Raw genomic sequence first — 144179 nt, forward strand, 5'->3', positions numbered from 1 at the left:
GTACCTGTTAAGTTTGTTTTCTTTGCAGGCACGATATTGTATGTACGGTTCATTTGAAGCTGGTGCAACCAGACGAGCCGCACAGGTATTGTATCTCCCGAGTGAGACGTATTGAGAATTCCATAATTCTCTTACATCCTTTCTGCATTGTAATGTAGTTTGGTATGCTAGCTTAAAACTGTCGCATGTTTGCTTCATTACAGCTTTTCTTTGCATGATCATAAGTTATGCTCGGCTCTGTGCATTGTCTTGCATTTTGCCCCTGCCTCCGGGCGCATATCTTATTTGTCTTGTATGTTTGTCTGAGTCTTCGGCCTTGTCAAAAATGGGTCGTCTCTGGGCTTTGACATTCACTCCCGTCATTGTTATGACTTTCGAGTTCTGTCAAAGAGGGGCAACTGTAGACACCCCATTTTTGACCGTCCTCAAGACTTGGACGTCACTGTTTGAACACTCGGTGATTATCCTTGTTTGTGTTCGTTTGGAGTTCCCGGAGGCCTCGGCTCGCGCGCCTTGTCTCAGGATCTCCGAACTTGACCTTTTAGTGTCTGGTTTTGCACCAAACACTTGCATCTTGCCTTTGAGAGGCAGAGTGGGGCTTGTAGACCATCCCCACCCATCACCGGCAGTGGCTAGATGCCACCGGCTGGTTTTTGCTGCCACCGGCAATATAGTTTGCCGGCCGGCACTCTTTGTTGCCGGTCAGCACTATTTTGTGCCGGTCGGCACTTTGTTTGGCCAAGATGGAATTTTTTGCCGGCCGATTGCTGTTCATCTGCTTTTGCAGATATTTTTGGACAGCTGTATTGATTTTGCTCCCCTCCATACACGTGTATGGAGGGATCTCCCTCTTGAAAAGCTTGTCTTGTAAGCTTTACAAGAGGCATATAGAGAGAAGCTCTCTCTAAGGCAAAGAGGAGAGCTTTTAGACATTTTTTAGAGAGAAAATACAGAGGAGAGCTCTGGTTTTCTAGGGTTAGGGTTAGACATACACAACCTATCTCTCTTTTCCTCTCATTTTGCATACTAGGTGTTTTGTGTCTCATTATTGCACACAAACACCTAGTGTTTCACCTTTCTCTTGGAGCTGAGGTTCTAAAGAGTGTGTTTTGAAGTTTTGGTCTTGGATTCAAGCTCAAGGAGGCCATTGGAGCATCTTTGTTGAAGAAGGCATCAAGGGTGAGATCCTAGTCCTTTTTTTCCCCATTTTTGCATCAATTTTCTACTAGTCTTAGAGCTGTTTTTGTGATTATTGTATAACATAAAAAAGTTCTATTTTTAAGCCCTCTTTATTGTTTATTAAGAGTGTTTTGTTGTTTGAGGGTTGTTGACCACCCTTAGGCCTCAAAAGGCCTCATTTTGAGCCATTTTGTGCTAGCTCCGGGATTTTGGTGTTGAGGTCTCTTCACCACTGAAATCTTGAGGGATTTCAGTGGTGAAGATGATGCTTTGAAGTCCCAAGAAGGAGAGGGCCACCCCCTCTCCTTGTTGTCCTTGAATAGGACATATTTTGGCCTCTTAAGGAAGCCTATGCTTGAGTGTGTGTTGAGCATGTTTGGTTTGTTTTTCATGCTTATATATCCATGATATAACATGATTTCAAGTTGGTTTTGGAACTTCATGCATGTTTAGCATAGTTGCCATGTAATACCCTATTTGTGCCTTAATATGTTCTAGGTTGTTAGCCTTTGTTGGAGCATGTTTTAGGCTTGCATTTGTGAAGTTTATGTGCTTATTTTGCCATGTTTTAGCTCTGTCCATAGTCGTTTGGGTTGATCTTTGCATGCATTATATAGCTCATTTGTATTTGGGCTTGTTGGCCTTGAGTATGTGCATGTGTAGCATGCCATCTTTGCATTGTTTTGGTGATTTGGAATCATCCTACATGCTATTTCAGTCCCATTTCCATGCTTGTTTGATTACCTTGCATGCCTCTTTAATGCTTTGAAAGCATGTGTTGCAATGCTCCATGTTTTGGCCATGGTGTATGCCTTTGAATTTGGGCCACTTAGATGCCATCTAAGGAGTCCTTTGGCCTTGTTTTAACATGCTAAAAATCTGTTTTTAGTTGTTTAATGCACGCCATGTTTGGTCATGATAAGTGTAGTTCAATGCCTTATTGATTCGCCTTGAACACTTGGACTATTTGTTGCATGCTTGACTTGATTTATAACTTGATTTGGCATCATTTTATAACATGATTTTAAGGCTCATGTTGCATGCTAATTTGTCCATGTTTCCTTCTTTCAAGTGTGCTTGAATGTTGTTTGATTTGTGCTTAAGTGTTAGTCCTTATGTGCATGTGTGTGTGCATGCCATTTAGCTCTCACTCTTTAGCACTTTTGGCTACTGTTTTAGGCTTTTTTAGAGTTGCCTAATTCATGTATAAGTCTATCTTGCCATCCATTTGCATTGCCATGTGTATGCTTGCATGATTGCATAAGTGCCTTGCCATGTCATGTTGCATTCCTAGCTTGTATGCCTAGGTTGCATTGCATTTTGCATGCATGCCTTGTTCCTTGAAATGGTGATAGGAATTAGGCCTAATTTGTTTGATTGGTTTGCATGCATTTGAAATCAAAGTTGCATACTTGGTTCCTTGGGCCATCATGCATGGAAATGCGTGATTGGTGGTCCGAGAACCAAGGCACATGTCCCTTTGAGTCATTACAATGATAAGAGACATGGTTGGTGCATACATGCTTTGAATTGTGCTGCCATGCCTTGTTTTGCCCTCTGTTGCTGTGAGTTGCAGGTTCTGCAGGAATACTCTGCCGACCGGCAGTGTAATGTGCCGACCGGCACAATTTTCTCTGCCGACAGCTTCAACTTTGTGCCGATGGCCATACAACACTGCCGGTGGAAATTTCATCTAGCCGGTGATGATCCCCTCTATCCAAGGATGTAGTCCTGAGGTTTTGACAACCTCCAGAGGAGGAAAGGGAGGAAAACAGAGGCAGCTTGCGCATGGCGGCGCGCTTCTCGAGACGTTTTACTGTTTTCCTAAATTAGTTAATTTGTTAATTAATTAATTTGTAATATTAATTAGCCGGTGTAGTTAATTAATTTGTAATATTTATTCGGTCCCTCCGAGTGAGGGAAAATCTGTAATAAGTGTGTGTGGGTGGTGTGTATGTCTTCCAACCTCACTTCTTTCTTCCCTTTTACTTACCCGCTTTAATGGTTAGTATTAGGGCACGTTTAATTTAGCATACCTTATGCTATGCATGTGTGCATCCATGCATTTGTATTACATGCATTAGGCTCGGTACATCACGCTAACTGCATCAGTACTTCAATTCCGAACTGAATATGTGTTAAATTGTGCATTTTCACATGACATGTCTAGGATTAGCCGAGCCTATCTTAGCGACATTTTGTATGCGATGCATTAGGCACTTCACATGGACTTGGATCATGCATGTTTGCTAACAAGTTCTTTGTTTTGGCACGGAGTACTATGTAAGTATTTCCGCTTTAGCATATCGCATGAGTGTGAATGTTACCATGACAGCATGCTTAACATGTGGCTAGATGCTTATGTGTTAAACTGTTTTGAATGCCTGTGGGTGAAGGCCTGATTTTTTGAGTTGGAAAAACTCGTTGAAATCCGTATTTTAGCCTACTTGCGAGTAGCAAATTCCAAGGCATTTTCAAACCAAACGGATATGCAATGTTTATTTCCAAATTAGGCAATCTAGTCTATACTTGTTTGCTGTGCGCATAACATAGTAATTCTAGGCTAATAAATGGAATAAGAACACGTAAAGTTTTCAAAAACGGATATCACGGTTAGTAGAGGCCGGTCTTCGGACCGGGCGAAAGGGGGTGCTCATAGCTGACCTTCCCCGATCGTACCCAAGCTCCCGAGCCGAGACAACTCCGGTGATGACGGACGTGTGGCCTTCGGCACCGAGTCAGGGTTTCCTAAATTTCCCCATTTTAAAATATTTAGGTGGCGACTCTGTATCTGGCAAAGCAGTCCATGTTTGGCACTACTTTTTCAAAAAATCTGTTTCTCAAAACAATTTGCCAGATTTGGACTCTTTGGTTCAGATTAAGAACCGTGACACAAATCGAGTCCGAACTGTAGCACGAGGCCCACGCGGGCGCTGTTACAGTCCCTCGTGCATGAATATAACAGGAAAAGATCAGAAATGACATGATCCACATGCATTCAACAAGAATTCTGCTGAAACTACCCTACTCCTGGACAAATTGGCTGGCTGACACTATTCATAGGTACTATTTGGCCGACCGGCACTATTCACCAGCCACTATTTGGCCGGCCAACATTATTCACTAGGCACTACTCACTAAATTTTTTTTCTTTCTTTTTCTTAGGAAAAACATGATTTTTCAGTAGAATTATTAGAATTATACATAAAAGGAATATTATAAAAGATAGATTTGAACGTGTCTAAAACACTTGGCCAAAACAGGCTTGGGGTTGGGAATAAAGCACAAATTCCATCTTTCTTACTGAGAATTATGTGAGAAACATATTCTGATTTTCATCATCAAGTAATCAAAAGAAAGTACCCAAGTCTTAGGGCCGGTCAAAATAGGGTGTCTAAAATTGCCTATCTTTGACAAACTCGAAGTCATTTCTTGACGTGAGTGAATGTCAAAACCTGAAGACGACCCTTTTGACAAGGTTGTAAGACTTGGGCAAACAAACAAGATGCGAATGCAGCTGGTTGAACTTACTGGTTGCCTATGTATCCCTTTGCAAGGAATCAAACCAGCGTAGTTTAGGGGCGAAATGCAAATGATATGCAATTAAAATACAATTTGAAATATGGACTTGCACGCTTTATGAAGCCATTTTTGTTTTAAAAATCCATGATCTACAATGCAATGCAACAAGTAATATGAAGAATAACTAGGGATACAATCCAAACACATTCCCATAAGAGATTGAAATGTAACTGATGAATAGTTTTAACCTATAATCCAAAATAGGAGAGGTATTAACCGATGGATAGTCTCAACTAACAACACAAGAAAATTGAGGTATTAACGAATGGTAGTTTGAACTGTCAACAACCTGAGAAAGGAATAGTATTGACATCCCAAAAAAGGGCCAGCGTAAACCGAGTGGTTTAAACCTACAACCCAACAAAGGGGCCAACAGTAACTGATGAAAAATGTTATAATCAAATGTTGACGTGAATAGATTGTAGCCAAGTAATGCAACAGTGGTAGTTGTAACCATGCAAATGATATGCTAATAGAACTAAAAGTTGAATTTTTTCTTTTCTTTTTCTTTTTGAAAATACATAATGTGTGCAATGCAATATGTAATATATGATAGATTGTGAGGCAAGCCTCATGCAAATGAAGCAAAACAAAGGAGTACAATCCAAACACACCCACATAAGAGGACAAAATGTAATCAATGAATAGTTTGAACCTAAAACCCAAAACTTGAGAGGTGTTAACTGATGGATAGTCTCAACTAACAATCCAAGAAAATGGAGGTATAAACCAATGGTGGTTTGAACTGTCAATAACTCGAGAAAGGGATAGTATCATCATCCCGAAAAGGGGTAGCATAACCGAGTGGTTTGATTGTACAACCTAGAAAAAGGGGGGCCAACAATAACTGATGAAAAATATTATACTCAAATGTTGATGTGAATGGATTGTAACCATGCATGATAAATGAAACAAACAGTGCAACTGTGATGGTGAATGCAAAAATACAAAGGGGCAATGTAAGACATACAATATGCAACATAATATGATGGATGCACAACAATAAAATAATGGATGCAAAACTAATATGGATACACAAAATGACTTTTTTTTTAATTGTTTTCAAAATTTTCTTCTTTTTTTCAAAATTTTTTTCTTCTCCTTTTTGTTTTTTTGTTTTTTTGGTTTTTGGTTATTTTTATTTTTATTTTTTTTATTTGATTTGTTTTTGTAAATTCTTTTTGATTTTTTGATTTTTTGATAAAAAATTTCTTTTTGCATTTTTTTTGTTTGTTTTGAGCATTTTCTATACATGCCATATATAAATATATAGATACAAAAATACAAAATACGTATTACATACATATACATATATACAAAATATATACATATACATACGGATACATGGATACATATATATATATATAGATATAGAATATATACAGACATATATAGATACACTCCTCTCCTGTTTTTGTTTTTCTTTCTACTCCGTTCGTCTTGTTCGAGCGCTGTGTCTGGTGCGCGGTTTCAACAATCATGGTGCGCCTAACCGACAATAGCTGGACCGACCTCGTTTGTCAAAGATTGCCTCAACAATCTCTTTTCTCTTTGTCTCTTCTTCTTCTCCAGCTTCTTCTTAAATCGAGGCTTGCAAGAAAGCAGAGTAGAAAGCCGCAAACTCCTCTTGCCATTACTCTACCAATTCTCTCATTTGAGGCATCACTCTCCTCTGATATGGCCTTTTCTTACCATCCTTTCACACTATTGTTGAACCTTAACGATTTTCCAATCGAGAATGTTGAGGCCAGCTTCTCTAAGCCACGACAGAGTGCCCTTGCCCCTGTCCCTGTTCTCAACTTTCTCGCACTATCAGTCGAGCAAACAATGGCAACACAGTCTGATATCGATGCCAGTCACTTCACATAAAAGTCTTGTGTAGATATAGTGACCGTGGTCTCCAATTTGTCCTGCCGGCTACTGAACATGACAAGTGAAGTACACCGATTAAATGGCCAACTCTCTTGGCTTCAATGTATGTACAAGGATGCTCGAGCAGAGATTAACTCATTGACAAAGCAGAACAAAGAGCTAAAACGACAAGCCACCTCCGTGGCCCAATTTGGAGTTCCTTCGTACTCCTCATTTGACGGTCAGCAGGGAGTAATTTCTTTTGAAAACTCTGCCAATGCTGATGCAAGGTCTTCATGGGCTTCCTCCGAGTAATGGTGAAGCGAGGCAACTTACGGTAGAGTCAAGCGATGAAGTTTTCTGCAAATGATATCAATTTGTAATCTTCGTTGTCGGGCTGCTGCCGGAAAATGGAGAAAATGTCCCTATCTTTTTTGTTCTTTTTAGTTTTCTTTTTGTATTTTTTAATTGATTGGCTAGCCGGATGAATAGTTGTCCAGCCAGTTGAAAAAATTGACGAGCCGACTAATTCATTAACGGCTAGCTGAATGAACTGATGAGCTGGCTGGAAAATTGACCGGTTAACTAAACAAGTGGCCATCCAGTTGAAACAATCAAGAAGCACACCTGGAGTAATTCAAAACTAGGACGACCGATTGAATGGTTAGCCGACCGGCTGAAATATGAACAAGAGACTTGAGAGAGCGGAGAGAAAACATAATTCCTGACTCGACTATGCCCCTAGTTCATTACTTTGACTTTTTTTTCTTTTTTTTTTTTTTTTTTTTTTTTTTCTTCCGGGTAAAAATATTTTGACTAACATAAGAGTTAAATTAGCATGCTTGTTCCACTCTCTGTTTTGACATCAAGTAAGTCAAGCTGTGAGCATTGAAAATTTTCATTTTTTGGGTTCAAGGAATGGTTTCATTTTGCAAAACATGGAATATTTTTTCGAGAAAAGTAGTCGACTCCATTAAAAGTTATCAAAATCTATTTTTGCAAATGGGCCCTACCCAACCAACATGAAATCAACCTCTAAGATGCACAAATAACCCGAGCTTGATTTGTCTTGCAACTAAGAAGAGATAAGACAACCAAATTAAACAGAGATGAGCCAATCAAACATGGATAGGACAACCGAGTCGAAAAAGAAATACCAATCAAATATGGATGAGACAAGTAAGTTGAAAATGGGTGGGGTCGAACTTCAGGATGAAGTTGCCTACGTATCTCAAAGATAGAAGTTAGGCCTTACGTAGTTCATGGGTTGGGCTTACTCGAGTATTTTCACTCTCCTTTTGCGCTCTAACTTTTGCTAAAGTCGTCCTTTTGGGTTTTATACCATGCAAGCTTTTTCATTTTTCCTTTTCTATTTTTCTATTTTTCATTTTTTTTTCCATTTTATATTATTTTTTCAATTACTATTATTTTTTATTTTTTTATTTTTTGTTTTTATTTTTATTTTTATTTTTATTTTTATTTTTCTTCATTTTGTTTTGTTTTTCTGCTCTAACTTTTGCTTAGGTTGCCTTTCTGGGTTTTTAGCCTAGCGAACCTGTCAAGGATAATACTTTTGTAGCTTGTCTATGTTGATTGGTTGTAAGATCTCTAGGCCATCTAAATCCATGAGAATGGCTATTCTTCCTGACCAGATAAATTTGATGATGTAGGGACTCCTCCAATTGGGTCTAAATTTGTCTCGTGTCGTGGAAAAGAACTCGATTGTCTTTCAGCAATAAATCTCCTTCTCTCAAATTCTAAGATTTGACTCTCTTTCCGGTATCCATTGGCTTGAGAAACAACCCGGTTTGAATCTTCGATCACATCTGACCTTTTTGCCTCTAGTTTGAGGGTTGCTTCCAATCAAACTATGCAAGCCTTCTATTGATCATATTCGACCTTCTTGCCCCTAGTTCAAGAGCTGTTTTCGATCCGGCTATGCAAGCCTCACACTTTAGTTGATTATTGAATATTCTAAATCAAAGTTTGAAAGCTAAGGGGTTGGGTCTTAGGTTGCAAGGGATCCTATGTTGTACAATATCAAAATCAATTCCAGGCATGCCTTCGCAGGATCACACAAAATATTTTTTAAAATTTTTTAATAAAGTGGCTAGTCGTTCGTGCTCCTCTAAGGACGATGTAGAACCAATCTGGACTGCCCCAAGATCCTTCTCAGTACCCACATTAATATAAATGATCTCATCTATTAAGGGCTTAGTACATCTCTTTTCTTCTCAATCGATCAAATTTTACAAATCCCGAGAAATTCTTTTATCTTTGTTTTTATCAAAGTTTTGGAAATTTTTTTGAAAATTTTGGTCAATGCAATGATTTACAGGCACAGAGAAGTAGGTGAAAATTACTGCATTATCATTAAGAACTTCTGGCTCAATGGTCGAAATAGACTCGAAAGAAAGAATGAAAAGATAGAGACAGATAGGACAATGATGTCTGGGTTATCACCCCCAAAATCACTGGATTCTAACTCACAAGACTGACTCTATCCTAATTCCAGCCCCACAGACTTGACAGAATCAGGTTTAAACTCAACACCCAATTCAGAAAGTAAAATGAAAGCATTCCTAAATTGCTAATATCAGTGTGCGTCATCCACCACTTCTAGAATGAAATATGTGCAATCAGTAGGTGGTTCATCCTCGATCACAGAAATGGTCACAATATCTCTGGAATTTATTGGTCCCGCATTGGTTTCAAGATCTATCATAGAGTTAGCCAGTGTTAGACCTAGAACTTCCCTAGTGCTTCTTTGCTGCATGATCAATCCATGGCTCAAGAAAACCATAAAGAGGGAAGTGCATGCCCGTGAGAATATCGACCAATATCTAGCTTTAGCTCTAGATCATCTTCCACTACAGGATTTGGGGATTTTGGTTGGCATCGAGGTGTATATGTCATGAATAAATCAATGTCCTCTGGAATAAGCACCTTAGATTTGGATAGATGGGAAGATGTGGTGTATATGTTGGGATTAAAAGTGGGTGGTTTTGTATGGATGAGGTTAAGGTGAAAAGACGGTGGAAATTGGTCATGGGATGATAATGGGTTGGAGGTAATCTTAGCTCTTTGGGGCAAAGCTATGATCTTATTATCAATAAGATCTTGAATTCCATGATGAAGTTGGAAGCAATGGTCAGTATCATGACCTTGTTGTTAGTGGAAAGCACAATACTTGGTGGGATTATGGCAACGTGGAAGTGGATTAGGAAGGGATTGGGGATCAAGGAGCTTGAGGTGCCCATTTTTTTACTAGAATTTCCATAGCACGGGTTAGAGACATATGGAGAGGGTAAAACCTTCAGTTTCGAGGTTGAGTTGAAGTGATTGGTTGCAGGTCGATATTAGTAAAAGGGTTGGCCATTTTGGTAAAAGTGGTGACAGTGTTGATCTCTAAGAGTATGGAATTGGCAGCTGTGCTACAGCTAACAATAGCATTGGAACTGCGAGTCAATGTCTTTCTCACGGGCTTATCCCCTTCTGTAATGATTCCCTATGTGATAGCATCCTTAATTTGAACCCCAATCTCATGGAGGTCCTTGAAGTTGAAGAGTGGGAGAACTATCATTTTCTGTAGTAATCCTCCATGCGGATTTTTGACAACCATCTGGACTTGATCTTTTTCCAAGGGTCGGTTTGTCATCATGGCTGCTTTTGCCCTCCATTTGGTGATGAAGGCCACAAAACTCTCGTTGGGCTCTTGTCGAGTTGCCTCCAGGTCTCGGGTGGTTACTTTAATCTGGGTGTTGTAGGAATATTAGGTGATAATAGCCTCGGCTAACTTCTCCCAACTCTGTTTTACTGAGTCTTCCAATTTAGTATACCAGATGGCAGCTACACCAGATAAAGTTCTCCTAAAAAAGAAAAGTTTTTGAGGCCGAGTCAAGTCCATGGATGTTAGGACATTCGAGAAAAGGCGAATGTGGACCATAGGGTCACCAGCTTTATCAAACCTGTCAATGTGCGGCATTTTGAACCGTTCCGGCAGTTTAATAGTTGTGTCTGTATACCTATTTTCTATATCCGGAACGGAGTTGATCCCTTACGACCTTCGGAACATTTTCTCCAATTTGGATATTCTTTGCATAACTAGGTCAACTTCATCAACATCCGTGGGGAAAATTCCTCTCATTGGCTGTGTAGGAACCCTCAAGTCTTCTTGTAGATTAGGTTCACACAATTCTTCAATTAGCAGAGGTGGGTCCAAAATCGAACTGGAGGTGAATGAGATGTGGAGACCTCAATTGGGTGTTGTAATCCAGCAAGAACCTCTCTATTGGTAGCCACCTTGTTAGTAATAACATCCATGCTTTGTTGAAGGGCTAGAAGCATGTTTGCCATATCTAGCGAGCGTTGGTCCATTACTATTGGAGGTTGGTCTGTTACTACTTGAGGTCGGTCCTTCACTACTGGAAGCGGGTCTATCACTATTGGAAGGTGGTCATTCAATACTGGAGGTGGGTCCGTTACTACTAGAAGTGGGTCTGTTACCACTGAAAGTGGATCTATCACAAATCCTATAAATTCTAGCTGGCAAGATTTTGACAATGAGGTTTTAACCTTCCTCCTTGTAACTAGTGGCAGAGAAACTAACAATGGTTGTCCTTGAACCAAATCTGCAATTCTACTAAGTCTACTAGAACGAGTTCATAAAACTTGGGGGATATTAGTCCGTTCTGAAGCTATATTGTTATGACTTCCTAGCAAAACAAAACAGGACTCCCGAACAAAAATTAGACAGCATTTCGGCTCAGCTGATCATTATGCACACTAAACTCACCTGCTCAAAATGATATGCCTGACCCACTGATCAGATTTGAGAATCCCAGATCCTCTACATTGCACTTAGCAGGAAAGAGAATAAATACTCCTATAAAGGATAGGTTACCCTTTCCTAGCTTTGAAATGGCTAAGGGTTTCACTATTCACAAAAATGGCATCATACATCCTAGCATGGGATAGAATCTTGCCCTAATGTTGGAAGTTGCTAAAGCTTACTACATGTACCTTCGTAAGTCTTGGTCAAAAAATGGTACCTCAGCAAAACACCAATATACCAACCTAATCCGGCGAATCAAGTGGTACGTGGTGATCCCGATTCCAAGGCTTGTTTTCCCACTATATTAGAGCCCATGTTCGTCTATCCGCCCGAAGCCGAATACCAGTCCAGGATAATAGGTGATGAGCACGGGAGTTAAGCGCATCAATCCATGTAATGCAATGAACATATGATGGAAAATAAAAACATATCATAGAGTTCAAGTCAAGGTTTATTAATATCCCTAGCAGAGTTGCCAGAAACCTTAACATTACTCAGGGGTTACTCATGCATGTTAAGCAGTTTGGATTCTCGATCTCTTTGATCTAGTCTCATGAGTGTAATGTGAAACATAGATAAGAGTCTAGATTTGGCAACTTTTATGAAAAATCTATTTTGTTATTAATTCTTTGCCAGAAATGGACTACATCACCAGATCTTAGAGTCACCACCAAATATTTTGTAAGAATTAGGAAACCTATGACTCGTGCCAAGGCCACTATTCGTCGTAACTAAGGATGTTTGGCTCGGAACCTTAAGTATGAGGGGGAAAGGTCATTAATTATGTTCCCCCGCTCTCCCGATCAGAAGATTAACTTTTGCTAACCATGATATAATTTTTATTAACTTTATATGTTTATATTCTAATTATTAATAAATCCTAAAATTTACTATATAAAGGAAAAAAATATAGACTGTGTTATTCATTTTGGAACAATTTGATTTCATTATTTTGAAAATGTTTTGAATACTGCAATCATGAAAATCAATTTTATTCCAAATTAAATAACACAACTTTCACCGACTGGCATGCATAAAGTTATATCAAATAAGCACATAGCCACATGGTCGAATGCTAAACATAGTAAGAAAAACACACACAAGTGGGATGCTAAGGCACAAAAACTTACATATTTACTGATGTCCTGCAAATAATTACAAAACAAAGTTAGTGAAAACATGCATGATTCTATGTACAAAATCTGGATTAAGCCAATCTGGACGGAGCCAATATCTTTCTCAGTACCCACATTAACAGAAATGATCTCATTCATTAAGGGCTTAGCATATCTCTCTTCTTCTCAATTGATCAAATTTTACAAATCCTGAGGAATTCCTTCCTCTTTGTTTTTATCAATGTTTTGGAAATTTTTTTTGAAAATTTTGATCAATGCAATGATTTACAGGCACAGAGAAGCAGGTGAAAATTATTATATTATCATTTAGAACTCTTGGCTCAATGGTCAAAATATACTTGAAAGAAAGAATGAAAAGACAAAGACAAATATAATAATGATGTCCAGGTTATTGTAGACGTCCCCGAACGCCTCGGGAGGACGAGTCCTCGTTCCGTTCGTATTGGGTTCACTACAGTTCGGACTCTCGAATTGTCATGGTTCTTAATCTGAACCAAAGAGTCCAAATCCAGCAAATCGTTTTGAGAAAAATAGATTTTTTTGAAAGAAGTGCCAAACATGGACTGCTTTGCCAGATACAGAGTCGCCGCCTAAATATTTTATTTTGGAAAATTTAGGAAACCCTGACTCATTGCCTAAGGCCATGTGTCCGTCATCACCAAAGTTACCTCGGCTCGGGAACTTGGGTACGATTGGGGAAGGTCACTTCTTGAGCACCCCCGCTCGCCCGATCAAAGATCGGCCTCTACTAACCATGATATCGAGTTTTGAAAACATTATGCGTTCTTATTCCGGTTATTAGTCTAGAATTACTGTGTTATGCGTACAGCAAACAAGTATAGAGAAAATCGCCTAAATTGGAACAAAACATTTCATATTTGTTTTGAAAATGGTTTGCTACTCGCAAGTAGGCTAAAATGCAGGTTTTGCCACCATCGAGTGGGCTTTTAGAAAAGATGGTTTTGCCACTATCTAGTGGGCTTAAAACTCACAGTTTTAATGCGTTATCCCAATTTAGGTAATTCAACCTCCATCCACAGGCATTCAAGCAGTTATATCACATAAGCAGCTAGCCTCATGGTAATCATGCTGTTATGGCAACACTCACACGCGTGCGGTATGCTAAAGCATAAATGCTTACCGAGTACTCCAAGCCAAAACAAAAACTACTTAGTAATCATATGCATGATCCTAGTTCATGTTAAGATGGCTAATGCAACACATGCAAAATGCAACTAAGATAGGCTCGGCTAATCTACAATGACATGTGAAATGCTACAATAAACACGCATTCAATTTGGAATTGAAATACAAATGTAGTTAGAATGATGCGCCGAGCCTGGTGCATGCAAGACAAATGTATGAATTCACGCATGCATAGCATAAGGTATGCTAATTTAAATATGCCCTAGTCTACCATCATAAGCGGGTAAATAAAAGGGAAGAAAGACGTGGGGTTGGAAGACATACACACACTCGCGCACACTTATTACAAATTCGCCCTCGCTTGGAGGGACCAAAAGAATATACAAATTAATTATCTACGAGCTAACTAATTATTACAGTCCGTTAACTAGTTAAGAAAATTAACTAATCTAGGAAAACAGTAAACAGCCTTGGGAAGAGGGCCTCATGCAATGTATGCGCGGTTCCGCTCGGAAAGTCACAGCCATGCACAAGTTGCCTCCACTTTGACTGTTATCCTCCTCTGAAGACTGCACAAGTCCCAGGGTTGCTTCTCTGAATGCTTCAGAACATCACCGGCTAAGGGGATTTGCCACCGGCCATGGAGAATGACCACCGGCCTCTGATTGAGATGTCGGCCACGGATGGATGGCCGGTCGGCACTGCATATAGCCGGTCGGCAAAAAGTTCCTGCAGAATCTGTTTGACAGCAGCAGAGGACAGAGCTTTGCATGGCAATGCAATTCAAGCAATGTATGCACCAACCATATCCCTTATCATGTTTATTACTCAAAGGGACATGGTCCTTGGTTCTCGGACCACCAATCGCGCATTTCAATGCGTGATGGCCCAAGAAGCCAAGTTGGACATTTTAATGTCAAATGTAATGCACACAAACACATAAAGAACCCAACCTCAATCATGGTGATTCAAGAGGCAAGGCATGCATGCCAAATGCAACCTAAACATGTGAGCTAAATATGCAATATGAGCATGCTAGCAAGTAATGTACATTAGGCGCACAACCTAAGCAAACAAGCATGCAAGGCATGAAACAATGTAACAACATTTGAGCAACATGCAAAAGGTGGACTTAGACTAATTTGGGCAGCCCTCAAATAAACCCGAAACAGTGGTCAAATGCTATGGAAGTGAGGGCGAATGTTCATACAAACATGCATGCACACATGGTCCAACACTTAAGCACAAAGTAGCAACTTTTAAACACATTTAAAAGAGACTATTATGGACAAATGGCAAGCACATTAAACTCTGAAAAATACATGAGGGATGATGCCAAGTCAACCTATCAATGCAAGCAAGGCATGCAATTATGTCCAAAACTCAAGGCAAGCCAAAGGGCTTAAACCATGGCTATATGAAGCAAGTCCCAAAGGGCCGAGGGGACTCAAAGCAGTCCCAATGTAGGTCGAGACAAGGCTCAAAACACACTTAGATGACATCTAAATGGTCTACACAAGGAAGCATACACAAAGGTCGAAACATGAGGCATGAAACACCAACCTTTTAAAGCATTAAAGAGGCATCAAATGCAAGCATACAAGCATAGAGAAAGGACTGAAATATCATAACTAATGGTGCCAAACCACTGAAATGATGCAAATAGAGCATGGTAGAGGAGCCAACACTCAAAGCATACAAGCTAGATTGCATGGTAGCTATACAAAGCAAGTCATGGATGACCCAAACAACCAAAATTAGACCTAAATCATGGCAAAATAAACATGAAAGCTTCACAAAGCTAGGCCTAAAGCATGCTTGAACAAGGGTTAAAACCTAGATGCATGTTAAGGCAACAAAATGGCATTACAAGGCATATATGCTAAACAAGCATGGTGTACCAAAACCAACTTAAAACAATGCTATTTCATGGAAAAATAAGCATAAAAAACAGCCAAGGCATGGCCAACAAGAGCCTAAGCTAGGTGCTCCCTCAAGAGGCAAAAATGGTCATTTTCAAGGACAACAAGGAGAGGGGGTTCCCTCTCCTTCTTGGGACCTCAAGGCACCATCTTCACCTTTGAAATCCCTCAAGATTTCAGTGGTGAGGAGGCCCAAACACCAAGGTCTCGGAGCTCTCCCAAAATGGCACAAAATGGAGCCTTACAAGGCTTAAGAGGGGTCAAACAACCCCAAAGCTTGAAGCAACCTTAAACAACTATTTAGAGGGCCTAAAAATAGAACTTTTTTATGTTATACACAAAGCTCAAAAATAGTTGCAAGGTAAGCTAAAAGGCTATGCAAGAAAGGGGTAAAAAGGGGCAAAGTTGTTACCCTTGAAGACTTTCTTCACAAATGAAGCTCCAGCAGCTTCTTCAGCTCCAAACCAGCTCCAAGAACTCCAAGAACACTCCTTTGGCCCTCAATAACCAAGAAAAGGTGTAATGGTGGGTGTTTGTGTGCAAAAGTATGACCAAACACACACTAAACTAACAAGAGAGGGAAATATAGGATGGAATAGATACAAATTCCTAACCCTAATGTCAAAACTCTCTAAAAATGTTGTCTAACCCTAATGTCAAGAGAGGAGCCCTCTTCTTATAGGCAACTCCCTCTTGTAAGGCTTCCAAAACAAGCCATCCAAGAGGGAAATCCCTCCATACACATGTATGGAGGGGAATAGAGTGGGTGCTAGCTATCACAGCTGGCACAAAATATTTACTAAAAGTAGATGAACAGTGATCGGCCATTCAAAATTGCCATTTTGACAAAATAAATGGCCGACCGGCAACAAAGAGTGTCGACCGGCAATATACATTGCCGATGGCATAAAATCACTGGCCGGTGGCCTCAAGCTATGGCCGATGATATGTGGGGATGCCTCACAAGGCATTCCCTGCCCCTCCAAGGCAAAACACAAGTGTTTGGTGCAAAACCAGACACAAAATGGTCGAGTCGAGAGATCCTAAGGCAAGGTGCGCAACCGAGACCTCCGGGAACTCAAGACGAACACAAACAAGGGTAATCACCAAGTGTTCCAATGGTGACGTCCAAGTCTTGAGGACGGTCAAAAATGGGGTGTCTACAGTTATCACCCCAAAAATCACTAGACTCTAACTCACAAGATTGACTCGATCCTAATTCCAGCCCCATAGACTTGGCAGAATTAGGTTTAGACTCGACACCCAATTCAAAAAGTAAAATGAAAGCATTCCTAAATTGCTAATATTAGTGCATGCAATCCACCATGTCTAGAATGAAATATGTGCAATCAGCAAGTGGTTCATCCCCAATCACATAAATGGTCACAATATCTCTCAAATTTTTTAGTCCCACGCTAGTTTCAAGATCTATCACAGTGTCAGCCAATGTTAGACCTAGAACTTCACCAGTGCTTCCTTACTGCATGATCAATCAATGGCTCAAGAAAACCATATAGAGGGAAGTGCATGCCTGTGAGAATATCAGCCAATATCTAGCTTTGGCTCTAGATCATCGACCACAATAAGATTTTGGGATTTTTTGTGGGATCAAGGTGCATATATCATGAATAAATCAATGTCCTATGGAATAAGCACCTCAGGTTTGTATTGATGGAAAGGTGTGATGTATATGTTGGAGTTGAAGGTTGGTGGTAGTGTACAGATAAGGTTGAGGTGAGAAGGTGGTAAGAATTGGTCATGGGGTGGTAATAGGTTGGAGGTAACCTTGGCTCTTTAGGGCAAAGATATGATCTTATTATCAATAAGATCTTGAATCCCATGATGAAGTTAGAAGCAATGGTCAGTATCATGGCCATGTAGTGGAAAGCACAATATTTGGTGGGATCATGACTATGTAAAAGTGGATTAGTATGGGGTTGGGGATCAAGGAGCTTGAGGTGTCCTTTTGTACCAAAATTTCCATTGGACAGGTTGGAGACATGTGGAGAGGGTAAAACCTTCGGTTTTGAGGTCTAGTTGAAGTGGTTGGTTGTGGGTCGATATCAGCAAAAGGATTGGCCATTTGTGTAAAAATGGTGACAGTGTTGATCTCCAAGGGTATGGAATTGGCAATTGTGCTACTGCCAACAATAGCATTGGAACTGCGAGTCAATGGCTTTCTCACAGGCTTATTCCATTCTGTAATGATTCCTTGTGTGATAGCATCCTTAATTCGAACCCCAATCTCATAAAGATCTTTGAAGTTGAAGAGTAAGAGAATTATCATTTTCTATAGTAATCCTCCATGCAAATTTTTGACAACTATACAGACTTGATCTTTTTCCAAGGGGTCAGCTTGTCGTCATGGCTGTTTTTGCCGTCCATCTGGTGATGAAGGGCACAAAACTCTCACTAGGCTCTTGTGGGGTCGCCTCTAGGTCTCGGGTGGTTACTTTAATCTAGGTGTTATAAGAATATTGGGTGATAAAAGCCTTAGCTAACTTCTTCCAACTCTATTTTATTCAGTCTTCGAATTTAGTATACCAGATGGTAACTACACTAGATAAAGTTCTCCCAAACAAAAAAAGTTTTTGAGGCCGAGTGAGTTCCATAGGTTTTAGGACATCTGAGAAGAGGTGAATATGGACCATAGGGTCACTAGCTCTATCAAACCTGTCAATGTGCGACATTTTGAACCATTTTAGCAGTTTGACAACTATGTCTGTGTACCCATCTTCTACATCTGGAACGATGTTGATCCTTTGTGACCTTCCACATTTTCTCCAATTTGGATATTGTGAGCATAGCTAGGTCAACTTCATCAACATCCATGGGAAAAAGTCCTCACATTGGCTGTGTAGGAACCTTCAAGTCTTCTTGTAGATTAAGTTCATACAATTCTTCAATTGGGGGAGGTGGGTCCAAAACTGGATGAATAACTGGAGGTGGATGAGATGTGGACACCTCAAATTGGCGTTGCAATTCGACAAGAGCCTCTTTGTTGATGGCGACCTTGTTAGTAATAACATCCATGATTTGTTTAAGGGCCAAAAGCATGTTTGCTTTATCTAGCGGAGGTTGGTCTGTTATTATTAAAGGTTGGTCCGTCACTACTAGAGGTGGGTCTGTCACTATTGGAGGTGGGTTCGCCACTACTGAAAGTGGGTCTGTCACTACTGGAAGTGGGTCTATCACCATTGAAGGTGGATCTATCATAGATCTTAGAAATTATAGCTAGCGAGGTTTTGACAATGAGGTTTTAACCTTCTTCCTTGTAACTGGTGGTAGAGAAACTAACACTGGCCATCCTTGATCCAAATCTGCAGTTCTACTAAGTCTACTAGCACGAGTTCATATAACTTGGGGGATATTAGTCCGTTCTGAAGCTAAGGTGCTATGACTACCTAGCAAAACAAAGCAGAACTCCTAATCAAAAGTTCGATAGCATTTCTAATCAACCGATTATTATGCACTCTAAACACTACCCCTTAAAATGACATGCCTGACCCACTGATCAGATTTGAGAATCCTAGATTCCCATACATTGCACATAGTAGGAAATAGAACAAACACCTCTATGAAGGGTAAGGTTACCATGTCCTTGCTTTGAAATGGTCGAGGGTTTCATTATTCACACAAGTGGCATCATACATCCTAGCATGGGGTAGTATCTTTCCCTAATGTTGAAAGTTGCTAGAGATTGATATACTAACCCAATCCGACGAATCAAGTGGTACGCGGTGATCCTGATTCCAAGGCTTGTGCTCCCATTATATTAGAGCCCATGTCCGTCTACTCGCCCAAAACTAAATAGCAGTTCAGGATAACATGTGACGAGCACGGGAGTTAAGTGCACCAATGCATGCAATACAATGAACATATCATGGAAAATAAAAAACATATCATAGAGTTCGAGTCAAGGTTTCTTAATATCCCAAGTAGAGTTGCGAGAAACCGTAACATCGCCCGAGGGTTACCCGTGTGCGTTAAGTAGTTTGGACCCATATATCTTTGATCTAGTCTAACGAGTGCAATATAAAACATAGATGAGAGTCCAGATTTGCCAACTTTTATAGAAAATCCATTTTATTACAAATTCTTTGCTAGAAATGGACTACATCACCAGATCTTAGAGTCCCCACCTAATATTTTGCGAGAATTAGGAAACCCGTGACTCTTGCCAAGGCCACTGTTCGTCGTAACCAATGATGCTTGACTCGAAACCTTAGGTATGAGGGGAGAATGTCATTAATTGAGCACCCCCGCTCACCCGATTAAAATATCGGCCTTTACTAAATCATGATATGAATTTTATTAGTTTTATATGTTCATAGTCTGATTGGTTAATAAATCATTAAAAAATTACTATGTGAAGCAAACACATATAGACCATGTCGTTAATTTTGAAACAATTTGATTTCATTATTTCAAAAATGTTTTGAATAGTGCAATCATGAAAATCAATTTTATTCCAAATTAAATAACACAACCTTCACCCAATAGCATGCATAGAGTTATATCAAATAAGTACATAGCCACATGGTAGGATACTAAACATAGTAAGAAAAACACACACAAGCAGGATGCTAAAGCACAAAACTTACATATTTACCGATGTCCCGCAAATAATTACAAAACAAAGTTAATAAAAACATGCATGATTCTATATACAAGATCCTAAGGCAATTCACTCATGAAATGCAACTACATATTCAACTTTTAATATATGACATGTGAATCATCTCAAAACATTAGGTAGTGCACAAAATCATATAACAATCAATTAAACCCACAGATGCAAATTTAGCCAGATCTTAAGGCATAAAACATGGATGCAAAGCATGGATACGATGACAAGAATGAGATACTACATTTTTATAGAATATGGAAAGCAAATGAAAGAATGGGATAGAAAGAAGCGGGGATGGGGAATTATTACATTGCTTTGAAATATAACAAATCTGAATAAGGGGGGAGATGAAAAATATTACAACAAAATTAAATCCTTACAAACAATTTCTAATTAAAAGAAAATAAAAAATAAAAACAAAAGCTGGAAGGGGCCTCGGAGATCGTTAGAGATTGTTTTGCTTGACACCGAGAAGTTGCTGGGTTCTGTCTAGGAAAAAGTGGCTGGCCGGCCAAAAAGATAGCTGGTCGGCAAATCAAGCTAGACTAAAAACTCTGTATTGTTTATACACCAAAAAAACAACCAAAAAATATGCAAGTGGCTCAACTAACCACTTTCAGTTAGCTTACAACAGATTTATAACATGAAATTGAAGCAAGCAAAACAATACAAGAAAGAAAATGCAAGAAAAGTAAAAGAAAATGAAAAGTGTGCAAAATTTACCTTCCTAGGAAGGATGTGATTTCCAAGCTTCCTTTTGATCACCCTGAAGTTTAGGAAGTGTGTTCTCAATTCTCAGTTCGAATTTTCAAAATTCTAATTAGAATGGTGTTTTGGAGTTGTTTAACAGTGTGTGTGGGAGGAGAGTTACAACTCTTTGTTTTTCTCTCAATTTCAACAATATTCACTCTCTTTTGATCAAGGCTTAAGAATATGGCTGTAACAGAATTTATGGGCTTGGTTTAATATATTGAAAGATGGTATATCAGAGTATGGAAAAATGGAGGGGTTTTAGCTCAAAACATAAACATCTCTCGCTTCTTTTGGTCTTTTTTTTTTCCCCCCTCTGACTCTCCATTCACTCTGTCAATTCAATTCTCTTCATTCAACTCTTTTCTCTCTCATCCATTTTGATCCTCTCAATCTCTATATGCAATCCGGGAAGGTTGCTAAGTCAAGGAGAGGTGGGAGACAATGATGATAAGGTAACAAGGGTGGTTGAAATTAATGCAACCTTTTGAGAAAAAGACAATCCTCCTTTTGATAATGGAGGCCAAATGAGGATAATGGAGGGGGTGGGTGTGTACCTCATGCATGAATATAACAAGAAAAGATCTGAAATGGCCTGACCCATACACAATCAACAAGAATTCTACCGAAACGGTTCTACTTCTGGGCAAATTAGCCGGCTCGCTAATTTCTTGGTTGGCTGGCCAAAAAATTTGCCAACTGGCCTACTAATTTCTTGGCTGGCCAGCCAATTAATTGGTCGACCGATACTATTCATGGGCATTATTTAGCCAGCCAACAATATTCACCAGGGACTATTCATTAAATTTGTTCCTTTCTTTTTCTTAGGAAAAACAGGGTTTTTCAACAGAATTATTGGAACTATGCATAAAAGGAATATTTTAAAAGAGTGTTTTGAACGGGTCCAAAATACTTAGCCAAAACAGGCTTAGGGTTGAGAATGAGGCACAAATTCCATCTTTCTTACTAAAAATTATGTAAGAAACACATTTTGATTTTCATCATTGGGTTATCAAAAGAAAGCACTCAAGTCTTAGGGCCGGTCAAAATAAGGTGTCTGCATACGCCTAGTAGTCAGTTCGGTTTGCTGAGCAAAACAACGGTGCCGGATTTAGTTTGTAACTAACTCTATCATTGCTCCAATGCGTAGCCAAGCTCTATTTCTATACGGACTCAGCATATTTGTAGTTCAGTTCCAACTCGATATATATCTCTCACAAAATCTTATATGAAAACAATAAATATAGGGTAAATTATAATTTAACCCCCTGTGGTTTACTCCAAAAACACGGAACCCCCTTATAGTTTCATTTGTAACACTTAAACCCCTAAACTTTATACCATGTTGTAATTTTTGACAGATGTAACAGAAGTGCACAAAACGACGTCGTTTTGTGCACCGCCTAATAAAAAATAGGAATGAGAGAGAGAGAGTAAAATTTAGAGAGAGAAATTGTAACCAGAGAGACAGAGACAAACACTCTCCCTTTGCCTCCAATGGCCAAAAACCAGCCCGACAAAGCCTAAAATCACAAAAAACGCTATCTTGGTAAGTTGTCAAATGCCTTCTCCTCTGAGAAAGTCAAGAGGAAGGGAAGAAAGTAGGAACTTCTCTCTCTAGAATCTAGAGAGATAAAGCTCCCCCCTTAGTGTAACAATGGTGTATTTTCCGTAATTGAGTGAGTCTGAGAGTGAGGGTTGTTCGACTGATTATGTGAGATATCTGTTGATGTCTAGCACCTTAGTGAGTTTCCTAAGATCGAGTGTGGGAGAGAGATTTTGTTTAGTTTTTTGTGTTTATACTAGAAATTACAGATTATGTTTTGGGTAACAGGCTGCTCTTGGTCTTGATTGCTGGATGTTTAGCTAGTGAATACCATTCTTGTGTTATGGTTTTCGCTGGTTTCTTGTTGTTCAAGTGGGTTTTAAAGCTCTGTCAAGTTGCTAATTCAGCACAATTGGCGGCGAGAATTAGATTGGCTGGGTTCATCATCTTGCTATGGTAGAGCTCCAGTTATGAAGGTTGTTGGTGTGCTAATCCGGTAATGTAAGTATGTCTTCTCCGGCATCGGCCAAGTCAGGTGTCGAAGATGGGCTGGTTTCAACCGCTAGAGATACGATGTGGAGGATGTTGCAAGTGTGTGTTGCCTAGGAGAGTGTTTCTCTCTCTCTCTCTCTCTCTCTCTCTCTCTCTCTTGTTTTTTTTTAATTTTATTTTTTAATCAAGCAGTGCACAAAATGACGTCGTTTTGTGCACTTCTGTTGCGTCCATCAAAAATTATAACATGGTATAAAGTTTAGGGGTTTAAGTGTTACAAATGAAATATAAGGGGGTTCCGTGTTTTTGAGGTAAACCACAGGGGGTTAAATTATAATTTACCCATAAATATGTTACGGTTCAAAATTGTAGATAAAGTCTTGGAATAGAAAATTAAATCTATTTGAACGGTTTCATCATTTTTTGAACCATAACCGGAATTAATAAAAACTAGACCAAACAGGCAATTTGAATCAAATTGATCATTTTATTGGTTCTAACAAAATTTTTTTTAAATTTTTTTTTGATATTCCTAATTCCATACAAATTATATATATACAAACTTATTGTTCTTGTGATTTTATATTTTAATATTTGGATGGTTTAATGTTTGAGGCACTGTCCAACAAATTTTAAAAAAAATGTTTAGCAATTTTAGGCAGTTTCATAAATGACGAAATGGTTTTTGGACTGAATTTTTATTAAAGGATATTATTGAAAAAATAATATACTTAATATTGGTAACACGAAATGAGGTGTACTGTTTATATAATAGAATAGAGAATAGATATAATGATGAATTGGATTATGGAGTTTAATTTTAAAACTAAATACTTAACTAAAATAATTTTTAATTATAAAAGTGGCTACATCGCATCATTTTTTGATGTAGAATTATATACAAATTATGTAAAATTAAAATTTTTGATTTTTACTTTGGGAAGTATGTGTCATTTGCTATCCTATATGGAGATTTGCAACAATCTTTTATTACTTTCTAAGATTTACCGAACTTCACTATTTTATTATTGTTAAGAAGATGATACTTTTACACAATATTTTATAGGGCACTCGATTCATAAATCTAATTTTAGATTCGGTCTAAAAGTTCATGCACTAAATTACTATATCTATAAGGACATGCTTCTGCTAAAGGACTACACTATCCATATTTCTTTTTCCCAAATACACGTCTTTTTATTTGTTAGGAACCATACCTTTATCTGTTCTATGACAATTCTTTCCAAGTGACCGCTCGAGTGGTGAAAAGACCACTTGAGCGGAGATGAGGTGCTCCCAATAGTTCACTTCGCTGGTCAAGGTACCGCTCAAGCAATCAAATGATTGCTTGAGCGAAGAAAAAGGGGTCCCCAGTATCTCATTTTGTAGACAGAGATACTGGAAGGTTTCATTCACTGTTCAAGCGGTCTGCGCAACATGAGTCACTTAAAAGTAACATTTTAGATCATTTTCTTCACTTTTTCTGTTCTCTCTTCTTTCCTCTCTCTCTAGCACTGAAAACCCTAGATTTATCGCTCTAGAAATCTCCCATTTTGCTTAGATTTGCAACCATTTTCCTTAAAAAAGTTGGAGTTTGGGTGAAGATCAAGTCTTTCCATCGATTGGATTTTTGTTTCTCAAGGTATTCATCTTTGGGTTAGCTTCTTTGCTTTGATATTTGAGGTAGGATTACTTTTAACCTTGTATCTCTTTGATTTGAAGTCGTTTATGTGGTATTGCCATGACATTGATGACACTACAAAAAATTAAAGTTTTAGAAGTTAAAATTTAGGGACAAAATTAATTTTTACGGACTAAATATTTTTGTTGCGAAAAGTGTCGTTATTATATTTTTAGCAACAAAAATTAAAAATTAGTGATGAATTATTATCTTTTTGGGACCAATTTTTTGTCTCAAAAAATAAACTTTTTTGAGACCAAATTATATTGTCCTTAATAGTGTATTTATTAGTGACATTTTCAAAATTTTGTCGCTAAAAGTCTTGTTTTTGACTTTTTGAGACAACCTTTTAGCAACTACCCCCACGACAATAAAAATTGGTCTCTAAAAGTCTTTTGCAACAAAATCTTCACTTTTAGAGACCAAAAAATTTGGTCTCTAAAACTCTTATATGTTGTAGTGTGAGTTAATGAATGTTAGAGTTTGTAAATAGAAGTTTTCTTTCAAAAATAAAGATTTTACTACAACAAAATTGAATTTTTACGGCTCGCAATGCATGTCGTAAAAACTCTTTCATAGCATGCACACTAACGTCGTTATATGCTATGCTGTGGAAAGTTGAGCATCATTTACAGCATGCAGGTAAAGTTGTAAAAAGTAATAGACGAAACATCAATGACATACAAAGTATGTCATATATAATTTTTTACGACATTTTTGTCATGTCATAAATCATCATATTTTTCATGACATAATTTTGTATGTTGTAGAAGGTTATTTTTAATATATTTATGGCATATGCCATATATAATATTTTATGACATTTTCTTGTATGTCATAAATCATTATACTTTTCATGACATAATTTTGCATACCGTAGAAAGTCATTTTTAATATATTTATGACATACTTTATATGCTGTATGTAATCTTTTACAGCATTTTCTTGCATATCATAAATCATTGCACTTTTCACATCATAATTTTATATATCGTAGAAGGTTATTTTTAATATATATATATATATATATAATCTTGCCTAACAGTATGTAGACAGTAACTTATAAAATGCAACCTGTGAACAAACCAAGCAAAAGCAACATCTATGAAGTAAGTAAAAAAATCTAATATCCATACACCAAACAACTTGCATACTAATTTCCATCCTCAACTTCTATTATATCAAGCTGATAACAACATCAAACATACAAGCTAAGAAAAGTATCCAAATCATAAGATTCACTAATCTCTAAAATATGACTTTAAACATTTAAAAAGCATAACTACAAATCGTAAATTAATTAGTCTAATATTTAGTCCAAAAGAATGAATTGAGTAGGCCATGCAACTATAGTTCTTATTGCATCTCGAAGATCATACATTTCAGGAGTAAAACGAAACAACGGTACGTTGACTATTACATGGTTCACCCATACTTTCCAACACATAAGTCCAAGGGTCACATGATGCACCTTTGACTTGGGATCCCTTGATGCAATTTTTCCTTCTGCAACCACCAAGTTTGTCCCCTCCCAATGCAATAACTTGCATTTGACATTCTCTAAGCTCAACACACCATTACTTTGATCCTACAAAAATTAAGAGTACATAAGCATACTGAATAACATTCATCCCATTTACCAAGTATTAGTTCAACAAAGAAAATGAAAGTGTCAAAAAGCTTTAAAGAGAACTCACTTACATATGTCATCAATGTCAGAAAAGAAAATTTCATCTGCATGAATCTAGTATTATTTTAATTCTTGTAATCTTGTAATTGCATAAGCCAAGCAACAACAATTTCCCAACTCAAGTCAGTCAATGATTTTATTCTGTTTAGCATATTGAATCCTATAACTCCTATTTTCTTTATGTACATATATTAAAACATCATCTTCTTTAAAAAGTGAGATGAATTCAAGGTAAGACATTAACATCATTGGTTAAAATTTTTGTTTCTCACCATTAATACAAAGTTTGTCCAAATCAATCAATGTATAGCTAATGGTGGCCCAAAACAATCTCTAAAATCTCATTAATTGGTCCTTAAAGATGCCAATAATGAATAACTAATTACCATATCATAACAATTGAGACTTTTGAAAAGAGCATAACTTACCGTATCTAAACCAGTTGGAAGGTTTGCAATTGAAGAACCAACACGTTTAGATATTTCATAGCTTTAATACTTTTAGTAACAAAACCAACTTCAATAACCTAAAAAACCATAAAAAACACTTCATTAAGCATATAGCTACTATAGAATTCCAACAATTAAAAACATGAGGAGTAGATTAAAATGTTCTGAAAATACTATTTTCACTCACCAAAGTTGAAAGGTTGTCATGAGGAGTAGATTGGAGTAGATCGAAGCTTCTTTGGGAGGGATTGGTACACTACACTCAAAGACAAACATGCAAGTCTTTTAAATATAAAATAACAAATGATTTGAATCAAAATTTTACTTGAATTAAATCATTAAACATTGTATTATCATATTTAGCTTTTCCTCTTGCATCATTTTGCCTTCTTTCTTTGATAAGCATGGCTCTTATCTCATCGAGATGTTGTTCTAAGTTCAGCACCTTGCCTTCAAGTTTCCTCACGTGCTCATTTTGGTGTACTTGTGCATCAACCTTAAATGGTAATGCCCCAAATCATAGCCCTTGTACACTCCCATGACGCTTGGGACCAAAAGTATGAAAAATTGCATCATCTTTTATAGATTTTGGACCCTCATCAGTAGAAGAGTTATGAAGTTCTTGAACCTTTTTCTGAAAATATAAAGCATATCTTAATAAATTGATGTGAATGCAACTTAAAAAAAAATAATAAATAAAAAAAATAAAAAAAATTGAATATTGGTATCATAGTTACATCAAGCATTTCATTCGTGGATTTTCCTTTCTTCCTCGTATGCCCTTTAATCCAAACATCAACTCTTGACATGGATGATGGTGCTCGACTTTCTCTTCTCTGGAAAATGAAAATCAACATGATTAAAAATGATTTCATAGTAACCATACTTCATACCCAATTTACAAAACTACTTGAATCATTCTTAAATTTACCATTTCATCCTCTAATCGTGCATAACCTTTACGACTCATGGTGTGTAAGAGGGTTTTCTTTTTCCTCATCGTCCTAAATCTTTTACTCTTTTCCTACATATACAAAAGAAGAATGTCATAATTTATATGATTAATAATTCATAATTGAATCACTATGAGAAAATTTGATGGTCTAATTAGTTCATAAAAACTAGAGAGTTTCTATGAGGAAACTTATCTTAAATTCTTTGGAAGTTTGTTGTTTCACAAATACTTTCCATTCAAGCATTTCTACATTATCATGTTTGATGAGGACAATATTGTGTGCTAGCTTAGCACTTTTACCAAGAGGTCTTATTTTCTTGATAGTTCAGATTTGTGTGAGCGCCATAATCTGCCAAACTTTTGCATGATGTATTTCCTATGGCAATCATGTATTTTGAATCTAAGCTGCATTTGCATTTAAACAAAAATTTAGTGATTACGAAAAAAAAAACTTTACTTGATAGTATAATAATGAATTAAATAAATACATGTTATCTTCACACAAGCCTATAGCTTATCTTTAACCTCTTCTGGAATAGTAGGCCATTTCTCTATGGTTATTGGCACCATCTCTCGTGCCAAGATCCCTTCTAAAACTGACTTTAGTCCCACAAGTTGATTGCTTTTAATGAAGTAAATTTCATCACACTTTTGTTTTCCTTTGTCATGCATCTTTAACTTTGATGCCCCCTAGTTCACTTGTTTGGTGCTTGAGTGAAGTCTACAACTCCTTCCATATCATGTGATTCAACATGTGGAGAAGCAGAACATTCATCTGAAATTCTGAATGATGCATTTCATCTGTCATCCATTGTCGTAACAATTATAGCTTCACACTTCTTCCTAATTCTTTTCTCGGTTTTTTTGAACTCTATGCAATGCACAAGGAAAAATAAGAAATAATGTGGACAACAATTGGTTATAAATTCAATTTTATGTTAAATGAAAAATAAAGTACCTCTCTACTCATCTTGCTAGTTGACAATTTCAAGATTCAATTGTTAATAAGAAAATGGGATTCACAAATGTACTAGGACGATTCACTTGGTGAGCCTGAAAGCATAGAACTCCAACGAGATGCAAGAATTTGCATTGCATAACTAGGAGACATACTGTCATAAGGCCCATAACAAAACATCACAATAACAATTAGATCAGCAACTAACATGTGTTCTAATTTTCAAGCAAGACAGGCATCAGTGATATGGATAACCAAATAAAGAACTCCCAAAAGGTAAACACACAAAACAAGAAACAAAAATTAGGCATAAAATTATAAGAGATAGGTAATGAAAAGCTTGATTGTGAGCATCTAGCATAAAGTTGCTAGATGCTCACAATCAAGCTTTTCATTACCTTTCTCTTATAATTTTATGCCTAATTTTTGTTTCTTCTTGAGATTATAAAGTTAAAATGAAATTGCAAGGGAGAAAAATTTAGCTTTGCCAACGTAAACTAATATTAGCACCAACATGCAATTACTCAAGAAACAGAGAACAAAACTTTAGCAAAATTAAAGCATGTAAACACCTAAATTCACTTGCTCTAATAGCAATAGAGCATAACATAAATGTTCTTGTGAAATCCAAATTCCAGAACCCAAAAAACAAATCTTTATAAGCCAAACAATAAATTCTTGATAATATTGAAAATCAAAGGAGAACCAATCAAGCCCAATAAGCATTTAGTTATATGAAAATCAAATGTTTCAACTTCTCATTAATCACGCAACACTTCCACACCCTCACAATCCATTCTCACGTAGTGCTCATCTTCATCATTAGTATTTTACACCAAGTCTAGATGCATCTAAAGGTGCAGATGGCATATAGGCATCTTCATCATACATATCTAAATCACGAAAACCTCTTGAAGATGCTTTAAGTACAATTTCCCAACTAGATGTATCACTATCCCTCAAATAGAACACTTGTTTTTCATGTGATGCTAGAATGAATGGATCTCTCTCAAATGGATTTCGTCCTTGTTGGAGGTTGACCAATGTAAATCCATCTTCAACTTTGATGTCGTTTCTAGTAGTTACCCAGTCACATTTAAATAGAGGAACTTAAATTTGTAGTAATCCAACAAAATTAGGTCTCTGATAACCCCATAGAATAAGATTTTTTTTTTCAATAACTTGCGTAATGTCTTTCTTACTAGATTGACAAATAGTTTCTGCTTGAATGGAAACACTGTTATTTTGTGTGGACCTTTGGACATTACTTGTATGAAAGCGATGCCCATTAATGACATAGCCCAAATAAGACATTGCATGCTTTCTTGGGCCAACTGCAAGCCATTTCAATGTATCTGAAACCTTATTAAGACATGATTCAATCTTTGCGTTCAACCACTGAGAAAAAGAGTCCATTTGTCTAGAATGTAGTAGAGCGGCATCCATCAAGAAACATCTGTCCAAAATCTTGAGCTCCTCCACGTACATTCTAATAAGTAAGGCAAATTGTGAGATAAATATATCATGTAAACCCTCAATTACTAATAGATATTTATGTTATCATACTTACTCTAAATATGGTTAGACTTCAGAATTGTTTATCAACACACAACAATGAGCAATTTGTAACATATCATGAGCTATCATGATTGAATTCTCCAAAGTAATCGGGCGTCCTTCTAGTATTGTTTTATTTTCAAATTCTTCATTACGACTATGTCGGGCACCTATTTCAGCTTATTGCTTCATGTACCCATTACAAAACTGCATGCACTTTTCAACTATAGCATTTCGCTATGCATCCCTCAAGTCTTGCACAATTCCTAACACATCCCTTAAGTATCTTCATATATCTAGACCATAATATAATTAATATTCAGGTTAATAGCTTTTTTGACAAATTCATCAATAGATATACATAATAAAAAGTGATATGCACCTCACCTTTCAAATGAGTACATCCAACGAAATTGCGCAAATCCACATATGCAAGTTTCTCGTCCTAGATGGATTGTTAAGTGAACCATAATGTCAAAAAATGATGGAGGGAAGAACCTTTCCAACATACATAAAGTCTCAACAACATCCCCTTCCAGTAGTTCTGATTTATTCATATCAATCACTCTTTGACATATTTGATTGAAAAAAGTGCACAATCGGAATATTGCATTCCTTGGTCCCTCTGGTAAAAGTCCTCTCAATGTGACTGACAAAAATTATTACATCAAGACATGACAATCATGTGACTTGAGGCCTATCAGCTTGCAATCTTCTAATGAAATACAATTAGCAATATTGGAGCTATAACCATCAGGAAACTTTAAATCATGTAACCTAGAACACAAGATCAGTTTCTTGACTTTTGAAAGTGTATGTGATGCCGGTGACAAATAAAAATGAGTCCCTCTGTCCTCCGCATGCAATTTGTGTCTAATGCCCATTTCTTCTAAATCTTTACGAGCTTTAAGGCCATCCTTTGATATTTCCTTCACATTCAATAGTGTGCCAATGATACTTTCGCAAACATTCTTCTTAATGTGCATTTCATCCAAGTTATCATGCAAAAGTAATGCCTGTAACATCAATCAAATATTCATTCTTCAAAAAAAAAATAACAAATTCAACTAATTTTGAAAATAGGAATTCTATTTTCTTTAGACTTATATCCCAATATGATAAATTGAAAAATATGGGCTTCTTCTTCCATGGTTGAACACAAACTGGCTCTTTTTTTTTTTTTTTTTTTTTTTTTTTATGATCTAGGACTTTTTCCTTTTTCTCTCCTTTGTTGCTTTTCCCTAATTATTTTCAATGTCTTTAACTACATCGAAAACATCAGATCCATTTAATGGTTTAGGCTTCCCTTAAAATTCTTGCTTTCCATCAAACCAACTTCTTTTCATCTGAAATGGATGGTCGAGCGCAAGAAATCGCCTGCGGCCCATGTACACAGTCTTCTTACTATTACTCAACCATTGTGAACATGTGTTAGTGCTACATATTGGACAAGCAACTTTTCTCTTTATGGTGCATCCAATTAAGTTTCCATAAGCTGGGAAATAATTTATTGTCTACATCAAAATAGCCTTCAAATTAAACATGGAGTTGTTGGCTGCATCATAAGCCCTGACACCATTAGTCCATAATTTTATTAGGTCTTCTACAAGCAGCTCTAGATAAACATCTATGTTGTTATCTGGTTGTTTTGGCCCTGGAATTAGTAATGTTAACATGATATTTTCCTTTGCCATGCATAACCATGGGGGAAGGTTGTATGTAACTAACATCACTGGCTAGCAACTATACTTTGAGCTAAGATTGACAAAAGGATTAAACCCATCTGCTGAAAGACCAAGTCTAAGATTTCGTGGATCTGATGCAAAAGAAGGCCGTTTTTTATCAATTGATTCTCATGCCAATGAGTCAACTGGATGTCTCATCTTGCCATCTTGGCTTTTGTGAGAGGAATGCCACGTTGATTGCTTTTTTTTCTACAATTTTCTCAAGATTTCTACTAATAGCTTTGGATTATGGAAGTTTTAGATGAGAACTAATGTTGTATATGTTGGAGGGGCAAAAGCTTCAAATTTTATGAAAACTCTAATTTTTAAATTTAGAAATAATATGATGAAATGAAATTGATTCTTAATTCTTTACATTGATGGTTGGATTATGATATTAAAAGGGGTGGTAAATAACGTGTGAGTTTGGGTAGGGAGTCGATTTTGGAAAAGTGTTGTGTATTGTTGGTACCCACGCGGGGAAAGCCTAGGTGCCCAATTGCCCTGTCTAGAGCTTATCGCCGGACGAATGTGGGGAAAGCGTTTTTGGGTGTCCACTGGTCCTGCCGTATTGTAATCAAATAAAAGATAAAAAAACAGATGATTTTGGACGCACGTTCCCTGTCGTATTAGTAGCCGGAAAATGTGGGGGTATTTTGGATATAAATATATTTATATGTATGTGTTGAAATTCTCCGTAGGGGTGAGCTTCATATTGGGCTTGCCCATAAGGGTCCAATTTTTTATTAGGAAAGAATATCAAAAAAATAGAAAGTAAGAAAATAATTATAAATTTATGAAAGTACAAGTGATTTATGCACTAAATTTGTACAAATAAGTGTTATACTTTCATGAGTTTGTAACGATTTTTATTTTATTATATATATATATATATATATATTTATTGAATTCACACTTTATTCAAAAAAAAGAAAGAAATTATAATGCATACTTTTGAAATACATCACAATAATTAGAAAATTATTAAATGTAAAATATAAATTTTATTTATTGATATACAAATTACATCAATGCATCCATTATTATTAATTGTGTGTATTTTAAATCTCAAAACAATGTAGCTATTAGTTTCATAATTGGTGTGCTACTCACTTATTTGTTGGTTTGATCATGTTGTCTTGCATTTTCCTAGCTCATCCGCCAATCTTGATTGACTCTCCACTACTCCTTCTCCCCTCCTTTGATGTTGTCTTGCGTTTTCCTAACCATTCTCCTGTCTCTTACTACTTCACAGTCCCTTAATAGAGAGATGGATCATGGGAGAGAATGAGATAGAGAGGTCGCAAAGGAGGGGTTGCAAGGGAACAACAAGAAGAAAGAACTTGGACGCTGATGGGGCTACAGTCAAGGCAAAACTGTGTAGAGGTCGGGAGGGCTCCGGCCCCTTTCGAAGTTTTACAATTTATTATTAATTATATATTTACGAGTATATCTAAAAATTATTTTGTTAACTTTTTATTTCATTAGTTTGTCATGGCAAGAATTAGGTCTTAGTTGATTCGTTTCTAAACAAATCAACTAACATGTAACATGTACATTGAGTGTAAATTTAATGGTCATGTTTTAAGGGTCTTAAGCATTTTTTATTTTTTATTTAGTAGATTACATCAATCGTTAAAATATCTTATAATAGTTGTTCCGATTGTATATTAAAATCTAATCAAGATTTCAAAACTTTTAAAAACTAAAAATATTATTTCTTAGATTTATTTAATTTTCTCGTGAAATACTACTTTCATAATATTTATATAAGAAATTATGTTCAATTAGTAATGTATAAAAACTAACTCAGTATTGTTTAGGCATACATTGGCCCCTCTTGAACAAAAATCTTGGTTCCCCCCCTGGTTACAATTAGGATCGTGCAAAATATTGTCCAATCCTGTAAAGCTGCACCAATCTGTATCAATCCACATTGTTCTATCCGCTAACCACGGTTTAAACTTTAAAATTTATAATCCGCCTTCGAAACCGTTTCGGTTCGCTATAGTTACTACATGTGTATTTTTAAACCTATAATGAAATATCAAAGTAAAAATGAGTACGATAGAGAGATTTAAGATGTGAAATTTATTACAAATTAGTAGTTATATATACAAAAAAATATTATGTAAAATTAGTTTGTATTATATATGTGAAAAATATTATGTAAATTAGTGTTATATATTATGCACATGCTTGATAATTGGTTAAGATATTCTTCAATCTGCCAACCCGTCCAAAACCGTTCAAGCCACAATTTGTCGATTCACTAATTTGCTAATTTGCCATTCGGTTTATAATTTTACTCTCAAACGTCCGAACTGCACCACGTACACTCCTAGCTACAATGGTCGTAGAGTGCTTGTCACAAGGATTGGGCGACTATGAAGGGTATGGGTTGCAAGATTAAGGAAGTTGTGAGGGTGTACCATTCCCTAGATGTATCCATGCGCCTTAAACAATTCGGACCCTCGATTTCTTTGATCTAGTCTCATGAGTGCAATGTGAAACATAAATGAGAGTACAAATTTGGTTACGTGAATAAAAAATCCATTTTATTACAAAATCTTTGCTGAAAATGAACTACATCGCCAGATCTTAGAGTCGCCATCTAATATTTTTAAAAAAATTAGGAAGCCCGTGACTCATGCCAAGGCCACTGTTCGTCGTAACCAATGATGCTTGGCTCGGAACCTTAAGTATGAGAGGGGAAGATCATTAATTAAGCACCCCCACTCACCCGATCAAAGATCGACCTTTACTAAACCATGATGTTAGACTTATTTATTTTGATGATTTATTTAATTATGTTTTAATTTATTTGAAAGAGAAAAATAGAATCAAAATTTTATTTTGATGATTTATTTAATTTTAATTTATTTGAAAAAGAAAAATAGAATCTAAAATTTCTTTTGATGGTTTATTTAATTATGTTTTAATAGAATCCAAAATTTATTTTGATGATTTATTTAAATTATGTTTGAAAGAGACAAATAGAATCAAAATTTATTTTGTCCCATTATTTCTCACCTAAACTTTTATCCTAAATATTGTTTGAATGTATTTAATATTTTCTTAAATCAGGAGTTCATTTCAACTCAAAAATAATGCCCAAACTAGAGGTTCAAACAGGCAAGCACAGCAGCAGGCCAAAAGGTTCAAGTGCAAGATATTCAAATTAGTAATGATGGAGTACAACGGCTATAAACAGCTATAAACGGCTATAAGTTTCATTATATATACTAAAGCCTCTAATGTAAACAAATTAAAAAAAAAACCAGAAAATATTATTTGATCTATAATCACTCACATCTATTCTCTGAAAAATTCTCTGAGAAGTGTTCTTCAATTTTTGTTTACATCATCTTTTAGAAATTATATACTGAGACGTATAGCTTTAAGCTCATCTTTCCTATGTGAGGTTTATAGAAAAACTAGAGCTTCATTTTCATATCTATGTTTAAAAGATAATTCTTGTAGCTTTCTGTGAAAGCAAAAACACTTTCTTTTCAACATTGTAAGAGTGTAGTACACTCAGTATTCTTGACTTAGAAAGTCTGTGTAAAATCCATAAAGGATTTCTCCATTTGTAAAGAGGTTGCTAGCACCTCCGTGAAGCTAGAGCATAGTGGAAAATCTCAAGTGAAGCTTGAGGAGTGGACGTAGGCCGAGTTGAAGCCTAACCACTATAAATTTGTTTGCCTCTCTCTCTCTTATCTCTTTATTTTATTTAAATTGCTATAGCCATATTTCACATTTTCACTATGCTAAAATCATTAACTAACATAATTGTTAGAACACTTATTTTAATTATTTTTATTTCATTAACTATATTTATCTATTGTGCTAGTTATAATTTTTATTAGGGTATTATTATTTTAATTGTAAAAACTTAATTCACCCCCCTCTTGGATTGTCTTTTGGATAACAATAGGTATCAGAGCCTAGACTCTTGTTTGAGATTTAACCATCTAAGAGTTTCGATCTATGGCAACCTTAGCTAGCACTGCTGAAGGACAAGCCACCAATAGGCTACCACAATTTGATGGAAATAACTATAGTCATTGGAAAGATAAGATGACCCTATACTTTCAAGCCACTGATTATGCCATATGGATTATTGTCACCAAAGGTCCAAAAATTCCTACTAAATTAGTAGACAATATTAGTGTACCTAAAACAGAAGATGAATGTGATGAGAGGGATCACAAATTATTGCAAGGCAATGCTAAAGCCAAACTCACTCTTGTTTGTGGATTAGACTCTAAGGAGTATAATAGAATTTCAAGTTGTGATTCGGTAAAAGAAATTTGGGACAAACTAGAGGTAACATATGAAGGTACAAACCAAGTGAAGGAATCTCGTATTGATATGCTTGTTCATAGTTATGAATTGTTTAAAATGAATTTTGATGAATCTATTTCAAGTATGTTTACTAGATTTACTGAAATTGTAAACTCTTTGAAATCTCTTGGCAAAATTTATACTAATGGTGAGTTGGTGAGAAATTTTTTTAAGTGTTTACCAAAGAATTGGGAAACAAAGGTCACCGCCATTATAGAAGTCAAAGATCTCTTCACACTTGGATTGGATGAGCTTATGGGTTCCCTTATGACTCATGAGATCACCATGAAAGGACATGAGGATGTTGAAAACAAAAAGAAAATTGGAATTGCATTCAAAGCCTTATCAAATGAAGAAGAACAAGAAAACTCCAGTGAGGATGAAAACTATGCCATGTTTAGTACAAATCTCAAAAACACTTCAAGAAAAACAATTATTGAGATAGAAGACCTTTCAAAAATAAGTACAACAAAGATAACAAGAAAGAACCTATTATTTACTATGAGTGCAAAAATACTGGACATATGAAGATGGATTGTCCAAAATTGAAAAACCATGGAAAAGACTACAAAAAAAAAAAAAAACAAGAAGGCCATGGTAGCAGCTTGGGGAGAAAGTGAAGATGAAAGCTTAAGTGATGAAATTGAAAATGAAGTAGCCAACTTGTGTCTCATGGCTCTTGAAGATGAAGACTCTACTCAATATGAGGTAACTACTCTCTATGAAGAACTTGAAAGTGTATTCCATGAACTACAAGATGAATTTAGAAAGTTTGAACCAAAAATAATGTGATAAAAAAAATCTATTGCATCTTTATCTAGTAATGTAGAAGAATTAAAGAAAGAAAAAATTGTTTTGAAAAATGATTTTGACACCATCTTTAATGAGAAAACTGTTTTAAAAAATAATGTTGATGATTTAACAAAAACACTTGAAAATTTTGTAAAAGGTAGAAATAATCTCAACATGATTCTTGGAAATCAAATATGTGCTTTCGATAAAGCGGGTATTGGATATGACCCTATTAAGAAACAAAAGAATCTCAATACAATTCTTGAAAAGGCACCTCTCATAACACACCGTCATATTACTTGTTATTATTGTAGAAAGAAAGGCTATTATATATCTTATTGTCCATTCAGAAAGAAAATGAACATGGGAATTAAAAAGATTTGGATTATTAAGGGATCTAATAAAACTAACCAAGAAGGACCCAATAAATTATGTGTACCAAAAACCAACATTTGATTATCATCTTATAGGTTTGCCTTAAGTCCAAAGCTAAAGAAGGGAAGTGGTACCTTAATAGTGGATGTTTCAGACACATGACCGGAGATAAATCCTTCTTTACTAAACTATCATCAAAAGATGGAGGATTTGTTACTTTTTGAGACAACAAGAAAGGAAAAATCATCGATATTGGTAGCATCGGTATTTCTCCTAACCCTTCTATTGAAAATGTTTTACTTGTTGATGGACTTAAGCATAACCTACTTAGTATTAGTCAATTATGTTATAAAGGTAATCGAGTTATGTTTGATAAATCACATTGCACAATTGAAAGCACAAATGATCATAAAGTTTTATTCGTTGGTAATCGCCTTGGTAATGTTTATGTTTTTCATCTTAATGATCTCTATGCTAGTAATGTTAAATGTTTATATGTTAACAATGAAAATAGTTGGTTATGGCATAGAAGACTTGGTCATGCTCATATGGATTTAATTGCTAAACTTTTGAGAAAGGATTTGGTCATTAAACTTCCAAAAATTAAATTTGAAAAAGATTATCTTTGTAGTGCTTGTCAACAAGGAAACAAACTAAAACATCATTTAAATCAAAATCTCATATTTTCACAACTAGACCTTTACAACTATTGCATATGGATTTATTTGGTCCTTCAAGGACATCTAATCTAGGTGGTAAACATTATTGTTTTGTTATAGTTGATGATTATTCAAGATTTACATGTGTTATGTTTTTAGCACACAAAGATGAAACATTTTCTTCTTTCACAAAACTCTGTCGTAAAATTCAAAATGAAAAAGGCTTTTTTATTACTAATATTCGAACTGACCATAGTAGAGAACTTGAAAATGAAAAATTTGAATTGTTTTGTGATGAGCATGGTATTGGACATAATTTTTCAACACCTAGAACCCCTCAACAAAATGGTGTAGTAGAAAGAAAGAATAGAACTTTAGAAGAGATGAGTAGAACAATGCTTTGTGAAAAATAATCTTCCTAAATATTTTTGGGCCAAAACCGTTCACACTGCATGCTATATTTTAAATCGTGCATTGATTAGACCTATTCTCAAAAAGACTCCTTATGAACTTTGGTATGATAAAAAGTCCAACATTAGTCATATATTTTTGGTTATAAATGTTTTGTGCGTAATAATGGTAAGGATAACTTAGGTAAATTTGATTCAAAATCTGATGAAACAATTTTTCTTGGCTATTCCTTAACTAGCAAAGCTTATCGTGTTTTTAATAAAAGAACTCTTGTTGTGGAAGAATCTATACATGTGACATTTGATGAAAATAACATCTCTGCTCAAAAGCAAATTATTAGTGATAATACAGATTTGGAACCAAATGTGGAAAATTCAAGTATCTACAAAGAAGAGAACCAACCATGTAAGTTAAGCAAAGAGATTGAATAACCTATTCTCCCACCTCAAGAAGAAGGAGGAAACAATAATGATTTGCCAAGAGAATGGAAATTTGTTCATAATCACCCTAAGGATTTAATCCCAGGTAATCCTATAAAAGGTATCAAAACTCGCTTTTCACTTAAAAACATTTGTAGTAACCTGGCTTTTCTCTCACAGATTGAGTGTAAAAACTTTCAAGAAGCCGAATTCGCTGAACATTAGATGATAGTTATGCACGAAGAGCTTAACCAATTTAAGAGAAACAAAGTGTGGGAACTTGTGCCAAAACCTAAAGATCATACCATTATCGATACCAAATGGATCTTTCGAAACAAGCTTGATAAATCCGGCATAATTGTAAGAAACAAGGCTAGACTTGTTGCACAAGGATACAATCAAGAAGAAGGTATTGATTTCAATGAAACCTTTGCTCCGGTTGCTAGATTAAAAGCGATTCGCATGTTACTTGCATTTGCATGTTTTAGAGATTTCAAACTTTATCAAATAGATGTAAAAAGTGCATTTCTAAATAGTTTTATAAATGATGAAGTTTATGTTAAACAACCCCCAGGTTTTGAAGATCATGCTTTTCTAAATCATGTTTTTAAACTATCAAAAGCTTTATATGGTTTGAAACAAGCACCTCGTGCATGGTATGAACAATTAAGTAAATTTTTGATTGAAAATAATTTTTCTAGAGGAACGATTGATACAACTCTTTTTGTTAAAACTAAAAATGATGATTTACTTATTGTGTAAATATATGTGGATGACATTATATTTGGTGCTACTAATGAAACCTTGTGTAAAGAATTTACTGAGTGTATGCAAAGTGAGTTTGAGATGAGTATGATGGGGGAGCTAAATTATTTCCTTGGACTTCAAATCAAACAATGTAAGGAAGGAATTTTTATCAACCAAGCTAAGCACACAAAAGAACTACTCAAAAAATTTGGTATGTATGACTCAAAAATAACTGAAACACCTATTAGCACATCCATTAAGCTAGACAAAGATGAAAAATGTAAGTCCATTGATCAAGCAAAATATCGAGATATGATCGGCTGACTTCTTTATTTAACTGCAAGTAGACCCCATATTATGTTTAGTGTTTGTATGTGTGCTAGATATCAATCAAATCCTAAGGAATCACATCTCAGTGCTGTTAAAAGAAGTTTTAGATATCTTGTTGGTACTCAAAATTTGGGACTGTTTTATCCTAGAGGTGTTGCATTTGATTTAATTAGTTACTCGAATACCGACTTTGCCGGATGCAAACTTGATAGAAAAGGCACCAGTGACACTTGTCACTTTCTTGGTAACTCATTAGTATCTTGGTTTAGCAAAAAGTAAAATTTTGTTGCTTTATCAATGGCCGAAGCTAAATATATAGCTTCCGGAAGTTGTTGTGCCTGAATACTTTGGATGAAAGAACAATTTGAGGACTTTGATTTGCATTATGATCATATCCCTATTAAATGTGATAATACTAGTGCCATCAATTTAAGTAAAAATTCAGTTCAACACTCACGAGCAAAACATATTGAAATTCGACATCATTTTTTAAGAGATCATGTTCAAAAAGGGGATATTGTACTTGAATTTGTAAACACCGACATGCAATTGGCGAATATTTTCACAAACCCCTAAGCGAGGATCGCTTCAGTTTTATTCATGGCGAGCTTGGAATGTCAATTTCTACTTAAAAAAGTTTTGTTATGACTGTGAAACTTGAAATTTTGTCAAAATGATATATGTATATTGCTACATTGATATGGAAACATTTATATCAGTTGCATGCTCTCAAGTCCTTCTTATATTTATTATCCTTAACAGTTTGCTATTCTTAACTGTGTAATTTTTTTGGGGTTCTGCATCTTAAGGTAAAATTAACTTTGCATACATTGATTTTCTTTAAAATCCTCATCGTATTTTTTTTTTTTTTTTGCATTACCCTTCCAGTAACACCGACGTCCCATTAAGTATAATTTCTGCTGGTTTATTTTATTTTAATTTATTTTTTATTACTATTAGACTTAATATCTTTTACTTTTTTATTTATTTTTGCTGTTTTATTAATAGGCTTCATTTCCTTTATTATTATTTTTTCTTCTTTTCTTTTCATTATTTTTTATTTTTTGTTGTTTTGCCCTGAGGCTTAATTTTGATTTATTTTTTTCTGCACTTTATTTTCCTCTTCAAATGATACATAAAAACAAACACAAATCAAAATATACATATTTACATTAAAAAAAACAAAAAAACAAAAATTCCCTTCATTTTTCCAGCCATTGGCCGACCTTACTTACTCGCCTCTTCCACCGTTCTCTTCTTCTTTTTATCACCTTGGGCGACGCTTGACGTCCCCGCCCCCGTGCTTTTGTCGAGAGCGAGCACTCCCCGCCGACTATCAAAAGTCAAGAATGATGATGCTCCAAATCGGGCCGTAGAGGTGGTCTTCTGTTTAAACTCTTTATTTTTGGCCTTCAGTGAGCAAATCTCTACTTGCGCATCCTTGTACATGCGTTGAAGCAAAGAGAGTTGGGCGTTGACCTGGTGGAGCTCACTCGTTCTGTTTCGCAGGCGATGCGCCAATTATGTGACTGCAGTCACCGTCTTCATACAGGACGTCAGTGTGAAATGATTGGCTTCAATATCTGATTGCGCTGCCATTATTTGCTTAATCGACATCATAGGAAGGTTGGGAAGAGTAGGCACCGGGGCACTCAACCCAGCAACGCTTGAGGGGCCATTCAGGTTTGGAAAGAGAGTGAGGGGACAGGGTGAGGCCATGTGCTCGACAAGACAGATGTAATCGAAAGGAGGGCCGTTTTTGGCAACCTCTCTGCTCTGATCAGTCTCTCTGTTCTTTCTCTCTCACGAAGATGAAGAAATGGGTGGAAGCAAATAAGGAAGAAGAAGGAGAAGAGAGTGATTAAGACGAAGACGAAAGAGAAGACAACAAGAGAGAGAGAGAGCTGAGGCAGTTGATTGACCCGTCTTGCTTTTGTTGGTCGGCTGACGCAAAAGCAAGGTCGCGTGTCCGACGCAATTTTCGATGGAAAAGAGAGAGGTGGGAAAATCATATATATATATATATATATATATATGTATATATATGTTTTGAATTGTATAGATGCCATTTATCACTATCATTTTCCTCCTCCTCCACCAATTTCTGACCCATGATTTCCTTTTGATAATGTCACAGGGGGAGAAAATTATATGTGTTATGTATTATGGTATTATTTTGTTATGATGTTATGTATTTATAGTTTGATATCTTAGTCTCATATCATGTCTCTAATTAAAACTTATTTATTACACATGTGCTAACCTATGTATTTAGAAATGAATTCAGGGAGCATGACTTGAGGGGGAGCTTTTCTTACTCCCAAATCAAATCAAAACATCATTGTGTGCCATCATCAAAAAGGATGAGATTGTTAAACTTAATTATTTTGATAATTTATTTAATTATGTTTTAATTTATTTGAAAGAAAAAAATAGAATCCAAAATTTCTTTTGATGATTTATTTAATTATGTTTTAATAGAATCCAAAATTTATTTTGATGATTTATTTAAATTATGTTTGAAAGAGAAAAATAGAATCAAAATTTATTTTGTCCCATTATTTCTCACATAAACTTTTATCCTAAATATTGTTTGAATGTATTTAATATTTTCTTAAATCAGGAGTTCATTTCAACCTAAAAATAATGCCCAAACCAGAGGTTCAAACAGCCCAAAACAAAGGTTCAAATAGCCCAGCACAGCAGCAGGCCAAAAGGTTCAAATGAAAGATATTCAAATTACTAATGATGGAGTGGAAGATATTCAAATTAGTAATGATGGAATGGAAGATATTTAAATTAGTAATGATGGAGTACAATGGCCATAAACCGCTATAAACGACTATAAGTTTCATTATATATACTAAAGCCTCTAATGTAAACAAGTTAAAAAAAAAAAAAAAAAAAAAACCAGAAAATATTCTTTGATCTATAATCACTCACATCTATTCTCTGAGAAATTCTCTGAGAAGTGTTCTTCAATTTTTGTTTACATCCTCTTTTAGAAATTATACACTGAGATGTATGGCTTTAAGCCCATCTTTCCTATGTGAGGTTTACAGAAAAATCAGAGCTTCATTTTTATATCTATCTTTGAGAGATAATTCTTGTAGCTTTTTGTGAAAGCAAAAATACCTTTTTTTAACCTTGTAAGAGTGTCGTATACTCAGTATTCTTGACTTAGAAAGTCTGTGTAAAATCCGTAAAGGATTGCTCCATTTCTAAAGATGTTGCTAGCACCCCCGTGAAGCTAGAGTATAGTGAAAAATCTCAAGTGAAGCTTGAGGAGTGGACGTAGGCCGAGTTGAAGCCGAACCACTGTAAATTTGTTTGTTTCTCCCTCCCTTATTTCTTTATTTTATTTAAATTGCTATAGCTATATTTCACATTTTCACTATGCTAAAATTATTAACTGACATAGTTGTTAAAACATTTGTTTTAATTATTTTTATTTCATTAACTATATTTATCTATTGTGCTAGTCATAATTTTTATTAGGGTACTATTAATTTTTAATTGTAAAAACCTAATTCCCCTCTTGGGTTGTCTTTTGGGTAACACATGATATGAATTTTATTAACTTTATATGTCCATATTCCAATTATTGAATAAATCCTAAAAATTACTATGTGAAGCATACAGGTATAGACTATGTCATTCAATTTTGAATAATCTGATTTTATGTATTTTCAAAAAGTTTTGAAGATGAACAACTCAAACTAATTAAGTTTACATACATGAAAATCAATATCATTCCAAATTAAACGACATAACCTCTATCCACCGGCATTCATGCAATTATATCAATCAAGCAAGTAGCCTCATGGTATGATACTAAACACAATAAGAAAAAAACCACACAAAAGCGGGATGCTAAAGCATAAAAAAAACTTACATATTTATCGACATCCCACAAACAGCTACAAAACAAAGTTAGAAAAATATGCATGATCTTATATACAACATCCTAATGCAATTCACTTATGAGATGCAACTAAAGATTTGACTTCTAATATATAACATGTGAATCATCTCAAGAATATGAGGTAGCGCACATAATCACATAAAAATTGATTAAATCCATAGATGCAAACTTAGCCAAATTAAGATGCATGAAACATGGATGCAAAGCATGGATATAATTAAAAACAAAATATGATGCATATTCACAAAGGAAAGTAAGTAAAAGAATGAGATAGAGAGAGGTGGGGTGGGAAATTATTACAATACATTGAACAAATAATTACAAATCAAATAAGAGAGACAAAGAAAATATTAGAACAAAATAAAAAAAAAACGTTACAAAACTCTCAAATGAAAAGAAAATAAAAGTTTCATGTGCCTTGAAGACCACTGAAAATTGGTATGCTCAACACCGAATGACTACTCCGTTTCTTCCAAAAGAGGTTAACAGGCTAGCCAAGGCTGACCAACTAGGCCCAGCAAAACTTGTCTTGTTGAAACACCGAGAAATGTGCGTGGCTCAACTAACCACTTCTGGTTAGATTATAACAAATCTAATATGAAACTAAAGCAAAAAAACGACTATAAGATAGAAAGTGTGCTTCCGGTTAGATTACAACAAAACAATATGAAACAAAAACAAGAAAATGAGCTTGAGATAGAAAATGCAGGAAAATGAAAAAATTGAAAATTCACCTTCCAAAGAAAGATTGAATTTATTGATTTCCAAACTTTCTCTTAATCAATCTCAAGGTTGTGAATTATATTCTTAAGCCTCAATTCAAAAGTTTGAAAATTGGGCTAGAATGATAGTTTTGAACAAGTGTATGATCATTCTTTTTTCAACTTGGCAAGAATTCTCTCCCTCTTTGATCAAAGTTTTAGGACTTGGTTCTTGAGTGGCTTTTGCAAGGGAAGATGAGATGTATAGAGGCTAGGTAACTTCACTATTTTGGCAAGACAACTCTCTTGTTTTCAAAGTTTTCTTTTTCTTTCTCAAACTCAACATTCTCTCTACAATTCTTCTCTCAAATTCATCTCCCCAAATTCAAGGCTTGGGCTCTCCTTATAAAGGCAATGCAAGTGGAGCAATGGTGGAAGACAAAATGGAGAACTAATGGAGTATTTAGGGAAGATAATGGAGTACAAATGGAGTTAATGGAAGATAAAAATGGAGCATTACCTTCAATGAATCAAGCACTAGGCAATGGAGGCTGCGTATACATGCATTCAATGCATAAATGGGTCAAAAAAATGGGGTTATGAAGTCCCCCACCCGAACCAACAAAAATCTGGGCAAATCTGTCACTGGTTGGTCGACTGGCTGGATGACTAGCCGGTCGACTGACTAGAGAGAAAGTTGGCCATTTTGCTCCGGTTCAGTCCAGCTTTGCTCCGGTGCCCGATGGGACCTAAACACTTGGCCCAAATAGGTTTAGGATGGAAAGTAAAGCTCAAATTCCATATTTTTTTATTGAGAATTTTGTAAAAAAACACATTCTTATTTTCATCACCTGGTAATCAAAAGAAAACGCCCAAATCTTAGGGCCGGTCAAAATAAGGTGTCTATAGAGGGTGGAGTGACAGGGCTGAGAGAGGTAGGGTGGGGTGGCAGGAGGGCTGCAGTAGACAGGGGAAAAGAAATGCATAGAGAATGGCTGAGGCTTGTGGTGGGGGTTAGGGTACGACTAGGGTTTTGTAGGTTAGAAATGATAGATAAAATTGAAATTTTATGCTAAGTAATTTTTAAAAAAAAATTAAAAAAAAAAAGAAGAAGAAGAAGAAGAAAATGCCTAACGAAAATCAATGACTTCTCGATCTAGACAATAATGGAACCAAGACCTCAAAATTAACTTTTAGATGGTGCTACACAACATAGCTATTTAACCATGTACAGGTGGGGATTTGAACCTATATTCTTGACACTGGTTATAGTTCATCCAAACTTCAAAGGTTCGTTTTAGTGACCATATATGTTGTTACCCAAATAGCTAACTCTGAAGAGAGTCCAACCTAAGATTTAGGTATAACATTCAAAATCTTACTACTCGAACATTGAAGATGGGCCCCCGGCTTTCAAACATATTTTAAAATATATGTTGATAAAATAATAACAATCTTCAATTTATTTTTATTTTTGCTTGAACCTTCTATAAATTTGTTGCATATGGTATACATAATTATTGACTTAAATCATAATTATTGAGATAAATTTTGAACATTTTCTATTGTTAACACTATTAATCTATTCACACTTTTCCTTGACGTAGTAAGTTAAATTGTAAATTTTAACTAACTTCAACTTAAAAAAATTATTTTTCCATAATCAATTGTAACTCATATCGACAAACAATATTCTATAAATAATTCATATATATTTGGCAAGCAACCCTCTATTATTTTTAAATAATTCACCAAATGTGAAAATAGACATTATGATAGAATGATTACTCTATTCACAATATTTTAATAAACCAAACATAATTTTAAATCAAAATAATTAATCAAATACAACTTAAGATCAAAATTATTGTAAAACTTTATTTTTTAAAATAAAAGGCTTGAGACGGCAGCCTTACCCACCTTACCTGAGGGCGGACACTGACCAGCATTCTGCTGACTTTATCTTGGCCCTAGAAGGCAAAGTGCTATCACAGAATCTAGTCTTTTTTTCACTTTTTGAGAGACAAAAATTGAGAGGTTTGTGCACTTTTGATTAGCCATGACGAGGTTAATGAAAAGTAAAGAACTAGAAGTCTCTGTTGTTTGCTTTGACGTTCCGTTATGGAAATTCGAGTGATAATAAAAAAGGCTCAATGATGATACGCTTTGCCATCCACATTTTGATTGGTTCCCTGGAAAATAATAAGAAGAGCTTTCCTTTACGTTAATATGGTTCTCGACATTTTTTTTTGTGACTTTTAGAATCGATTGGTAGAGATGAGATTGGTGAAACATCAATTTCATATTATTCTTCTTCTAGAACAATTTCACCAAATGAAATTGATGGGTTAACAACACCATGTCCCTCAAATTGCACACGTGAGGCTTTACCTCGTCATACATTGATGAATTTCACTTGTCTTTTTTCCCTCACCAAAAATTTTGGAATCCGAAAAAAAAAAAAAAAAAAACACTCAATTTATTACCCAAAATGGAAGATCAATCTATGGTGTTAATTTAAAATTGATACATAACATAAATCTCGACCATTGATTGAGAATTTTAATTAATTTTTTTTTTTAATTATGTAGCACTTTTTATTTATTTATCGACCTTGTTCATTTAGATTTGTACCAAGTGTATAAATCTTCTTGTTTTCAAATTATTGGTCAAATAAAAAAAAATTCAATCAACAATAATTAATCAACACATCTGGTCAATCAGAATCAAATTATGACATAATTACTTAGCAAATATATTAAAATTTAATTTTTTTAAAAAAAATTATAAGTGTTAAGATATATTTTTAAATTTTTTTTATATTTTAAGAGATATATATATATATATATATATTTATGTTGAAAAAAATTATATTTGATGCTTGGAAAAAGGTGTACTATAATAAATAATTTTTTTATCAATAAAAATTAATTATTAATTGTTAGATCAGTACACTTTTATAGAGGTTGGAGACTTGCAAAGTGCCGAGTGCTGATCTCTAAGGATGGAGTGACGCTACTGTGACCTTTCCAGCCGTGCTACCTACAGTGCCTTAAACGGCACCGTTTCAACTTACTTCCTTTTTTATTTTTTATTTTTATTATTATTTTTTAAAATTTTGTTCTCAACTTCATACTGTGCCTCTTTCTTGAATAATGTAATTTTTTTTTTCAATTTTGTTATGTCACAATGCCGTCTGCTTCTTCTTCTTTTTTCGTTTTAATTAATTTTTTTAAGTTATCTTTTCAATCTATATTACTTGCATTTTAAAAAATAAAATTGTTTAATTTTTTTTTTGTTCCCTATTAAAATAATGTAATCTTTTTATTTAGGTTAAATTATAAATACACCTTATGAAATTTACTTAAAATACGAATTATTTCATGTGATTTTAAAATAATATACTAACATTTCTTAACGTTTAATAGGAATACATGGACATCCATAACAGTTTCAATATATCATAGATACCTCTTAGACACTTAAAATTTATATCACAAACACTTATTGACATTGTTAAATTACAAACATCCTTATCATTTAGTAAAAATACACGAACACCCCTTAATATTTTGCGAAAAGATCACAGACATTTCTTTTAACTTAAATAAATATATGTGATATTATTAATTAAATGATTTGATTTGATAAAATTAAAAAATCTTGAGATTTTTTTTTATTATAATTATCCAAATAATTTTATATGTATTCATATATAGAAATGCACATAAATAATTTAATTAATGTTATCATATATATTTAATTAAGTTAAAAGAAGTGTTTGTGATCTTTTCACAAAATATTAAGGGTGTTTGTGTATTTTTGCTAAATGATAAAAGAATTTGTGATTTAACTAAATGTCAGAAAATGTCTTTGATATAAATTTCAAATGTCTAAGGGTATCTATGATATATTGAAAATGTTAGAGATGTTCATGTATTCCCATTAAATGTTAAAAATGTTAGCATACCATTTGTATTTTGGTTTAGTAGATTGACTCTAAAGAAACAAATACAAAAATTACATTATTTTAATTGGGGAAAAAAAATTTAAACAATTTTATTTTTTTAAATGCAAGCAATATAGATTGAAAAGATAATTAAAAAAATAAAAAATAAAAAGTAAACAGCATTGTGACATAACATAATAATTGAAAAATACATTATTCAAATAGCATCGCAAGAAAAATACATAGTTGAGAACAGAATTTAAAAAAAGAAAAAGAAAAAAAGTTAAAACAGTGCCGTTTTAAGGCACCACAGGAGACACAACTGGGAAAGTCACAATAGTGACCCCCCCAACCGATCTCTAATTTGAACTCCTCTATGGAGAGTTGAACTCATTACTAAGTCTTCAAGAGAGTAATAATGGTCCCAATTAGACTAGGCCTAGTTAGTTGATAAATAATATATGTTTGCCAAATACGTGGTGGTGTAAAGAGTTCATCCGGTCAAATTATAAAAACATTACAATTAAAATTTTCACAAATCTTGGAGGCATAATACAAGATTTCTATATTTAAATATTAATTATTAATTTTTTACCCATTTATAAAAATATATATTAATTATTAATTTTTATATTCTAGATTGTTTTATGTACAATTAATTTTCCTTCGCAATTCTTGTAACTAAAATTCTAGACAGGTCCTATTATTGGGGCAGTTAAATAATGAATTGGCCTTGTATTAATACACAGAAAAGTAGCCACTGCTTGGCTTGGACCTTGAATTGGCCTTGCATGTAGTTTTCTCTTGTTTACTGAGAGATTGTTTTCAATTGTTGAATCCATAACGTTTAAGCAATAATGGAGCAACCTTTCAACCTCATCAAGATACATGCTTGATGATGATGTTGATTTATATTTTAATGATTAATCGAACTGTCTTGTTCTTGCCATTTATTTTTTGTTCATCATTTTTACTTGAAGTTCCTTGAAAAACTTTCTTACTTCAATTAGCAAATAGAAATTTCTTAATTCATTTTCTTCTTGTTGATTTATTTATCTCCTTATAGTTGGAGTATTTTACCCCATTTATGATTTGAATATTGGCATAGAATCACCTTTAATTTTGAACTAAACAGCGCATAATTTGGATGTTGGAATAAAATAAAAATATTAGATTTTACAATGTGATTATTTTGCAAAGGGGAGGAAGATATAAGGGATATAAACATCTTCATACAATAGCCCTGTTTGGTAGAACTGTGAGAAAGTGATTATAGATTATACCTTAACAGATTATAACTTATAACTGTAAATATAAATTGTTAACCTGTTTGGTACAGCTGTGGGATTATGAATTTAAGAAGCAGAGTAGTGTTTGGTTGATAAACTGTAAAATAACTTTTTCTGTATAATTGACCTTTTTGCCCTTATATGATATAAAAATGATAATTTTGTCATTTTATTTCAATTTTAATTTAAAAAAATTATTTCATTAATAAAAGTTAATATAATTAGTATTATTGTTATTTTACGGTTTATCATATGTAACAATTTTGTATAGAAAAATTTATTTTAACAATGTAATGGAAGTATTATTGTATCAATTTTTTTCCATTATAAATTAATTAGTATCAATTAATTGCTTAATCAATATCAATTAATACTAAAATTATTCATTAGTATCAATTAATGGCTTAATTAGTCTGAATTAATACTAAAATTATTAATTACTATCAATTAATATTAATAATTAATTTTTATTAGTATAAAATAATATTAATAATCAACAATTGTTATTAATTAGTATCAATTAATAATTAATTCATTACAAAAATATACAATATTAAATTTTTTTAATTGTGATTCTGTTTTTATTAAATTTTTTTCACTACAATTAATAATATAACAATTGTTATTTTTTTAATTTATTATTCTTTTTCATTACAATTAAATTGTAAAATAAATTGTGTATTTTATTTAATGGATATAAATTGCACAATTTATTTCAATATTAATTGAAATATTTTTTTATTGATATTTCATTTTTTTCATTTTTATTAATTCATTTTTTCATTTGATAAATCCTTTCATTTTTTTCAATTTATATCATTTTTTTTTAGTGATATTTCATTTTTTCAAAAAAAATTCATTACAAAACCCTAGAACAATTGTTTTCATTTATATCAATTAGAACAATTGTTTTTTCTTTTTCTTTTATATATATTATTATTACAATACCAAAGAAAATACCAAAGAAGTTATTTAATTGAAATAAATTTATATTGTTTTAGAGCAATTGTTTTTAATTATTATTTTTATTATTTTGTTTTTAATTATTATTTTTGTTTAATTTTTTTAATTTTTTTTCTTCTCTTCCTTCCTGAACCATCTGTACGCCGCCGATGGTCTGCAACCCTAGCCACCGCCGCGATCTGGAACAACAGTGAGAGTGTCGTCGCTCGTTATTGTTCACCCGCCTGAACAACGCCGGAGATGGGAATTGGTTTGTGAGAAACAGAGAGAGAGAGGGAGAGAGAGACGATGACAGATCTTCATCTTCATCAACGAGCAACCCAGATCCCGTCGTGTCGTCGTCCCTGTCACTATCGCGCTTCCAAACCCTATCGACCCAACCATGTGCAAAGAGAGCGAGAGAGTAAGATTGCAGATCTTCATCTTCATCGACGACCAACCCAGATCTTTATCTTCATCATGAGAGAGAGCACAATGCCTGAAATCACCTCCACACGCCGAAAATCGCCAATCACTCTCTAAAATGAGTGAACAGTGTTTTCATTGTTGTTTATATAGTGGGCATTTGGTAATATTTGAGATTGATAAGGGGCATTTAAGTCATTTTGCCCCTCAATTCTAGCTTTCCGCTTAAGCTGCTTCAAAAAAGCATCTCCTTACCCACTCAAAAAATAATCACTTTTTTTTACTTATTTTAAGCTAAAAGTTGATCACTTAGGTTAGACCAAACACTCAAAAACTACTTAATTTAAACTAAAAGCTGAAAAAAACTGACTTTAAGCTCTACCAAATGAGGCTAATGAACTTTTACAGAATTAGAGTAGTACTTCAATCTAAAATTGCGAAGAAATTAATGTTTAAACTAAGCGGAGGGAGTGCTTTGGAGCTAAACATAGAAGGATTAAAGAAAATTTTATCTTATTTTATAAATATTAAATATATGTTCAATTTCAAGCATTTAATTGAATTACAAAATCCCTAAGATTAGAAAATTTTAAAATCAATTTTCATATGTGAAGGATTGTGAGTGAGTGCATCGATTGATTCTCCACACTTTTTTTTTTTTGCTTTTTTTTTTTGGGTGTGCGGCACACGAGGGTGTTTGGGCCTTGTCCCCTTACTGTGGATAAGCCTCAAATGATAGTGGATCAGCATAACATTTAATCAAGGCCCAATTATGGGTCAGTCATATGAATCGAATTTAGTTATAAATAAGTAATTTTAAAATTTTTAATAATAAATTTATAATTATAAAAATATCTTTAAGACATACAATTCAACTATTTACACTTTCAGCATTATATTTTAATACAAACTAACACAAATAAATTAAAACTCACAAATAAGAGCTAAAATCTAAAAAATATTTATAATTTTGATAAATTTTTCAGTATTACTATCAAATATCAAATGATCATTCCTCATAAACAAAACAAAACATTACATCTAAATGATCTCAAAAAAACTTCATTATTAAAACAAGGGTCAAATAAATTAAAAAATTTACACGACTTGCAAGTAAATAAGTTAGATTCGTAGGACTTAATGGTAATTATCGTTTAATTCAATTGTCTCTTATTTTAGATCCTAACCAACAATGACAATGCAATTTTATTCTTCACTAGTGTTTTGAGTGATGGGCTAGACGCTTTGTTTTTGGGCCTAAAAGTAGAACTTCAGTCATTGGGCCTTTCCTCCATGTATAAAGTCTTAGTGCAGGCCTCCTCTGTGTCTCTCGGCTATGGGAGTGTTTGGGAAGAGTTTTTTTTAGTTTTTTTTGGACAAAAATAGCACTAAAAGATAACAAATCCCAACTAAGGCAGTAAATAGGTAAATATAATTTAAATAAACTTAAAAAGATAACATCTCGATATTAGATGGAGGATGCTTTTGGTTTTATTTTTGGATTATCTATTTTTAACTTATGATAAGTTGCACTAAACACCACCAAAGTCGATTGACGGCATTGTTTAGTATAGGGATGAGCTCCCCTCCATATATTCATCTCTCCATACTCATTTACACTTCTCTTATAGGCTTCAATTCGAACCGACATTAATGATCCGAACCGCCTACCTCATTAGCCTTGTAATAAAAATCATTCATGTAAAAAATTAATTTTACCGGACATTTATAAATATAAGAACAAATCACATTTTGATTTATAAAATGAACAATAAACTTAAATAATCCATTTCATAAAATAAAATGTGATTTGTTCTTATATTTATAATTATTTGATAAATTAATCTTTTTTAATAAATAATCTTTATTGTGAAATTTACCAAGTAGACGGTTTAAATTATCTATATATGCCCAAATTAGAGCGCACAAGAGAGAGGCATGGACAATAATAAAGGAGAGCTCATCCCCGTTAGTATGATGAACCAATTTAAACAAAATTTAATAATTAGCACGTGTTTATATGACGTTCACCGTATTATATAATATTTTATTGTTAAATAATAATATCACATCTTAATAAAAATAAGGATAAATTATAAATTTATTTTTTGAGATTTGATTAAAATATAAATTACCTATGTAGTTCTAAAAATTACATTCCACCTCTTTAAAGTTTCTAATTTCATAACAAATCGCTAATTTTATTAATAAATTATTAATTTAATCAATAGTTTTTAGTGATGTTAGAAATATGTTTCAATTAATAATTTATGTAATTTTATTATTGTATAGGAGATCAATTATGAATTTCATTTTTTTAATTAATTCTGCTAAATGAAAAATTCTAACAATGGGGTATTTGTAATTTTCTAAACCACAGAGAGTAATCTGTACTTTAGGTCATGTTTGATTCATAAGACTAATAATGAAAGTATTAATAATCCCATCAAATTAGTGTGGTATTCACTATCCAATTGGATTAGTAGAATAAATTATCTCCTTATCCATTATTTGATTTGCATTGGATAAGAAAACATATGAATGTAGGGTTATAACTATATTTATCTTTTTTTCCAATTTTCTTCTCCATCAATGTTTCTTCACAATCTTTATTTTATTAAAATTTCTTTACAAACGTGGTTTTGAAAAAAATTATCAATAAATAAATAAAAGTAAAATAAAAATACAAAATACAAAGGTCACGGTTGGTTTGTTTTTTAATTTTTTTTTAAAAATATAAACTAATTTGATAAAATAAATATCAACAAATATTTTTAAATTTTTAAAAATTATTTTTAGCCTTCTAAAATATAAAATTATATAAAAATAATAAGTGTTTTAATTTTTAGTCAAGGGTAAAAGAGTCCTTTTATTTTATTTCCCAACTCAAGATTTATAATCTCACCCCTATCTCATAACTAATAATCCTATAAATTTGTTAGATTAATTATCTATTAGATTAATAATCTTGAAACAAAATTTTAAAACAAATATAGAATTATTAGGCCTACGGATTGATAATTCCAATCACATATTCTAATCTTATCAATCAAACATGTTCATGACAAATTTTAAGAAATATATTTATAATTTACTCATAAAATAATATTATCGACATTATATTTACATTTTTTTCATGAGGAAAATAGAATAAATGGTTCCCACGTCAATTTAGAGTGGTTCAACATCAACGGACTTTTTTTTATTATTAATTTTTTATTTTTATGTGGTTTTGGTTTTTGTTAGGAGTTGTTTGGAATGTTCTAAATAAGTGTACTTTTTGACTTTTTATAAAAAGATATGTAAAAAATTAAAAAAGAAATGTTGATTAATATGATCCAAAAAAAATAAAAGATAAAAAATATTATTTAGGCTTCGTTTGGGAAGCCATGGTTTGGGTTTTTTTAGCTATTTTAGCCACAAAAAACAAAATAGACTATTTTAGCCATAACAAACAAAACATCACATTCAACCCATAATCATTACATTCTTCTCTCACAAAAAAACTCAAAAAAGTCAAAAAGTCAAAAAGTCATTCCCAAACCAAGTTTTTAAGCCCAGACTAAAATAACCAAAAAAACTAAAAAACCAACCCACTTCCCAAACAGAGGCTTAATCTTTCCAAACTTGTCCTTAATCTGACCTATCTATCAAATAGAATTAGGTAAGGTTTGGATGTTGCTTTAGTTCTTATTTTATTTGAATAATTGGCTGACTTTACAAAAAAAAATTCGCTCAGATGAGCTGTCCTTTCACTTCAAGTTCGAAAGTTTTATTACTGCATAAAACACATGACTAAAAAAATTTATTTCCTCCGTCCCTAACTAATAATTTTTTTTTAAGAAATTTAACCTTTTTTTTATAGTACAATTATTACATTTAAAAAATATTAATTTTTCAAAATTATCATTTGATAGTATATTTTTTAAAAAATATCAATTGTCATAATTGTACTTTTTGTATTGTTAATAAATTTAAAAGAAGTGTAAAATAGAAAATTCATATTGTTTTAGTTCTTAATTTTTGAAAAGTGACTAATATTTTAAGACAATAAAAAATAGAATATAAGACTAATATTTTGAGATAAAAAGAGTATAACTTTTCACTTATTTGTATAATCTTAATCTAAACTATTTAATTAAACGTGTCAATTATTTTAAGAATGACCTAATCTATACTAATAATAGTATCAATCCTAACAAGGTTATAATAAAAAAATTGTGTTATATTATAAGCACTAATGTATGTCCGTACCTAAAGACACGGTATAAATAATGTTAGAATTAAAATCTAGTTATAATAAAGGCACGGTCTTTTTTTGATAAGATACTAAAAAAAATAAAGAAATATTATTCTTCTTAAAAACTTGTAACAATTTTGCTTGTACCACATGTTGTATAGAACTCAAATAAAATAACAACACTCCCTAACTTTAATGCAAATTAAGAAACAAACATATAAGTTTTGTAGCGTTCAAAAAAACTTAAGTTTTATAAAGTTTACCAATATTGCAAATCAAAATATGAGCAAGTAAAAAAAAAAAAAATTATAAACACTAAACAAAATACAAAAATCAAAGCTATTGTATACTCGTTAACATTCTATAGTAAAAAGAAAAAAATTACTAAACACCACATAAAGCACACCAGCAAATGCTCTGCAATCTCAACAAATTAAATTGAAAATTAAATATCAAACAATGTACACCAACATGTACTCTATAATTCCAAACAAATCAAATATATATATATATAAAAAATTAAATGCCAAACAATGCGCATCAGCCAATGCTCTGCAATTTAAAAAAATAAAAAATAAAAATGCACACCAGCTAGTACTACTGCTGCCAATCAAATTATAACTATATAAGTAAAACAAATATTATATTGCCATACACCTGAGCCAATAATATATGTATACTTTATAAAAGAATGAGAAAAATCTTTACAAAAGATGTGTTTGCTTCATAAAAAGTGGATGTATGCTTTATAAAAGAAAAAATTGTGTTATATTATAAGCATGTTGTGCTTTCGTTTGGGATGTGAGTTGACTTTTTAGATTTTTTATTATTTTAACCTGGGGCTAAAAAGTCTCATTTGTAATAAGTCTTTTGACTTTTGTGAGAAAAAAAAATAAAGGATTGTTTTGGGAAGATGGTAAAAAGTGACTTTTTGACTTTTAACCAAGCTTTTGGCTTTTTTACACAAATGATTTGGGAAGTTGGTAAAAAGTGACTTTTGACTTTTTTGATTAATGTTTGTTTATGATGTCAAATCATAATAAAATGACCAAACTACCCCCATTTATTTAAAATATTTACAACTTCACTTATGTAACACATTTTGACCCATGAGGGTAAAATTGTAATTTCACCGTTGGTTAAAAACCAACTTCCCAAATGAAAAAAAAAAAACAAAAAAATTAACTTTTAACTTTTGCTACAAACCAAAAAAAATGACTAAAAACTAACTTCCCAAAATAACCCAAAATAATTAAAAAATAAGGTCTCAAAGCATTTTCCTCCGAGCAAACATGTTTCACGTCATATACATAAAGGTAACCTTTTTAACACATTTACACTTACAAAGAAATGATCCTTGTCGTGCCTTTGCAAGAGTTGTAAAGGACAATGCAATTGTGAGACAACCATAATTTTGTTTGGGTCATTTTTTGATATGTTTTATTTCATTTAATTAATATAATTAAATTATCTTTTTTAATTTTTTTACGCATATTTCTATTTTAAAGCTAATAGATAACAATAATTCATCATTTTATGAAGAAAATTTCTCCCTCATTTTAAAGTGAACTTTCCCTTATTTTATAAAGAAAATTTCTCCCTTATTCTATGAAGAAAATCTATTTCGCATTTTATAGAGAAAATCTCAAATTTTGAATTTTGAAATTTTCAATAATTTGAAAAATATAAAAATAATGTAACAAAAAATCTAAATGAAAATCAAAAAACAATGTGAAAGGTCACAGTAAATAATAAACATACAACTAACTTTTGAAAAAAAACAAAGCACATACTAAAGTACAATGTGAATATTCACAATAACCAACAAATATACAACTAACCTTCGAAAAAATAAAATTTAAACCATACAATGTGAATGTGAATGTTCACAATTTATAATTAACATACAACTAGCCTTAAAAAAAATAACGCATACCAATGTAAACATTTACACTGCAATGTAAAAACATAAAATAAAATACAATGTGAATGTTCACAATTTACAATTAATATATAACTAACCTTAGAAAAACTAGATTCATATCAATGCGAACATTCACACTGCAACATGAAATAAAATTGAAAGGAAAAAAATGGCTATTTCAATTGTTTATTGATAGCCAAAAAAAAAAAAAAATTGTTCAAACAACAAGTACAATAACAAATAACCAATGATATGTGAACATTCGCATCTTACAAAATATAATTATGTTTATATCTATATTTCAACACTTATTTCTCAGACTTTCAAACAATGTGAAATGTGAACATTCAGACTGATTGACAAAAAAATAGAAACAATGACAGTAATGGAATTAGAAATCCAAAAAAAAACCCAACCACTCTAATATATATATATATATATATATATCACTCACATCCTCATCTTCATCATCATCTTTATCATTATCACTATCATTAACAATCTATGCAATTTCACCATTCCAGCAATCTAAATCAAACCAAATTCATCTTTGAAGAATATGTTTGTAACAAAATTAAGTGGACATAATAGAGTTTCGACATACAACAATGGAGAAACATAAAGTTTCAAACGCAGAGCAACAATGGACGAATATAGAATTTCGAATACAAAGCGACAATGGAAGAACACAAAACTTTATCGTAACAACGGAGGAATATAATATTATTTCACCACCATGTGTAAACTAGAGATTCTAAACTCTACCAAATAGAGTTTCGAAACCCTAATACAATGAAACAATACCACAAATGTGAATGAAACTAATAAAAAAGAAAAACGTAAATAATGGTAATTATCAAAATAGAGGTAGTAACAAAAACAAAATGTGTATATCATTTTTCTATGTAATACGTATCAACAATAGGCATAAGGGTATAATAGTCCAACAAATAATATAAATCAAGAAAAAAAGGATCTCATAGAATAAAAGTATAAATACATAGGATTGACTAAGTTATAATTTTTCTTGGTGGACTTATTATTAGGTTAAAACACTTTTAAATGGGATTTATCAATAAAAAAATCTTTTTTTTTTCAGTATTTGATTTGATTGAACTTTGTGAGAAGAGAGAATTCAGGTTGTTTGAGATTATTTAAATAATTGTATTTTTTAACTTTTTACAAAAAGATGTGCAGAAAAATAGAGAGATAATATGACCAAAAAAAAAAAAAGTGTGCTTAAATAGGTTATCTGTATCGTGTCCATGTATCAATACAAATTTTTACATGGGTTGTGTTTGAGTTAAGTGTGTTTAATTTCAAGACGAGATAATTAACAATCGTGCTATTAAATCATATTATATTTTAAATTTCATGTATACTTCAAATTGTATTAACAGATCACATATCAAATTTTCAGAATGGCCAGAAAAGCAAATGAGAAATCAAAGGGGGAATTACATCCTAGTACAATAGAATTTTTTTTTACGCAAATATGAAAAGATGCAAGTCACAATTATACCTGTATAATTTTTCATTTATACCACACCACATAATTACTTACACCTTATATATTTTTGTAATTTTATTTTTCTGTCCAATCCTGTAATTCTCCCAAAATCAAAAGCAAACAACAATCTCTAGTCCTACCGGGTCAAACAAAACACTCCAGGCGATTTTGTTGACCTCTTTCTTGACTAACCAACCACCCCATATGAATGAATCCTAATTCTATCACATCTAACGCATATTTCAACCCTTGCTTTATTTTTTGTTTCTTTGTATTTTTTTATTATTATTTTTCTCTGATTTCATCACTTTGGCTCCATATAGGGAAAGCTACAAAAAGAACATTATTTAACAAATCCAAAAGGTTATAGTAAAATAGAATTGATTTCCCAATAAAATAACTCCCGTATCAAATTCAAGTTCCGTAGAAAAACAATTTAATCATATGCACTTCTTTTTCTTTTACCATTTCTTTTGAGTGTTGATTGATTTCACAATTTAGATGATATTATTCGAACAAAGAAAGAATACAAAAAATAGTACTAACTACGTTCAGAATCTGATTCACATATTTCAAATTCTAAATATTTCTTTTACTTGAATATTTTTATGTATATGATCTCACTTTTTATCCCCAGAAAGTTAGAATAAAAACACAAAAACAAAAATAAATGTAAAAACTTGTGAGCAAAAAACCAAGTCCATCCTTTACTTCTCCGGAAAACTTGAATTGTTGTCATTGCTATTGTTGTTGCTGGTGGTGGTAGTTGCCACGCTGGCATTATTATTACTACTACCACCACCCCCAATCAGAGAAGAAATGGCCGCTGCCAGCGCCGCTGTAAAGTTTGGATCAGCTGTCAGAGCATTGACAGTGTCAGCCACCGAGCTCTGCGGCAGTGCTTGGCGGCCAAATTGGGCAGCTTCCATATCATGAGAAGACATTTGAAGTCCAGAGAACTTAGACTGATTGTAGAGAGCTTGGCCAATCAAGTTGTTGTTGTGAGGTGGTGGGTTTGGGAAGGGGATGTGGAATTGGGTTTGTGGTTGTTGTCTTTGGAATTGGAGTGGGTTGTTGGGGGATTGGGTTAGGTCTAGTGTGACTGTTGGGAATGGAGCTGAGGCTGAAATGGTGGCCATGTTTGAGGAACATGGGAGGAGAGTTCTGGCTATGAAGTTGGAGTTGATTAGGCCGTCGGCGCTCGACATCGAACCGGAGAGAAGCATTTGGGCGGCGGAGGAGGTGGTGGAGGCCATGGCCATGGCGGCCGGAGGTAGTGGGTGGTTGTGGTTGCCTTCGTATGTGGTGATTAGGATTGTTCTGTCTTCTGCACATCTTTGCACCTGTTAGAGAAATTGTATTCACATTAGAACAAATGCCATAAATTTTCATGAAAGAAAATGCTTAAATATTTTTAATAATATGGAATATTGAATGTTAGTTGTTGATTAATTTAATGAGTTTGCATTATTTAAAATCAGCTATCTAACTTGAGAAAATAATTTGGGCTTTGTGAGCCTATTTTGAGGTTGACTTTATAATTTTTATCGTTTATTTTTTAAATTTGTCGAGTAAAATATTCTTTTGAGGATTTGTCATTTTTTTTTTTTTAAGCACAGATGTAATTCATACATATAATTATTTATATTCAATTATTTTAATTTTTTATATAAATATTCTATTTAATTAATTTTAAAAATTGCACTATGTCAATCAACATTCGGCTTCCAATAGTCTACGAAGTGATTTGTTCACTCAAATTCCAACTTGAGAGAATTCTAATTTAATAATCAACTAATAAAGATCCAACCTTCCGCACGTCACTTTGAATAAATTTATGATTGGTATTTAAAGAAATTTTTACATTTAATTTTCCCTTAAATCAAACAATGTCATGTAGCTGAGTCTTTAAAGGCAATGACTTTGAACATGGTATAACACAAAACTTATATTGCGTGATTGGTGTGGTGTAGAGTCTGTAGACCATGGACAAAATAATTAGTTTAGTGATTTATGTAATTGTCTTTTAAGATAGTAAAAATATCACAAGTTTAAAGTTTTGGTCGATAGAGTGGCTGCGATTCTTTGTTATAATCTAACTTAAATCATTTTTGGAAATTTACTTTGTTTGGCTTAATGATTTTTTTTTGAAAATATATATAAAAAATTAGAGAGATGATCTGATTCAAATAAATCAATAATCATTTCTTTTCCTCTTTCCAAAAGAGACTTATTAACCCTTAACCTCCTATTATATGAAAATAAAATAAAACAAAATAAAAAAATCTGTACACTAAACAAGTATATATAGATATTTTGTTATTTTTTAGACATTTTTTCTAGGTGTCTTCAAAATTTTGTAACCCTAATTCTTGAGCAACAATCGTCAATTCAAACAAGATCTTCAAATAACGCGTGACCCTATAATTAATGAACTGCTGCAGTAAAACACGTTACTACTATTTTCATCTTAAAAAATGTTACAGATCTTAAAAGTTTTATTAAAAGTTTTACCAACTATCTTACATAGGTATGAGATTTACATGCAACTTATATTTTGGGAGTTTTATATTCATGTGAAATATTTGATAAAACTTTTAATAAAATTTTTAGTATCTCTAACATTACATTTTAATTTATCCTATGAAAGCATTATCTATTCTCTTACCATAATTCATTTGGTGTAAATTTTTATTATATAATTTTACAAAAATGTTTTGAAACTCTAATTATTGGGTTCTAAGAGAGCTCTAAGCAGACGGATCCCACCTATGATGTGATGTTTTGATTTTTTTTTTTTCTTTCCTAATACATTATTAGAGCTCAATTAGCCCTCGTTTAAACGGGAATTTTTTGGTTAAAATAATCACAAAAAGACAAAATAGACTTTTTAGCTTAATAAGACAAAAATATCACATCCAAACCATAATTATTATATTTTTTATCTCAGAAAAGTTAAAAAAGCCTAAAACCTATTCCAAATAAAGATTTTTAACCCTAAGTTAAAATAGTCAGAAAATCAAAAAGGCAACTCACATCCTAAACAAACCCTTAGAATTTCAAAAGTAAGAGATGTATCAATGCTCATAATTTTAATTGTCTATATTATATTTTCAAATTTATATATTTTTTAATACTATAAGAAAATATATATATATATATATATATATATAAATTCAACTACTCGTTATTAAATACAAACTCTTTTTCTCTCTCCATTGTCACCACTCAAGATCTCTGTATTGACAATTTCAATTCAACACATAAATAAATAATATAACACTTTTCAATTAATTTTAAAATAATTGTTGTTGATTTCAAAAAAAATTAAAAAAAAAACTTTTTGCAAAACTTCCAATATTAACATTGTCCTAATCGTACATAAATATATTTTGTTGCCTTATTTTATTTTTTTATATTTATTTTTTTTTACTAAAATAGATAGTAAAGATAAAATATATTAAAATAGTCAATAAGATAAAATATCATATCCAAATCATAATCATTTCATTTTTTTTTATCTCACAAACATCAAATCAACTACAAAATAAAAAGCCAACTAACTTTCCAAACACATCTTTTCTAGTTAGGCTAGGGTTGTTTGAGGAAGTGCTAAATAAACCGTCTTTTTGCTTATTACAAAACAGATATGTAAAAAATAAAAAAAATGATGTAACTTAAAATAGTTAAAAAACTAATAAGCTAGCTTATAAGTCAATTCTTAAAAGAGAATTTGAAATAGTTAAAAGTTAAAAAATCAGCTAGAATAACCAAAATAACCAACTTTTCAATCAAACTTATAATGTGACGTGAAATGCACAAAGAGTAATACTATAAATTCACGCTTATCAATATAAAAATTAATAAAAAATTAATTTTCATCACGTCTTACATATACAATCACCTATCCAAAATTTTCTAGGTTTATCATGTGAGTCCTTAGACTTTTTCATGCACAAAAGTAGAAATCAAGAAGAAGAAGAAAAAAAAAAAAGAGTATAAAAAGTACACGCGGCCGAAATTCATCAAGCGTGCCGTGTGCACCAACATTTTTGGAGTAAGAAATGAAGAAGTGATAAAATGAAGAAACAATAAAAAATATGAGACAATGTTAAATTTGGAATTCACTGATACTTAAAAAATAAAATAAAAATGAAAGACATACTTGCTTCCGAACCGGGCATCCGGCAGCCATGGTGCAACGATAATAAGCTCGAGGACACGGGTTCCCTTTCGCCATTTTCTGTCCATACTTCCTCCATTGGCATCCATCTGTAATCTATCAACCCAAAACTATTCAAATCAATTCAACCAAAAATTTAAAAAATAAAAAAAATAAAAAATTTAATCTATTTGATGAAATCTAATGCAAATTTCAATCCAATTAATGATGTACCATTGGTGCCTCGGATCGAGCTCTAACCGAAACTCGAGCTTTTCTCATAGTAGCCTCCGTTGGAGCGGCTTGATCAACATTCTTCAAACCATTCAATCTAGCAACTTTATTGTTCGATCCATTTTCTGGGCTATCCTCTCTTACCCCATCATCTCCCTCCTTCGACGCTGCCTCCCCATTGTTAACCGGCGATCTTCTTCCCTCTGACGATGACAGCGAATGCTCGTCTGTATCGGCCGTGGCAGCTAACCCGAGGTCCATGAACTGTCTCGGCACCATTACTCCTCCTCCATTATTACCACTGTGTTTCTTGTTATTTTCCTCTGATTTGTCATCTACTACCATGTTGTTTTGATCATGTTTTTCATTGTTGTTGTGTTTTTGTTGCATCAGTGTCATCATATGGATCTGAAGAGTGGTGTAATTTCCGGTGACTTGATCTAGCATGTCCCTCAGTCGTTGATTCTCCGTATTCATTCGTTTCAGCTCGGCTTGCACCACGGTCAGCTAAAACAAGCAACATGAATCCGATTCATCAAAATTCAAAACAACCCATGATGCCAATACATTTATATACGATAGCCTATTTTGGGAGGAGATTAAAAGTGACTTTTTTAGTGTTTTTTTTAGCTCTCTCTTTTAAAAAAAAAAAACGTTAGAGATTAGCCTCTTTTGGCAAAGAGAGTGCTACTGTTTGGCCTTGCTTATTGTAAATTAAAAGTCGATAATTAAAAAGTTGAAATCAAAAACAATCTTTCTTAACTTCTAAATAATCAGTTTTTCTTAACTTGCTTAAGTTATTTTTATCTAAAAAGATGTAAGTAGAAGTTACACCAAACAGTCTGACACAAATTCTTAAATTAAAATAAGTTATAATTACGCCCTATAATCCACACCAAACACCCCATCAAACTCATCTTTTTAGTTTTTTAATCTCTTTTGAATCATATCACCCATATATATTTTTACACTTTTTCTGAATTTTAAAAAAAAATTCAAAAAAAATTCAAAAAACTAATTTTTAAACTATTTTTCCAAATAATTAAAAACAGAACAAAACAAAAACAAAACAAAACAAAAAATTGACATGTAACTAACTTGCCAAAATAGGCTGGTGATTGATCGGAGATATAATCAGTTGTTATTACCTCAGTCTTAGCTCTTTTATCTTCAGAGTTGGGCGATGTTTCATCGTCCACCATTGATTCATCACTTCCGGTGTTATTAGCAGCAGTCAGAAGGTGCAGTCCAGTCTATACATACCGAAAAATTCAATACATTTCAGCTAAAAATTAATAAATAAATTATATTTTTGAACTTTTAACTTTAATTTAAATTTCACTTTGATTTCTATTAATTTAAATAATTAGATTCTCAAGTTTAATTTTGTTCTTCATCTAAATTTTCGTTAAATTTTTTTTTTAACAAATACTCTAAAATCATTAATTTTAACTTCTAACTTGAACAGAAACACCAAATTAAAAATAAACTTTGAAGCGTAAAGATCAACAAAATTAATATTTGACTCAAATAACATAGACTAAAAATGTAATTAATCTCAAAAAAATTAGTATATAAAAAGAAAATTAATATATATGATGAACAAAAAAAAAAAAAAAGAAGAATTGAAATGGGTAACTTACATTGACATTGAAATCCAATTGGGCAGGTCGGGGCAAGTCATTTTCATCGCCGGTGGTGGCTGCCGCCTTGGAGTGGTGGTGTTTATCGTGGGCGAAGAAGTCCATCTCATCGATGACCCTTCGTTTGTCATCATTGGACGGCGTGGGAACATCTTGTTCATCATGTGTGGTGGAGTTGAGATTGACTGGGAATTTGATAGTGGGAGTAGTAGCCTCCATGGGTTCAAGCTTCAACTTGGGGTGGTGGTGGTTGTGGTGGTGGTAGCGGTGGTTGGTGGTGGTGTCTTCAGGAAATGAATTGATAACAGTTGGCTGATAGAAGAAGTATCCGATCCGATCTGAATCAAAGGAGAGTCCACTTCCTTTGGCCATAAATCAAGATTTAGGAGAGAGAGAGAGAGAGTGTGTAGAGAGAGAGAGGGAGGGTCTGAAACGGTGCAATGGACTCGGCAATAAAGAAGGGGGGGATGAGACTAAGAGGAGAAGACCAAATATAAAGCAAGTAAGGGGTGTGTGTATAGGGGGTTGTGGTTCTAGATTTGGTTGAGGAGAAAATGAAGGGATTTTATTTAGGAGAGCTGTTGGCTTGTGGCTAGCTTTTTCCTCTCTCAAGTCTAGTCAAGTTCACAACTAGCTACAAAATATCAGATTAGTGGGACAGGAAAAAAATTTATTTCACTAGATTAAAAATATATATTTTGTGGTGTAACTATGTACATAATGAGCCTGCGTGATTGGAGGGATAAGGAGGGAGATTATTTATTATTGGGATTGTAATTTAGGAGAGATTTTTTATTCGGTGTTCGTTTTTTTTTTAGTCTGTCAGATATGGAGTCTGGCTGGACTCCTTACACTCTATATGGGGGACTATTGTATCCTAGGGGGGTATGGGACAATTTTCGGGGGACTATCTACTGTTGGGATTCGATAATGAAGTGACTATTTTGACCCTTTACTATTTAATTATGTATTATATTTAGTAAAATTCAATAAAATTTAATGTCTCAATTTAAAAATAAAATAATTTTGTTTAATTTTTTATTGATTTTTATTTATTTAATTTTTTATAGATATTTTATTGATGTTTTATTTTAAAATTTTGTTTATAATTTATTTAATTTCATTATTTAAATTTTAATAGGTGTTTTATTTAATTTCATTATTTAATTATTATTATTTTTTAAAATAAATTAATTGAAAATTTTAATTAAAAAAATAACATATATTTTTATTGATATTTTTTTATTTTATTTAAAAAAAAATAAATTTATTTAATTGTGTAAAAAATAAAATAAAATAAAATTTTATTTAATCTAGCTAAAAAATTAAAATATTAAAGATATGTTTAATATTGCTATTACTTAGGTGCCGTTTGGTAACACTTACGTTTTCAGTTTTCTGTTTATATTTACAAAAATTTAAAAAACTCAAATAAAAACTTGTTTGCTAAAATTTTTGATTTATAAATCAGTGGTCTCAGTTTATAAATTTGGCAAAACAATAAAAACACGAAAAATGTGTTTCTGTTTTGAGTTTTGAGTTTTTTTTTTTTTTTATCACCCAACACTAACCACCATCCGCCACCATTTTCCACCACCGTTTTCCGGCACCACCACCCAACACCCACCCCTACCACCACCTGCCACCACCACTCACCACCCACCGGCCACCAGCCACTACCTACCTGCCACCCACTCGCCACCACCACCACCCACCCCTCGCCGCCGCCGCCGCCTCTACCACCACCACCCTCACCCACCACCCACCCGCCACCCACCTGCCACCACCGCTCACCACCCACTCGCTACCACCTACCACACGCCATCGTCACCCACCCACTCACCACTACCACCACCACCACCCGCCATCTGCCACCCACTTGCCACCACATCTACCACCTGCTACCACTACTGCCGCAACCACTCACTCGCTACCACCTACCACCTGCCACCGTCGCCCACCCACCCACTACCCACCCGTCACCACCCGCCATCTGCCATCCACTACCCATCTGTCACCATCACCTACCACCACGACCCACCACCCACTCGCTACCACCCGCCACCAGCCATCGTCACCCACCCACCCACCACCACCACCGCCACCACCACCCACCCGCCACCACCCACTACCCGCCACTGTCACCTACCCACCCACCACCGTCACCACCACCCGCCACCACCACCCACCCGCCATCCGCAACCCACTTGCCAACACCACCAACCACCCGTCACCACCACCACCACCACCCGCCACCGTCACCCACCCACCCACCACCACCACCCGCCACCACCACCACCACCACCCACCCGCCATCCGCCACCCACCCGCCACCACCACCACCACTACCCACTCGCTACCACCCACCACCCGTCACCGTCACCTACCCACCCACCACCACCGCCCGCCACCACCAGCTACCCACCACCCACCGTCACCACTTTCCACCACCGTCTTCCACCGCCACTTGTCACCACTTGCCATTTCTCACTCTTTTTTATATTTTAAATTTTTTTTAAACATTTTGTCAATTACCAAACGCGTTTGTAGTTTATGTTTTTCTAAAAATAAACAAAAATCAGTTTGTAAAATTTTTGTAAATATAAATTGAAAACGTAAACGTTACCAAACACACCCTTAGTAAACAATTAAAAAGGGTAAAATAGTCTTTTATTCATTTATCATATCCAGTCCGTCTAACCAAACGTTGGATTCACTAAAAATAGTCATTTCCAGACATCTAATCCCATGAAAAAATAAACACAAGATACATATCCAATCCAACCAAATAGTCAGGGGGATTCACAGTCCCAGGACTCAAGTCCGATGGATTCTAATCCCCACTTATCCTCGTCCAATCAAACACACCCAATAAGAATTTACATCATATATATAGAGGATTTGTACCATGCACACAGTAAATTTATACAATCATAAATATAAATAATTTTTGAGAGAGTTGTTGAGCCTCCATGGGCTCACCACGTAGCCCACATCAATAATCCAAACTGTCAATTTATAGAAATTGTTAAGTATTTTATCTTTGTAAAAAATCACATTGATCGGATATCGATAGTTACTTGATCAGTTCACATTTCTATTTACTGTTAATGTAATTTTAAAAATAAATTATTGACAGAAATATTATCTAATCAATTGGCTATCGATATCCAATCAACGCAATTTTTTAAAAATTGAAGTACTCGATAAGTTCTACACATTCAACGATTCGGATTATCGATACGGCTTCCGTGAACCTCTATGATAGGCCCACGAAAACTCAACAACACCCTCTAATTGAAAAGCCCAACTAGGGGAAATCCAAATTCATAATTTTTTACTATCCCACTTATTTAATATTTTCCCATTTATTTATGACCAAAAAAGTGTCAATAAAAACCATGGCTAAAAATGCCAATTTTGAAACAAACTTGGTAATTGACTTGGGTATTGTGTACGATTATATCCAAGAATGCCAATTTGAAACAAACTTGCCCTAATTTACTTGGGTATTTTGTATATTTTTTTATCCAAGAAATTAAGAGTAAATTTTTAATAAACTCAAAGATTGTTAATTTCTTGTCATTATAGAATTAATTTCTTATGTGGTTCTTTTTTTATTTATTTTTTAATATTATTAAACTCTTTTTTAAGTTGCTTGGTTATCGGGTTGGTTGTTTTTTTTCCCCTCATTATCATAACTCTTTATCGGCCTAGTTGTTGGGTTTTTATAATTATTGAATAATGATTGTCCAAATATGATTTTCTTTGTTTTGTTAATAATCTCTTATTGATTGTCTTAGTGCATTTATTAAACTCATTTTTTATTAGAAGGGTCTAAATTAATCAAATTTGCTTTAACAAGTCATTAAAAAAAAAGTCAAAAGTTAAAAATGTATCAAACAAATTAATTTTCATTACATAAGTATTTTTATAAACTTATTTTTAATAAATAAGTTAGTTTTTTCACTCTTTCCCAAAGGATGCCTAAGTAACTTTTTTTTTTTTGTTTGATTGAATACTTGAATTAAATACTTGATAAAAATGAAATTAAATATTTGATTTAATTATATATAATTCTTTTTAAATCATTATGAGAATTGCTTGCAAGGAACAATATGAGCCTTGTTCATACTTGCTATTTCAAATGAAAGATTTTAGTTTTTAAAATTTTTATTTTTTAAATAATGAAAATAGTATTTGGTGCGCAGTCAATGTATTGACATAAATTTAATTATAAATTGTAAAATTACATGTTGACTTTTATCATTTCCAAAACAAATTAGTATTAAAAAAAAAAAAAATCCAATTTATCAATTTATTTAGGCAATCTTTACAAGTTACCACATATGACATATCTAAAAGGGTTGAAAATTAGGATGGTTCTACATGCGATTATTGAGCACCCCAATTTTCAGGAAAAATAAAAATAAATGGCGAATTATACTAATGATCTCTATAGTTAAGATTTGTGACACTTTAGTTCTTGACCTTTTAATTGTGATGTATTTGATTCTAAATTTTAAATCTTGTTTCAAATAAGGATAATTAAAAATATTGTTGCATCATTTCAATGACAAAGCTATCAATTTGATAAAATATAAATTAGTTTGATAAAAATAAATGTCAAAAAAATATTTTTAAATTTTTAAAAATTATTTCTACTCATCAAAGATAAAATTATATAAAAATAAATCTTTTATATTTTTATTTTTTTACCAAATTAATTTGTAGTACGTATTTGGAGATCATGTAATGAGTGGTTGTTTTTATTAATATTTTTGGATAGTTATCATATAATAGATAGTTGTATTTGTTGTTAACCGATATTTTTCGATGGTTATAATGTAATTGATGATTATTAATCGATAGGTTTAATATATGAAATATTTTTAATTTTGGATTTTTTAATGGATAGACTTAATAATGATATCAAAGTTGCTGCCATATTTGATTTCTAAAAAAATAAAAACTAATTTAACGAAAATAATATTAAAAAAATTATTTCTACCTTCCCAAAAGATAAAATTATATAAAAATGATATTTTTTTAAAAAAAAATACCAATTTAATTTTTATTTTCTGAGAAAAAAATTCTGAAAATAGATTATGAAAACCAAATCAAACAGAACTTCATAACAAAAAAAGTTCTAATATTACTTATTAAAAAAAAGGTCATTATATTTCAAACAACATATAAGTTAATCAATACAAAATAAGTTATATGACGATTTTGATCTTCAAATGGAGCAACAATGTCTTCAATTGTTCTTATTTGGAATAAGATTCAAAATTCAAGATCAAATGTATCACAATTGCAAAGTTAAAGATCAAAATTATAGGAGCTGTTAGTGTAATTCGCTCAAAAATAAATAAAAAATTAGTACCATTTTATCCTTAAATAAAGTTATCACAAAAATTCAAATTCAAATCCTAACCCTAGCTTTGGCAACCCTTCCCTACTCCTACCGGACCTCCTAGGCCCTATTTACTCTTGCCAACTCTTTGCAATCATTGCTTTCTCCTGATGACCGCCACTACCACCCCCTCATCTTTCTCATCAAACGCGGTGAGCCCCATCCTCACCCTTTGTTGTCTTGCAAAACTATCCCCCATTGCCAAAACCTTAAACCAACACCCTCTTTCACTTGTTAAACCCTCCTTTCTTCCTATGTCGTGAGTTATATCTAGTATTTTAAAATTTAAGATTTTCAGATGTAGATCTAATGTTGTTAAAAACGCACCAAAGATTATCACATAAATCTAAAATATTATGTGATTGTGTATCTTTTCAATAATATTTAATAACTAATTCATCATGTAACTTATTTTTTACACTATGTATATATACATATATATTCAATGATCTATTATTAAGCTACATACAACCAGTATCATATCATTAGATAATTTTTTGATGGTTGTCTTGAGTGGATAGCAGGTATATTTTCTACACAATTGCTTAATATTCGATTTTTAGAATCAAGCTACGAATAAGTAATTTTTCATAAATTTTTAATTTTAACGTACATAACCTACCTTTGACAGAGTCGATAAAAAAAATAATTAATGGATGTGTGCGTGGGATTGATTTGAACACCTCGGACCGCTGAAAAAAAAATATTAGAAGATAATTTTTCTAGAGAAACAAGGTTTAAGAAAGAAGACAAAAGGGGCATTTGAATTGCATTGATAGCGTCTAGCTTTTGTCAAATATGAGAAACTTCCTCCTCCTCCTATTCCTCTTCACGGGTCTGTGTCACTGTCCCATTTCGATAATTACTTTAATTGTCGTGTTACTTTATTTCTTTTTTTTACGAGTCTCATTTTATAATTTTAATTATTTATTTTATAAAGTCTTTAATTTATATTATTTATAAAAAATTAAGTTTTGATAATTCTAACTGTTTTATTTTGTAAGGTGTTCAATATATATTATTTATATAAAAAAAATTAAATCGATCAAATAGCGATAATCGATCAAATAGCGATAATATTTTCATTTTATCATATTTATTGTAAAATAAATTGATGTATATTATTGATTTGTATTGATTGATATTTATATTGTGTATATTACAAGGAGTTATATAGGAGAGGATTTGAGAGTAGGTGAAGGTGGTAGTGGAGGTGGTAGGTGGGGTGGGTGGTAGTGGAGGTGGTAGGTGGAGTGGGTGGTAGTGGAGATGGTAGGTGGAGTTGGTGGTGTGGTAATTTACACAATTTACATTAACAGCCCCCCTCAAACTCAAGGAGGATAGGCACTAGCCAACTTAAGTTTGGAGAGAGTAACAAAACAGAAAAATAAAATAAAACAGGATAGGAGACACGGTATGGTCGTGTCAGACCGTTGTAGGAGACACAGTGTGGTCGTGTCAGACCGGTGTAGAAGACAGTTTACGGGGTCATGTCGGACCGTTGTAGCAGACACTGTGTGGTCGTGTCAGACCGTTGTTGTAGAAGCTAACCGGAATAAATGTCGGGACAGTTTACGAGGTCATGTCGGACCGTTGTAGAAGCTGACCGAAATCAATGTCGGGACAGTTTATGGGGTCATGTCGGACCGTAGTAGAAGCTGACCGGAATCAATGTCGGGACAGTTTATGGGGTCATGTCGGACCGTTGTAGAAGACAGTTTATGGGGTCATGTCGGACCGGTGTAGAAGACAGTTTATGGGGTCATGTCGGACCGATGTAGCAGACAGTTTATGGGGTCATGTCGGACCGCTTGTAGAAGACACTGTGTGGTCGTGTCAGACCGTTGTAGAAGATTGTGGTGGTGCACCAAGGGGGTGACTTAGGGAGTGCGCCTTGAGCGACTTATACATGATACTGTGTATAACCCCCCCTCAAACTCAAATAGGTGTGAAGATAGAAACCTATTTGAGGTTGAAACAAAGGGATTGATAAAGCTGACCGGTGTAGAAGACACTGTATGAGTGTGTAGATAAGCTGCCCAAAAAATAGACATGGAGATATATATCGAGCCCTCAAAAGTCGTGCCCTCAAAAGGTGTGCCCAAACTGTCAAAAGGCGTGCCATCAAAAGGCGTGCCCAATCCATAAAAAGGCGTGCCAGATATGATGGCGAGGCACGTGAGTGCCTTGGCTGGCGCGCCCGTTTGTCGTCTGGCGTCAAGTGGCGCGCGATACGCGTGGCTGCCTCGGCTATTTAACTAAGACGGAGGCCGAGGCCGAGGCAGAGGCAAAAAACCTGAGAAATCCTCTGAAAAACTCTTCGTTGTGCTGAGAGAGAGAGTCTGTAACACTCTGTTGCGAGAGATATTCTGTAACACTCTGTTGCCCAGAAAATGGCTTCGTCTTCCCGCGGGCTGCTCACCCTCTTTCCCGACCTCAACGAGTCAACAAGAGAGAGAACTGGTGCGGTGGCACTGGAACCTCAACCAAGCGCCCCGGAGTTTGCTCCGTTGAACTTTCCGATGCGGTCTGTGGAGCAAAAAATGGCAGTGCAGTCGGATGTGGAGGCCAATCAGTATACTTTGAAGTCATGTGTGGAAACCATGATTGCGGTTACAAATTTGTCGAACCGGCTGCAGAGTAGGACAAATGAGGTGCAGCAGTTAAACGCCCAACTGGCTCTGCTCCAACGCATGTATAAGGATGCGCGAGCAGAGATAAGTGTGCTAAAGGCGGAAAACAAGGAGCTGAAGCGGAAGGCCACCGTGATGTTCCGATTTGGAGGGCCGCCATATGCTGCAGTGGAGGGGCAGGGAGTAGTGATCATGCCCAGTGGAGTGGGTGACACGGAGGCAACACCGTCAAAGGCCGCCCAGGACGGAGGCAAGAAGAAAAGACCGTCGGCAGAGTAGAGAAGGGATAAGTAAAAAAGGCCGGCCGGTGGTGGGTGTTGGGGGGTGATGTTTGTTTGTTTGTTTTTTTTTTTTTTTCTGGTGTAAAAATGTGATCGGGGTTAATCCCGGAGATGAATAAAATATGTGTGGTGTGCAAATTTGTTAAATGTGTGTTTGGTTGTTTTTTTTTTTTTTTTTTTTTTTTGGTTGGGAATTTGAAAGAGATTAAAAGTGTTGTGGAAAAAAAATAAATAAAGAAAAAAAAAATGATTTTGAAATCAAACGGAGGAGAGAGAGGGGACAAGCGCATGTGATAAAGTGGAGAGACAGGGTGTTGGGTTTGTAAAGGAGCATGTTTTGGGTGAAAAAAAAATAAAAAAATAAAAAATAAAAAGGGGATGGATGTGCAAAAGGTGTTGGAGGGATGGGTTGGAAAGTAAGCATATCGGGGATGGACTTGAGTAGAGAGAGATGATTTTGAAAGAGATGAAAAGAGATGTATATATATATATATATATAAAATAAAGAAAGTGGGGAACAAGGAGTGTAGAAAAAAAAAAAAAAAAAAAGTTGGGCGGTGGATGCAAAGTGAGGAGAGAGAGTGGGTGTAAAGTGTTGTTATTCTTTAAAACCATTTGTTATCTCTATTGTGATCTGCATCCATTAAATATTCATTGTGGAGAAAACAAAGTGAGTGTGTTTGCTGTGAGTGCCGTATGACAAGAACATGTTAGCAGAGGGCCAAACTTCTGGAGGAGCCAATGGAGACGAGGAAGATACCGACTGCGCAAGTTAGCAGAGGGCCGAGCCAAAATGCCGCCTTGAGGGTTCTTGAAGAATTGCAGAGGGTGAAGGATTGCCAATCGAAGCTGAAGATTCCGACACATGCCGTTGAAGCCAGGAGCGATGGGAACCATTCGAGAGGGCGAAGACCGCGGCGTAGGCGATCAGAGAAATCAGAGTGAGGAGGATAGAGAAGGCGGCGCAGATCGAGATGAGAATCGCGTAGGTGATGCTGAAGTACTTGGAGTGCTTATGGAGGCGGAGGCTGGCGGCGGAGAGGGATGCTGGGCTGTCGAAGACCCCGGCGGCGAGGAAGTCGGACCATGGGCGGTGACGAGAGACGGTGTCCGAGACATTCTGGATTGAACGGGAAATGACGTCATCGCCGGAGATGGGGTCTTCGACAGGGCTTGGTGAATCTCCATTGAAGTAAGCTTGCCCAAACTAATCTCCATGGAAGAACACTCTGTTGTGTGTGTTGTGTATGCATCTGGAGAGAGCCGAGAGGAAGGAGTTGTTTTTCTTGAGTTGTTTTTTTTTTTTTTTTTTTTTTTTTTTTTTTTTTTTTTTTGAGTGGGTATATTGTTGAGACTGTGTGTGATGGAAGTAAGCTTGGGATTGAGCCATACTCTTTGGAGGTGTTGAAAAACTCCAGCGGGCAGCGAAGGCATGGTTGCTGGCCGGCTGCCCGCCGGAAAGAAAGGAATATAGGCCTAAATCTTATAGCTCTGATACCATGTAAAATAAATTGATGTATGTGTGGGTGATTTTCCGACCACACTGCCCGCTTAGTAACCAGCTGGAGAGCACTGGCAGAATAGATGGCCCCTGACTGACCTGCAACAGAAGTATAAGAATCCCGCGGTGGTTTCGACCACCCGGGGGCACTCCGACGATCAAGTCAGTATATCTCTCAAAGATAAATCAAGTACTAAACTCACAAGCTTGAGTATCAAAAGCCTACCTTAGACCCATGGGGGTGCCTCTCTTTTATAGCCAATCCAATCCTAGTCCCAATAGGAGCCTGGCCCTAATGGACTTAGGATTACTGCTAATCTAGAACTCCCAGTGGATTTAGGATAAACTCTCTAAGAGTCTTATCTTTACCCAAACTGAAGTCTTCTCCCAATCTAGGACTCTTGTCCTTATCCAAGTTGAGTTCCCTCTTCATTCTAGGACTCTTGTCCTTATCCAAGTTGAGTTCCCTCTTCATTCTAGGACTCTTGTCCCTTATCCGCTTATCTCGGATTCCGATATCTTCGGAGGCAACCTCGGCCTAGCCGAGATCACCTCGGCGTCACGACCAGGACACGTGGCACCTCGGCTGACACATCGGCGTCACCTTGCCACGTGTTGGTACTCAGAAAATATATCCTCACAACTGCCCCCTAGGTTCTATTACCTCGGCATTCTGAGGTAATGGAACCTACACTGTTCGTTCACCTGTGCCTCTCTGTCCGAGATCAAACTCGCCGACCTCAAAGTTCCCTGGACTTTACTGTCCACTGGTGTCAAGAGTCAAGTTTCATGCTTTCTAAGCTGCTTGAAATCGTACCTCCTAGCCGAGATTCTGGTTCCATTAATTCGTAAACTCCAAGAGTTTTGCAACTGCTCCACTCACACTCTCTGGTGAGTTCCCGATTTCCAGTCACCTATTTGACTCCGGCGATTTTCATATCGGCGTTCATTTCACTTTTGTAGGTTCATAAACTCTTACTTTTTTATTAAGCTCAATATTTCATAACTCTTCTGTTTTACTTTGAATCTGTTTATTTGCCATCTGTGGCCTTCTGTTCTCGTCTGTCTTCAAGTTTTTGATTTCTTATTTGCTAAAATGCCTGGAACTGTTCTTTGTCATATTTGCTTTCTGTTGCGAGCATCATTACTTTCTTGTTCTTCACATACTTACTTAGTGTCTGTGCACTTGGCTTTATTCTTTGAACTTTGTCATCTTCTTGACTTCTGTTTTTCTCTTTTTTCATTTAATCCTCTGGCTTCTTTGCTTTCTAGCTCTTTTGCTTGAATCCGCCATTTGTTCCAAGCTTTCAAGCTTCTGCAACTGTCTTCGTTTCTCTCCTCCAGTGAAGCTTTACGTCATTCTGTCATTGTCGTCAGACTTTGGCAATTCTCATTCCGGCTTCCCTCTTTCTGGTAAGCCACTGTTCCTCCTGGTTTTATTTCTTGTTGCTTTCCAAGAAGCTCTACTTCATTGTTAATCACCATTGCTTGTTTTACCCGTTATTTCCAAATCATCTTCTTAAATACACACTGTTCACACATCTGTTGATTTCTACCACTGTTCTTGGCTTGACACACTTGTGCAATCTTTTTGCCTTGATTTCTTGATAGCTTCATCATCATTCTTGATTACGAATTACATTCATGTTTCTGTTTTCTGTGTCTTTTTCTAGATTCTTGCTTTCAATCTTTGCCTTCAAACTCCGAGGTGCCAATCGCCAAGAAGAGCTTTGATCAAACTCTTCAGGAGGTCGATGCTGAGCTCGTGGTTGAGAAGGCTGCTGAGAAGTTCTTTCCAACTGTCTTCTGGGGGTGAGACACAACCTACCGCTGATGCCAAGTAGTTTGCTTCCTTCTTGAAATTGATGCCGAGGTAGCGGTACAGAAGCTCCTCCAACTGACTGCCGAGGCTGAACCATTATCGTCCGTCGAAGCAGATTAGTCCGACGTTCTTTAAGGTCTTCATTTTTGTACTTGCCAACCTTCTCAACTCTTAACAAGCTAGTTGGTCATCCCGGTTGATCATATCTCGGAAACGTCTTTCAGTGTTTATCTTGGCTATACCAAACTTGTAAATTGCTACAAATTTCAACAAGTGGTAGACTTCATAATCTTTGGTTAACTCATTTTGTAATTTGCTCAAAAGTTTCAACAAGTGTTAACATTCCTTGCTCCTTAATTATCATTCCTTCCCCCTACACCTTCTCCCTGCCCCCTAATGTGAACGTTAGGATCACATTAGGGAAGTGGGCTTCGTGCTATAGTCACAGACCTGATGTGTTCTTCTTTTGCCAATGTATTAAAACTTCTGGTATTTAATTCATCCCCTTTAGACCCTCTTTCTCTTGGCCTTTGCAAACTATCATCGCTGTTTCCTGAAGCATTTATTCCTTTCACAATTCTGGTCACCACTTCTGGCGTGTACTTTAGTGGTTCTAATCAAAACGACGTTTGACTCCGGCGAATCTTTTGCCGACACTTAACTTTGTGCACTCTTGTCCCTTAAACATCATTTCGGTTTAACTTCGGTTAAGTATCATCTCAGTTTAACTTCAGTTAAACATCACCTCAGTTTAACTTCGGTTAAACATCATCTCGGCTTAACTTCGGTTAAGCATCATCTCAGTTTTTGAAGTTTTTCCTTTTTTTTGTCGCTTGTACTCTTGTACCTTTTTGTTCTTTAGATAATGTAAGCTCTGCATATGGCCGATGTGCCTCCTTGTTCTTCAATGTCTAATTCAACTTTCCTTCTCTGAATGAAGCGCTCTTCGTCGCCCTCCTAGACGAGGATTTTCTTCAGTGTCTCTTCACTCTTTTTGGCTGGCTCCTTGCCGACATCATCTAGGACCTCCATGTCCTCGTCTTCAATCTCTGCCTTCCCTGGTTCCCGAATGTTGCAGGTAGTTTTCATTGCTGTCATGGAGCAATTCTTTGCCTGCAGTTGGTCTCCTCTGACTTTCTTCAATCTCATATTCTGTGGGGAACCACAGTAGTTGATGCAACGTTGAGGGAACTGCCCCCATTGTATGCAGCCATGGCCTTCCCAAGATGATATTGTATGGTGAGGGCGTGTCAATCACCATGAATTCTGTCTTGATCTTCTTCTAACTGCTCTTGCATGATTCTATACTTAGAATATTTTGCATGCCTTTCATACTATGCCTCCTTTGTGCAATCTTCTTGGGGTTACATACCTCGGGTATAATAGCTACAAAACTTTTACTTCGGCAAGATACTGACCTGCAAACTTTTTATAAATTCTAACAAGTGTGGAACATATACTACTCAATGTTAACTTTTGCAAACTTTTTCTCAAGTTTCAACAAGTGTTTAAACGGTGATCTCGGTCTAGCTTACTTGTAAATTGCTACAAATTTCAACAAGGATTAACATAACAAGTGTTAAACAATAATCTATTTGTAAATTGCTACGAATTCCAACAAGTGTTTAAACAATATACTTAGCTTTTACCTCAACCTGTAAATTGCTGCAAATTTCAACAGATGATCACATGTCGGCTTAACATTATCTTGTAAATTGCTACAAATTTCAACAAGTGTTAAGCATCTTCTCTAGTTTAACCAACCTGTAGATTGCTACAAGTGTGCAGACTATAACCTCGGCTTCACTTCGACTTGTAAATTGCTACAAATTTCAACAAGTGAAGAGAAACAGTAATCTCGGCTTAACTTCAACTTGTAAATTGCTACAAATTTCAACAAGTGAAGATAAGGAATCAGCTTAATTCCAACTTGTAAATTGCTACAAATTTCAACAAGTGAATTAAGGAATCAACTTGACTTCAACTTGTAAATTGCTACAAATTTCAACAAGTGAAGACAAGGAATCAGATTGACTCCAACTTGTAAATTGCTACAAATTTCAACAAGTGGAGACAAGGAATCATCTTGGCTTAATTTCAATTAAGCATCATCTCGGCTTAACTTCGGTTAAGCATCGTCTCGGTTTAACTTCGGTTAAACATCATCTGGGCTTAACTTCGGTTAAGCATTATCTCGGCTTAACTTCGGTTAAGCATCATCTCGGCTTAACTTCGGTTAAGCATTGTCTCGGTTTAACTTTGGTTTAAGCATCATCTGGGCTTAACTTTGATTAAGCATCGTCTCGGTTTAACTTCGGTTAAACATTATTTCGGCTTAATTTCGGTTAAGTATCATATCGGCTTAACTTCGGTTAAGCATCATATTGGTTTAACCAACTTGTAAATTGCTACAAATTTCAACAAGTGGTAAACGCATTCTTCTTCTCTCTGCCCCCCCAGTGTGAACTTAAAATCCACTTGGGTTCTCATCATACATGTAGCTTCGACCTTGTCGCCGAGGTTTAATTCAAGCCGAGGTTGTTGGCCTTGGTTTCTCTATTGATCTTGCTTGTGAGTTTGATTTTCGGGCTCACATCGGCGAGCTGTTTTTCTTTTCTTGTTCTGACGCCTTTGTTCCCGGCATGTCCTCCTCGGCCCTAGCATACTTCTCAATTCTGGCCAACTTTAGTCTGATCTTGTATGTTTCCTTTTTATCTTCTGGGATCTGAGATCTGCTCATTGTGCTCTTCTATTCTCGGACTCAGGTGTCGAGATCTTATCTTCTGGAATCTTGGATCTGCTCACTCAGGTTGAGCTCTTCTTTTCTCGGACCTACTCATCTAGGCCGAGATCATGTCTTCTGGGATCTGGAATCCGGGATTTGCTCACTTAGGTTGAGCTCTTCTATACTTGAATGTTATCTTCTTGGGAGCGCTCATGCCCCCCTGTCTTTGCATCCCTTCTGGAAAGGTCTTCGTTCCTTCGCAGGTATCTATCCTTCCATACCTGGAGGTCATCTTCGTTGTAATATCCGCTTCGATTTATTGTCTTTGGTACGTTACCTTCCTGGCCGGCGTCTTTCACTCCGTGACTCTGGTCACGAGTTTCTGTGTTGCTATTGTCCCCTTCAACGTCGAGATCGATACGTCTCCGACTCCCAGCAGGAGCGTTGTCTCTAATCTGATCCTTTTGTTCGTCATTGGCCATCTATTCTTCTTTCTTTCCCACAGACGGCGCCAAATTGTGTGGGTGATTTTCCGACCACACTGCCCGCTTAGTAACCAGCTGGAGAGCACTGGCAGAATAGATGGCCCCTGACTGACCTGCAACAGAAGTATAAGAATCCCGCGGTGGTTTCGACCACCCGGGGGCACTCCGACGATCAAGTCAGTATATCTCTCAAAGATAAATCAAGTACTAAACTCACAAGCTTGAGTATCAAAAGCCTACCTTAGACCCATGGGGGTGCCTCTCTTTTATAGCCAATCCAATCCTAGTCCCAATAGGAGCCTGGCCCTAATGGACTTAGGATTACTGCTAATCTAGAACTCCCAGTGGATTTAGGATAAACTCTCTAAGAGTCTTATCTTTACCCAAACTGAAGTCTTCTCCCAATCTAGGACTCTTGTCCTTATCCAAGTTGAGTTCCCTCTTCATTCTAGGACTCTTGTCCCTTATCCGCTTATCTCGGATTCCGATATCTTCGGAGGCAACCTCGGCCTAGCCGAGATCACCTCGGCGTCACGACCAGGACACGTGGCACCTCGGCTGACACATCGGCGTCACCTTGCCACGTGTTGGTACTCAGAAAATATATCCTCACAATGTATATTATTGATTTGTATTGATTGATATTTATATTGTGTATATTACAAGGAGTTATATAGGAGAGGATTTGAGAGTAGGTGAAGGTGGTAGTGGAGGTGGTAGGTGGAGTGGGTGGTAGTGGAGGTGGTAGGTGGAGTGGGTGGTAGTGGAGATGGTAGGTGGAGTTAATGGTGTGGTAATTTACACAATTTACATTAACATTTATCATTAAAAAAATAAATGATCTATGATAAAACATATTTATTGTGTATTTTTAAAAAGTAAATACAATAAAATAAAAATGTTATAGTTAACAAATCGGCTTAATTTTTTTTAATCTAATTAAATTGAGAACTTCTTAATTTAATTTTGTATTAAATATATTATGGTTCAAATTCATAATGTATTTATTAATGCTACATAAACAAAATATTTTTTTAAAACAATAACAGATTTTTTTAGTAATTTTTTTAATCAATCATTTTCACTGTATTCATAATTCTGTCTAAGCTAATTTAGGTAGTTTGAAAACACCATAAATAAGTAGCTTATTTAATATAATTTAAAAACACCATAAATAAGTAAGTTTTTGGGAGATTTATTAGAAATTTTTTTTTTAAGTGTTTGTATTTGTATTAGTCTATAAGATATTCTTTTATTTTAATAAGTCCTATTATTTGGACATTTGATACACCAATTCTCCTATTTAAGGTATTTTATGGATATTTCTATTATTACAAATATTTTTTGAATGGTTAGAAATTTAGTGATGTGAACATTATATTCTACAATGTAAATATTCACATTGACTTGTAAATGTTTACATTGACACATTGATATGTTAACATTCACATTGATTGTATGAACATTTACATTACAAAATATTCACACTATAAATGGGAATATTATTAATGATATTTTGATAACTATATTACCCAAAAAAACTTATTAAAATATTAAAAAATAATATAAATTAAATACAACATAAGTAACTAAAAAATGATTTGTAATAAAGTACCCCTCACTTTTTTTAATATAAATGGTCATATTACATCTCCACTTTTTAATATATTTTTTAATAAAAAATTAAAAAGTAAGCGAAGTGAGCCAGGCTGGACTATTGAGGCGTTCCCAAAATTTGCCTCACCACTCGTCCGCTACTTCGGGGGTGTTTGGTGCAGCTTTTTTAAGCCAACTTATGGCTTCTGGCTTTTAAAAAGTTATTTTGGACTGTTTGGTTAAGCTTATTTCAAACAGCTTCTGATTCTAACAACTTATTTTAAGTCAAAAAAGCTGATTCTGAGAAGCTGCTCACCCCTTACTTCTGATTATCAGCTTCTGCTGTGGACATGTTAATTCACGGTTATACTCTTAGATTTTTTTATTTTTTATTTTTTTAAAAATAGAAAAAGACTCAAATGGACTATTAAATATTATTATTATTTTTTATGAAAAATGTAGACAAATAGTGAATAATAAAAAATAAAAATTAATTGAAAAAGCTACTTCACAGCTTATTTAACAAACACTACTCAGCAACTTAAATCTATAATCCAACAGCTATACCAAACAGATTAACAGCTTCTGATTAAAGTCATAATCTATAATCTGTTAAGTTATAATCTATAATCTGTTTTAACAGCTACACCAAACACCACCTTCTTTGGTCCTCACACAGGCCCGCTTATCTATATTTTAAAACAAATGTTGACAAATATTTTATAGGCATTGTTTAATGAACATTTTATTGAAGAAAAAAAATTATATTCAACTTTTAAATTTAGTGATATGATAATCAATTAGAATGGTTAAAAATTAGTCTTTTGGCTTATTTTAAGATTTTTTTAAAAAAATATATAAAAAATGTGAGAGATGATATAACCCAAAATGGGCTAAAAGTTAGGAAATGACTTTTAATCCACTTCTCAAAAGAGGCAAAACTCACTTTTATATTTCTTTTAATTATCAATCAATCATATCACTTACATATATCATTAGATTTAGAAATTAAGTTTAAAAAGTGAACTTTTATATTATTTTCCTTATTTAATATTAAAAAAAAATCTTAAAAATATATGAAAATATTAAAAAATATATATTAATTTTAATAAAAATTATATCATATATTTTTTTATTTTTTACTTGTATCATAAAGACACTTGTTAACGAGATTCATATTTTAAACTATTATTACATGGCATTTTCTAATTACTCGAAGCTGTAGAGAAAAAAAAAATAATTAGTTGTGAAAATATTTTCAAAAAGGTCGTTTATGATATTTAGTTAAGAAATTTAGGAATGAATTTAAAACCAATATATATATATATATTATATGTAAAATATATTTTATTTATATTTTATTTATCTTTTTTTTATTATTAAATCCCTTAATCAAACAGAACGGTAGCATTAACGTTATTTCAGAAGATCCTACCCTGTCATGTGACCCACATACCGGATCAACCAACTATAATACAGACCCCAATTATCTCCTACCCCACTACCCCACACACATGTGGAGGTTAGTGATTGAAGAGAATATATATATATATATATATATATATATACATTTTTGGCTAATGACGTCTCTCCCAATGGGAATCCCAAACATTTTATCAGTAATGATTCAGACTACCAAAAAATATCATTCTCATAATTTTTACTTGTAATTAATCTATGTAAGAAAAAGAAAAAAAAAAAAATGTAAACACATCATTAATTCACAACACTATAAAAGTGGCGGTGAACCATAAGGATTCCAAATATTTTCCTTTGCCGTATAGGATGCAACGTTGCTCTTCGTCGGTGAAGTGTTGACTCCTACGGACCGACGCGCCTCTCTCTCTCTCTCTCTCTCGGTGAAAATTATTTGGTGCTACTAGCAGACAACATGACGAAACTCCTCACTAATCTATTACAATAATGATAGAGTTCACTAATTTTAAAACTTTAAAAAGATCACTAATGATATGGCATACAATAAAAAAAAAAAAAATATAACACCAAGACCAAAACATCAAATTATTCATGGTGGAGCTCACTGCCACATCATTAGTAATAGCACTAATTAGTGCTCTCACTCATTTTTCAATCTATTATGTCCTTTTTGATCCCCAAAAAAAAAAAAAAAAAAATCTATATGTCCTTTGGTGTTGCTTAATTATTAAATACAAAATTATTAATTTTACTTTGTTTTACTGATTACGAGATCTTGAGACGCTTGACAATGTGCCTGTTTGGCAGAAATTATAATTAGCTTATTTCAGTTTTCAGCTTAATTTAAGCTATTTTGATGTGTTTGGTTTAGCTTATAGCTTATAGTTTTTTAGAAGTCAGAAATCAGCTTATTCTTTGAGTGGAGCAGGAGATGCTTTAAGAATAAGTCAGAAATCAGCTTATGTTCATAGTTATAAGATATAAGCTGCTTAGGTATAAGCTATAAGCACTTTCCCACAGTTCTACCAAACAGTACTAATGTTTCAAGACGAATCAACAACTTCTTATCTCTCTATTCAAAAAAATTAGAGAAATGTTATGTATTTTAAATATTTTATTATCCCTCATAGGATGAGATTCATACAAATTTATATGTGTATGGTCACATATCCATATGAGAGGTTTAATAAAATATTTGATAGAATATTTAGGATCCTTAGCATAACTCAAAAAATTATTGATTAGTTTAGGGACCATTTGTTTTCAAAGATAGAATTGAGGGAATTGTTAGTAAAAGGATTAAGTAAAATTGTATTTATTTTGATAATAATTGTGAGTATAGTAATTGTTAAATTATTTTTATATAAAATAATAAAAAATACAAAAACATTAAATATTAATATTCAAAAAAAAATGCTTCACATGTAAAAAATAAAAAATAAAATAAAACAAATAAAACTATAATTTTTACTTAACAAAATATATAAAAAATTAAACATTAATATTAAAGAAATGCCAACATATAAAAAATAAAAAAATAGTTCGGCGGACTATTTTCTAATACCAAGTTCCAAGTCTCCATTCTAATCTCCTCCCCAAGACCCATCTTAATCCGGAGGAGATTATAAATCCCCTCTCCATCTCTCAAAACAAACACAACATTAGTGTGTCTTACCTCAATTTCAATCTTTCATTTATCTCCCAAAATAAACGAGACTTAAAAATACAATGTAATCATATTCTTGATCAATCACAAATTCATACACTTCTTCTGAGTTTTCAATCACTCAATAAAAAATGAAAAATTATATTTTTTTTATTAATTAAAATACATCTGAAACACCATATGACACTCACTACAAGAAAAGAGGGCAAAAAAGACGGAATTATTAGCGACGGCGTGATCCCCGTCGCAAAAAATGGTATTTTGCGACGGCAAAACAAACCGTCGCAAAAAAGTAGTTTTAGCGACGGCGTTTAACCGTCGGTAATAAACTGCACGGGCGAGTATGAAAATCAGGAACTATTAGCGACGACAATGTTGAACCGTCGGGAAAAAAAACTATTTGAGACGGCAAAAAGTTTGCTGTCGCAAATACTCGACCATTTGCGACGGCAAATATCCGTCGCAAAAAAGGATTATTAAAACGGCGTCGTTTGTTAATTGTTTTGTATAATTTGCGACGGTGTAAACCTTACCGTCGCAAAAAGGAAAAAAACATTTTCCCCCCTCTTCCCTCTCATCTTGCCGCTCGGTTCCATCGCAAAATCCCTAAAATTGATTTGAAGCACAAAATCCCTAAAATCCCTAGCGGTGTCCGATAGAAATCCCTCTCTTCTTGCCGCTCAATTTTCCCCCAAAATCCCCAAACCAGCGACGGGCGACTGGCGACGAACGGCGAAGGGCCAGCGGTGGTGCGGTGGTGCGCCGACGACGAACGGCGAAGGGCTAGCGGCGGCGACGACGAACGGCGAACGGCAACTCAGGTATGCTCTCTCTCTCTCTCTCTGTATATATATATATATGTATGTATGTATTACCTGTTGCATATATATATGTATGTATGTATTACCTATTTCATATCTAAAAATATTATGAACCTCAAATTAATAGGAGGAACCTCAAAGAGAAAGGTCACATTCCAGAGGTGATTCAAGATTGTCGCTTTTTAAAATCAGGAAAAAAAAAATGTTATGTGTGAAAGACAACATTAATCTGACTTTCTATTTGGTTTTATGGAGCTCCAATAATCTGATAGTCTGATGAATAAAATGAAATCTTGACTTTAATAACTAAGATTTTATTTGGATAGATAAATTTCAAATGAATAAAATGAGAGAATTGACTATTATATATATATATATAGATGTAGCTACTACGAAGAAAAGATAGCATAGTAGAATAAGCTAAAGAAGAGTTAATTATGACCATTGTGAAAATCCTTTGTAGAAACTATTTGAAATAACTATTTTTGCATTAGCAATGTTTCCTTTCACATTATTGGGCTAAATGACCCAATATTGGCCCATTCATCCGACATTCAATTCAAGCCTTAACTGATTTCAGCCCATTTATTGACTGGTTTTCTGGGTCAGCCCTACCCATTTGATTTATTAATCCTTGAAATCTCTCAAACTCATATAAGGGTAGGTGTGTAATTGGCTTGGTTTGATCGGTTTATAGTAAAAATCATGAAGAAAAAAAATAGGCACCTAATTGTATTACTGAAGTTGTCGGTTTAGCATTGGGCCAATTTGGTTTGATGAGTTGGGCGTCGTGAAAATTCATTGTGCCAAACAAAATTGGGTTCAATTATGAATTTAGCCTAATTTTTGGATTTACTAGAGCAATCAATTTTATTATGTGATTGGTTTCAACATTTATAAAGACTAAATAAAAACAGTGCCTGTACCTAGAATTGGGTATGAGAAAATTGATCCGGAAAATAAATGGAGTGTTGAGATTGTATATAGGTCCATGTATAGATTGAATTTGGGCTACACATTCATAATCCTTGATATAAATTATAGATTGATTTTATTTTGCTTGCTAATATTAATACACTTGGGATGAAATGAAATGTTCAGCTTACCCACAAATTAAGTCAGTCATTGTTTCTTTCATTATTTATATAACTTTTCTTTTTAAAGCAACGATTTCTTGTATGAAAATGTATCAAGTTATTTTAAACTGCTAAATCTCACAGATTGTCCCAGTCTAAAAAAAATTAGGGCAAATTACATATACCTCCCTCGAAGTTTAACTAAATTACAGATACCCCCTTGAGGTTTTGGAAATTACATCACGCATCCTGAGGTTTGTATTTTCATAATAATGAACAATTTATTTTCAAAATAATATTCTTTTTTAAAACATAAATACGATGAAATTATATTGTTATAATTATCAAATTAATCTAATTTTTATTATAAATGATCTACACACCTATACCTTCAAAAAGATCGAGTCATTAAAACACATTGGGCCATATTAATGTAGAAATCAAAATAAATTCATGAGACCAGATTGGACTGATTCATTCTGTACCATGAACCAGACCCCCAACGAATTTACTATGGAGATATTAGGCATCAATTATAATGTTATATCATTCTTTTAAATTTTTATATGATTATAATATACACATTCATGTTAAACATGTAATATGACATACATGATATATGTCCATAATTAAGTTTTGAACAAATAGATAAATAAAATAATGCACCATCAGTAAAGTCCCCTTTCCTCGTTATCCTTTTACTCAATTTACTTTTCTTTTGGAGCTTTGGAATGGATAGCTATATTCATTTCTATGGAATGGAAGTGTACTACTTGTTTTGATAGATGAGGGTGTAATACGTAGGTATTATATTTAGAGTTACTTTGATGAGATATTTTTGTGGATGTCTACAGATGATGGATAAGAGTTGGATTGATTTGCCAAATAGGATGTCGAGCGAATACATTAATGGGATTGATGAATTCCTTGTGTTTGCCTACACCAATAGGGTTGAAGGTTCGATGATCAGTTGTCCGTGTAGGAAGTGTGAGAATCGATACTATTTTGTACGAGAGGGTGTACGGGAGCATTTGATTTTGAATGGTTTTTTTAAAAAATACAAACATTGGATTAATCATGGGGAATCTTACGTATCTATACATGGAAATCGAGAGAATGAAACATTAGCTAATTTAGACATTGGGGATGATATGATTGGAATGATACAAGGGGCTATGGGAAATCCACATGCCGGTACAAGTGTTGAGGGTGATGACCCACAGGGGCCTGATCCCCATGCATCTGAATCCCAGCTCGGTCCAAATGCAGAGACTGCAAAATATTTCAAACTTCTTCAAGATGCACAAAGTGAATTGTATCCGGGTTGTCAGAAGTTCACATCTTTGTCATTCATTGTTCGACTTCTACATTTGAAGGTGCTTAATCAGTGGACAGACAAGTCTGTTGACATGTTGCTTGAGTTATTGAATGAGGCGTTCCCATTGGGTGTAAAACTACCGGACTCATATTATAAAGCTCAAAAGGTCACAACAGATTTGGGCTTTACGTATGAGACGTGGGATGCATGTCCCAACAGTTGCATGTTGTTTCGAAACGAGGACGCCAATCTTGATAAATGTGTTATATGCAACAGTTCTAGATGGAAATCAAATGGTGATGGTGGTTCAAATGGTCCTAACAAAGGTGGCAAACAAATAGCTGCAAAACAGATGAGGTATTTTCCTTTAAAGCCAAGGTTGCAGAGGTTGTTTATGTCATCCAAGACGGCCAAGTTCATGAGATGGCATGCAGAGGAAAGAACTGATGATGGCGTCTTCAGGCATCCTGCTGACTCCCTTGCATGGAAAGATTTTGACCGTCGGAATATTGACTTTAGTAATGATTGCCGAAGTGTAAGGCTTGGCTTAGCATCTGATGGTTTTAACCCATTCAGGACGATGAATATAGTTCATAGCACTTGGCCTGTTGTGCTCATTCCATACAACTTGCCGCCATGGATGTGCATGAAGCAACCATTTCTAATTTTGTCCGTGCTTATTGACGGCCCGAAAGGACCTGGTGACAAGATTGATGTGTATATGCAACCGTTGATTGAGGAGTTGAACGAACTATGGAATGAGGGTGTGTCAACATTTGATGCATCAACAAATCAAATGTTTCAAATGCATGCAGCTTTACTGTGGACAATTAGTGATTTTCCTGCATACGCAAACTTGTCAGGATGGAGCACTAAAGGCGAATATGCATGTCCTTGTTGTAATACGGAAACTACATCGTGTTGGTTGAAGCATAGTAGGAAACAATCATACTTGGGTCATCGCAGATTTTTACCTACTGGCCATAAATTCCGGAAGGATAAAGTATCATTTGATGGTAGTCGGGAAGTCAGACTCAAACCAAAATTGTTGTCTGGAACTGAGATGTTGCTACAATTAGAATCTGAGGGTATTTTAACCCAATACAAGAGGGATGACCTTAAGGAGAGGCATAGGAGACAGGTAGAGAAGGAGAAAGTTGGACATCGCACCCATAGTTGGAAGAAAAAGAGTATCTTTTATGAATTGCCATATTGGGAGCACAATCTAATAAGACACAACCTCGATGTGATGCATATAGAGAAGAATGTTTGTGATAATGTGTTGTGGACAATATTAGGGGTTGCAGGAAAATCGAAGGATGGTGTTAATGCTCGGCGTGATTTACAAGATATGAATATTAGAAAACCCCTACATTTGCAGTTAAGAGGGTCGAATAAAGCCTATTTACCACCAGCACAATTCACGATGACCAAGGATGAAAAAGATTTGTTCTTGAAAGTGTTGAAGGAAGTAAGAGTTCCCGACGGGTATTCATCCAATATATCACGTCGTGTGCGCTCACATGATAGAAGTATTGGGGGTCTTAAGAGCCACGATAGTCATATTCTGATGCAACAACTTATTCCATTGGCTATTCGAAAATCGTTACCAAAGAATGTAATTGAACCCTTGATTGAATTGAGCAATTTCTTTAGACAATTGTGTTCGAAAGTGAATCGTGCGACGGATTTGCAATATATTCAAGATTGTATCGCTCTGACACTTTGTCATCTAGAGAAAATATTTCCTCCGAGTTTTTTTGATATAATGGAGCACTTGCCTATACATCTAGCTGATGAAGCCTTATTGGGTGGAGCGATTCAGTTTCGATGGATGTATCCAATTGAGAGGTATCTTCTTACTTTGAAGCAATACGTGCGTAATAGAGCTCATCCTGAAGGATCAATTGCTAAAGGATATCTTATGGAAGAATGCATGAATTTTTGTGCACAATATCTTAATGATGTGGAAACCAAATCTAGTCGACCCGTGAGAAACTATAGTGGTGCTGATAATTTGGGTCATGCTATTGGTGAAAACACAAGCTTTTATCTTGATAATACTTCTTGGGTACAAGCTCATCGGTACATCTTATTCAATACAAGCGCGGTTCAACCATTCATAAAGTAGGTTAAGTCACTCACTCAATATGTTATTATGTTTTATTGAATTTTCAACAAAATTTTTTGTATTGCTAAAATCTCAATCTACACAGCAAACACCTTGAAGTACTTCAGCTCAAAATGCCTCGTGTCGACGATCATCAGCTTCGGCGTGAACATTTTGAAACTTTTCACATTTGGTTCAAGGAACATGTATGTATTTAACTCTATAGATTCTAGTTACTTAAGTCGAACTACATTTCAATTTTACATTTTCGTGTTAAATAGGTCCAAACTTTGCGAAGGACTACTGATGTCATATTTTCTGAAGAGATTATTCTATTGGCAAATGGTCCTCATAACCTGGCAAGGAGGTTCAACGGGTATATACTGAATGGGTTTCGGTATCGAGTAAAGGCCATGGATGATCGTCGAGCCACACAAAATTGTGGTGTAGCTTTGAAGGCAGATACCATAAGTTATGCTAGTCGAAAAGACAAGAATCCTCGTGTGGGGTCTGTGTACTATTATGGACAATTGACAGATATTGTTGAGCTTCGATATTCCAATGAGAAGAAACATGTGTTGTTTAAGTGTGATTGGATTGACAATATTCACGGAAAAAAAGAAGATGTCTTCAATTTCACGTTGGTAAACTTCAATCATTTGTTGTACCGAGATGATCGAATTACCAATGAACCTTTCATCTTGGCGTCCCAAGCAGAGCAAGTTTGGTACGTTGCAGACCCGTTACAACCAGACTGGCAAGTCGTGGTGAAGATGTCTCAAAGAGGTTTATTTGATATGAGTTCGACTGATCCACAAATCGAGCCATACATAAGCCAACAATTGGAAGAAAATATAATGCTTCGTGATGAAGAAGTTGGTTGGGTGAGGGAAGCCGCAGAAGGGGAAACAGTTGATGTTCAAATAGGCTGATATTTAATCAACATTAGTAATTCAATTAAGGCAAAGGTTGTAGTTAATCATCAATTTCTTAATTTACTTTGTCTTTGTAATTGTATTAGTTCAATTAATGTCATATTATAGTTGATGACAACCCATTGTCTATGTTTCTAATGTCAATTAATGTTATATTGCTTGCAGATTATTATGGGAAGGAAGAGGAAGCCTGATCATCCCCGGCGCATGATGTCTGATGTGCTACATAACAGGACATCAGTAGCACCACCATCAGAGGACGCATCACATCGGCCACCATCGGAGGGGCCATTAGTGCCACCACCATCTGAGGGGCCATTAGTACCACCGCATCGACCACCATCAGTGGCACCACAGCAGCTACCATGTACTCAGCCCCCACGCCTACCATCGGTGCGTCCACCATCAGTGGCACCACAGCAGCTAGCATCCCGACTAGAGTCATCAGCTTATGAGCTATCCGCAGGTATATAAATTTGCCATTTTTTTTGTATGAAAATTATTTAAACATACATTTATTTATGCTCATTATATATAACTTGTTTATTCTCATTGAATTTTGCAGACCCTTCGTCTTCTTCACAGCCTACATCAGGTATAAGAATTCGATTTGTATTCACATAATTTAAATTTGCATTTGTTTATTACCGTTGCATATTGTTTATTGTTTTTGTATCTCGCAGGTCATGTTAGTTCTTCATCAATCTCGACTAGGCGTGGTAGAGGATGTGCCAATGGCATTAAAGAGTGGGGTACTGGTAAAAAGCTGGACATACAATTTGATGAAAATTACTGCCCAATAGGGGATAACGTCGCTAAGTTAACTACTCAACTTGGCATCATTGTGCGGAATGGTAACATTGTTCCTCTTACTTTTCTTGACTGGAACAATGTGCCTGATGATATTGTTGATGCTATCTGGAAGGATGTGAAGGTAAAAGTATATTTTTGACCACAAATTCGAATTCCAAAATTGTGTTATTATTATTTACACTTTGAAATTGTGTTTTATAGGACAATTTGAATATATGTCCAGAGGAGTACAAGCCAATCTGCATGAAAAACTGCAACAGCATATGGAAGGATCACAAGAACAAGATTAAGGTTAAGTATTTCAAGCCTAGAAGTTCTGATCCTAATCTGAAGGATGATGTTCCTTTGCACATTGTGCCAAGCCAGTGGGAAGAACTTGTGGAGTATTGGCGTACTTCTGATGCTGAGGTATACAAATAAGTTATATTTATGATATGTAAACATACAAATCATATTTACATACTTACATTTGTTGAACCTGTTATAGAAAATTGCAAGTAGGAATGCTAAAAATCGGCGAGCTCACGGCATAGCTCATACCACAGGGCGTACTAGTTTCTCTCAGATACGACATGAGGTTTACATTTTATTGTTTTATTTTTGTATATAAATAAACATTGAATATTTGCAAATTATTTGGATTCTAATTTTCATATTTCTAAAAAAATGTAGATGACCAATAACGGGAAGTCTACTGATAAAATGAATGTTTGGCTTATGACACGTAGAGCAGATGACCCAGAGGTTATCCAGACCTTGGTAGTTTCCAAACACCTTTGATTGTATTCGAAGTTTATTTTATGTGTGTCAACCATCTTAATTTGGCATATACTTGTATGTCTTATTCAATACAGGATGAGTTTAATCGTCAACTCTCTATGCTACCTGAGGATGGTCAGACTTTGGAGGCTAGGAATGCCATTTTCCATGAGTTGATAGGTCATGACGGACATGGATATTGTCGCACATACGGGAGAATTGTGCCTCGGAGAGCAGTGTATAAAGATGGTGCTGGGCCATCACAGTCAACACCCCAACCATCGACTATTGAGCAGATCACGCAGCAGGTTCGTGCAGAGCTAAGGGATGAGTTGAAGGAGGAGCTGCGAGCAGAGTTCTCTACACATTTACAGCAGATGAGAGCTGAGATGATGGCGTTTGTGTCACAGGGGGCGAGTGTGGATCCCAACAGACAGGTTCGATATAAATTAAATTGCTTGATAGTTCAATTTTCACAGAAGATTATGTATAAAATTCGAATATGATTAACACATTATGCATTGACTATCATAGGTTCCTGATGCATCGAGTGGCCACCGGGCATTTAGGGAATCTGCAGAAGATGAGAATCCATATACACCACCACCAGAAGATCAGGTATAAAATGTATCTTTGCATTCTAAGCTAAAATGTATCTTTGCATTCTTAAGAAACTTGAACTCGAGGTGTTAACGCCCCAAAATCACCAAACGGCGTCGGATTGGCACGAAACTTGGCACACACGACCGCCTAGGCACGAGAGACTTGTGGGAGAAGACGGGGCTCGAATCGGGTTCCCGGTTTGGGAGTTAGAGCAGGATTTCACTTTAGGCAAACTAGTTTCTTAAGAAACTTGAACTCGAGGTGTTAACGCCCCAAAATCACCAAACGGCGTCGGTTTGGCACGAAACTTGGCACACACGACCGCCTAGGCACGAGAGACTTGTGGGAGAAGACGGGGCTCGAATCGGGTTCCCGGTTTTGGAGTTAGAGCCGGATTTCACTTTAGGCAAACTAGTTTCTTAAGAAACTTGAACTCGAGCTGTTAACGCCCCAAAATCACCAAACGGTGTCGGTTTGGCACGAAACTTGGCACACACGACCGCCTAGGCACGAGAGACTTGTGGGAGAAGACGGGGCTCGAATCGGGTTCCCGGTTTTGGAGTTAGAGCCGGATTTCACTTTAGGCAAACTAGTTTCTTAAGAAACTTGAACTCGAGGTGTTAACGCCCCAAAATCACCAAACGACGTCGGTTTGGCACGAAACTTGGCACACACGACCGCCTAGGCACGAGAGACTTGTGGGAGAAGACGGGGCTCGAATCGGGTTCCCGGTTTTGGAGTTAGAGCCGGATTTCACTTTAGGCAAACTAGTTTCTTAAGAAACTTGAACTCGAGGTGTTAACGCCCCAAAATCACCAAACGGCGTCGGTTTGGCACGAAACTTGGCACACACGACCGCCTAGGCACGAGAGACTTGTGGGAGAAGACGGCGCTCGAATCGGGTTCCCGGTTTGGGAGTTAGAGTCGGATTTCGGTCTAGTCAAACTAGTTTCTTAAGAAACTTGAAATCGAGGTGTTAACGCCCCAAAATCACCAAACGGCGTCGGTTTGGCACGAAACGTGGCACACACGACCGCCTAGGCACGAGAGACTTGTGGGAGAAGACGGGGCTCGAATCGGGTTCCCGGTTTTGGAGTTAGAGCCGGATTTCCCTTTAGGCAAACTAGTTTCTTAAGAAACTTGAACTCGAGGTGTTAACGCCCCAAAATCACCAAACGGCGTCGGTTTGGCACGAAACTTGGCACACACGACCGCCTAGGCACGAGAGACTTGTGGGAGAAGACGGGGCTCGAATCGGGTTCCCGGTTTTCGAGTTAGAGCCGGATTTCACTTTAGGCAAACTAGTTTCTTAAGAAACTTGAACTCGAGGTGTTAACGCCCCAAAATCACCAAACGGCGTCGGTTTGGCACGAAACTTGGCACACACGACCGCCTAGGCACGAGAGACTTGTGGGAGAAGACGGGGCTCGAATCGGGTTCCCGGTTTGGGAGTTAGAGCCGGATTTCCCTTTAGGCAAACTAGTTTCTTAAGAAACTTGAACTCGAGGTGTTAACGCCCCAAAATCACCAAACGGCGTCGGTTTGGCACGAAACTTGGCACACACGACCGCCTAGGCACGAGAGACTTGTGGGAGAAGACGGGGCTCGAATCGGGTTCCCGGTTTTCGAGTTAGAGCCGGATTTCACTTTAGGCAAACTAGTTTCTTAAGAAACTTGAACTCGAGGTGTTAACGCCCCAAAATCACCAAACGGCGTCGGTTTGGCACGAAACTTGGCACACACGACCGCCTAGGCACGAGAGACTTGTGGGAGAAGACGGGGCTCGAATCGGGTTCCCAGTTTTGGAGTTGAGCCGGATTTCACTTTAGGCAAACTAGTTTCTTAAAAAACTTGAACTCGAGGTGTTAACGCCCCAAAATCACCAAACGGCGTCGGTTTGGCACGAAACTTGGCACACACGACCGCCTAGGCACGAGAGACTTGTGGGAGAAGACGGGGCTCGAATCGGGTTCCCGGTTTTGGAGTTAGAGCCGGATTTCACTTTAGGCAAACTAGTTTCTTAAGAAACTTGAACTCGAGGTGTTAATGCCCCAAAATCACCAAACGGCGTCGGTTTGGCACGAAACTTGGCACACACGACCGCCTAGGCACGAGAGACTTGTGGGAGAAGACGGCGCTCGAATCGGGTTCCCGGTTTGGGAGTTAGAGTCGGATTTCGGTCTAGTCAAAATTATTTACTAAACTATCTTTGTAATTATATAGTAGTTAATTTTTTTATATTTTTCTGTAATTAAAATATTAACACCATTATATTGTTATTAATTACTTTTATTTTGTTTTTTTCAGATATTTCCTTAGTTGCAGTTTGCTTCTTGTGGAATGCGGGCGTATAAAGATTATAACCAGCTTTTATTTTTTGAACCCACGAAGGAAGCAAGACGAAAACTTTTGGTTTTGATTTTGATTTTGATTTTGATTTATGTTATTTAAATTTGTGAACAATATTATGTATGTATTATGCGACATTATGTAGTGGTATAATTTTTATTTCTGTATTGTTATTAATGGAACAACATTATGAATGTTCATCATGTGCCGTCTTTTGTTTATATATGTATTTATATTATTATGTAATTTTTAGATTTTTTTTAGTTATTTTTCATTTAATACAGGTTTTTTTATATTTTTAATTATTTTTGTACAGGGATTTTTTTTTTTAAATTTTTTTTTGAGACGGCGGAGCTCCCCCGTCGCAAAAAATGGTATTAATCTTTTTGCGACGGCTCAAATACTGTCGCAAAAGGTAGGTATTAAATTGAGAATAAGACCTTTAGCGACGGCTTAGGTTCCCGTCGCCAATGGTCATTAGCGACGATACTTTTACCGACGGGATTAGGCAGTCGACAAAACTACTTTAGCGACGGCAAGTCTCTACCGTCGCAACAAAAACAGATTTTCGTAGTTTTTTGGCGACAGAATTATGCCGTCGCAAAAAAATGTTTTTACCGTCGCAAAAACAATTGCGACGGCTCTTGCCGTCGCTAAATCCCTTTTGCAACCCCCTCTCTTGCGACCCCCCACCTGCCGTCGCAAAAAACTGATCCCCGTCGCAAAAAACTATTAGCGACGGCGTTTGGAGTATTTGCGACGGCAAAACGCCGTCGCAAAAAACAATTTTTTTTGTAGTGACTGCGCAGCACCAACTGTTATTTGCTAACAAGTCATGTCATTCACCCCGACCTCGACCTCGACCCCGACCCTGACCTCTTTCTTATTGGGGAAAAGACTACTCTCTGAGTTTGGTTTGGATTTTCTGAATTAAGTTTTTTTTAAACTAATTTTATTTTTATTTTTATTTTTATTTCTTTTGTTTTTAGTAAATATTTTTAAAATTTTAAATATTTTTTTATTTTTTTAGATACATTTTATTTAGATGTGTCTAAAAAATAAAATACTTGTGAAAAAATATTTTTAAAAGTTAATAAATTTATAAAAATTCGAAATATATTAAATTTTTATATTTTTTTATATTTTGATATTTAGTGAATCTTTTTAAGATTTTTTTCACAAAAATTATACTTTTTAAATGTATTTATGTTAGGTGTGTCTAAAAATTAAAAAATTACTTAAAATATCAAAAAAATTCAATAAAAACAAAAAATATGTAAAACAAGAAAGTAAATTTTCTAAAAAGTATTTTTAGAAAACTCAAACCAAGCAAAGTAACTATTATTTATGTCTAAATATAATAAGAAAATTACCTATTAATCGAACAATTAGAAAATTATTACAGATTTATAAAAAAAATTATAATTTTAATCATTAATGTTTATAAAGTTTACTATTTATTTGTAGTTTTTTTAAATATACATTGAATTGAAATTTTCTCAAATGTAATTGGCGACATTATCAAATGTTGAAAACACTATTATGTGCCTTCCAATTAAGAATAAAAAAAAAAATTCCCTTCAAGAAAGTCATATTTTAAAATAAAAATGAAAAAATATAGGTAGCTACAGGGAAAAATTATAATTAAAAAATTAAAATTCAAAGGTCAAACTAAAAACTATAGATTAAATGGCTTAAATAACAACCACCACCTCATAATTCTTCGTTTTTTAAAATTACGTTTGGATGTTAAATTTATGAAAAAAATTGTAAAATCCAAAAAAAAGGAAAAACCGGAATGAAGTAGAATAATCTCTTTCTTTTTCTTTTTTTTTTCATTTCTCTGTTCTCAGTATAAATTTAAGATACAAACACAAAAGCTATGTGCATTCGTAAAAGAGAAAAATGGAAAATATCACCGGAACAACTCTTTGGTCTTAAATTACTTTTCATTAGTCCCTTTGGCCTCAAATTACTTCTTATTAATCTTAAACAAAGACAGTTGAAACAAAAGTGCAATTTCCAGAGCGTGTTGACAAAAGTGTAGACGGATGTAGATGGCTACAGAGAAAAAGTGTAGAAAAAAATGCAAATTCCCAAAAACCAAAGGAGAAAAAAAAAAAAAAAAAAAATGGCTAAGAGTATCTCAACACTAACCTAAATTTTTCATTAAATTTAAATAAAAATTTGATTTAATATTTTACACTCCAATCATTTCATTAAATTTGGCATAGTCGTCTAGCTGGTCATTTGGTTTAGAGCAAATTTTTAACAAAACTTCCCTAAGCCGGTCATTCACTTAGTTGTTCTGCCAATCATTTATCCAGTTGACCGGTCGGTAGTCCACCAATGATCGTCTACGAAATTTGATAAAAGGTTAAATGTTCACTTAATTTGATTAAAAATTTGATCTTACCTTCATTTGATATGGGTTTAATGTCATGACTGGAGTAGAAAAAAAAAGATGTGTTTTGTCAAATTTAAATTTAAAATAACATCTGAATAAGTGTGGGAGACGCTATAAGAACAACTGACTAGAAAGGTCTAAAATCAAAGATGTTGTCTTTAAAAAAAATAAAAAAATAAAAAAAAACAAACAAACAAATAAATTTTGTTTTGCACACGGAAGCTTGGCTAACAACACTATTAATCGTGATTCAATTAATGTGCAGCAAGTTCTTTCTGGTCACTTCCCTCGTTAATTGTTGTATTCTTTCACTTTGCTTTGCCTACGCGTTTTTTTATTTTTATTTTTATTTTTTTTAAATTACTAGTTGATCCGTGCGGTGTACAAGTCAATGTTTTTAAATAATATTTTATAAAGTTAAGTTAAATTATTTATATATCTATATAGAAAAATGCTTGGGAGCACTAATTAGTGCTCCCACTAATTAGGTGGCAGTGGGTCCCGCCATTAATGATGTGATGTTTTGGTCTTGGAGTTGTATTTTTTTTATTTTTTTTTACTTTTTTAATGCATTAGTGCTATTAGTGGTGATGTTTTTAGTGGGATGAATCATTGTTGATCTATATATAAAGAGTGCTTAGGAGTTATTTGGGGTGTCTTAAATAAGTGTATTTTTTATCTTTTTGGATTAAAAAGTTACGCAAAAAAATATGCATGTTTAAGTTAACTTTTTAATTTTTTATGAAAAAATGTGTATTAAAAAATTATATAAATAAGTGTGTAAGGAAATATTAGGATTGTGGATTGTGTAGCCGTACTTTCGGGAAGTGAAATTGATGCTAAGTAATGATTGGCTACTAAATGGGCATTGCACTTGACGGTTTCGTTCGGCCCGTGGGGGCCATCACGGGTCCTATTTTGATAATATGAACCGTTCAAAATGTAGAACTCATCGAGTACAATATGCTTATAAAAAATCACGTTGATCGGATATTGATAACTATTTGATCAGATTTGTTTTTTTTTCAATCATTAGTTATAACACCATATATTTTTTTTATACAAAACTGATTTGATCATGTAGTTATCGATATCCTATCAATGTGATTTTTTACAGACATATAGTGAGTTCTATACATTGAACGGTTCAGATTATCAAAACGGGATCCGTGATGGGCCCCCACGGGGTCGAACAGTAGTGTGTGAAAATTGCACCCAAACTGTGCAATTTTCACACACAAACGCATCAATAGAGCTGATCATGTCAGATTCTGAGTTGTAATTTTGTGTAAAAAATTAATTTTTTAATATTTTTTTTGGTAAATAGTGATAATTTTTTAACTTTTTGGGGACATGCCAAACTTGGCCTTAGTTGAAATTTTCAATTTTAAAATTTTCTTATCCAAAGGTCTAGGCATTAATCTATTTAGTCCTGCTACAGACCTCGAATGGGGCCTGTCGCGAATGACTCGAGTCTCTCAAAACGACGTCGTTTTGGAACAAAATTTTAACAAAAAAAAAAGAAGTAACAAAACAAAATCGAAATTTTTCTAAAACATAGCCGGCCGACCATAAAACCATTCGGCCGGCAAAAAAAAATCCGGCTAGCCAAAAACTATATTCAACAGCAATTTAACAACAATTTACAATTACATATAACCATTCAACAAAAAAAATAAAATAAGATTTTACAGATTTTACAAACCCACTTCCTCTTCTTCTTCTTCTTCTTCTTCTTCTTCTTCCTCTAATTTTTCAGATTTTACAAACCCTCTTCTTCTTTTTCCCCTAATTTTTTAGATTTTAGTAAAGGTGGTTGATTTCTTCTAATTTTTTAGAGTTTAGTAAATGTGGTTGATTTTAGTGAAGAAGAAGAAAAAGAAAAGGAAGAAGAGGAAGAGGAGGAGGAGGAGGAGGAGAGCCGAGATCGAGAGAGAAACAAAGAAAAATGGGCTCGTGGCAGTGGCGGCTCGGCGGCGATGGCACTAAGCGGGTTTGGGAAAGAGCAGGCGAGGGTAGGAATGGCCGTTGTCGTTGTCATTGTGCCATCATCGTCCATCTTCGTCTCTCAGATTTGAGAGCTAAGAGAGGAGAAAAAGAGCAAAAGAAGAAGGAATTTTTTTTTTTCAAATTCGAGGCATTCGTGCCTCGACAATTCGAGGCCCCAAGCATTAACCTAATCTATTATGTCCATAAGGAAGAACTATCACCAAATGACTAAACTAGCCATGTGTATATATATATATATATATGTTTTGTTTCTAAACCAAACCCTAAACAAACCAGCGCCTCTCACTCTTTTCTACATGCCATGACCCAACCCCTGTCCCATGGGATTAGAGACGTAACCAGCTAGTAATCCGAGATTACCAAAGGCCTGCTTAATAGTAAATAGTATAAGGGGTTGGCGGAAGCCAATGATATCACAATACATCGTCCAATGAGTCGTGAAACTAAAATGAATAAACAACTCATTATCAGCACCACTGTACAATCAGCCATTACTATGTCATTACACATGTACCAAAAGCATATACAATACCTAGGGAATTAATCCGTTAATTAATATTTATAACACAAAAGATCTTGTGATCAGTCACTTGATCACTTTACAAAAGGGTGAATTCATAATCACCCAAAAGCCTTGGAGTTAGACCCAATAGAAACCTCGAAGGGAGGCACAACGATTGGCTTGACAAACTAGAAGGTAAGTTGACACCCTCAAGTCCTTTCTTGAGTTTGATCACCTACATGACAAATACAAACTGTGAGCCAAAGCCCAGCGAACAACAAATGTGTGAAGAGGTTAGGAACAATGTCTGTTTAAACATTAAGATCAATTCACATAGCAATAGCATGTTCGTTAATGAAAAGCATAGCAATCATAAGGATCCACATGCATATATAGCGGTCTTTCAAGTCATAATCGATACGGACAATCAATAACTCGATATCTTGTACATATTTGGCTATGGTATTATTACCCCTAGGTGAGGGCCACGTGCATATAGGCCTTGGTATTGTTACCCCAGACAAGGGCCATGTGAACATAGACCACAATATTATTATCCTCGTGTAAGGGCCACATGAACATAAACTGCGATATTGTTACCCCCAGGTATGGGCCACATGAACATATCCATGGTATTGTTACCTTTGGGTATGGGCCACATGAACATATTGCATGAAGTAGAATACTCAGTCATTTGGTAAATCATAGAAACAATTCTTAACATTAACAATGACAGTCAGAAAGAATAACTCAAGCATATCTTTATCACATTGTTACTCAAAGTTAGTTTCATGAAGTAGATGGTTCGGATGTGGGTCTGACCTACATCAACACATACAAGCGCAATGGTTCAACATATAGTTTCAATGAAGAACAATTTGTCATTGCAAAAATAGTCACTAAAAGGTCATTTCAAGAAATTAAAATAAAATAAAATAAATTTAACGTGAAAACTTTATTTTTTAGACAAAAAATTTAGTAAAAAAATACAACTGTACAAGCACAAAATAATCTTCACTCGTATAATCTTGTTGATTAAGTTTGTGCCCCTCCAAACATTGTCGTAACACCTGAAATCACAAACCTGAGCTGGTCGGCGGGTGTGTGCTAGAAACTCCTCTGATACTCAAGTCTGCAAAAAGACTCTAGAGGCAAAAGCTCTGTGAATTTGAGAATAGTAATTGCAATACTTGAGATTAGGGTTTGGTTTGAGTTTTTGTAGGTTCTGTATGATACAATCATAGTAGGACTTTAACTTTATTTTGTAGAGTTCTCCTAGGAATCACATTCTTAAAGGATAATGCTCACCCTTTAATACCCTTCTCACTACAAGGCAAGTGAGATGGCAAAACTCTTTGCAGGGCTTCCAGTCGAGCAACCAGACTAACTTCACTCTACTTGCCACTGACATGGCCGTGCAACATGCAGCACTGCATAAACCTTACACGACGCGCTACCATGTTGACATTGTGCACCTCTTCTCCTAGCTCGGTCAAAGCTTCATTCCTTTTTCCGTTTGACCGCATTCTCATGTTGCGCGGTCAAAACATTGATCGCCTTCTTATGTTGCGCGGTCAAAACATTGATCGCCTTCTTGCATAGCTTCAGTCAGACATTTGACCGCTAGGAAGTAGCTCGGTCCAAGAATATGGGTATTTGCCAATCTAGTCAAACTTCTTTAACTGGTTGGACCATTGTTCAACCCAAACCAGGCTATCTTCATAACATAGCTCAGTCCAATAACACAGCCCAACTCTTAAGTCCACTTCACCTAGCTCAGCCCAATTTGACTACATAAATTACCCTATCAACAATAATAACATTTTTGAAAACTAAAGTATTTTGTTGTAAAAGTGATTTTATTCCTAAACTTTTGTCTCTAAAAATTTAATTTGTTATAGTGACCTTAGAGGGAGTAGCTCCACGTAGTGGGCCTCACAGTATCCACAATAGTGATCTAAACTGTTTATCTCATAAACGTTGAAAAGAATAACATATATATATATATATAAAAGATTAACTTGATCGGATACTGAACCGGGCTAACTTCACTCTACTTGCCACTGACATGGCCGTGCAATACGCAGCACCGCATAAACCTTACATGGTGCGCTACCATGTTGACATTGCGCACCTCTTTGTAGTGGCCCGGATTTTAATACTTATCGAATCGGTGTAAAGTGGTGCTCGTCACCTTAAAACTTTTGTGGTTGTCGGACTCTTGGTATTGATAGGTTGGAAAATGAACATTAAATATTATAATTGAGGACCCTTGGGTGGCAAGATTAGATCAAAAGCCCCAAATTTGAGTTTTTATTTTTGACCAGCCTTCACTATTTTTCCCTTTTCTCTTTCCATACTTTGAATTTGGATGCGAGGCTAGAACCATTGGAAAGCTTGTTTCTGGGGCTTCGCTTTGGACACACGAACGACCTAAAACGGAGTCCGAACGAGAGTTATACCTGTTTGAATTCTTAATGCATCTACTAGTTTTCTATAGGGTCGACACCAGTCTGGGAAGGGTCGACCCTTTTATGTTGCAGAATTTTTGCGTTGGTTACTGGAAAATAGGGTCGACCCCCTCTTGTCTAAGGGTTGACCCCCCTTGCTTGTGCCAGATTGTCTTTTCTACCTAAAGGGTCGACCCCCTTGCCCGAAGGGTCAACTTATGAGTGTTTTTTTTTTTTTTTTTTTTTTTTTTTTTTTTTTCTTCCAGATTTTAGGGTTCAAATGGGCCCTACCTTTGGGGGGTTTTAGGCCTATTATTTTATTGACTTTAGGCCTACTTCTCTACTACCATAAATAGGCCCCAAGCATGGTTTCATTTCACTTTTCTCCTCTTTCCTCTCTCTCAAACCGTAAGCCTCTCTCATCTCTCTCTATACCCAACTTTTTTCCACTTTGATTGCAAGATCTACACATCTAGAAGCATCATCTCACCTAGGTCCCTTGAGGAAGGTTGTAGAGTGCGCCAAGGGCTTTCAATCCATCCAAGTGGATCGTGTTTTCGTTGAAGTCAAAACTTCGGGTTTCTCTCTCTCCTTGCTTAAGGTAGGGATTCTCCTTGCTTCTCTTTAATATTGTCTTATGGATAGATGGGTGATACTTTTTATTGCATAAAATCCTCATTTTGAGGAGATTTTTAGAAATGGCATGTGAAGGGAGCTAGGGTTTTTGATTTATGGAATTTGAATTGATGATTTAAGTGGAATACATGATCTTTGGGTCATAAGAATGTGGTTTTGTGTTAAATAGCAAAAAGCTCTAATTTATATTTAACCCTAGTTATGGAATCTATGTTGGGAATAAAAAAAGCTTCAATTGACATTTGATTTATGGAATTGAGCTCATGTTTTGTAGAAAATGAGAATAAATTATGATGAATAATGGTTAGAAAATAACTATTGTAAAGAAAGGTTATTTTGAAAAAATTAAGATGAGTAATTAAATTAATTAATTGGGGATAACTTATGGTGATTATTGTGTTATGAAATTGAGTACGAAGATTTGATAATTTTGTGGAAAAGGTAAAAGCCCTTTGAAATATAAGAATTGAGAATGCTTCTAAAAATGCGCTAAAAGCTCTTAGTGGATGTGTTATTGGATGAATTTGGTGATAAAAATAATGAATGTTATTATTGGTTTTGTTAGGATTGTAACAACGAATGACTTGATGAATACTAGAGAATGGTGGAAAATAATGAGTACGTGTTCTTGAGCTAATAAGTAATGAAAATGATGAATGAATGTGTTGGCTTTGCCCACAATTCATAATGAGCAATGACTTAAGAAATTGATGGATTGTAATGTTGCCTTGGGGTCCGTTTCATGCTATATTTGAGTCGGCAAAGCGTGGTGCTTAATAAAGGTTCCGCCTTCCTTCTGGAGTAACGCCCGGTAAAGCATGTGGGTTGATGAAATGTGTAAAAGTTCCGCGTTCCTTCCGGCTTGTGACCGGTAAAGCGTGAGGTTTCGCGTTTCTTCCGGCTTGTGACTGGTAAAGCATGAGGTTTCGCATTCCTTCCGGCTTGTGACCGGTAAAGCGTGTGGTATGATGTTAAGGCTTGGTAATGGAGCCAGTGTCCAATTTGGACTGTGTGGAATGATTATAATAAGATTTGTACATGGGTTTGAGATAATGGAAAGTGAGTAATCTTGATTGGGCAAAAATCGAATATATGGAAGTGTATGGGTTCTTTTATGTGGATTATAATGGGTTATAATGTGTTGTGACACGTAGGAGTATGACTCGTTGCTATGTTTATAATTCTAGATAAAGTTAGCAAGGAATTCTTGAAAAGACTCTTTTTTTTTTAAACATATATTTGACTGATATATAAACAAATGAAAGGGTTTTCTTTGAAAAGTTTTCATGAATTTCCTTTATGAGAATGGTGTTACCTCTACGTATTGTAATTTGAGTATATTAAAGAGCACACAGAATTTATGTTTATATCACTCTTTAGCACTTCATGATCTCATGTATTTAAGGACTATATTGTTTAGAATCAGGGAAGATTCCTACTAGACTTCGTGTTCATCCCAATTATTTTAACCATTTTTCAAGAACAAAGTTCGGAACGCCGGATTGAGGATTGAAGAGTTAATTTTCTATTATTTGGTCATAGTGTAAATGAGAGATGCTTGTTCTAAATGAGAGATTCATGTGTATTTCAATGTGAATTTTGTACATGTATTATTGTTGTATTATTCGAGAGAGAACAATGTTGTTGTTACCCCATGTAATGGGTTTTTGTAATAATAACTGTAGTTAATTAAATGGCTTGTATTAAAGGTTTTGGTTATAGTTTCGAGTAATAAAACTTGGGGCGTGACATGCGGGAATGGGTGTCGAAAATCTACATTTTTCTTTCTTCTTGGACTGAGTGTATATCACTTTTTCATCATCCCCCTCTCTCTCTCTAAAAACACATTTCTCATCATTCTCTCCACTTTTTCTACACCAAACCTCACAAAAATCCTTGATTTCTCCAAACCCATTAATATTTTGACCCTAGTTCCTTTATCCAAGTTAGAGAACTCTTCAAGGGCTACGTTGTGTGCGGCGGAGATTGGGTTTCGACACTGTTGATTTTGGGACTTTCTTCTCTTTTTCCTTCAAAAACTTGAGGTAGGGATTTTTCTTTAAGTCATATATACATTTTTACAAATTATGTTGTTATTGGGACTCTTTCTTGTGGTGATTGAACTTAGGTTTTGACTCATGAGTTGTAAATGATTTTAAAAGTGGGTTTCCATAATATTTTCTAAAAATCCTTGAGATTTTGAGTTATATTTTTGTAGAGAGGTGTTATCTTGAAATAATTTCTTTCAAAATGAGGAGGAAACCTAATTTATGGAAACCCTAGAAATTTTGAGAATTTTGAGAAAATGTGGTGTTCTTATGAAATTGATATTTGACCAATATTATGACAAATGTTGACATAAGGAACTCTATGGTATATAAGAATTAGTTGGTTTAGAAGTTGTTCAAAATGTTGATATAGTCATGAAATGAGAAAGTTGATAAAATGCATGAAATGTGGAAATGTTGTTACTCCTCGATAGAGATTGATGAGTATATGTTTATCGTGTGATATTGCATTGGAAAAAGAGATGAGAATTTTGATCAAAATGGAAAAATTGTGTGGAAGAATATTATAATGCCTTGATATATGTTGCATTGACATTTTAATTCATTTGGTTACTACAAGTTTTGAATTGAGAATTGGAAATTTTGCATTGAAAAGGGAAATGTTTGTGAAACAAGATTTCATTGAATTGTTTTGGGGTAAATACGTTGGTAAGTCCGGATAAGAGGTGTAGATGAAATTGATTAAGTTGGCCTGAGTGTTCAGGGTGAAAGACCAAAAACATACATGGAGGAGATACCACGTGCCTTCCGGTTAGCTTAGTAAAATGGGGTTTTGATAGTGCTAATTATGCCTACTTGCAGACACCAACCTAGGAATACCTGAATCGTATTTACTGCCCCTCGAACTTGATTGAAAGTTTTTGAATTGTTGAATTTTCAAGATTTCATTGTGCAGGATGGTTTTCAAAAAGATGAATGTGCGACCTTCTTTCATCTTATGAGAATTGTATAAAATGTATGTACTTTGTTAAGAATTTCTTACTGGGCTTTATGCTCACCCTATGAGACTTTGCGTAGGAAAAAATGTGGTGATTCCGCCAAACTAAGGTGTAGATGTGTATGTGGAGAGCACAAGGCTCTTGTTTTGTTGCGATTATATTTTTTTGGAAGCTAATGGCTATAATGTATGGGTTCGATCAACCATTTTGTGTAACTGGACTTAAGCTTTGGACTTTGTAGCCCTTGAGGGCATTTATTACGTTTGATTGAATGTTTTACATGTTATAGATTCATGTACTAAAGTCGTTGGATGTATATTCGCATGTGGAACTATTTTATAAATCTCTTATGTTTATGTATGCAAGTGTTGGAGATTTATTTCAGTTTATCATAAGCAGCGGTGGTTGGTATACTTTTATTGTGTATTTTCTTGGGGCGTTACATGAAGTAAGCATCCACACAAAATCCTCAAACTTATATTCTTTGAGTAGATTTAAGATATATTGATAATTTCCCCTTCAAAATTGTGCATGTCAACCACAAACAAAAATCTCAAACCCCATTTTCCATAGTCTTTGAGTAGATTGAAAATATTGAATTTATGCTGTTTTGTGTTTTCCCACTTGGATGTTTTCTCTTCTATTATTCTTGGTTGTTCTTGAAAATCTCCTTCAACATTAATTTGCTTTGAATTAATTAAGAAAATTGTTTTTTCCAAGTGACAGCCAAGCTTTGAAACTTTGCTCTTTTTGTTGACAAAAGTTTGAAGATTAGATGAGAACACAATTTCCTTTACCTTGCTGTGAAGGATTCAAATATAGAGCTCCCCCACATGCATGGAGATTCATTCATTAAAATTGCGAAAAAGTTGTACGGTTGGTTAGTCGGCACATATTTCTTTGACAATGTATCACACGGCATATATTTTTAGCATGGTCTAGGTTAACATAGAATGCCAGAATATGTATTTTATATTTGGGTTCAGTTTTTTTCAAGTTTAAATTTGAATATGAGAGAATTGTTCGGGTCTATGGAATTTATCACAGATTTCATTTTGATGATTTAACGTGTTCATTTTATAGGACACTTTGTCTATATTATTTATGAAAAAAATTAAATTGATTTGATAGCTTAACATTTTTATTTTGGCAAATGTTAACAAGTGTCTTATAAACATTGTTTAATTTTGATAAGTATGTAAAAAGTCACTGGAAAATATGTAAAAATAAAACGACATGCAAACTCACTTTCTAGATTTATTTTCTAGATCCAATAATGTGTAAGTGATATGATTGATTGATGATTAGAGAAGATATAAGAGAAAATATTGCCTTTAATATTTTAATTGATTGGCACATCACCAGATTTAAAAATTGGATCTAATTTTTTTGTCTTGAATATGTCTGTTTGGTTTTGATTTCCAAAATTAATTTTTCAGAAAATTCTACTTTTTTGTATTTCATAATTTTTTTTTCTTTCTACTGAATTTTTTTTTAAAAATATTTTAAGCACTTGTTTTTAAATTTTTAAAAATATAAATTTACTTAAAAGTATACTATTTGTGAAAAAACCTTTAAAAAATTCACTAAATACCAAAAATACAAATAGATATATATATATATATATATATTTGAAAATTCAGTACATTTTTTGTATTTTTGTAGATTTATTAATTTTTTAAAATATTTTACTTTTTAGACACATCTAAGTAATGTGCATTTAATAAAATAAAACATTTGCTTAAAATTTTAAAAATATTAACTAAAAAAAACACGAAAAATAAAAAAACTCAATTTTTATAAAATTGAAATTAAACACACTGAATGCTCTATTAAAATATGTACTGATTTCAATAAAAATGTATTAAAATTAATAAAAAAAATATTATGTTCTATAAATATTTTGTATTTTACTTGTGACATAGGGGCACTTGTTAGACAATGGCACTGGTCCACATAAGTGTAGTTCACATTTACCCTTTTTATTTTTATTTTTATTTTTATTTCACATTGTTTTTCTTTATGTGCAAATATTCTACATAATTAAACTTTCTCTTGGAGAAGAAAGATTTTTAGGTGGTCTAGAGGCAACACGTGCCCCTGCCACTCCCAATTAACAAATGCCAAGCCCCCTTGTTGTTCCCCATGCCCCAATGTAATGCCGCCAGTATCTTTTTTTTTTCACCAATCACAATATTCCTGAAATATTATTTAACTATACCCCAAACCACTGAATAACTTCTCTTTGGCAAAAACTACATCTCAATGTATATGAAATACTGTCTCAAAATAAATTATTAACTTAAGTTCACATATACATTTGAATAATTTTATTATCATCTTAAATTTTTAATCATATTTTATCTCACATGAGATGTAAAATGCATTAAACCAATTATAGTGAATAATGTTATAATCATCATATCATTACTGAATATATTTTCTCTCCCTTTTTTTTTTTTTTCTTTCTTTCCCTTATTTATTTCTTTTTCCCATTTCATTTAAAAATAAGGACATTGTTTGGTCAAGTTTTCAAAACAATTTTTTTTTTTTTAAAAAAAAAACAAATTCAATAACTAGTTTGGTGAAAAGAAATAAGAAATGAAAAATAAAAATTACTCATTATTTTCATATGATTTTCTACTTTTTGGGGCAGAATAATTTTTAAAAATTCAAAAATATATTTTCTTGTATTTATTTTTGTCAAATTATTCTACAACAAATTAAGATTTTAAAGATAAAAATTTAGGAACAAAATTTTTTATTGCCAAAATTTTCATTATTATATTTTTAGGATTAATGATGAATTATTATTTTTTTAAGACCAAAATTTTTATCTAAAAAGATAATTTTTTTTAGATCAAATTATTTTATCTCTTAAAGTATAAGAAATTAGTCGTAATTCGGGTTTTCCCTTCTGCGAAGTAGGAATTGTTGAAATGTTGTACCCTTTTTCCTGAGTCGCCCTTTGCGTATAGCTTAAAGCATTTATTAGCGATATTTTAAAAATTTTGTTAATAAATGTTTTTTTTTTTTTTTTTGACTTTTTGGGACAGCCACAATTATTCTCACGAGGACATAAATTAGTTTTCATATATTTTTTATAATAAAAAATTTACTTTTGAAAATATAAAAATTGATCTTTTATACTCTTATATGTTGTATTAGTTTCAAAAATTTCAAAAAAGAAAAAAAAATTCAAAAAACGTAAATGCTAGGTAGTCCTCAACGAACGAAGGCTACTACTTGCAACTTGCAAGACAAAACATTGCTCTCCAATTAATCAACATTTTATTATTTAATCACATTCATGCATGCCCACACACGAAAATGACGTTTAAAAAATGGCATTAAAAAAAAACATTTAGAAAAAGTTAATAAAATATTAAGTTGAAGAAGACTGGGATACTGATGACGCTAACGACGATTAAAGAAATACAAAATGTTGAAAATTAGATGGAAATGAACCACCGATCTGTTTTTAAAAAATAAAAAATTGAACATAACAAACAAGACTTTATAAGAAGAGTGGACTGTATACCCTTGACCTAAGAAGTTGGTATTTAAAATGTAGAGTTAAGGGACAGGTGAGAGAAGAAGAGATACTTTTCACACAGATTTCCTTCCCATGATGTAGAGGTGGTACCGACGTGTTTGCCTCTCCCAATTTCAAAGTTATTTGCATTATTTTCAACACTTCTTAATTTAATTTAATTTGGTAAAACCATATGATTCTTATGTATTATCTCTATTAGAATAATAGCTGATCATTTTTTTTTTAATTTTAATTTTCAGAGTTGAAATGGGTTTCTCTGAAGGTTGAAAGTCACTTTGGTGATCAATTTAATCAAAGTTAGATTCACAACTAGAGAAATAAAATAAAATAAAATAAAATAAAATAAAATAAAATAGAATAGAAGCAAGGTCCCCTAAAACCCTTTCTATGGTGTAGATCTCTACTACCCCTTTTTTTACAGGCAGTGTATATGCATAAAAAAATTTGTTGCTATTTATAGTCCTTTTTTTGTACCAAAAAAAATTATTTCCTACATTATTGACAATTTTTTTTTTTAAAATCTCATCCGTAAATTTTTAATTGTACCTAGGGCATGATTGTTTGGACGAACTGAATAAGTGAGATTGTAATCTATGAGACTGTTATTCTTGAGATATATAGTCCCTAAACTATTTTATTAGAAATGATATGCATCCCATATTTATTTCATGTGATTAAATGTCAGAAAATGATTTTTTAAAAAAATTATTCACTCTGTTTGGTTTTGATTTACAGAATTCACTTTTCAGAAATTTTACTTTTTTGTTTTCAATATTTTTTTGTTTTCACTGATATTTTTGCAATATTTTAAGTATTTTTTTTAATTTTTAGACATACCTAACATAAATACACGTAAAAAGTATAATATTGGTGAAAAAATATTTTAAAAATTCACTAAACACCAAAAATACGAAAATAATAATAATTATAATGAAAATTCAGTACATTTTAAATATTTTTGTATATTTATTAATTTGTTAATATATTTTTTCACAAATATTTTATTTTTTAGATACATCTAAGTAAAATGCATCTAAAAAAGTAAAAAAATTACTTCAAATTTTAAAAATATTCCCTAAAAACAAAAAAAAACAAGAAAAACAAAAAACTCAATATCTAGAAAATTGAAACAAAACATACTGATTATTATTTTTTTCAATAAACTAATTTTTTATTTTATTTTTTAAAAAGATTAAAAATTAGTTTATGAAAACTAAACAAAACATTTCCTAAATATTTTGAGGAAAAATTTATCTTTTCACTAGCTAATCCATAAGATGGCTTGTCCAGTGACTGTGTATCCTACTCTTACCCAGGACATGATAATCTCATATATGGAGGATTAACAGGCCGGTTGGATTATTATTCCAGTGTACAATTTTTTAACCAAACAACGAACTACTAGATATGATAGATTCCAATGCACTCTTCCAACCCCTCCAAATAAACATGTAGCCCAATTCCAGATGTTTGGTTGTAAGGTAATGCTATGAAAATTGTTTGAGATAATTTAAATAAGTGTATTTTTTTTTTTTTATAAAAAGATGTGTAAAAAAGTAGAGAGGCGATATGACCTAAAAAAGATAAAAAATATAAAAAGTATGTTTATATAGCACACTCAAATTTTTGTGATAAATATTATGTATTTTTTTAATATAAATTTAAGATAATTTGTGAATAAAAAATGAAGTTAAGCATTTTATGCCACAAAAATTTCATAAAATGCGTAATTTCATTTTTGAATTACAAATTGTCGTAACTTAATCAGAAAAAATACTTTAATATTTATTACAAAAATATATAACACATAACATGGTGCATTTTGAGGAATGTATACCATAGAACCATATGAATCATTAAAAACTTTTGAGACTATGGATGATTGTTTAGGAATAAAATATAAAACAATGATGATAATTTAGTCTTCTTTTGGAATGTGAGTTGACTTTTTAACTTTTTGACTCTTTGACTATTTTAGGCCAAGTTTGACATCTCTAAAAAAAAATAAAAAATTAAAAAGTTATTCAAAAAGTCAAAAAGTTATCACTATTCACCAAAAAAAATATTAAAAAATTAATTTTACATACAAAAATACAACTCATCAATCACAATAAGTTAGATCTGTGCTGCGGTTCAAAAGGAAAATTGCACAGTTGGGGTGCAATTTTGACACACTGTTGTTCGGCCAGTGGGGACCAATCACGGGTCTCGTTTTGATAATCTGAATCGTTTAATATGTAGAACTCTTCGAGTACTATATATCTATAAAAAATCACGTTGATCGAATATCAATAACTACATGATCAAATTAGTTTTGTATAAAAAAAAGGATGGTGTTATAGTTAACGGTTGAAAAAAAAAATCTGATCAGATAGCTATCGATGTCCGATCAATGTGATTTTTTACAAGAATATAGTACTCGACGAGTGCTACACATTGAACGGTTTAGATTATCAAAACGGGACCCGTGATGACCCCTACCAACCGAAAAGCACCGTCCAGTGAAATGCCTAAATAGTAGACAATTACTTCTTACCATCTATTCAACTTGCGAAGGACAACCGTACAACCCAAAAAACAAATCTTCTCCTCTATACTAATTTATACAAATTTTTAATACATATTTTTCTATAAAAAGTCAAAAAATTAACCCAAACAATAATATTTTTTTCCTCAACTTTGTAGTACAAAAAGTCAAAAAGTGCACTTTTTAAGACACCCTAAACAACCCCTTAATGTGGGGCTAAAATGCCTCATTCAGGATAGACTTTTTGATTTTTTAACTTTTTTGACTTTTATGAGAGAAAAAATAAAATGATTATGATTTGAATGTAATGTTCTGTCTTATTGAATTAAAAAACTTATTTTATCTTTTCGTGACTATTTTAACCCAAACATTGCATACCAAACAAAGCCTTAAAATAAAAACAAAATACCCTTCATTATTTTAAAAGAGGACTACTAGAAGTTAAGAAAGTGCCACGATACTGGACATCAATCCATCTCAATCGGAGGGCTTGGGCTAGACTACCTGGGCCTCGTTTGAGAACAGACTAATTTAGTAATTTTTTATTTATTTGGCTAAAATATGAATTAAAAAAAAATTAGTATGTTTGGGATGACTTTTTGACTTTTTACAAAAAGATGTGAAAAAAGTAGAGAGAAAAGTGAATATTTGACTTTTTGGTATGTGTTGTTGGCTTTTTGACTAATTTAGTAACTTTTTGACTTTTTGGTTAAAAATGAGAGTTCCCAAACGAGGCCCTAAATAAGGCTTTAGTTTGATATATATATACATATATATATCAGATCTGCTGCAGAGCTCTAATTAGAACTGCTACAGTGTAACTCTAATGAGCTGGCCACATAAATAAATTTAAAAAAAAAAAAAAAAAAGTGAGATAAAAGATAAAATATGGGAAAAAAAAAGATAAATTAATGCTCCATTAAACTTTTCCTTTTAGAGGTCTAAATCATTTTTCATATATATATATATATATATATTCAACAATTGATTAATGAGATCAGAATAAAGATGGAGTCCCATTTTTGTCTTTTACAAAACCCTCCAAAACTTTGATTAAAAAAAATGAGGAGAAGGAATTTATTATTATTTTCTAGAACAAATACAAAAGATGGAGTGCTTTTGTATAAAAAGAAAAAAAAGAAAAAAAGAAGAAGAAAAAAAAAAAAAAGAGTGCAAACAACATCAACCCTAAAGAAATAAAGAAATGAAAAGAAGGTAATCCCCATCAATCCTTGTCAAACATAACTGCAAACTTGTTCCACATTTTGTTCATGAAACTTGTTCCTACATATCAAGGGTTGGATCTTGAGTCATCATATACCAACCATGTGATGGGAAGTCCATGTCCACTATTGTGCAAGTAACTCTTTTAATTTATTTTTTTTTATATATTAAGTGTCATTATTTAATTTTCCCAAAAATTAAGCTTTTAAAAATAATGTTTACAATATATATTAATTACGCTAAAATTTTCTCTCACACGTAACTTCATTTTACACGTGAAGATAATATATTGCGTGTACAATGACAGGGATAACGAGTTATTTTGTATAATTTGTTTTATATATTTACAATATTGTTAACATAATTAGATCAATTATATGCAGCATATATATTTTGATTCCTATAGCATGATCTTGGATTTGCAGTTCAACCATTTATTTATTTTAAAATTTTTATGGAGGATGAATGGTCAATGGAATGGTTAATGAGTCCACATTAATCATGATCTGTGAGAAATAAATATACGTTGGCGATCCATTATTGTAGGCATTTTATTATAGGGGACGAATATTTGATAATGTAAAGTACTTCAATTTTCAACAAATAATCAAATACAATTAAATCCATAAATTTCAGTTGTCAAGATTCGTCACCCATGTGTATATCACTTATTTCCAAAAAGATTTGCATCTCAGACAATGGTGCAAATTTAAACCCATTATAAAAATGAGGGTTAAAATGAATTATTATTATTATTTTTTTCAATGAATTAGAAATTTTTTGTGAATTGCAATAGCATAATCATAACTCAACAGTTTTAAAAACACAAAAATCAATTTAAGAGCATTTTTTTCTTATCGGTGAGGCATTATAGTACTTGAGGTATTTTGCCTACCCTATTACAGAATAGAGTATTTGAGGTTAAGAAGATCAATTTCAAAGGTAAGGTGTGTTGTAGGTAAAATGGTTAAGCCAAAATATCAAATATATATTTTGGTCATAATAGGGTAAAATGAAATGTCACAATAAAATCCAACAACCAACTCAATAAAGAGTTTTGTAATAAGAAAGAAGATAAAAATTGATTCACTCACCTCCCAAATAAGAATGTACAATATTTGCTCAAGTGAATTAACTAAGTTGATGAATTAAAAAGAAATATATATAAATGAAGGGAAACAATATGGCACATACTCTTTATGCATCTTATAAGTTATAATTAATGTTGTGTTTAGTTGGGGGATTTGAGGAGGGATTTGGAAAGAGAAAGGAAAAAGGTATGTGAAATTATGTGAAATGTAGGTATATTTTATTTACATTTCACCTAACTTTTTTCTTTTCCTTTCCAAATCCTTCCTCAAATCCCTCAACCAAACACAGCGTAAAGAAAAAAATGACATAATTTTATATTTTTTGAGTCATAATTAAAAATAATATCATAACTAAACACAACATGAGATATAACTAAGAATTCGTGAGTCATAGTTAAACTAATGTTATAATTAAAGAAAAAAGAATAGTTATAACTAGTATATATATATATATATATATAATTAAGAGGGCATATAATACACAATTTTCAAGGGTGTTTTTAGAATTTCCCATAAATGAATGCATATGCAAAATGCACATTATTTTTGAAAGTTGAATCTCAATATTATATTATGTTAAATTAAAGTAAAATTGGGCCATAAACCACCCCTAACTTCCTTTTCTTGTTAAAAGGATAAATATATATATATATATATAAAAATATAATTAGTACTTTCAAAATCCCCTCATAATTATAAAATCCTATATGAAGGACAAATTTATTATTTGAATATTTTATTTAACCATTATACCCTCTCTTTCTTCTCTTTTTTTTACAGAACTCTCTCTCTCTCTCTCTCTCTCTCTCTTCTCACCTACTCGATATTGTTCATCGTCTCTACCGTCTTCATTGTCTGTCGGTGTCGCTCATTCTCACCATTGGCCGACAATCACTATTTTTATCGTCAAATCACCACGATCTCAGATTTGATACCTACGACTTGATATTTGAAATCAATAACTTTAGATTTGAGATAAAAAAAAACAAACTTAAATTTGACAGAAAAATGAGAAATCGAGATATTACAATGAAAAATCAATAGTTATTAATTTATTTGTTCATAAATCTAAAAGTTAAATTTGACTCTGGTCCGTTCATTTAGTATGTACTCTGTTTTTGTAACCGTAAAATTTTACTCTGGTGAACAACATGCTCAGGGGTGTAAATTTGGTCCGGCCCGGCCTGACTTAGCCTATTCGGGCCTAGGCTCCGATTAGCCTATGTCGGGTCTCACGGGCTCTTGCCAAAATTCAGGCCTTGGGCTGGCTGGGTCTTAGCTTGGGCTTGGGCAGAGCCGGGCTTAAACATATTTTTTAATTTTTTTGACCAAAATTTTTTTTCAACCAAAAATGACACTAGGCCTTCGGCTGGGTTTTATGCGGGCCTTAAGTGGGCCAATGGGCTAGTTTGGGTTTCAAAATGACGGCCCAAGCCCAAGGTTCACCCTTGTGCTAGGCTCGGGCTCTAGCCTAAACGGGGTCGGGCCCACCTCGGGCAGAGGATGGGTTTTGGGCCGCCCACGGGCTGCGGCCCATTTTTACACTCCTAAACATACCAATCTTCTTAACGACAGTAAAATTTTATTTATTTTTATTATTTTTTTTATTACGGAGTAAAATTTTACTCTGAATTAGAGTAAAATTTACTATAATTCAAAGTAAAATTGTACTCTAAAACAAGTTGCGATAATGGCTTTATAGGAGAGTGTTGTGTCATGAACTAGAGTAAAATTTTACTATTGGAAGAACAGAGTATCATGAGAAGAAGAAAGAGAAACAGATAGACAGAGTTCGAAAAAAGAAGATTAAGAAAAGAAGAAGAACAAAAAGAAGGAGAGAGAGAGAGAGAGAGAGAGAGAGAGAGAGAGAGAGAGATCGTATTTAAGGTTTGTGAACCGTTGCAAATCATCATTTTTTAGTGACGATGACTGTGAATGATCTTAAATTTGAAGTTGTGGATGCAATAAGTGACGGTGTCGATGAAGACGGTAAAGAAAGAGTTCTATGGTGAATGACAATGGTGCTTGGTAGAGAGCAGCAGTGACGTTGATAAAGAGCAACAGTGATAAGAGCGAGATGGAGAGATGAGAGATTGAGATGAGAGAGAGTGATTGCAATATGATATACATACACACATATATATATGAGGGTATTATAATAAAAAAAAATAAATTGTAAAATATAAAGGATTTTAAAAAGATCTATACAATTCTTATTTTTTTAAAGGACAAATTAGACACTGAGATATCTATCACTAATTCCCCCACATTAAATGTGTATAGGTTTCATATACCTATACTGAACTATAGGTCCAACTAAATTCCAGCTGCTGCAAGCTAGTTTCCCTCTCGTGATTGTGATATAAATAATAATTTAAGAAATATGGACCACTATCTAAAATAAAAGTAATTTTGTGTACTAGAAAATAGATTATTCATATATTACAAAAAATCATAAGTAAATCCAATAAGCTATTCAGACTGGCTTTTTACGGAATCATGCCACTCCTCTTATCCCAGTTACCTCTCTATCACACGTTGATTTTCTCTAGCATAATTATGTGAAAAAGTGGTTCTTCAGATAGAGTGATTTAAGAGATTCAAATAAAAAACTGACTAAAATTAATAAAATAATAGAAATTAAAAATTGTATTTTTTTTCAACTTTTTAATAATGAGCTTATTCAAATTATTTTTGTCTTTTAAATTAAAATCACCCAACATTTTGTCATAAATTTTCAAAAATTATTCTTCTCCAGACAGGCATATACCACTCACATAAAATATGTGGTTACACGGACATGACATTTTAAAAAGTGGGGCCATTCTATTTCAATTTAAAAATTATCTCAGTCCGTTTAATTTAAATTTTATAATTTTAATTTATATTGTATCTTAATATAAATTTATTAACAAAGATAATACAGATTAAATTTTAAAATAAAATATTATTTTTTTTTTTTGTGATACACCCTAATTGATTATACGTATTGCTCTTATTCAAAGTTTTTTCTCTTCTTCCAAAAGTTATAATTATTTTATATTCTTTTTTTTCCTCACTTTAAAACTTCAATCCATCCCACTAAAACTCACAACTATCATCAACATCATTATTTTTTACTATATTATTACTTATAAATAGAAAAAAATTTAAATAAAATCAAACAATGAAAATTTTCACATTCATCTATGTATGTATGTTTATATATATATATATATATATATCTCGTTGCTCTCGCCTTCGTTCTCGTCTCCAAATCCTCAGTGTTAGCAGTCAACGATCTCTCTCCCTATCTCTATATCTCGTTAGTTAATTCTCTCCCGCTTCCTATTTTGTTTCAGAGAAAATGTTGAAACATTTATCAAAAATAATTTAAATTTTTTAATCTATTTTATTTGAGTGTATCTCAAAAGAGTAATTTAAAAAAAAATATAATATATTAAAACTAAATTATAACTCAAAATAATTTAAAATGATACATTAAAAAATTAAACCCACTAAAATATTTTTTAAATTCAAATAGAATTCCCTAAAAAAGTGAAATGCATAAAGTATGTACGTATATTTCAAGGCCCACCTTCAGTATTCTGGGCCCTAAGCTAATCCTGTCGTAGGGCCTTTTATGTATTCGCATATAATATATATATATATATATATATAGATATATATGACAAAAGTTGTTACATACTAAAATTCAATTACATATATAACAAAAACAAATTTACAATAAAGAAAAACATCAAAAAAATCTAAAAATGTAATACCAAATAATAATTAAATAAATTGTAGTAAAGTATCACATAAATATTACTCTTTTTATATTTTTAATTGTAAAATTACAAATTAAATTTGCATCATCTAAACTATCTATCATATTATTGTCAATGATAACATTACTAATGTATTCAACATTTTCTTATGAAATAGTTGACTTTAGACAAGATTTTTTCAATTTTAATTTTCAAAAACTTCCTTTAGCATAAACAAATTTAATCGAAATAGTCATATTATTCTATGAGACATTCACATATTTGAGAAATAAACACTCATTAATTACAAATAATTTATTACATGTTTCGCTGGTAAGTAAGCAAAAAAAAAGTGTTAAACTAATATAAAGCCAAATTTTTTCCCTTAAATTTTAACAAATAATTGGGGGCGTAGGCGACGATGATCATACATAACCACTTATGGGTAAGGCTCGTCAAACCTGTTATATTTAGCCAGCTGCTATTAGTTACCATTTTTTTTCTTAGGACCACCCTTTTATCTTTTCTATTTCTATTTTATCCTAACACAAAATTTTCATTTTACCCAATCCCTAATCTCTCAATCCCCAAAAATTATTGGGTGCAGATAGGGTACCACGTGACATGTCACATGGTACCTTCAACCAATCACAAACACTATGGCCTCTCATATTGTCTCTTCATCACTCAACACATAAATGTAACCTCCACTCACTTAACCAATGAGAGAAGAGAAATGTACCACATGACATATACCTTATCTGCAACCAAAAATTTCTCCTCAATCCCTAACCCTAACCTCAAGTTTGGCCACCTCTGCTTGTCCCTCTACAACGTTGGTCGTTGCCAACCCTAACCCATTTCCATCCCTTTTTTACCCATTGGTGCCACCACTACGACTCGCACATTCATCACCCCTCTCCAACTTAACCCCTCAATCTCCGTCCCTCTCTTGCTCAAGGCCGGCCCTGAGGTTGAGGGGGGCCTAAGGCGAACTTTGAAAATGGGGGCCCCTCTTACATTGAAAAAAAAAAATTCATGAATAAACGATAAGTTATAACTTGTTTATTTATTTGTAGCCACAAAAAAATCTACTTTCACATATAATCATTAAAATTATAAACAGAACAATTTAATGAAACAAAATTAGAGCAAAAAAATAAGGAAAAAATTATTCAATTAAAACTGATAAAGACCTAGGTAAAAAAATTTGGGCAAAATTATTTATTCTACTAAAATCTAATAGATAAAGAAGGTTAAAAAAAAAAAAAAATACGGCCCATATATTGTATGTATTGTTTTTCTTGGGCCCAAACATTTTTATATATATATATATTTTCATTTTAATAAATATAAGCAAAAAAACTACACTTATAAATAAGTATGGGCTAAACCATATATGGACCCAATAAATATTTTGGGACCCTTTAAATTGATCCTAAAATAAAATAAAAAAAATATTGAGCCTATAATATTTTACCAAATTTTGGGACCCTATTTTTTGGCCAAAATTTTGAGGCCTAAGGCCCAGGCCTTACTGGCCTTAGGCCAGGGCTGGCCCTGCTCTTGCTCTTCCACTGCCCTCTTTAGTCACTCCACCATCCGTCACTACTGCCGCAAACCCATCTCTCCATTCTTTCTCTTTCTCTTCATCATTCATTCCTTTTTCTTCTTCTTCTTCACTACAATATATTTTTACAGATCATGATGTAGAGGAAGAAGAAGAAGAAGAGGAAGAGGAAGTGGGGTTGTTGTAGTGGTGGCAGTGAAAGGAAAAAAAAAGAAAAGAAAAATAAATGTGTCACGACCCCAAACAACCCCTAGTAGTTTGGTGCCGTGATGGCCAGTAATCTGAGATTACCGAAGGCCAGCTTGCAGGATTCACACACACATTCAGAGTATAAACATATGGGGCTCACAAGTGCGGAAACAAAATTTAAAATACAAGTGGTCCATAAGAGCTGTGCTTAAGTCAAATGAGATAGCAACCATTTACATATGGGTTATAACTTAATTACAAACAAAGCAGAATGCAAGTTACATTTTTCGTATTAGCAAAGGGCTCCTCAAGCCGACATAAACAAAATTATACGAATTACAGGTATAAGAATACAGTCTGTCAGGTTGCCAACATCTTTTTTGCCGACATAACAATCATACAAAAACATATATCTTGATCAAAAGGCTTCTCAGCCGACGTGTTCGATGTACAAATATTACAAGTTGAGAAGCATGATTTTCAAGACTGCCGACATAATATGCAGGTTAAGCCGACATAATCAAAACCCAAAACGAGCTCCAAAAATCACACCTAGGCGTCACCGCCTTCTTGTTCATCACCTACATATATATAGAGAGGGTGAACTTGGATACTCAGTGAATGGTATAAATAATAAAGGGGTTTGCATGAATAATAGCCGAAATCCTTTCAAAACAATACAAGACAAAACTCTATATATAACCAGGAATAGACCTCGCCCATCTAACAAATCTCCAAAGTTTCAAGGGATAGATACTAGCATCACATATTATAAATAACAACGTTTCGGCAAATATATCCACACAGTAACCGTTCGTGGCAAAACAAGACAAAGCAAGATAGGCATCTCAAACAAGGGTGCTACGAAAGTTTAGAGTCCTCTAGCACAAGGGACCTTTAAGACAAGATGTGCTGCGAAAGTTTAGAGTCCTCTAGCACGAGGGACCTTCAAGACAAGGTGTGCTGAGAAAGTTTAGAGTCCTCCAGCACGAGGGACCTTCAAAACAAGATGTGCTGCGAAAGTTTAGAGTCCTCCAGCACGAGGGACCTATGTTACAAAGGCCCGTAGCCCTCTAACACTACAGTACAAATCAAGGGTGCTGCGAAAGTTTAGAGTCCTCCAGCACAAGGGACTTTCAAACGAGATGTGCTGCGAAAGTTTAGAGTCCTCCAGCACAAGGGACTTTCCAAGAAGGTCATCAAGACAAACTCATACTTGATATACAAAATAGGGACAATTATTTATGCTTTACAAACACTTTCAAAACAAGACAAAGCAAGGTCTTTATCAAACGTATAACATAGCTTTATTAAAAATACCACTCACCTTGTTCTTCAAACGTCGGGGTCAGGGCAAGTCCAAGTCCTGACAACACATGGCAAAGTCTATTGAATGCACTACTCAAAATAAATCTAGCACACACGCAAATGACCTCGGCATTCTTCAAAACTAAGTCAATCAAGTTGAAACACAGTTTCTTATCCTTGGAAAAACACGCTGGGCAACTACCAGGTCTAGACCGAGGTCCCACACCTCCTTGTCGAGGTGTAGCCTCGATGGCCACATTCAAAAGTGAAGTCGGGAAAAGTCTGGGTTTCCTTCTTGATAAACATGAAGAACATGAGCATGAAGAACTTGAAGGACATAAACATGAGGAAGATGAATGCAAAGATCAAAACTTGTTATACAAAAGATGAGATTTCATGCTATAACTACAAAACGTGGACCTGGGTACCCACACTCAATGATCTTATCAAAACAAACACAAATGCATGAGCTTCGATGCAAACTTTCGGATCAAACGAGGCTTTTCTTCAAAAACACATGAAAACCGTTTTCTCTTTCTAAAACCAACTTTAAATCGATGAATGGTGTGTAAAACAGGTTTGATCGTGCAATGCAGCTAAATGATCAATAAGAACAACCAGAGCAGGTTAAGATTCTGACCTTAAAACTCGAATCTAACGGTTCAAGCTCCAACGATCAAGCTTGGAAGCCCCCTTCTCTAGCTCAAACTTCTCCTCCTTCTAACTAGAGCTTCTCTCTCTAAAAAGGAAAGATTGATACAAAATGAAATGCCTCACACGACAAACACTGACTTAATCCCTCTGTCGGGACATGTGGCATCGGCTGATTCGCTCAACTCAAAAAGGTGACTGACTTGACAAGACAAGACCAAGACAAAGTGTACTCAGCAAGCTAGGCGACACGAACACACCGGCAAGTAACGACATCGGCTAACAACAAGACTCCGGCAATCAAGGGGCAAGGGCAATCGGCTTGAAAGGACAACTTTTGACTAAACTGTGCCACACCCTGGCCTAGGTGTGCCACACCTTGGTCTAAGTCATACCATTCCAGGAACAAAATCACTCATGCAAGGATCAAGGATCTAGGACGCCTAGATATTAACATCTCGGCCCAGATGATGCACATCTCGGCCTAGGCAACGCGCACCTCGGCCTAGATGGTGACATCTCGGTCAATATGCCAGGGCGAAGATGGAGGTCAACCAACGGGGTTCCAAGATAGTTCTAAGTGACAAAGGTTTCAAAGGTGTCTAGGCTTGAGATGACCTCGGCAACGCACCAGAAGAGAACAAAACATGTAAGCAATCATTCAAGCAAAACAAGACAAGATTGCAATTGCACATATTAAAACAAGATCATCCATAAATGTATGCAAGTATGACTAAGTCAAAATGAGAGTTGTTACAAAATGAAGACACGGAGATGGTGAAGGAAGAAAAAGAAGAAGAAAAAGGAAAGAGGGGCCTAGGAGAGGGTCCCCAAAGGGGAAAGGGGGCTAGGAGAGCTGGAGGGGGAAGAGAGCTAGGAAGCTTGCCAAAGGTGGAAATGGGGGTTGTCAGAGTCAGTTGTGGTGGTGAGTGTCCAAGAGTAGAAAGGGGATAATAATGGGTGCTTAAAAGAGAGGAAGACTTCCGAGGTACGGGGCTCTAAAAAAAATGCAAGGTGGTGAGAATTAATTAGCTTCTTTGGTTTGAGTTTTTTGGATTAAATTTTTTAAAAATTAAATTTTTTAATTTTTATTTTTTTTTTTATTTTTAGTGAATATTTTTTAAATTTTAAATATATTTTTTATTTTTTTAGATGCACCTTATTTAGATGTATTTAGAAAGTAAAAAAATTGTGAAAAAATATTTTAAAAAATTAATAAATATATAAAAATATAAAAAATATACTGAATTCTCGTATTTTTGATATTTAGTAAATTTTTAAAAAGTTTCTTTCACAATTTTTTTTACTTTTTAGGTATGTTTATGTTAGGTATATCTAAAAGCAAAAAAAAATTACTTAAAATATTTAAAAAATTCAGTAAAAATAAAAAAATACGAAAAATAAAAAAGTAGAATTTTCTGAAAAGAATTTTTAGAAAACTCTAACCAAGCATGCTGAATATAGTTTTTTTTTTTTTTTTACCCAAACCCATATATCGACTAATTTAGGAAATCAATTTCACTGTCTACTAGTTAGTGGTTCAATTAAAATTAACATAAAGTCTTGTATGTACTGGACTAGTCCTATATTGTGGTGTTTTGAAAAGTTGGTAAAAAGTTAACTTTTGACTTTTTTTAGCCAAAAAAATTAGCTTTTGAAATAGTGATTTGGGTAAAAAAAGCTAGCCATTTTGGCTTAAAAAAACTAAAAACTAGCTTCTTTAGAACTTGCCCAAAGCATTTAAAAGACAAAAGTAGATTAAGATCAAATTACATTTTACCCCCTTATTCTATTGTCCATTTTACCTTGTATACTAAAAATTATAACACTTAACACCCTTCAACTATTAATTGTTTTTTTTCAATTTAGACCCTAATGACGAAAATATCCTCTATCAGAGTAAATTACCCTTTATTCTCTTGAACTATTACTCAATATCACTCTGCCCACACAACTAAAAAAACTTGTGATTTTTAATTTAAAATACAATTTTTAAGTTTTTTTTTTTTAAAAAAAAAATTTTGGTATTTTTTATTTTTAGTAATTTTTCTTCCCTATTTTATCAAAAAAATTTAAATTTGTGGATGCACCTAAAATTTAAATAATTGTGAAGATTTAAAGATGAAAAAATATAGAAATAAAAAAAAAACTGGTATATTTTCATATTTCTTGTCATTTTTTAGATTTTTTCATAAATATTTTTGTTGTTTGGTTTTCAATTTTTTTTAAAATTTTAATAACAAACAAATAATAATAATTTAGTGATAAAATGAAAAAAAATAAAAAAAATCCAAATTAATAGTGATATTAGGTGATAGTTTAAGGCGGCAAAGTGATATGAAGTGATACAATGGGATAAAGTGTAATTTATCCAATTGATGAAAGGATTTTTTACTCATGAAGGTCTAAATTGAAAAAAATTAATAAATGAAAGGGATTAATTGTTACAATTTTTAGTTGAAGGGGTAAAGTGATGGGGGACAATTGTTAAAAGGAGTAAAGTGTAATTTACCCGTAGATTAATATTGCATGCGTGATAAGTGAGTTTAAGAAGTCGGTTTAAAATGTGGGTTTCCATATTAATTTTCAATGATCATCAGATAATGTTGCTACTTTCACCTTCTTTCCCTTTCGAGTTTCTAGTATGCATAACTGACCAACAGACCAATTTAAATCTTAAAGTATATGACTATGCTAAATTGCTTAAGTAGACGATTTTTTTGGAATTTTTGGTGAAAAGCTCCTCTCATTGAGTCTTTTTTGTGTGAAGTTCATGGAATAAAATAATGGCTCCAAAAGTCTCTCAAATTAAAAAAATATGATGAAAAGACTGAAATACCCTTCCATATAAATAGGGAAATATGAAACAATTGCACTGTTTCTCTCCCCTCACTCTGTTTCATCGCTTGGAAACCCTTTGCTGAAAAATGTCATTCGAAAACCCTAGCATCCGAGTCTTATTACTCTCTCTCTCTAGAGTTACTCTGTCTTTCTACCCCTGTAATGTTACAAGCTCATCACTTGCACTCGAATGTCAAACTCCGCATTGCGCTTTCTCTCTCTCTTGGACACACCTCGTGAGTCGTGATTTCTGTACTTCCACACATCTCCCACATTTTGCAGGTGATTTTTTTCTTTTTTTGTTCTATTTTTTCTGTGAATCTGTTGAATGTTAAACCTTTTTTTTTTCTTTTTATCTTTTGATTATTCTTTGTACTGGAGAACTATTTTCGGAACGGTGTATGCGGCTTTGCTTCAATTTTGTTGCTTCCATTTTTGTAGTGTTTTGGTCCTGCAATTTCGCTGCTTTCAATTTCATTTGCTTCATGAATTTTGGCTGTAGTTAATTTTAACATTTATGCATATATTGAAAATATATTTTCATATATTTAAAATTTTAACATTTATGCATTTATTGAAAATATATTTGAATATATATATATATATATATATTTGTTTATTTTCTAGTATATATTGTTCAGAGTAAAATTTTATTTCCAATCAGGATAAAATTTTACTTGTAACGAGAGTAAAGTTTTACTTCTAAATAGAGTAAAATTTTACTTTGAAACTTTGCTATTTCATTACAATATTTTGTGCATTTTTATACTTTCATCAATGCCTCTTGATTTCTTGCTATATGTGTTCTCCAGCCTTTGCTTATTGCATAAATGTGCATATCAATTTGTATATGAATATATATATATATATATATATATCTATATATATCTATTTATGTATGTGAATGTGATTGTAGTTTCGTCATTTCTTTGATTTCGGTTTGAATGTTAATTGTACATGTTAATTTCAGAACTGTGTATAGTCAAAATTGAGACAAGGTTTTCTTGATTATTGGTTTTAAAAATTTTGTAGGTGTTTTTTTGTTTATTTCCTAGGGTATATTGTTCAGAGTAAACTTTTACTTCCAATCAAAGTAAAATTTTACTTTCAGAGTAAAACTTTACTGTTTCATTACAATGTTTGTGCATTTTCTTTAGTGCTTATTGTTTTGTTACTTTGTTATTTAAAGTAAAATGTTACATTGTTGATATAGGGAAACTTTTTAGTGTTCTAAAATTATCGTTACTAGAAGCAAATTTGGAGATGATGATGATGGTGATTTAAGTTCCATCTACTAATCAATTCCCGTTTTTGATAATAATAATAATAAAAAAAAAAACTTGGGATTTGATTTATTATTGAGTACATACCCATTAAAAAAATCATTGAAAATATTAAAATTCGGAAAATAAAAAATGAGAATTTTTTAAAAACTGTTTTCTGAAAATCAAAACCAAACAAGCTGATTGTTATTTAATAACTGTCCATGGATGAATAATGATTATTATTTGAAGACGTTACAATATGACATTTTTTTTTATTAATTTTTTAATCTATTTTACTTTCTTGTGGCTATAAAAACCACCAACCTCAAAAAAGTCAAATGCCAAACGTGCTCTAATCTACTAATCAATTCCTGTTTTTGATAATAATAATAATAATAATAATAATAAAACTTGGGATTTGATTTATTATTAAGTACATACCCAATCCTTTCTGGATCTTTAGAAGATGGACATTTTATTTTTTTTTTTTGGCCTAGAACAACTCCAAGGTAGGACTCTTAGAATCTATCCTTATAAGTCAAACTATGGGAAGTTAGCTAATCCATCTAAACCGTACTTAAGTAGTAGGGGATTTGAACCCTAATCAGTAAGGAAATAAGCAAACTCCCTTACCAACTAGAATGACCCGTGGTAGTTAGAAGATGGACTTAGTATAAAGCTTCAACTCTATTATTTAAATAGCTTCTCTTTTTTATTTTTTATTTTTATTTATTTTTTATTCTACATTACTTTTGTGAGAAAATTAATGAAATATCTCTCTCCAACTTTGTATAGTAAGGAGAGGTCCAAGATATATTTTTTATTAGCTAAGATCCCTCAATGAATTTCCTTTGTGATCATACCATCGAAATTTTGAAATTTCTCTGTGAAATTAGAGAAATGTTTTTGTAAAAATTAAAATTTCTCTATGTCAGGGTCGAAATTTCTTTGAGTCAAACGAAATTTCTCTGTAAAAATGTTGAGGAATCTTAATTATTATAAAAATATTATTTATCATTTATCTTATAAAATCTTAATTTCTAATATCTTAAAAAAAATTCTTATTTTTGTTTGGTACAACTTATGGATGCTTTTCATGTTTATTTATTTATTTTAAAAATTTTGTAGGTGCCGTTTGGTAACACTTAGGTGTCGTTTGGTAACACTCGTTTTCAGTTTTCTGTTTATATTTACAAAAATTTAAAAAACTTGTTTGGTAAAATTTTTGATTTATAAATTAGTGGTCTCAGTTTATAAATTTAGCCAAAAAATGAAAACACAAAAAATGTGTTTCCATTTTGAGTTTTGAGTTTTTTTTTTTTTTTTTTACCACCCAACACTAGCCACCACCTGCCATCATTTTCCACCACCGTCTTCCGCCACCACCACCTACCACCCACTCCCCACCACTACCTGCCACCCACCTACCACCACCAGCCACCACCCGCCGTTGCCACCAGCCACCACCACCCACCTGCTACCCACTCGCGACCACCATCTACCCCTCGCCACCACTACCACCACCACCCACCTGTCATCCACCCGCTACCACCCACCGCCCGCCACTACCACCACTCGCCACCTACTTGCCACCACCACTCACCAGCCACCAGCCACCTGCCACCAGCCACCACCACTAGCCACCTGCCACCCACCCGCCACCACCACCGCCATCACCCATCACCCACCCGCTACCCACTTGCCGCCACCACCCACCACCACCACCACTCACTTGCTACCACCTACCACCCGCCATCGTCACCCACCCACCCACCACCACCACCACCACCACCACCCGCCACCACCCACCACCACCGTCATTCGCCACCCACCTGCCACCACCACCTGTCACGACTGCCACGACCACCCACTCGCTACCACCCACCACCCGCCACCGTCACCCACCCATCCACCATCACCACCCACCACCCACCCACCCACCATCACCACCTACCACTCACCCGCCACCACCCGCCATCCGCCACCCACTTGCCACCACCACTCGCCACCACCACTCGCCACTACCACCCACTCGCTACCACCCACCACTCGCCACCATCATCCACCCACCACCACCACCCGCCACCTACCCGCCACCACCACCACCACCCGCCATCCACCTGCCACCACCACCACCACCACCACCACCCACTTGCTACCACCCACCACTCGCCACTGTCACCCACCCACCCACCACCGTCACCCACCCACCCGTCACCACCCGCCACCACCTACCACCACCAGCTACCCACCGTCACCACTTTCCACCACCGTGTTCCGCCACCACTTGCCACCACTTGCCATTTCTCACTCTTTTTTATATTTTAAATTTTTTAAACATTTTGTCAATTACCAAACGCGTTTGTAGTTTATGGTTTTCTAAAAATAAACAAAAACCAGTTTATAAAATTTTTGTAAATATAAACTGAAAACGTAAACGTTACCAAACACACCCTTACATTTTCAGTTTTCAGTTTACATTTACAAAAATTTAGAAAACTCAAATAAAAACTTGTTTGGTAAATTTTTAATCTATAAATCAATGGTCTCAGTTTATAAATTTAGCCAAAAAATGTAAACTCAAAAAATGAGTTTACGTTTTGAGTTTTTTTTTTTTACCACCCAACACTAGTCACCACCTGCCACTATTTTCCACCACCGTCTTCCGCCACCACCACTCACCCCTTATCACCACCTGCTACCACCACTCACCAGCCACCTGCCACCACCACCTACCACCCGCTACCACCACCTACTTGCCACACACAAGCCACCAGCCACCAGCCACCTACCATCCACTCGCCACCACCGCCCACCCCTTGCCACGACCACCACCACCGCCACTACCCACCACCCGCCACTACCATCCATTGCCTGCCACCACCAGTCACCACCCACTTGCCACCACTATCCATTACCCACCACCACCAGCCACCAGCCACCTATCATCCACTACCACCATCACCCGCCACCCACCTGCTATCACCACCCACCACTCGCAACCACCCACCACCCGCCACCGTCACCCACCCACTCACACACCCACCCACCACCATTACCCGCCACCTACCTGCCATCACCCACCACCACTGGCCATTCGCCACCCATCTGCCACCACCATTCACCACCCGCCATCACCAGCACCACCAGTACCACCACCACTACTATCACCACCACCTACCCACCACCCACCCGCCACCACCCATCACCACCCGTCATCTGCTATCCGCTATCCGCCATCCACCTGCGACCACTACCCACCACTCGCCGCCACCACCACCACCACCCACTCGCTACCACCCACCAACCGCCATCGTCACCCACCCACCCACCAACCACCACCACTCGCCACCCACTCGCCACCACCTGTCATTCGCCGCCCACCTGCCACTACCACCTGCCACCACCACCCACTCGCTACCACTCACCACCCACCACCGTCACCCACCAACCAACCACCACCCACTCGCTACCATTTTCCACCACCGTCTTCCGCCACCACCACCCGCCATCATTTTACACCACCGTCTTCCGCCGCCACCACTCGTCTCCACCCGCCACCACTTGCCATTTCTTACTCTTTTTTATATTTTTAAATTTTTTTAAACATTTTGTCTAAACTAAACGCGTTTATAGTTTATATTTTTCTAAAAATAAACAAAAATTAGTTTATAAAATTTTTCTAAATATAAACTGAAAACGTAAACGTTACCAAACAGGCCCGTAGTGTTTGGTGAAAATTTAAGAGTCGTTTGGCAATTTCCAAAAAAAGTCATCTTTTGACTTAAAAAATCAAAAAGCCTGCAAATAAAAATAAAAAAAAAAATAAATAAATAAATAAGCCATTAAACTAGTTTGTCATAAACTAAAAAAAAAAAAGTCACGATCGCATGAAATTTTTTACTCACAAAAAAAAAAAAAGTTTTTTTTAGCAAATTTCCAAACACTTTTTTACACGTAAAAAAAATCAAAATAACAAAAAAAATTTAGTAAGTTTGGAATAAAATTTTTTTTTTTGATTTTTTACGAAAAAACGTATAAAAAGTAAAGATAAAAAAAATCTTTAATTTTTTTGTATGATTCTTTAGCTTTTTAGCTTTTTAGTGACTTTTTAACTTTTTGATTTTTTTAAAATGTTCCCAAACCAAGTCTTAATATGTAATAAAAATAATAATAGTAATAATAAAAAAGAAAAACAGAAAAAATTGGAAGTTGGCACCCGCTTACTTGCTTGTCAAGCCATGCTAGCATATTCTCTCAGCTACATTAGTCAAAAACACAAAATAAAACTCTAATTAGAACTACTTTTGCTCTGGAAATCAGATTACTATCCACATTTGGTTTCAAGGCACTATTCCTTTCACACCGCTAACAAATTTAACTGCATGACTGAAACTTTGGTTGTCCTTAGAAGTTTAGTTGGCATTTTTCATTACGTAACTCCTTTTTAACTCTAAAGTCGGTTGTAGTTTATTTTGCTTTCATATTATACTCAGGTCTAGCAAACTGCTGAAACATGTGAATCTCTCTCTCTCTCTCTCTCTCTCTCAAGTGACTTGCCGTGGCCAACTTCTTGTAATCTAGCTAGCTACACCGAAATTTTAAAATTGTATGATAAAATTTTAAAGGTGTGGGACAATGGATTTGGATATGAATTAAAGTTTGGCTGGACCGAACTCTAAAAGTCGGTATGCAGTCCAAAGGTAAAAAGTCTGTTTGGACCATCTGCTTCTTTTAATCTAGACTCACTTTTTGGTCCATTTCCTCACATGTTCTTCTCTATTGACATGTTTGATTTGATGGATTAGAGCGTGGGATTGAGATTATTAATCCGTGGGTCCGATTATCCTATGCTTGTTTTAACATTTTGATAAAATCCAATTGGATAATGAATACCACACTAATTTAATAAGATTATTAATACTTCACTATTAGTCTTGTGAATCAAACATGACCTATAGGTTTTGCGGCTTTCCCCCCTTCATATTAGGCTACATCAGAAGATACTATGATGTACACTCTTATAATATGCAACCTAAAGTGAAGATTACACTTTTGAGGTCAGAGTTACGTGGTTGGATTAATACAATTTTTTTTATTGATTAATACATTATATAGGATCATATTACTGTTATACCTAATATTTATTCAGTTTTTACTTACCTAAGCTGTAAATTTATTATGATAGGTTTTATAAAAGTTTATGTGGGTGCAACCTTAGAAAATATGAGACCTTGCTAAAGATTTTTCTTTTTTTTTTTTAAATTATTGATGTAAAAAAGAGTACTAGCAGGTCACCTTGCTAAAGTTTGGAAGCATCTAGTAATTGGACTGGAGGCTTCAATTGAGGAGTTGTGAATTCACTGTAGGGCTATTACAATAATTTGAATAGTTTATCTTTTAAAACTTTTTAGTAGATCATTCATATAAAATATAAGAAAAATAGATGGTAAATATAATTAAAAAAAATAAATTATCTATTTTTTAGGACACATGTAATTTAATGATGTAATTATTTATATAATTGAAATCAACTCAAAATGAACCCATAAGCCATTCAACTGGGCCCTCTAGTTGGACTGGGGAGGTGTCTTGCTTTTGCTGTCTTGGACCACTGTCATATACGTACCAGTAGTGAGCCACTTTCACGTGGGCACTACATTAGAAAGTACCAAATTGAGTTCAAGTTTCCCTCTCTTCCATTAACATCAATCAACCTCTCTCTCTCTCTCTCTCTCTCTCTCTCTCTCTCTCTCTCTCTCTCTCTCTCATTTAATTTGATCATGACAAGAATTTGTTTTTCAAGAAACTTTAATACTGTATTTGGTTGAGAAATTTGAGAAGAGATTTGGAAAAGGAAAGCGAAAAGGTGTGTGAAACTATGTGAAATATAGGCATAATTTATTCACATTTCACCTACCTTTTCTATTTTCCTTTTCAAATCCCTCTCCAAATCTCCCAATCAAACACAGCATAAAGGTCTTGAGATAATGTACTTGTGGGCATCAACTTGTATTTTATTAGTTAAATAGTAGGATATATTACTTTTATCTTGATAATTGATAGATAAGAGGATAAGTGTTACATAATGAATGGTGCAAAGTATTATTTTAAAATTATCAAATAATTTTTCATTTTTCAATTCTACAATTTCGCAAGGTATGGTAAATCCTCCTCATTACGTCATTCAAGAATTGTTAAATAATTATGTGAACTTATCATTGTTTTAAATTAAGAAAAAATCATTATATTTATTGAGACGACTTTTTTCATAATGTAAATGATGTAATGTAAATCTTTTATTACAATTTTGTAACTCTAAGGATTTCAGAACGAGTAGAAGCCACATGCTTCGATTTTTTTTTTTTTTTGATTAATTAATTTATTTTTTTTCCCAATCAAAATTATATATATAGTATACTTCTCAGGGTATAGATGAAAGATGAGCCATTAAGCAGTGGGAGGAGGTGCAACTGATAAAGTTAAAAACATTTATAGAGACGAAATTTGAATGCCCAAACTCTTATGGGACTAAAAGTTCATATTGGCTTTCATATACTTATGTTTTATATACTTGAGCTTATTGGTTATTGAAAATATGACAATGCTAGATAGCTCAAAATTGTGTGGCTCAAATGGCTCAAATCTGTCAAAACGACGTCGTTTTGACAGATTTTGAGTGTAAAATGACGTCGTTTTGACAGATTTGAGCCATTTGAGCCACAAAAATTTGAGCTACCAAACATTTTCCTTAAAAATATTCTAGCATCTAGAGATGAATAAATACAAGGCATTTTTTTTCAATTTTTTTTTAATTTAAAAAAAAAGGAGGATAGTTTATAATGCTCATTTTATTGTAAACCAATTGATCAACGTGAGCCTCTTTGATAGTACTCATAAACACCATCATTTTCATTTCGGTAACAAAATAACTTTTAAAAATTCAAAAAACGTCTAAAAATTTCGTCCGATGTAAATTCCAAAAACAGCTTACCAGATTATGTTAACCAAAAAATTAAAACAAATGTCTCCATTCTGAACATAAAGTTGTTTACTATTATTCAGTCAAATTGAATTTCATTAAAATCTTCCCTTTATGTGTTTTTTAATTTAAAATAAAGATAGGTTGACTTGGTTATTTCACAACCATTGATTTTGTAATGGGTAATGCTATGGGATGTGTTTATTGACTGACAACATACGTCTTATTCTTAAGAGCTAAACTATACAAATCCTAACTAGAATATATGTTGAGCAAATTGGTTGGGCTAGGCCCATCATATTATACAAGCCGTGTTGGGTCAGGCTTAAAGCTGGCATAATGTACAAGCTGTAATCAGTTTGGTACAGATTCCTAAAAAAAATTTAAAAATATATAACCAGCTTAAATTCAAAGTATGTATTTAATCTTTTCCATTTTGGTTGCTTTGCTTTGCTTGCCTTCACTAAATTCCATAAGGCCTACCCTTGCTGGCCTTAAAACAAAATATTTCAACCCAATACATTTGGGCCTTTTTAAATCTCTTTAAAACAACCTTGGCCCAATCCCATTTTTAGTAGTTGTTGTCAATAAAAGAAGTGGTTATGTGTTCAGGTAGGTTGTCTTCTTCCAGTAAAGGCAGCTTTCTCCTCTTTTTTATTTTTATTTTTATTATTTTTATTTTAAGTAAAACTTGAGTGTAACCATGATATGTTATCATTGACACATAAGATGTAAAACTATGCAGGAGTCAGAAGGTCCCCCTGGTTATTTTATGAGTATTTGTAAAAATGAAAAACAATCTCCAATTATTTCACATTTTTAGTTAATTGTGCAGACATAGAATTTACCCTGACAATTAGTTCCTTGCCATAAAGTTCGTAACTTTGTTAGGAGCGTGCATGGTCTGGATTGGGATAAAATCAAGATCAATTCGTTATTTACAGTTTCTGAAAAATTAGGACAAATTCAATCTGTTTAAATTGTAAAATCAATCCAAACCAATCAATTTAAACACGGATTATATTGGTTTAGGACTGCAGATTCACATAATTAAATAAAAAAAAATATATAAAACATTTTAATTTTAAAAAAACATAAATATCATCCTATTAGTTCCACAATAGCAATATATTTTTACATAATAGCGACTTACTGTTATAGAGTTTAAGCTCAAAAAAAAAAAAAAAAACAACTATAAGAAAACTTGTTTCACCATAAATATTTAAACCATTACAAATTAAAACTAAAAACTAACCAACAAAAGCAATAGAGGAAGATATTATACGGGTTTAGGTTTGTGTTTCCGTTTTATATGAAATAAGAGAATATACTATGCCGGGATGGTGTATAATATAAATATAGGTTATTTGTATACGGTCTAGATTGGTTCCAGTTCGAAACGGTTCAATCCGGAACTGATCCGTAGGTTACGGATTTTTTATTTTTCAATCCGAAACCGAACCACGGATTCAAAAAATTAATCCAAATCTACCGGATTGAATTGGACCGGATCGAATTACGAATTTTACGGATTCCGTACTTAGCCCTACTTTGCAAATGGTGTCGTATGACTTGAAATACAACTCTGATGAGCTTACCGACGATTGTGTGCCAGAAAACTCTCTCAATTGCTTAAGTAAGAACTCAAGATCAATATGGAAAAAGCTCTTTAGTAATTCTGTAAACAAAATTACCTTACTTGGATTAGGTCAAACTCTGATTCCTATTAGAATCCTAATAGAACTCTATTAGGACTATGATTACTTGGACTTTAGAATCCTAATACAGCTCCAATTCCTCTTCGTAGCGTCCCATGGAATCGGTTTCCTAAGAATTACGTCCATCCTGTAACACATTGACTATTTAAGTCCAAGTGAAGCATTTCAACTTTTAGAATGGCAATCAGGTCGAACAACCCATCTACCTGGTTGCTTGGATTTAATGCAAGTACTTTAACTAAGTTCTGCTCATTCCAGCTAAGCTAACCGAGCAACCAAATTGCTAACGCGATGCCATGTTTGTCTTGTCGATGCCGTCACTAGGTCCACTCCACCGGTCAATGACCTAGTTAGACTGGTCAAACTCCTTGTTAGGCCGGCCAAAGTTCCTTCTCGGCTTATGCCAATTCCAATTCTGTCTGTCAAAACCTTAAGCTAAATCCTGCCCGGTCAAAGACCTAACTAGGACGGTCAAAGCCCATGACAAGTCGTTTTTGGGGTCGAACATCATCTGTCCAGCCCAAACTTGCAAGTTGATTAACCCATTTGCTCAGCCGAAGATTCGGTCCCATATTGAGCCTGGCCCATTAGTTCAGTACAAATTACCTTCTCATTAGTAATATCAACTTTATTAACTTCTTCTTCTTCTTCTCCCTTTCTTTCTTTCTTTTTTTTTTTTTTTTTTTTTTTTTGAAAAATCAAATGGTATGTATACCTTTATGAATCTTAAAACATTGCCCTTAAATTTATCTACAATGACGAGCAGTTAAAGTTATGATTTTTATAAGAAAAGTTACAAGTTTTTTGTGATAAAAGTTATAAATGGTGAAGTTATGATGTGCATCTAAAAGTTATATATAACTAAAGTAGTACTTTTTGTGAGAAGTAAAAAATTATATATTTTTGTGAGAAATGAAAATTATACATTTTGTAACAAAATTTATGTTCTTAAATTTGCATGATGTGCATACCATATGTACCCAAAAAGGATACACATGGGAGCCTTCCCCACCATTAGGTATAAATTTAATGTCATGTTTTAAGAGTCTTAAGTGTTTTTATTTTTTTATTTACTATATTACATCAACAATAAAACTACTTAAAACAATGATCTCACCAATTATAAATTGAAAATCTAATTAATAGTTCAAAAGATTTTTTTTTAATTTTTAAGAACACTTATTAATTTTTTTTCCTTCATCAAACACTACTATGACAACGTTTATATAAGAAATCATTTTCAATTAGCAATGTTCGAGGGTGTATATTAAAAAAAAAAAATTAGAATTAGTTTTAATGGAAGATGATTTATTATATAAGCTTAATTTTAAGTACATTACTAATCGATGATAATTTATTATATAAGTGTTGTGAAAAAAAGTAACCTATAATGATTTGACATGATAGATATCAACTTTCGATCACTACAGGAAAAAGTGGATTTGGTGGCGTTTTTTTAACGACGATTTTGTGAACGTCACTGTTTTTATTATTTAACGGCGTTTTATAAAACGCCACTTATTGTATTACACAAAACGACACCGTTTTATAATGGGAGGCGTTTAAAAACGCCTCCGAATGCGGTAGCCACACGCGCCTCTTTTTTTTTTGTTGAACAATAACACGGGCCTCTCAACCCTTATTTTTGAATCAGAGCCTTTCTCTCTCTCTCTCAACCCTTATTTTGAATCAGAGCCTCTCTCTCGCTCTCTCTCAACCCTCTCTGAGCTCCATCAAAGATTCAGAGCGAAGATTCAGAGCGAAGATTCAGAGCGAAGCTCCATCGAAGCGATTTCGAAGCTCCATCGAAGATTCGGATCAAAGCTCCATCGACGCGATTTCGAAGCTCCATGCCTGCGATTTCGAAGATTCAGATCTGAACTCTGTCGTCCCCTCGATTACTCGCACTTCAACCTCCATTGAATAGTCTACTTTGTTTCTGAACTGCAATCGGTACTCTCTCTCTCTCTCTGTCTCGCTCTATTTGTGATCTTTGGGAAAAATGAAGAATTACTGTATTGGCATCAGGCACTAGTTATTTGTGATCTTTGTTTCTATTGTGATGATATAATACTACCAAATATATGAATAGCAATGTTAAATAATACCAGTAGTAATGACAATTTTGTAATAAGCAGAGTCGGGGAAATGATGATATAAAACTTCTGGAAAGGGATAATCAATCAGAATTTATAAGAAAATTTATAATAAGAAATCTCAGAGTATTCATTATAAGCGATAATCAATCAAAATTTTCATTTTCTGATAGCAGCAAGTCTGAATCCATCAGCATGCAACAAAAAATCAGTACATTGGAATATTGGAGGCAAGAGCTACTGCTGCCTGCACGGATGTTTACATTTTGGCAGTGAAAAATTGAGCTACCATTAGCTAGAGAACTATTAATTACTTATTTTCAATCTCTGAGATATGGGATCTGAAATAGAGCCTTCCACATACATACTAGTTAAAGGTTTTTCATCTACACATGGGATAGTATAGACAGCATGATACAATACTCCGAATGAACGGACAATTTCCTAATACCAAACAACAGTAATATATATATATATATATTATTGAAGAGATCACTTACATGATATAGGGGCGAACCGCTAAGACTATAAAGCACAATAGTCATCTCTGGCGCTGAAACTGTACAAGTCCACATGATGGCTTTGGATTCGGTTGACCGCAGCCTTTCAGGGTTAGAATTTCCATCTTGAAGCACCATTTTCTTCTTTTTTGAGGACTGCAGGTGCATCCATGGCTTTAGTCTGCTCATTATGATGTTGCACTGAGTACCCCCAAGCTTAACTTCAATTTCAGATCTGATAGGCGAGGTAGGCTGGAAAGTAAAGCATCCTAAATAAGTTTTAAAAAAAAAAAGTGATGCAGAAAATAATATATCCAAAGGTTGTTCAAAAGTTAACAACCATATAGCTAATATGTGCATGTATACTGATAATAGTCCAAATAGATAAAAAAAATCACATTGGAGTCTAACAACTAAATTATTTGATAGCTGCACTGAGCTGTGACTATAATAGATTTTTAATGTTCCTTTTTAAACACACATCAATAGCATAAAAACCAGGCAATTGTATATACATCTATGCAATATTCATGTTTCATTTTATTTGACTCAATTCAAAGTTTAATTAAATGAACTACGTAGAAGAATTACACCTCATTGTCAATTTAGGGAACTTTTTCCTTTTAACCTTATATGTTTTTAGTAGACAAGCAAACAAAGAAGGTGATGCAAGCTCGAGTGCAAGTCCCCATAAGGTGCAGCTCCATTATTTCTTACTAAAGTTACATTCCATATATTTAGTTTTATTTCTACTAATTATAGACCCTTTTGACTCGAGTGTTTTTTGCCAAATTTTTAATTTAGTGTTAATTCCTTTCTTAATGTCATCCGCTAGAACAATATCATATGCTAACAACATAAGCCATGCTAACAACATTTCATCGACTAGAACAATATCATATTATCAGACAACTTATATCCACGTGAAAAGCTGGCAGCTTCCTAGTAACATAAATGAACTTTTAATTGTTGTTTCAGAGTCTATAAAACCTCCACTCATCTAGTAGCGTTGCTTCGGTTGAAAGTGGTTTAAAACCCTGCAAACACGTGCAATGGGTCGAGGAATTCTCATTGAAGATACCAAACGCCCCACAATAAGCATAAACCTCAGATAATTTACTTGGTTGATTCCATGAGGAGAACAATAATGACTTCATTTGGGAAGAAATGGAGAGATTGGAAAAGTCGCGTGAAAAATATGGGATACCCACCCTTCAAGAATGATGCAGAAAGGTTGGCTCATCGACCGGATAGAGTACATGAGGATCAGTGGCGGGCCTTGGTCTACCACTAGGGCACTCAGAGTGCATCGGTACAATTTTATTTATGTGAAAAAATGTTTATATATGATAATTTTTGATAATATCTCAAATGAATTTCATATTTAACAGAAATCAAGTAAGAAGAATAGAAAAATTCGGAAGAAGAAGACACTGCATCATCGAACAGGCCGAAAGCCTTTCTCAATAGTTTGAGTGGAGGTATAATTAGACATTACATCTTGGACATATTTTGAAATTTGTTAAGTTTTTAAGTTAAACAACTTATAGCTTAGCTAGCTCAACTTATAACTAAACTAAATTAAGTTTAGTATGTATAAGATTGAAGATTGAAATTTATTATCTTTAAAATTCATCTTCTCATCTTTGTCTTACATGTTTTGTTTTATCTATCTTTTATTTACAGGAGACAAAGAAAAACAATGGGGTTCCTGCTAGTCGGCCACAGGTGTGGATGGCCGTATACATGAAAGATGGTACTTCCAATAGTGATTCAGTTAATGAAGTTATGGTATGTGATACTACTTTATTAGACTTTTAATATGATTTATATTGGATGCTAATTATTGAATTCAAAATTGCAGACTCAAATGAATGAGCTAACGGAGCACATGGAGGGATCTTCTTCGGACCCTGCTGCATTAAATGAACAGATTTTCACACAAGTTATGGGGCCGGAGCGACCTGGTCGTGTTCGGACGTTTGGATTGGGACCATCCCCCACCGATGTTTTTGGAGGTAGATATAGGCAGTCACAAGAGCAGAATCATATCTTCCAAACTCGAGTTCAAGAACAAGTTGAAGAGCAACTTCAACGGTATCAAATGCAGTTAGAGTCGAAGATGAATGACGTAATGGAGAAACAAATTCAAGCTATACGCGCAGATTTTCAGTCACGAATTGAGATTTTGGAATCTCAATTGCAAGCTGCCGGCGTGCCCGTTGCACCAGCTGTTGCACCCTCGAACCCATTACATAGGCAGCAGGTATTTTCATTATTTTTACTAGTTATTAGTTTAAATTGCCCAGAGCTACTATACAACTTAAGGCCCCGTTTGTTTTGGGTTATGGGGAGGGTATTGGGACTAGTAATACCAAGGTATTACTAAAGCCTCTGTTTGTTTGCAGAGAAAGCCTTGGGACTATTAGTCCCTTGGTATTGCTAATACCCTTGGAAGGGGGATTGGTAAGGAGGAGGTAGAGATGGTATTAGAAAATAGTGAGTGGAATAGAAATTTTTTTATTTTTTATATATTGGGAATCTTTTTTAAAATATAATGTTTAATTTTTTATATTTTTTTATTTGTTTTATTATTTTATATAAAAATAATTTAATAATTCCTCATTATTAATCCCCTCACTATCAATCCCCTCACTATTAATCCCCTTACTATCAATCCCCTCACTAACAATCCCCTCACTATCAATCCCCTCATTATCAATCCCCTCCATTCTATCTCCCAAAACAAACGGGGCCTAAGCCTCTTATTGAATGATAGGTTGTTGATTCACATAGTAGTCATCCCGCTGTACGGCCAATGTCACATCAACAACAATCTCATGCATTTTCATCCCAAGAGGTGAGCAATCATTTAATCAAAGTTTTTTTTGACAATACAATATCTTATTAATTAAAATACTTGTTCTGATTAAATATAGGTTCACCTTTCAAAGAAAGAGAAGAAGAAGAAGAAGAAGAAGAAGAAGAAGAACTAACAAGGTAAAAGTACTAACATCACTAGTTTAAGCTGATAATAATATTCATAAATCAATAGTGTTAAAGACATGTTAGGCAAATGCTTTTTTGAGTTGAGAATGATGTTATTCATAAATCATATACATTGTTTTTAAGTATCAAGTGGTTTTCACAAGTATGGTTTATTCTTCTTCTCCTACATTGTGTTTGGAAAGTGTCTAAGAAAAAGAAACAGTGTTGTGAGAATGTCCAACACACATTAGCAAACATGGTACTTATTGCATCTTAGTTTATCTATGTAGTCCTCAATTTGCTAGATAATTATATACTAAATTTTCCTAGGTGGAAAACATACTCAATGCTATAAAGAACTAGATAAATTATGTGGGTACAATTAGTTGAGAAACATACTCAAGTTTTCTTCCCAAAGTTCCTGTAGTTCATGTAACAGTTATTAGACACCAAGAGTAACTAGAAAACACTGACTAATAATAAAGTCTAGAAGAAGCCAAGTTTTCTATTTTCTTTTCTTTTATCTTGCCCTTTATTTTTCTTTCTCCCTTTTTTTTCCCCATCCTATTTGTAGGAAGAAAGAAGAGGTTGTGGCGACAAAACAAAAAATGACACCAAACCATCACCATATGCATTCTTTAATAGCAATTTCCATAGAACAGTATACCAGTTTTTGCCTCAATATCGGGTGCAAAGATTCTCTTAGTGCTTGAGCAGAAGCTCCAATCCTAAACAGCCCCTAACTACTAATAAAACCCAATGTGTGGTTGATGGGTAAAATGGGAACCACAAAAGTCAAACAGCCATTTTTGTTGATGTGCTTGCTTTATACCCAGGTTTTGGTCCTGTAGGTGGTATTATTATAATTATAATATAGTTATTTACCTATATATTATATTAATATTATAGTATAAAACTATGTTATATAATATATCAAAATGTTGTCCAATTTCTTCTCCTCTTGGTTTCATTTGAGAGCTAGATTTAACATTTGCTTCGAGTCCGGATGACAAACTAGAGAGAGAAAGTAGACCACGAGAGAGAGAGAGAGAGAGAGGGTGGTGTTTTTTGCTGTTATAATAAACATGTAGGGTGGTGTGAATTATTGTGAAATGTTATTGAACAATTTTAATGAGATGACTATTGTTAGCTTGTGTGGTGTTTTTGCAATTACTGGATTAACTTTGCAATCTGAAAATTAGGTTGATGTTCACTTGTCAGATTTGGACAAGAGCCAGCTTGCGTGATGTCACTTTTTGCCTCCACATACTTTTTGGTCAGCATCTTTTCTCTTTTTTGCCTTTTGCCTTCCCCACCTGCCCCTGCTCTACCTGCCCTGCTGTAACAGAAAAGGCCTGGTTTGGATAGAATGTTGAATAATTTTTAATGTTGATTTTTATTTATTTGGGGCAGGCATGCAAACAAACCAACTTCCTCTGTGTTGGAATCATGTTCAGTTGTACTTATTTGAGATTGGTTCAAAATGTTTGTTAGGTTTTTAAATTGAGTTTAAAGAATCCACTATTTAACTCAGTTTGACAGCTCTAATTTGGGGAAGGTGGAATGTGTGAGAATTAGGATTGAATGAAGTCAAGTCAGGGGCAGAGCATGAACCAAATGGTATAAATGCTTATCATATGGCCAAGTGGAAGTTTGTGGGGGTCTATGCCAAAGGACACACTAATGTTGACATAGGTTCTCTTACTATATTGTATTACTGACACATTAGTGATCTTGACTGGGATGAGTTGCCCCAAGCTAGTTTTGTTTACTGGAGCAATCACACTACAAACCTAGAATTTAAAATAATTATTTACCTTTTTAAGAGAATAATTATTTTATAAAAGAACAAAGAATAACCATTCTATTATGTTTTACTTTTATTTTAATAAATCAAACTCTACATCCCAGTTAGGGAAAGTCTAAGTATTAGAACTGGATACCAAGAAATTGATCCAGAAAATAAATAGAGGATTGATATATTCAAATGGTGTATTATGAGTTCAAATTTTAAATTCTATATCAGTAATTTCATATCTTGTATATGGAAGTTTAATTCTATTCCACCTGTTTCCTCGTTGTTTCCTCGTGCAACTTCTGTATCTAAATCTAATGAATTCCAATTAATTTGACTGTCATGCAGGCCCCTTACTACTGTCAGCAGCCTGAGTTTTGATTACTTGCAAAACCATTGATTGACAATTTAGATGGGAAATCTCTGTATAACAGAATTGAATACAGCTGCCAGAGGTTATTTTGCCCGCTAGACACTCTTTGTCAACATGTTACTTTTTTCCTGTTATCATTTACTATATATGTAGTTCAAATCTGGAGTAATATCCGTGTACTTTCCATTATAGACTATACATTGCAGATGCTTGGATTATTATTCTGAAGTTTATTAAACCATCTTCCAAGAAATGAAAGCCAAGTCTTAAGAAACTGGGTGTTTATCTGAAAACTCTTCTATACTTGGTTTTTGTTTTATCATCTTTGCTCCATTTAGTACTTTCTCCATAGCTGAAAAGGGTTACCTACTATTGTATCCATGATAGCATTGTATTGAAAGTTCGGATGTAAATGGACCAAACTCATTGTTTGGTTTATAATGCTAAAACCGATTTTGAGCTTTTTATTTTTTGTCAAGGGATTATTTTATGCTTCATTTATTATTTCAATGGGAGTTATTATTTTATATGTTAGTTATTTTATATTTATTACAGGTACTTGAATGGAAGTTGGATATTAATTGAATAAGAAACTGAATTAATGTTTCATTTTTGTTATTTGAATGAGAGTTAATATTTTATATGTCAGTATTACTACAGGTATTTTTTTAATTCAATCAAATAAAAATTAGTACAATTTTCAACAAAAAAAAAAGAGGGGATATGACGGCGTTTCTACAAACGCCTTCTAAACTGTCAATATTTTTTGAAAACAGATACCATGGCGTTTCAACAACGTCGCTAAATATTGTTGGTGACGTCAGCAAGTGTGTAGTGGGACATTTGGCGGCGTTTATTAAAACGCCTCCTATACTAATATCACGGCGTTTTTAAAACGTCGCAAAGATACAGGGACGGCCGCAGCTTCGACGTTTGGTACTAAACGCCACTAAAGGAATTAGCGGCGTTTTTGATAGATATAGCGGCGTTTTTTAAACGCCACTAAAAGTCCAATTTCCAGCAGTGGATGTTGCACAGCCAAATATATAGATCTAACTTTTTTGTCACATCATTGTGGGTTTAATAGCATTTATCTATTACAAAAGAAAAATGTTCAAAGCTATAATCATATTTTTGTACTCAAATATGTTGACAAATAATATCTTATTAATAATAATATTATTAATTTTTTTTTCTTTTGTGTTGGTATAAATCAAATAATGCATTTCAAACTTCTACGAAAATTTTTTTGATAATATTTTTCGCCCTCGAAAGTTAAAATCATGGATCT

General features: G+C 34.1%; 3 protein-coding genes and 1 long non-coding RNA gene across 4 annotated transcripts; 3 read left to right on the plus strand and 1 right to left on the minus strand.

Moving 5' to 3' along the window:
- Window positions 1-59552: 59552 nt before the first annotated feature.
- On the minus strand, window positions 59553-65833 carry LOC114306465 (WRKY transcription factor 6). Its single transcript, XM_028251705.2, has 5 exons — window positions 65108-65833; window positions 64613-64717; window positions 63465-63971; window positions 63234-63347; window positions 59553-60411 (listed from the first exon to the last, which is right to left on the minus strand). The coding sequence occupies exons 1-5, from the start codon at window positions 65477-65479 to the stop codon at window positions 59776-59778; spliced, it is 1734 nt and encodes a 577-aa protein (XP_028107506.2). The 5' UTR covers window positions 65480-65833; the 3' UTR covers window positions 59553-59775.
- An 8740-nt stretch (window positions 65834-74573) lies between these two features.
- Window positions 74574-95699, plus strand: LOC145796112 (uncharacterized). Its single transcript, XM_082881121.1, has 8 exons — window positions 74574-74613; window positions 91532-91863; window positions 91944-92150; window positions 92230-92319; window positions 92415-92501; window positions 92597-92938; window positions 93036-93119; window positions 95412-95699. Exons 1-8 carry the CDS (start codon window positions 74574-74576, stop codon window positions 95421-95423), a joined length of 1194 nt encoding a protein of 397 aa, XP_082737247.1. The 3' UTR covers window positions 95424-95699.
- A 43180-nt stretch (window positions 95700-138879) lies between these two features.
- Window positions 138880-140161, plus strand: LOC145796113 (uncharacterized). The gene is made up of 5 exons (XM_082881122.1): window positions 138880-138965; window positions 139124-139130; window positions 139419-139523; window positions 139597-139998; window positions 140141-140161. The coding sequence occupies exons 1-5, from the start codon at window positions 138880-138882 to the stop codon at window positions 140159-140161; spliced, it is 621 nt and encodes a 206-aa protein (XP_082737248.1).
- A 348-nt stretch (window positions 140162-140509) lies between these two features.
- LOC145795323 (uncharacterized) lies at window positions 140510-143353 on the plus strand. The gene is made up of 3 exons (XR_014336115.1): window positions 140510-140592; window positions 140672-140732; window positions 142864-143353. It is a non-coding gene; the product is annotated as an uncharacterized LOC145795323 (long non-coding RNA).
- The last annotated feature ends 826 nt before the right edge of the window (window positions 143354-144179 follow it).

This window comes from Camellia sinensis, chromosome 7 (assembly GCF_055761805.1).
Source record: "Camellia sinensis isolate YWXY chromosome 7, ASM5576180v1, whole genome shotgun sequence".
Lineage (NCBI taxonomy): Eukaryota > Viridiplantae > Streptophyta > Magnoliopsida > Ericales > Theaceae > Camellia > Camellia sinensis.

Coding starts and splice junctions, on each gene's coding strand:
- LOC145796112 (XM_082881121.1), top strand. CDS start 74,574: ATGACGTCATCGCCGGAGATGGGGTCTTCGACAGGGCTTG. Junction 74,614..91,531: donor GGGGTCTTCGACAGGGCTTG/GTGAATCTCCAT, acceptor ATCAGGTATAAG/AATTCGATTTGTATTCACAT. Junction 92,320..92,414: donor TCTCTCAGATACGACATGAG/GTTTACATTTTA, acceptor AAAAAAATGTAG/ATGACCAATAACGGGAAGTC.
- LOC114306465 (XM_028251705.2), bottom strand. CDS start 65,479: ATGGCCAAAGGAAGTGGACTCTCCTTTGATTCAGATCGGATCGGATAC. Junction 63,972..64,612: donor ATAAAAGAGCTAAGACTGAG/GTAATAACAACT, acceptor TGCTTGTTTTAG/CTGACCGTGGTGCAAGCCGA. Junction 63,348..63,464: donor CTCGATCCGAGGCACCAATG/GTACATCATTAA, acceptor TTGGGTTGATAG/ATTACAGATGGATGCCAATG.
- LOC145796113 (XM_082881122.1), top strand. CDS start 138,880: ATGACTTCATTTGGGAAGAAATGGAGAGATTGGAAAAGTCGCGTGAAA. Junction 139,524..139,596: donor ATTCAGTTAATGAAGTTATG/GTATGTGATACT, acceptor TCAAAATTGCAG/ACTCAAATGAATGAGCTAAC. Junction 139,999..140,140: donor ACCCATTACATAGGCAGCAG/GTATTTTCATTA, acceptor GTTTGTTTGCAG/AGAAAGCCTTGGGACTATTA.